The sequence below is a fragment of the Phaethon aethereus genome, assembly GCF_964289735.1.
Source record: "Phaethon aethereus genome assembly, chromosome: 8".
Taxonomy (NCBI): Eukaryota; Metazoa; Chordata; class Aves; order Phaethontiformes; family Phaethontidae; genus Phaethon; species Phaethon aethereus.
Window position 1 is genome coordinate 6,514,142 of NC_138584.1, and position 141,317 is coordinate 6,655,458.

At 48.1% G+C, this 141,317-nt stretch overlaps 6 protein-coding genes across 6 annotated transcripts; 3 read left to right on the top strand and 3 right to left on the bottom strand.

Moving 5' to 3' along the window:
* Positions 1-4,705: 4,705 nt before the first annotated feature.
* On the bottom strand, positions 4,706-24,500 carry UCK2 (uridine-cytidine kinase 2; the record flags this gene model as incomplete). Its single annotated transcript, XM_082002653.1, has 7 exons — positions 24,121-24,500; positions 13,538-13,697; positions 12,508-12,604; positions 11,514-11,656; positions 7,531-7,628; positions 5,405-5,453; positions 4,706-4,845 (listed from the first exon to the last, which is right to left on the bottom strand). Exons 1-7 carry the CDS (start codon positions 24,217-24,219, stop codon positions 4,706-4,708), a joined length of 786 nt encoding a protein of 261 aa, XP_081858779.1. The 5' UTR covers positions 24,220-24,500.
* Positions 24,501-28,747: 4,247 nt separating this feature from the next.
* TMCO1 (transmembrane and coiled-coil domains 1) lies at positions 28,748-49,795 on the top strand (the record flags this gene model as incomplete). Its single annotated transcript, XM_082003229.1, has 7 exons — positions 28,748-28,817; positions 30,408-30,485; positions 34,062-34,121; positions 37,699-37,745; positions 38,344-38,411; positions 42,005-42,149; positions 49,455-49,795. 7 exons carry the CDS (start codon positions 28,748-28,750, stop codon positions 49,551-49,553), a joined length of 567 nt encoding a protein of 188 aa, XP_081859355.1. The 3' UTR covers positions 49,554-49,795.
* Positions 49,796-53,031: 3,236 nt separating this feature from the next.
* On the top strand, positions 53,032-60,017 carry ALDH9A1 (aldehyde dehydrogenase 9 family member A1). The gene is made up of 10 exons (XM_082003134.1): positions 53,032-53,091; positions 54,204-54,333; positions 54,657-54,791; positions 55,286-55,482; positions 56,323-56,463; positions 57,196-57,384; positions 58,409-58,496; positions 58,876-59,017; positions 59,601-59,713; positions 59,808-60,017. Exons 1-10 carry the CDS (start codon positions 53,038-53,040, stop codon positions 59,900-59,902), a joined length of 1,284 nt encoding a protein of 427 aa, XP_081859260.1. The 5' UTR covers positions 53,032-53,037; the 3' UTR covers positions 59,903-60,017.
* A 927-nt stretch (positions 60,018-60,944) lies between these two features.
* MGST3 (microsomal glutathione S-transferase 3) lies at positions 60,945-64,895 on the bottom strand (the record flags this gene model as incomplete). Its single annotated transcript, XM_082003250.1, has 5 exons — positions 60,945-61,184; positions 61,548-61,620; positions 62,774-62,831; positions 63,536-63,609; positions 64,779-64,895. The coding sequence occupies 5 exons, from the start codon at positions 64,893-64,895 to the stop codon at positions 61,075-61,077; spliced, it is 432 nt and encodes a 143-aa protein (XP_081859376.1). The 3' UTR covers positions 60,945-61,074.
* A 3,975-nt stretch (positions 64,896-68,870) lies between these two features.
* On the bottom strand, positions 68,871-72,894 carry LRRC52 (leucine rich repeat containing 52; the record flags this gene model as incomplete). Its single annotated transcript, XM_082002734.1, has 2 exons — positions 68,871-69,115; positions 72,270-72,894. 2 exons carry the CDS (start codon positions 72,892-72,894, stop codon positions 68,871-68,873), a joined length of 870 nt encoding a protein of 289 aa, XP_081858860.1.
* Positions 72,895-73,896: 1,002 nt separating this feature from the next.
* On the top strand, positions 73,897-88,799 carry NUF2 (NUF2 component of NDC80 kinetochore complex; the record flags this gene model as incomplete). Its single annotated transcript, XM_082002923.1, has 13 exons — positions 73,897-74,019; positions 75,147-75,221; positions 76,703-76,779; positions 77,473-77,534; positions 78,427-78,524; positions 79,126-79,199; positions 81,035-81,131; positions 82,090-82,152; positions 82,926-83,063; positions 84,052-84,192; positions 85,001-85,176; positions 86,999-87,134; positions 88,650-88,799. 13 exons carry the CDS (start codon positions 73,897-73,899, stop codon positions 88,797-88,799), a joined length of 1,410 nt encoding a protein of 469 aa, XP_081859049.1.
* Between the last annotated feature and the right edge of the window lie 52,518 nt (positions 88,800-141,317).

Sequence of the window (141,317 nt, forward strand, 5' to 3'; positions counted from 1 at the left end):
ACCGGGTTGTGGGGAGCAGGGAACCACAACAGCCTTGGCCAAGAAGGCTTGCAATGGAAAAACAAAAGCCGGTGTGGGCAAGAAAGCCTCAGCAGGCCCCGAGAGGTCCTCTGCCTCTTCCCCAGGGAACACGCCAAGCCCCAGGGCTGACACCCTCCGGGAGCCGCCGGCACGACACGGGGCCTGACAGAGGTTTCCTCAGCCCAACGTGCTGCCCGGAGCAGTCCTGCGAGGCTGGTGTTCTTCCAGAGGAAGCCAAGTGCAGCAGGAGCTTCTTGGCCCCGCGAACCCCTGCCTGCTTCATTGAGCCCTTGGCCCTGTCGTTCCAGGGAAGGGGCCAGCCGGCCTTGTCTTCCATGAGGACGGGCTGCTGCAGAAAGGGCATCCTCTGCCATAACGACATGCTCTGCCGGCTGGAGGCCAACACCGCCCTGCTCATCAGGTGCCTGAGGCAGATCTACCGCCTCCGCCTGAAAAAGCTCCGGCACCAGTACTACAAGAAGGCGGCGCAAGAAAGACATAAGAAGAGGGAAGCCTCCTCTAGCTCCCGTGCAACTCCAGGCAGAGTGTGTGCCCGGGGGGATTGGCAACGTGAAAGGCAGCGGTGCAGGTGAGCGCTGCTGTCCATGTGGGGTGGGACCTGAGGCAGGAGAGAACAGGGGTCCGTGGCCGTGAGGTGCCACATGGGTGCCCAGGTCCCACTGAGGTGCCTGGTGCGTGCCCATGTCCCGGTGAGGGTGTGCTGAGTGCTCCCCTTGTCCCTGTAAGGTAGCAGTGGCCAGTGCCTGCCCATGACCCACTGGGTTCCTTAGGCCCTCCAAGGCTCGTGCGAGGGCAAGCATCACACCAGGGAGAGGGGCGGGCATTAGCAAGTGGGTGGATAACAGTTCCAACTGTAGCATTTTCGTCCAGCTAACTGTGATTTCTCTTCAGGGTGACAGCCAGCTGGTGCCTCAGGACATGCCTCAGACGCGGTGAGGGCAGCTCCACTGACTACAGCGTCCTCTGCTGGCTGGAGGCCATTATCGCCCCAATGATCATATTCCTGCGGGGCATCCATGGCCAACGCGTGCACCGTTGAGATCAATAAAGTGTGTTGTTCCTATATCACGTGTCATTTCAGTACTGAGGGGGATCCAGGGAAGCGGCAAGATGAAAGGCAGTGGCGCGAGCCAGGCTGCTGTATGCAGGCTTGCTGAGCATAGTCTCTGGGAGAAGTGGGAGAGCTGGCACGGGAGAGAACAGGATTTTGTCCCAGCAGCTTTTGAATACCTCTGAGAATGGAGATTCCACAACATCTCTGGGCAACCTCTGCCTCTGCTGTTACCATCACAGCAAACAAGTGTTTCCTGATGTTAAGAGGGAACCTCCTGTGTTTCAGTCTCTGCCTACTGCCTAATGTTCTGTCACTGGCTCTGTCCTCTTTTCACTCTCCCTTCTAGTGTTTATATACATTAATAAGATTCCCTCTCAGCCTTCTCTTCTCCAATCTAAACAGTCCGAGCTCTCAGCCTTTCCTCATAGAAGACTCGCTCCAGTCCCTTCATGACCCTTCACTGGACTCTCAGCTGTAGCTCCATCTCTTGTACTGGGGAGCTCAGAACTGGACACAGTACTCAGGTATAGCCTCACCTGAGCAGAGGGGAAGAAGGATCACCACCTTCAACATGCTGGCAACGCTCACCCTAATGCAACCCAGGATACTATTAGCCCTCTTTCAGGCAAGGGCATATCGCTGGCTCATGGTTAACCCTCAAGGCCTTTTCTGCAAAGCTGCTTTCCAGGTGGGTGGCCCCGAGCACATCCTGGTACATGGGATTGTTCTTCCTCAAGCACAGGACTGCACATCCCTTTGTTGAACATCAAAATGTTTCTGTCAGCCCATTTCTCGAGCCTGTCAGGGTCCCTCTGGATGGCAGCACAACCCTCTAGTGCACCAGCTACTCCTCCCAGTTGTGTGTCATCGGTGTACTTGCTGAGGGTACACTCTGCCTCATCATCCAGATCTTTAAAGATGTTGAACAGATTGGATCTAGTGTTGACCCCTGGGCTATGCCACTTGTTATTCCTCTTCAACCAGATTTCATACCACTGATCACCACACTCTAGAGCCCGGCCCTTCAGCCAGTTTTCAATCTAGCTCACTCTGCTCATCCGGCCCATACATCAACAGCTTCACTATGAGGATCTAATGAGAGATCCCATATCAAAAGCCTGACAGAAGTCAAGGTAGACTTCTTCCCTCATCTACCAAGCCAGTCATTTCATCACAGAGGGTTATCAGATTGTTTAAGCATGACTTCCCCTTCATCAATCCATAGAGACACAAAGTGATTTGCCCCTTTGCTAAAAGCAGTCTCACTCTTTCCTGGTACCTCACTAGTGCTTATGTCACCCTGCCTGTAAGGTCTTTTGACTGTCATCTGTTCAAAAGACTTATTGGGAAGGGCTAAACTTGTCCATCTCTCTGCTGTCCTGGGAGCACAGAAGGGTTTCACAAAAGCAGCCCAAGGTATGTGTGCACCAGGACTTGCTGAGAGCTGGCTGGCCAGCCAAATGCCAGGGCCACTGCCTTCAGCACCTCCTTCTTCACCAAAGCAGCCTGTGCAAGAAGCTTTGCTCCAGGTCTGGCTTTGACTTGCAGAGCTAAGACAATGTTGGCCAATTCTGCTTCCATGCTGGGATTGCAGCCAACATGCAATAGCAAACAGGAGACAAGAAACACCAGCATCCATTTGTTCGTTCTTTATTTACAGGGGAGAGGAGGCCAGTATTTCATCTTGAGAGCTGTCTTGGCTGCTTAAGCCCTGAGAAGCCTCACCAGTTCTGCAGGGCTTTGGTCCCTCTTACCTATGCCTGTACCTAGAATTAGCCAGTGCCAGCCCTTGATTATGGCAAAGCTGACATGCCTCAGGGAGTGTCTGCAGACAGGGAGGGAGATAAAGGGCTGCCATATACCCCCATCACAGATCAAGAGGGAATGAGTTTGCCCCAGCAGCAGTCACCAGGGGAGGTGTTTCCGTTCTTGTTCTCTTTGTTTTAAAAACAAAACAGGAAAAAAAAAAATCAAAGCTTTTCTCAGCTCACATGGGGCTGGAGAGCAATGGAGCATTGAAAGTCTAAGGTCCTAAGCTTTTAACCATGCAGAAGAAAACCAATGCTCTGGAAAGACTGAAAATCAGATAGAGCAAAGCTGCTCCAGGCTTCATGGGATGTCTGTGAAGCTTTGGTTTTGGTGGGGCAAGTCAGCACCAGCAGCATGGGCCAAAGGATCTTTCCTGGCTACTATCCCACCACATCCTCTTCTCTGGCCCCCACCAAGTCCCTGCTCCAGCCCAGTTGCCCCACCTTGCTCTCCAGGCATGCCCAGACCTGCAGTACAACCCCACCATGCTCTCCTGGGACACAGTTGTTGCAGCACTACCAGGTTAGGGAAGACTAATTCTCACCCTGGGCAAGGGAGGGCACTCCCTGGGCAGGACATACTACAGGGACAGTGTCCTCCACCAGCACACAATGAAAGGGACACAGGCCAGAGTATGCTCTGAAAAAGGGGACTAGAGGACTCCTGGGCTTTCAGTTTTATGCTACCCAGCTGGGACCTGTGGATGTCCCATATGGGGATGCTAGGCAGCCCAGGGACCGCTAGGCACTGCTGCCTCTCCTCAGACGGGCTGCTCAGCAGCTGCCTTTCATAATCTATTGCCCCTTTCCTTCAGAAGAGGCTGGTTCTCCCTTAACCATATCTTACAGACCCAAAATCCCCCATCCAAGAGCAAAACCATTGCAAGTGAGGAATGACAGATACACCTCTGACCTTCTGCAAGCCAACCTCCAAGCTTAGGTTTGAGCCCAGGGCTTGGCTTGCAATCCCACCACACATATGGCCACTGAGCTCCAGAGGGGCTGAAGGTATCCACGTGCCATCCCCACCCAAGACAGTGACACTGCTAAAGACACAATATATGACCACATACCAAGCATCACCTATGAGGTCCTTGCTGGAGCAGACCCACATCTGTGGTGGGAAGGGGTGTCAGACAGAAAGGGATACTGTTGAGGGACTGAGACCTGGAGGTGCAGAGACAATCAGGGGAGGAATTGCACATCATTCTCTCAACTCCCATGGCATTGTGCAGTGCCTGCGAGCCAAAATCAGGCTGCCTAGACCTGAACAGCAATGGCAGGAGGAGGCAACCCCAGCCCAGCCACAAAATCCATGCCACACTCAAACTGTCACCTCCACCACACCTTCCCCAGGATGGAGACCACTGCAATACTAAAGCAGTTGTCAAATGCTTTTCCTTCCTCACCGCCTTTGAGGTGAGGATCCCGACACCAACATCCCCTAGGACCCTCTTCCCAGCCCCCTCCCAGCAATGCTGAGCCTGGCAAATACCTTATGGCAAGTAATTTTACATTATTCTACATTTACACAAAAATAGAGCAATTCTATATTTATAGAGATTTATAGCCGGTTCCGTGCTGGAGGAGGTATTGAGCAAGGCCAGGAGCTGTGGGCGGTCCAGGCTCCCAAGCAGCCGGCTGCTTCTCATTCGGCATTTCCAACATACAAAATTAAAGGCATTCGTCTCTGTCTGGTTTCTTAAATAGATAAGGGGGGAATGAACTGACAGTATGTACAGAGGGGCAGTGGCAGGGCCCGAGTGCCCTCCGCCCCCAGCCTCACGCCTGCCTCCCAGGGTCAGTGAGGCCGGCTGCTGGACTCTGAGGGCTGCCGTTGGCGAGGAGGAGTGTAGCCATTCAGGTAGCCATTGCTCTGGCGTTTGCTGAGTCCTCCGTTAAGAATGTCCTGGATGTGCTGCACTATCAGGTTTATGGCCACTGTGAGCAAAAAGGAGGAAAAGACATGGGGGAGACATTGGATTAGGGTCCCTGCAAATAAAACTGGAACCAAGCCAGAGACAACGACCCTGCTATCCCCCCTGCTCCTATCCCCTCCTACCAAATTCTGAGGAACTGCAACCCTTGCGGGGAGGAGCTGCCCTCCCAGGACTTCATCCCTCTGCCCCAGCTGCGCCCAGCACTCAAGCCACTATGGTCAGGCTGATTCCAGACAGGTGGAGACCCAGCTGTCCCAGCTGCACAACTGACCTTGGAGAAGCACATTTCCCTTTGTGTGGCATGAACCAGGAGTTTGCCTGGAGGCACTGCACATAGATAGGCCCCCAGGCTTGATCAGAGGAGCACAAACTCACAGTCACTAATGCTCCACGCAGGAGTAAATGGGAGAGGCACGTGTGTGGTAACAGCATTCTCTTGGGTGGCAGTGGCCTGAGTCACCTCCACGGCAGGTCCTGCTACCTCCTACTTAACTCTGCTGCAATAGCAACAGCCCCAAGCCAGCTGCCAGGATGTAACAGCACGGTCTGGGTCCACTCACCTTCATTATCTGCTCCTCTGGGAATGATCACGTCAGCATACTTCTTGGTCTGGGAGAAGAAAGCACACTGCGTTACAGGGAAAGTAGACAGCCACCACGCTAGGGCATTGTCCCTGCTTCCTGAGACAGGAAGTTCCTGACAGTCCTTCCCCTCCCCTTGCCAAACCCAAACCTGCTGTGAGGTATATTGTTGCTGATAATACATTTTGGATGCTCTTATTTGCCTTCTGCTCTGTGTTTTGAGGGCCGTGCTTTGTGCCTCGACTCCATTTTCATGAGCTCATACAGATTCCAGTAAGAGACAGTAAGAAGCACCCTAACAAAACCTGAAATTAAAAAGCCTCATGATCGCAAGACTCCAGCAGCTGCTGCTTTTGGGAACAACCTCCCCCCTGAATCCAGGCAGACTTAGTACAAGAGCAAGAGTTGCTTGTACTTGTACAAGCTTGTACAACTAAGTTGGGCTGTGTAGACATGCAGGACACAGCCATATGATCTGCCTGGGATGTGGGCAGAATTTTCTACCAGCACCATTTGCAAAAAAAGGTCTGATCTGGGACACCAGTCCTGGCCTATTTTCACCCGCAGGTGCCAGTCTCGGTTTCCTCCCCTATTTGTGTCAGCTTTTACAGCTGATCAGCTTCCTGACAGCCAAACTTTACCATCAGCAAACAAGCCAGCTGGCTAGGCAAAGGGCATCATCTGACACCTCCAGGTGCTTCCAGCCATACCAAAAATCACCAGGACATGCTGGACCATTTCAGTGCTGGACCACATGGCCCAGAGCTGGTTTAGGAGTCGAGTAACAGCAAGAGTGGGCACTGAGCCTGCGACATCCACATGCAGCTGCACTGCAGCTCAGCCCACCACCGGGTTGGAATGGGGGCAGACCACGACAAAAGCTGGTGGGTAGGGATAAAGCAGTTTTCTACCCTCCTTTTTTCACATTTCATCCTTCTATAGACTCTTCAACAGGAGAGACTGATGCAACATCTGCTGCTTTGCAAAGCTGCAGGTCTGCCTTGCTGGGGACTTGCAAGGAGGGGAGCCACCAAGCTAGACCTGCCTCAGGAAAAACCTTTCTGGGATTACACTCTGGAATTGGACCTTGGCCCCCAAAGCCACAGTCGAATGAGACACAGAAAAGAGTGCTGCTCAGGAGCCAGGAAAAGATCTTGCAGTACAGAAAGAATCAGCCCCTCTTATGGGAAAGGGCAGAGCTGGCCACATAGGCACAGACATTCCTGAGGCTGGAGGCACAGGTTCAATTCCTGCCTGTGGTGTTGGCCAGCAGTTCCCAGGTTGCAGGACTCCACTGGCTCAGTTCCTCCAGAACAAGAAGAAATTCCTCACACGTCTGCTAGAAGAGCCTTGAGAACTAAGGCACGGGCTCCTCTCCACGAGAGCCAGGAGAGGTGTGCAATGGCTAGTCCTGCAAACGAGCTAATTCACCTGCAAGTCCTGCAGGACTGCAGTGGTCTCCCACATGCAAAGTCCCCGTCTACAAGGGAGCCTTGCCTCGCTTAACAGCTCCCAGAGTAGCTTCCTCTCCAGACCAAGGGAGGTCTGTCTGCTCTACACCTTGGCCTCTCACCAGCCAGGAAATGCAACCTGCAAGGTCACATCCCACAACACAGAGCGAAGGAAGAAGCTCCCCTGCTCTTCTAAGCATCCAGCCAGCAAGAAGCCAGCAGTACTGCAGGGTGAAAAGGGCAGACAGGGCAGCCCAAAACAGGAGGCAGACACAGCAGACACCTCCTGGGGTAGGGATCTACCCTTCCCCAGCTAGAAGCAGCCAAAGGGTCTTCCTTCTCAGGCTGGCATCTGCTGAGCTGCGTGGTGTCAGTTTGTCAGACCCTGTGCAGGGAGAGGTTTCTCTTGCCCTGTCGGCCTTCCCATAGGGTAAGGTGATCTCACCAGGAAGGCAGTGTCTGTATAAATAGTCCCCCATCTCAGCCTGCCCCAGCCAGCACTGGCACTCCCATTTTTTCCAGTGCCTGCAAGGATGGACCAAGGTGAGGCAGGCTGACCCGAGTTCTGGGGCACAAAATGCTCCTGTCTGAGGAGCTGGGCAGGGTATGAGGCATTTTTGGCAGACTCCCATGGGTGTCACTCCCCTTACTTACTGGCAAACAGAACTCCTCAAAGGCAGGCTTGACAAAGGTGATATACTGAGATAAGATCTGCTCAAGGTCCCTGCCTCGCTCGCTGATGTCTCGTAGCACTGTGGGAAGATGTAAGGTACAGTCAGAAACCGAGACATGAATTGCTCCATCCCCCTTCCCTTCAGTACAGCCTTTGGCCAGCCACCCAGGTATTTTGCCCAAGGTCTCTGTTCCTGGAAGCTGCTGTCCACATGTCTGAGCACACCCCACCCCAGCTACATGCTTTTAACCTGCTTCCAAGCTTTTCCAGGAGCCAAAGGCTGGCTGACTTGACCAAGGGCTTTTCTTGGCCTCCCTCCCTTCTCAGCTCTGCAAGCACTTTCCAGCTGTAACCAGTGCCACCCCAGTCCTGACTGCACCCAGCCTCAGCCCTTGCATCCCTACTGTCACTCTGCCCTGCCCTTGGCCTAAGGATGGGGCATTCTCCCAGTCACCCCAGTGCAGAGGCGCCCAAAGAATAAAAAAGCAGTGGGCTTCGCCAATACACACATTAAGGCACGGTTTAACTCAGGTCTGCAGAGGTGAGGCGAGTAAAACTCACCCACCTACCCAGCTCTACCAGGCTCCTTGTGCTGTCGCCAGCTGAGTGGGATGAGAAGACAAAGCAGGCTCCCACTACCAGAGGCTGAGGGGGTGCTTGGAGGAGATCAGCTCAGGAGAAAGCCGAGAAGCGGGAGTGCAAGCTGGCCTCCTGCTTGTTCTGCCGTTCGGACCTTACACTCTCTTTGCACAGGGTATTTGGGCCAGTGCCATCTCCAGTCTGAAGCCACTTCAGCATGGACAAGTGCCTCAGTTCAGCAGGAATTCAATCCATGGGTTAAGAGCCAAAACAGCCCTGTGGCCGAGCAGATGGCTGATGGCTCTTGGCTCTCCCCAAGGGGCTGGCTGGCTTCTCCCCAGTGTGCTAGCGCGCCTGGCACTGGGTTCAGAGTGAGCCTTCTCCACGTGCCGAGCAGAGCCAAGCCACGGCACTGCCAGCCTGCGTGACCTGCTCGGCAGCCGCTGCCCGTGTGCTCGCAGGGCCAGAACAGTGCTGGTTTGGCACCATCCCCGTGGCTCCGTTTGCCCTCGGCCAGCAGCTTCGCAGCGGGACCTTTCGCAGCCCCGCACAGGGGAGGTGATGGGGGGAAGAAAGGGCTGGCAGCAGGATGTGTGCCAGACCCCTGCCTGCCCCTAGAAGGGCTCAGCCCCAGCCCAGGCTGCTCTAGCCAGCTCCTCGCCTTCTCCAGAGAGCGGGAGCAAGCCCTAGCTCAAACAATACAGAAAAACAGGCAAGGAAAATAAAAACAGAGAGACTTTTGTTTCCCAGGTCACACACCCTGTTTGTTGGCTGCTCTGGGGTGGGGAAGGAGCACAGCGAGGGTGTATTTACAGCACACCCGGCCTGGGACGGTGTGCGGGAGGCCTGCGAGCCGCGAGTGCCCAGGCTGCAGGGGCTCGTCCTGATGGGACAAACTCCCCTTCCCGCCCCCAGGGCAGACCCCAGCGGGGCAAGACCAGCTGGCTTGTTCTAAGGACGCATCGGCACCCGTCCAGAGCCAGCGGGCAGACATCACTCAAGTCAGGCCTGACACATGCACGTGACACCTGACCTGGTCTTTGTTTTACAGACGCTGGCTGAGGACAAGGCAGCAAGGGACCTCAGCCAGAATCAGCTTTGCACGGATCAGGCTGTTTGAGGCACCTGGCAGACCTTGCCCCTTGTGCTCTGGTGGCAGCATTTTTCTTGGGAAAGGTGCCGAGATGGGGACAGTGCAAGTTGCACACACTGAACCCCAGCACTATTTGATTAACTGAGCTGTCAGCTACATTTCCAGGAACCTCACCTCCTGCTGCTGCCCAGCTGAAAAGCCCATTGCTGCAATTGCTCAGGACTTCTGGGAGAGCAAGATGACTCAGGGCCATGTCGCAATGCAAGATCCCGACTTTTGCTACAAGCTGCCTCCAGTTATGTTCCAGGGACATGATTATACCTTCAGCACCTCACACACAGGCTCTCCTTTCCCAGAAATGCCAGAGAGACACACAGTAAACAGACTTGCTGCTGCAGTGGAACTACCAACTGCTGATGGCAGGCCAGGAGACTGCCAAATGGTCAGTTCCCAACCAGGAGTCCGATGAGTTGCCCTAACTAGGAGACACCAGCACCTCAACCAGCCTAGCTGCCCCTTTGCAAGGCTTTAGCGATTGATGGTGGGTGGGGGAAACACCCCAAGAGCGGCCTGGGCACATGAGGCTCAGGTCCCTGCCCAACAGCTGCAGCACAACAGGGTTTAGCTCTGTTGTGGTCTCTGTTCTTAGTCAATGGGACCCCAAGCAGTTCTCAGGCCCTGAGCTCACAGTTCTGTACCAAGTCCAAAGCGACTGAACCACAGACTCCAAAGTACAACTGGGATGCACACATGGTCATGTGGCACTGCAAATGCATAAGGCAACGCCTTGCCTTCAGACAGCTGATACAGGGCACTGCCAAAAACGTGCTACCCCGTGGCTGGGTGTGAACCCAAGATCCTGCGCAGCACAGAAGGCTTAGGGGATAAGGCTCACATTGCAGGATCTTGCAAATGCGTATCTGTGACCTACTAATACGTCTCCCTGCAATGACTGTGCTGTCACCTCCCTGGATGAGTCATGCAAGAACAGAGGGCAGGGTCAAGAAGTATGTGTAAAAAGGAACTTCTAATCAGCACAGATGACATCCCAACAGCGGAGGAGGCTGTGTGTCTGTCTGACAGCAGGAGGGCAGGCAAGACCAGTTCCATCGCACAGTGGAACAGTCCCATGCACAAAAGCAGTCCCCGGCTGATGCACTGAGACATACTCTTCTCATCACAGCACAGAGGTCTGGACAGGACCTCTCCTCTAAGTCATCTTCTGTGTTCCCAAACACTCTGTGGAGGCTCTCAGAGCCAGGCAGAGGTAGGGACAGTTCAGACAAAACTGAATTCTGCTCCAAGAGTCCCCAAATGCTTTCTTAGTCATCCAGGAGACTCAGGTGGTGACCCCAATCCTAAAGGCTGCTTTGAAATGAATGGCATCTCAAGCCATGCAGACCCTGCAGAGCTGGAGTCCCTCCTTTGTCAGCTGGCAAGCCACAGCCAAGCGAGCCGGACATGGGGAGCCCTAGAGAGGGATATTCTGGTTTCTAGGGCTTTTTGCCCCCAAAGTCATCACTCCAGTGCCAAAGAGGCACCACAAAGAGGCTCCACGCTGCGCTGGCTGTGCTTGCGCAGACCAAGACGTGCAACCAGACTCCCTGTCTGCAACATCCATGACAGACACTCTCACACCCAAATGCCATCCTCAGAGCACACCCATACCCCAAATCCTGGGCAGTTCCATCAAGCACTGCCTTCTGACTGAACCGTGGGGATGCTTTGCCTTGGCCATTCCACCCTTCCTTGCTGGTACCTGTTGACCTGCGGAACAGGCTGCCCAGGGAGGTAGGGGAGTCACCATCACTGGAAGTGTTCAAAAAACATGTAGACGTGGCACTTCAGGATATGGTTTAGTGGGCATGGTGGTGTTGGCTTGATGGTTGGACTTGATGATCTTAAAGGTCTTTTCCAACCTTAATGATTCTGTGACCAGCAATAGCTGCCATACAGCTGATGGCACAAGGGTGGTGCCATGGGGCCATGTGAGGACACAGCACACAGTAGTCACACTGCTGCATGCATCAAAGGAGGAATCCCAGACAAGGCAGCAAAAACTCCACTGAATCCTAACAGACATGGAGCAATGTGCTCACCACAGCCACAAGCTGCCCTGTGTGACATTCTGCACCGGGGACGAAAAGCTCCCCGGCTCTTCGCTAGCAGCAACACAGCTTTGTGCCCATCCCAGCTCTGCTCTGGTCACTCTCACCTGCCTCTGTGCCCAGCTGCCCAGATCTGTTAAGTGACATTTCTGTCCCTGCTGCACAAGCCATGTTTGAGCCTCACCTCTGCGGGACAGCCGGGTGTCTGCGTCCGTGTCCACAAAGAGCTTCATGCGGAAGAGATCCCGCACCTCCTGGCTGTAGAAGGCCAGGATGCCTTCAAAGAGCACCACGTCGGCAGGGTAGACGGTCACCGTCTCCTCTTTCCTAGCAGAGGGAAGGAGAGTCAGAATATGCTGGTGGGGGGAAACAAGCCAAGAGAGGTGGGGGGAAACAGCAGTGCTCCTAGGCACTGCTCCAACCCTGGGACATCACTGCTGCACCAGGGGGACGACCAAGGAGAGGGCAGACCTACCCCACCATGGTGAAGGGAATCCAAGGCATACGTACGCTTCCTAGAAGGACAAACAGCAGAGCAGGAAGCAGACTAGCCCTTCTCCCCTGACCTTGGCCAGCTGCTGCTTGCAAGTGTTATGTGCCAAGCCATAAAGCCCAGAAAGCCTACGCATGGGGCTTGACCCACAGGAACCTGCAAGATCCAGCTCTGCTCCCCTGGGAACCAGGCAGCACTCCCCTGATACCACAGCGCTTTTGCGGGAAACGGAGCAGGGTCACACCATCCAACACAGGCATGCAAAAACAAGCTGAACACATGCAAGGGAAAAGTTACAGGAGCAAGAACTGCAGTCTTCCTTATTTACTGGCAGCACCGGGCTGTTTGAGCCTGGAATACTTGTTAAGGCTGCAAACAGAGTTTATGGGGAGAGGAAGTGCGGATGGGGGAAGAAAAGGGACACCATAACCCCCCTCCACTGATCTCTCTATGTTGCTGGATGCCACTGCCTGGCTGCACAGCTTTCCAGACCCTCAGATTGTGCCTGTATCTGCCCTGGATCCGCTAACCAAGGGGTCTGGAGTGAGATTGAAACTTCCAGGTGACACATTAGGTGCTTAAGAGCGGGTGCAAGAAGAGGGGCAGGTGGTTTGGGCTGGCAGGGCTGCGTGCTGCGCCGCAGGGCGTTAGTGGAGGCACAGCAAGGCAGGAGCGGCTGTTAGACCTGGAGTGGGAGACAAAGTCATAGACAGGAATCTGGACCGTCTTCCCTTCTGTGATCTCTTTGAGCGTTTTCACGATCAGCTCGTTGTCGAAGGCATCTGAGGAAAGATGAAACGTTACCTGAGGCAGCTTTGCAACCTCTCCCACCCACCGGACACTGAGCTTAGCCTAGTTAGAGCCACTGGCACCCTGCACTGGGGACAGACGCACAGGCTCAGGAGGAAAGCCCTGCATGTCCCCGTGGGCATAGTAAGGCCCAGCTCTCCTGGAACCCCTGGGGCTTCCTGGCTTTGCACCAGCCTGGGGTCTGGCCCACAGAGATCAATACCGCCCTTGTACGGTGGCACTGACAGCCCGGGCTCGGGAGGCATCTCCTCCAGGGCTCCAGCCCTCAGAGAGACTGGAGCAGTGTTGCAGCCTCAAGCCACCGGACAGACAGGGCTCTGTTTGCTCGGTGCTCACTGCCTCCGGCCATTGTCCTCTTGGGAGGAAAGGGACAGAGACTCTGGAATTTCCCCACCAAGCCGGGAGATGGTTCAAAGAGCCCCTGTTGTAGCAACAGGGCACGGTGGAGGGGTTTGTAGAGCAGCTGCACAAGATGGTTCCCTCCTTCAGGGAGGGACACGAGCTGCTGGCTCCAGGGGGCTGTGCCAGGCCAGATCTTCCTTGTCCCAACCCAGCTGCACCAGAAAGGTTTTCAAACCGGGGGATGTTTTTGCAGGGAGAAGAAGAGCGTCTTAAGGAGTTTGAGGCTTCACAACTTGCACTTTCTCATCCCAAACACTCCACCCCAGAGAAGTTTCTTTCCCAAGAGAGATAGAGATTGTACTGCAGGGGACACAGGCGGTCCCCAGCCACCCTGCCAGGGATGCAGCTGGCTCCACAGGAGCTTAACTAAGCCACTCACTCCTGCCCCATGCAGAGACAGAATCCCAGTGTCCACACAAGGCTCTGCTGATGGAGCAGGGGGTCCCACTCCAGCCCTCGCCCCCCCACGGAGTGGCAGAGCCCTGGTGCTGTTCTCCATTCACCTGGGTGGTCAAAATTGAACTGGCCTTTGAGTGCTTTGGATTTCTGCTCTGAGGTGAGGACCCGGTAGAAGCTGTCTTGGCTCACGATCACCACCTGCTTCTGGCGGTAGTCCACCTCGTTCTGGCCCAGCAGCTGGACAATCTTGGAGCATACTGAGGACTGGGAAAGGAACAGCAAAGAAGGCAAGTCAGCAGCAAGTGGTGTCTGAGCCACGCAGGTAGGATGTCCCCAGGTAAAAGCCATTCCTGGGTGCATGGGACACTGCTTGCTGGACCTCCAGCAGAGTTCATGGTCCCCTCAAAGACACTGCCCAAAGCCACTGAGGGAAAGGCGCTCCAGAGGCATCATCGTGGGGCCCTTCAGTGTGAAAGCAGCACCAAGTTTGCTCCCTGCCTCCCTCTCCTCCATCCCTATGGCCTGCCCACAGCTCCTATTCTGAGCACAAATGGCAGCAGTAAACCAGCTGGCTGCTGCCTGGGTTCCGCCGCACCCCCAGGGCCCCCGCGGCCAGCTCCAGCCTGCCCAGCAGCTCCCCAGGGAGCAGAGCTGTGTGTGGCACCAGGGCTGAGCCTCCTCCCTGGGAGGCAGCCTCAGTGCCCTGGTTCCCCCAGCCCTGGTCCAGCCCAGGAACCCCACCACAGCATGGGCAAGGAGGGAGAGAGTCCCCAGAGGGGTACAGCCAGGCTGTTTTCATACCCTAAACAAAGCCCAGGATGAAGGGACACCGGGAAGAGAGCCCTGGGACTTTATCAGGGATCTCTGCCACAGCTGCCAGGGCTGGGAGGAGCAGCCGCAAGCATATCCTGGTGCCTCTTGGCACAGCGAGGCTAAGGGCACCGCAGAGCCAGCGGCTGAAAAGCCACGTGGCTCTGACTGCCGGTGCAAGGTCCCCATGAGCGCTGCTGGCACTGGAACCAGCACCTCACACGCTGCGTGGAACGGGCTGGGTGCCGGTAGCCCACATTGACTCTCTGCTGGCACCGCAGCAGGCACCGGCTGCGTGGCCGAGGGTCACGCCGGACCCCGCCATTGCGACACGCATCAGAGCACGGCTTCGGGGACAAATCCCAAAGCTTGCTTCAGTCCCTTCTCCTTAGTCATACGAGTCCTTGGCCGCTGTGCAACGCAGCAGTGCTAACTGCATCACTAGCTGGCAGCCGGCACGCCTGCCCCGGCCAGCGAGAGCCAAGGTCAGGCCGGCGGGGGAGTGCTCTGCTGCCTGCAGGAGCCCTGCGCATCAGCCCCGCTCCTGCCCCACGGCAGCCGCTGTTTGGGGAGAAGCAGGTGCTCCTGGTGCCAGATCGAGCTGCTTCACCTCCCGCGAATCCTGCTTACTGCGGATGCCTTGCTGAGCTACTCCTGGCCTCGGTTACCACAAATACTCTCCGCAGAGCGCTACGCTTTGCAAAGAGGTTTGCTTGCCCCAGCCTGCCCGTGGCTCTTTCCATGCTCCCACCTCCCCGCTGGCTCAACCGTCTGCTCCATACCTGGCTGGCAACCTCCAGATGCAGAGCTGAAGACAGCAGCGGTGAGAGGGAACAGGGAGGGGAATGCATGCCTGGCAGAGGAGGTCGCCCCAGCAGGCAGAGGGCAAGGCTGTTTGCCTGAGAAGCTGGAAGATTTGACGGCATTCCTGTCCCCAGAGACCGTCTCTTCCCCTCCAGGCCAGGCTGACCTGACTTGGCTGTGACCGCTGCGCTGTGAGTCAGCCCCAGCCCGGCTGGAGAGCCTCCGCACACAGCACTGCTGCGGAGCGAACCGGCTCGGGCTGCCCGACAGCAGCCCCGACAGCAGCCCCGGGCACAAGTTTGGGTTTTGGGTCAGGGATGGGGTCTCCCTGAGCATCCCACCTTCTTCTCCTGCCTCTCACAGCTGGCAAGTTGTGCTTCCTGAGCCACGTCTCGGCAGCCCTGCCCTGCAGCAAGCTGCTACCACCCAGGACAAAGCACTGCAAGTCAGCGCCAGTCACTCGCCCTTGGGCACACGCAGACACAAAGCCAGAGCCCATTCTCCCTTTCGTCTGCTTCCCCACTCCTCACATCCTTCTCAAGCCTGCATCAGCCCTGTTGCTTATCCAGCTGTATCCCGCAGGTTTCGCAAAAACCGGGCGTGCACAGTGCCTCTCCACTTCTCCTCCCTGCTTTCTCCCCTGGTCGCTGCTGCCTTCCCATGCTGCCTGTGCAGCGAGGAGACGCGGCGCAGCAGGGTTCAGCCACAGCTGCTGAGGACACCAAACTTCCCAGGCCCTTTGCAATTAAGAATAAACCACTTTCCAGCACAGCCACCTAGACAGATCCCCAGCCTGTAGAGCAGGCGCCATATGGATCTGCACCAGAAGCTGCCTTCCCCAGTCTGGGGAAAGGAGCAAGGCTCCTTTACTTTGGATCAGTGAAAGCAACACACCAGTTGCATTCACACACTCCCAGTGGACATCAGCATGTGGATGGACAATAAAAATAATTTAAGAGCATCAGACTGCCAGTCTTTCTTCTGCCTTATGCACACTAATCTCTGGTCTACCAATCCTGGAAAGTAGAGAACAAAAGTCCCTATCACCTCTGAAAATCACCCTCCTGTTCCATACCCCACAACCAGAGACACCCAACGGTGTCAGAAAAACCCAAGAAGAATCACAGAATCATTAAGGTTGGAAAAGACCTTCAAGAACATCAAGTCCAACCCTTAACCCAACACCACCACACCCCCTAAACCATGTCCCAAAGCACAACATCCACATGTTTTTTGAACACAAAAAAAAGAAAGTAGCCTTCGGCAGCTGGAGACAGGAACATGTCCTCACACTGGGGCCCAGGATGAGGATCAGGGCGTACCCTGGCTGCATTAACCATCCAGTACTCTGGGGTGGCAAGTGCCTCTTGCAAAAGTATCCAGGCATATGCTACAGACCCTTCCCTTTTCTCTGGTGGGCTTTGGAGAGCTATCAGAAGTGGTGGAGAAAGATGATCACAGGGACATCCTGCTCTCAGGACCGAGCTCAGGTTCAGCATACCGTGTTGCTCAGGTGGGCAAGGATGTCACCTCTTGGCTCTGGGAAGAGGCACTCATCTCACCTTGGTCCCACAGAAGGCAGAAGGTATGGGCCAGGGCACTGCTCACACATTACAACTGCAGCAGGACATTGAGACAGTGGGGGACATGGCACGAGGGTTACATTCAGCTTGCCTTAGTGGGACAGCAAATCTCAGCAAGGTCTAAGAGAAGAAGGTTTTTCTTTTCCTCGCGATCACTTGTGATGGAAACAAGAATGGCTCATGAGGGGCATTCCCTGATGCCAGTCTGAATACCTCCTACAGCTGGACAGGCAGTTTTTCCCCCTTGGTCAATAAACACTCTATGTTAAGGAGGAAGAAAAACCAGAAACACAGAGGTTACAAATTCCCCTACACAGTGGGAACAGAAACTCCCAGCCTCAGGAAGCGTCCCTCCAAATGAATCATGCATGTCCCCTGCTTAAACCCCCTTCTCCCAAACCAGCACAGCATACGTATGTATGACTGGTATTAATCAGAAGTGTGAAGAATCCACTAATAACTGGAAATGATAACAGTTAGGCTCTGGGGAGGCCTGCAGATGCCCAGAAAAACCAAGACCAAAGCATGACTGCAAAGTACCGTGCCAGGGTGCAGCCAGCCTGGATGCACGATAACCCAGGGGACACGTGGTGCTGACACATGCACTCAGCACCCACTTGATGGCAAAACCTGGGCTAAGATTCCTTCCTTTGCCGATTCCTAACTGCTTCTCCCAGGAGAGATGAAGACAATTGTTTCTTCTCTGAGAAGCCCAGAACTGCAGAGGCAAAAGGAGGATGACTTGAGGAAGATGACCTGATGCTATAGATGAATCCAAATACAGAAACTCTGGGATTTGAGCCCCATCCCTAGCTCTACTCTGCGTGACACATCTCATCTGCAGGAAGATGAGAGGCATGACAGGGCTCCTTGCCCCCACTCAGCCCCTTCCCCACATCTACATTGCCCGTGCACACCTTGCCATGACCCAAAGCAAACACTGATGGTGATTCAGCCACAGCACACTCCCAGCAACAGGATGCCTCCTCAGGAAAAAGCCTTCCCTTCTCCCAGAACTTGTTTAAAACTAAATAGAGACAGGACACAGCAGCCTCTGAGCCCCCATGGTGGCCAAGCAGACCTTTCCCGTCTTGGCCACATGAAACCAATGCAGGACTTGCCAAGCATGCAGGCAAGGAGCCCCGGCCTCTCTGCCCTCGTTCATGACTTTCCACGCACTGCAGCGAGGGGAACTCAGCTCCAGGTTTCAGCAAACTGGCTGCAACCCACTGAGCCACACTCCCCCAGACTTTGCGCTTGAGCTGCTCCCTGGGAAAGCTGTGTAAACCAACCCACACCACGCACAGACGGTTGAGGGAGGTACCTGCACATCACAGCACAAGAAGCAAGCTCAGAGAGGTTATTCCTGAACAGAAGCAGCTCCAGCTCCCCTTGCAGGACTCCTCCTCTGAACCAAGCACACAAATAATCAGTGTTTAAGGAAGAAGCACAGCTTTATTCTGCTGTGAGGGGAAGACGCAGAGGGCACCTGGGAAGAACTCGAGCATATTTTTCCAAAAGGAGAGAGGTGATGCACAAGGGAAGAAACTCAGACAGGAGTTTGGAGCCCTACCCCTGACATTTATTTGAAAGATATTAATTACATTACATATTTAATTCATATTCACTCATGGCCTATAGCCAGCTAGCTCAGATATTCTTCAGGAATTGACTAATTCCCCAATATTATTATGCAGATTATCCCACAATCCCTCTTGGGTAGCTCTGATCAGCCAGTGAGTTATGACTTCAGATGTGTATTAGAAAGCTGATGGACCGCACTACTACCTTAACCACCATGTGAAGGTACCAGGGAGGACACAGCTGATGCCTTCACCGCCAGGTTTGCTGCCGCAGACGGGGCGGTATGAGTACGCCTGGTACGTCCTAGTACCTGGTAAGTCCTGTCCCAGGTTAGGAGAAATCCATGAGCCTTGTGCATGTGGATATGCTGAAATCCACTTGCTCAGAGCAGTCCATCCATCCCCAGCGAGCCTGGCACTGCAGATGGATGTCTACACTGAGCTGCTCACTGGGCTCCCAATACAGCAGCAGGGAGGACCTCCCATCCTCCTAAGGACTCTAGACTAGACACCTAGCAAAAGTGACTTATGCCAGATAAAGTGATTCCAGCCCTAAAGAAATACTGAAGCTGCCAGTCCCCTCTGGAGCAGTTAAAGGGAGAAGGGCTGTACCAGAAGCAGGACCTACCAGGAGAGGCATGTGCTGGGCTCCAGTGTGGAAGGAAGAGAGGCACAGACCCCTACCACAGCTGCAGGCTGCTTGCCCTGAGCAAAGACACTGCTCACCATGAGGACACTCCTCCCCAAGAGCAATGCCCTTATCCCACAACAAATGCTACTGCCAGGAGCAAGGAGAGACTGCAGCAGCCACATCCCACCAGGGAGAGAAGCCCAGAGGTTATCTCTAGGGACAGCATGGCCATAATCCCCTCCCTGTGGGATCTGGATGCGAGCAGGCTTGGCAGTGGCTGTCAATGGCAGGAGCCTGGCTGGGGTATCCTCATCGCATGCACATGGATAAAAGAGTCCCCAGTTTTGGGGTCTGGCAAGATTTTTCCTAAGATCACATCAGGGACCACTGGGATTACTTATTGCATTTCTCTAATGTCCCCTGCAGCATGGTTCCCTTCCCAGGCATTGCAGGGGACTTTTACTCAATCGGGTCCCTGAAATCAGGAGCCATGGTAATGCTGCCCTTCTCTCAACTAGTTAAGGATTTTGGTCTCTTCTTGTAAGGTCATGTTAATTATAGAGTATTAGGAAGGGCTTGGTGGACTGGGGTGACACGCAGAACAGATACCAAATTGGGAAGGGTCCCAGAGCATCTATTAAATGTCTGCCTACAACTGCAGAGAGCTAGTTCATGACCCACACAATCCTTTCCAGTCCTAATGGAGCACATCCATACGGCAGCACTGGGACTGGAAACGTGCTATTCTCGTACCAAAAGCCTGGGCTTCCACCCAGAGCTTTCCCAGGCAGGTTCACCATTCCTACCTTTCCCTTTGTGAGCCACAGGCCAACCAGTCCAGGACTGGGAGAGCCAGGTTTCTGTTCACTCACCCCGGGATGCTGTGCACATGATCAGCAGTCCTGGGCTGGAACATAAACAGGCGCACACAAACACAGAGGATCTGAAGACAGATTATGCGTGTGGAAGAAAACAAACCTCCTAGCACAATCCCTCCCAATCCGCTGGTTTTGGACGAGGACATTTTTTCTTGAGCCCCTGCTGCAAACTACATAGCCGGACTACGGCAGGCAGGCTCCATAATGAACTCGTGCATATTCAATCAGCAACAGGAAAGGGCTGACCCATCAAAACGTCCTGTGTATCAGTCTGATCAGGGGCTGGCACAGAATAATGTTCTACTAGAAAGTCTGACGAGTCTCTAGCATGCGTTGACACCAGCATTTAACAAGTCAGACCTTGTGATTCAGGGCTCCTGCCAGCCACAAAACGTCACCAGGAAATGGTGCTGAACCGACACAGGATTGCTGCAATCTCTGCTCGCCCCCCTGTGGGCCACTGCCGGGTCTCCCCTGGGCTTCTTTGCCTGGCATCCAGGTGGTGAAGCAGTAGCAGTGACCCCCAGGTTGCTGTGGCCGGTGGCCCTTGCCAGTGCAGGGGTCCGAGGTCTGTCACGCAAGAAGTCCCACGTGGAGAGGGATCTGCCTCATGGGCAGATGCGCTGCAGCTGGGGCCACTGCTTCCCTCGGGACCAGCACGCTGGCTGTCCCACCCTGGCTGGGTGATACCAGCCTTCTTCAGCCTTCTGGCTAGCTCACTCTTCTAGGCAGCCAAGCTCAGCCTCCAACAGTGTTTTTGGTGTTTAAAGCAGAAGTGCCTAATGGATTAACAGTGAAAAATACACCCAGCTGAACACATGCTTCAATTTTGGTGCTCTGCAGTCTGGAAACTCTCGGGCTACACGTTCAAACAGACGTTTCCAACTCTATGTGCTAACTAAAGATCCAAACAGTGCAGCCACCAGACCATGGTGACACCCATATTCAACCCTCACTACTTGGAGGACCAGGCAGCCAAAGCAAGCATTCAGCCCTTTGTTAATCTGTCTTTTCTTACAAGCTCCTGTTGGAAGGTAGCAATCAGCACCTCGCTTTGCGGCACGTGGGGACATGCAATTAATGCTTCAGCCTGAGTTCGAAGAGCTCTCCCCACCCCTGCAACCACCCCAGCATCAGATGCTTCCACTGCTGCTGGGAACGAGCCACTCCAGCACTGCCAGCCGAGCTGCAGGGTTCCAGGAGCTAAGATGGAGTGAGGACGTGTGAAGAGCTTAAGGAGGTATCCCAACACTTTCCAGCTCGTCCTAATAGTCAGTTTGCTGAACTTTTCTCCAGCCCGCAGCCTGGCTGCCTGCCTTGCACGCTGCAGTCCTCGGTAGTCAGGAATCTCTTGCAGGAGGAAGGGAAGAAGCTGTTAGCGCGAAGACCATGAGTATAAGAAGGAAACAAAAGCTTTAGCAGAGCACTTGAAAGCATATAAGATGAAAGAAGATGCTACAATCAGCCTTGGGAATCCCTCTGAGGAAATGAGGCAGTTGCAGTGCTCTCTGGGTTTGGTACAGGAGGGGATCTTAATGCCATGTCATCTGCTCCACAGCAGGAGATGGCAGCAAGCTTTGCCCGGACTGCACAGTTCTTGTATTTTGGGGGACAGTGGGAGAAATGCTGCCTCCCTGCAAGCTTCTGTGAAGAGCCTCTCCCAGCTGAGCCAACACAAAACAGCCACCGAGCAACTGGCACTGCCCTCGCAGAGGTTGCAGCATCACAGCCTGCCCAGGACCTCTGAGGTTCCCCAGTTTTGCTCCCAACACAGTCCAGTTTTCTTTTAAGAGCCAAAAGTAGGAGAGCACTCAGGTTTCTACCTCCTATTTGAGTACCAAAAGTTGCAGAAGTCTCTTTTGCTCACTAGGGAACAGCAGTCAGCCTTTGAATTTGAGTTCTCACCAGTTTGCCTTTAAGAAGTACCAGCCAAACACTCCCCCCAGCTCTTTGGGGAAGGCCGACTGCTTCAGATGCCAGCTTCCCCAGGGCACCATGCGACAACAAGTTGTGGCAAGCTACAAACAGGATCCCTTCCTTCCATAGCCTGACTGCGCTGGTACATTGAGAGGCATGGGGGGACCACAGAGCCTTTTCCTCACCTTAGACTCAACAAAAGCAGCAGTGGGAGGAGCTGGGGGGGGCCTTGGGAGGCAAATGCCCTCCGTTATCTTTGGGCTGGTGTGCTGCCAAAGGGGTGTGTTATGACAACAGCCCTCAATTGGTGTGAAGGCGAGTCAGATGGATTTGCTGCTTTCCCAGTGGGAAAGGTGCCTGCTTCGCTTTCCCTCTAGGAGCATTTTGTTTTCACCCAGAGCCAGCACACCAGCACGGCAGTCCCCAGGCTGGATTTTAGCTGTGGGCAAGCCCTTAGCTGAGCAAACCACACCAGCCTTACCACTGCTTTCCCAGAGCGTGCTGTGGCACTCGGCATTGCCCGGTACAGGGCACCATCGCCAGCCAGATGGGGGACAGCCCCACTGCACCCCTGCCTTGCAGCTGCATCCCAGTAACACATGTGAATTTGGCCATCTGTGTGCACAAGCCCCAGATTCTTTTTTTCCTGTTGTTTCTCCTTGAGCAAGTTTCCCCCCCCAACATATTTCTTGCAGCCTTTTCCCATAAACTTTGCACTGGTTTGCTGGATTCCCTTCAACAGGCAGCACCGCACAGAGGTTTTTAGCAGCCAGAAATCACTGGAGGGGGGCAAAATCAAAGTTGAGACAGGAAAAGCCCGTTAGTACATCCCCCTTGCTAGAAAGAACCATTTCCCTATTTTTTTTTTTCCTAAGGCAGCCTGCTGCTACTAAGCATTTTCACTTTGAAGTTGAGAATTACTGTGGCGTATTGTACTGTAATCACTGCTTTTACCTTGCGGGCCAGAGACACAGTGTTCAGAGACATAACAGTTCAGCAGCGCCAGACACAATGTTATTGGGACAGCTACAGCGAAGCAGACCCACGCATCACAGAGCAGACAAACCCAGCGCCTTTGAGTCACCAGGAGCTGTACTGCAGGAACAATCCAGCTTTGGTTCCCAGTGGAGGAGATTGCATCCTCTCTCACCATCCCTCCCCTGTTATATCTGGATTTTTCCCCCCTGCAGTAGCAATAGCAATCCAAGAATCAATAGGGTACTTAGAGACACATTCTTAACACACTAGAGACACATTCTTAACACACTTATTATGGGCTGAGGTACAGCAGTTGAGTTATGCCATCCTTCAAGAGAGAAAGGGCCCCCCTCCAAACACAAATCAACCCAGAGATATAAGGCCTTGTCTTCCTCCTGTGACAGTCCACATTCAGTGTCCTTAGCGAGAAATATTTCAGAGGTATTGCTAGTTCCAAATCTATTCATGCTCTCTGAAATACCTCTTAAAAAAGCAGGTGGAGTGCCTGTGCTACCCTACATAGGAGGGCTGATTAGCTGTGGATCCGGTTTTACTGCTCTTAAATAAGAGAAAAGTAATTTTCTTTTCATATTAGGATGGAAAGCTGCCTACCTCAGGTTAAATAAATAAATAAATATGGACTGTATGAAATAACTAAAAAAAAAAAAAGCCGGAACGCTGCCGGAGTTGCCCTGCGCTGCAGTTTGGGTGTAGCAGCTCTCCCGAGCAAAGCCGCATGAACGCCGGCCGGGGCGGCTGGACCCCAGCTCTGCGCCCCGCTCCTACCTGCCGCTGCCAAGGGCCATCCCCTCCCGGGGGCAGCACGGAGGTCGTTCTGCCGCTGTGAGTCAGCATTTACTGCAGAATTCCCACTCCTGCTACCCCAAAGTTGGCTAGATAAGAGGCACCCCCAGGCACGACCGACACTCATTCAAAAAAAAAAAAAAAAAAAAAAATTGCATTGGCACCCTGCGGGTCTGCCGCGAGGCGGGCAGCCCCTGGGGACACTGCCAGAGCAAGGGGATGCGCTCACTAAAGCCACGGGAGAGAAGATTTTGCAGGGGGGATGCCGCCTCCGCCCACACCCCGCGCAGCCCCTCAGCCCTCACTGCTGTCCCCGGCGGCCCCCGCCCCCCCGGCTTGGCGGAGGGGAGTAGGATCCCGGCCGGGGCAGGGGTAAAGGCCGCTTTCCCCCACGCACACCCCCCACGCGTGTCCCCGGGGCTCCCGGCCGCCCGGCACCCACGGGAAGGCCTCGGTAGCCCCGCTCTCTCCGCCGGTTCGTCCTTCCCCGGAGCCCGCCGGAGCAGCGAGCGAGCGAGCCCGCCCGGCCCCGCCACCGCCTCCCCCAGCCCGGCGGAGCCCCGGGGCCGCGCACGTGGCGGGGCGGCCGCTCGGCCCCGCCGCGCTGCCATGTGGCCGCCGCGCCCGGCGGGGGACAGGCGGGGGGCTCCCCCGCCACCCCGCTCCCCCCTGAGGCTCCCCCGCGACCAGCCCCAGCACCTTGCCGCTGGCCGTGCCGCCGCTGACCCCGATGAGGAAGGGCTCGCCGCCGCTGGGCTGCCCGTGCTCCTCCAGCCTCTGCTCGCTGTCCCCCGCCATCCTCCCCTGCTAACAGCAGCAGCAGCAGCGCCGCCGCCTCGCCTCCTCCGCCTTCGCCCTCCGTGCGGGGCTGGATTTATCTGATGAGTCAAGGGCCTTCCTCCCCGCCTGGTTCACATCCCCGGCGCTGCGGCTCCCTGCCAGGTGCCTGCCGCAGCTGCACATGCTCCGGCCCAGCCTGCGCGGCGCGGCGCGGCGCGGCGCGGCACGGCACAGCGCGGCGGCCACATGGGCCCGCGCCTCGCCGCCGCCCGCCTAGGGACAAAGGCGGGCATCCGAAGCACCGGCCCTCGTTCCCTCACCCCGCCGGGTTGGGTTGTCCCTCTGCCCGATAAGTGCCGCTGCCCATTCGCCATTGGCCACCAGCCAGTGCTGGGACCACACCGAAGGGGTCCCCAGCAGGAGCGGGTCAGGGCCACCCCCATTTCATGTCCTCCACCCTGTCTTCTCCCACCCCACCCGAGCCCTGGCCCTGCAAGCACTTAGGAACACTTATTAACGACCCAGGACCAAGAATAAAAAATTATCCTTATGTCTTTGGCAAACGGGACCCATCTGGGAGGAGCCGCAAATACTCTGGAGGCCAGGATTTGAAGTGAAAATGCTCTTGACAAAACAGAAAAAGGCTCGTCAAAATGTGGGGTGCAAGTCCATGCAGGCAAGTGCAAAATACTGTACTGAGGTAGGAGTAATCATCCGTGAAAACGCAAGATGGGAACCTGCTGGCTAGCCAGCCCTTTTACAGATAAAGATCCAGGAACACAGTAGATCAAAGAGTCAATGCCGTGCTGCTGTGAAAAAGGCAAATATATCCCACTGTGATGTATGCACGTAGGCAAGATGGGGTAGCTAACCCTCTGCAGCGTACAAATGCCACTGGGTACCATGTTTTGAGAAAGGTGAGGCCTGATGGCGAGACTCCAGCGGGGTGTCGGAAACAGCCAGGGGTCTGGCTTTGCAGGATGACAGCAGGAACAGTGTGCCTTCAGTCTGGGGAAGAGTTGGCTGCTGGGACACATGATAACCATTTCCAAATACATAAAAGGCTGCCACAAACAGGAAGGGAATACATTTGTCTTACTCAGGGGGATTAGAACAAAATGTTGCCAGCTCAATTTGCAACAAGGGCAATTCAGGATAGACATTCAGAGACATTTTCTAAGTGTAAGAATGGATAAATCCTGGAATAGGTGCTTGAGGAAGGACTCTCCAACGCTGAGGATTTAAAAAAAATGCACTAGGCAAGCTCCTGCATAAAGAGTTTTTAGCAGAGTTGATCCTGTGTTGGGGCAGGAGATGGCCTAAGCGATGCCCTAAGGTTCCTCCTGGCCCTATTCATAGGACCGTAAGTTTTGGTGAGGTTTTTAACTTTCCACTTCAATACAGTGAAACAGGTGTGGAGATGTTTGCCAGACGGGGTCCATGTCCTGGCCCTCATCACACAGGATGTGAGAGAGGATCTCCTGGGATGGTGTGGCCCTTTTCTGCCCACCACTCTCAATTCCTCTCCAACTGTGCCCCTATGGACCGTGGCTCATGGCATGGGAGCATGGCACTGGGCGCGGCTGGTGCCAGGGGAGGAAGTGCTATATGTGGATGAGAACTTCCTGAGGGGATGAATTCCAGCGAATTCCCACGGCCCCATGCCAGTTTCCAAGCATTGACCGTGGGCACGGCTCCTGCACACACCCCCAGGCCTCAGGAGCTATTCACAGTTCTTCTTTCTTACCCCCACACCAACACATCCATATCTGAATGGCAAAACCCCCTCAGCATGTTGTGACCTCCAGGTTATTTCATTCTCCTCATGACTATGCTCACTGCTGCCAGCCTCTCTGCTGCCCTGCTTGGGGACAGATCAAAACCTTTGCTGTGCTGAAGCTGTTTCGCTGCTGCCCATTGACCTCAGCGCTGAGGGTCTCTGCAGGATGCCCATCGTGGCATTTCATCTCCAGGTCCCTTTTAAGCCAGATGCTTGACATGTGGCAGAAGCAGACACACTTGTAGAGGGAAGGATAAGTGAATGCCTCTCGGGCCCTCAAGCAATACAAGCTAAGGATATTCAAGGCTTATTTATACAGAACACAAGGAGAACTTGCAAAGGTCAGATTAATAGCTCCTTCAAAACCACGCCAAGGCTGTAAACTGGAAGTGAATGAAATCCAAGCCTCAGTTACTTTTAGATGGCATCTTTCCTCAAAACTTAAATTTGAGAATTTTACACACTCTTCCTAGCTGCTGGTCACTAACATATGGTGCAAAGCAACTTAATCTTGTGTTCAGTTTAAGTTTGGAGACTTCAGGATATGAAATCTGTTTGGACATGCCTATAATCTGCTTTCAAGGTTACCTCCATAAATATTGCCTCTGCTGTATCTATAACGTTTGTGGACTGCACTCATGCATCCAGAACTATATATTATGCAACTGCTTTCCTTTTTCTCATATCCCAGGCTTGTTAAATCAAATCAAACTGCACCCAACTCTTCGTCTGTCCTATACACGTTGATCAAAGCATAGAGCGCTGTTTTAAAAAGGAAATGCCATTGAGGGTAATATGCCTTCTGTTTTCTGAAAAAAAGTCCTGCTGATAATGATCCTGGTGTGACTCAAAATAACAGGATGAAATTACAAAGAGCCTGTGTCACCTCTACCTCCAGTTCAAAGCACGGACACTAGAGAGGAAAGATGTTCATGTCATTGACCGTCTCCTGCTGGCCTGGCTTCTGCCACACAAGTGTCCTGTGAAAGAGCATGTTCAGTATCAAAAACTGATATCATGCGAATCATTTCCCATAGTGGTGTAAGAGAAACTGTTTCCAAATATTACCTTGATTGATACTGATACATCTGACAGCCAGGAAAGCCAGGGAGCTCTAAACAGAGGGAGAAGAGGGCGGAGGACGGCATGCAGCAGAGCCAAGGGCTGGGCACAAAATATTATCATGGGTTCTGCCACATCATCAGCTGTTAATATCTTTCTGCTGCTCACCCTAAACTGAAATATCCATCCTTAATTTCATCCCCGTCTCCCTGATGACTCTCACTCCCACTGGACTCGTGTTGCTCACAGCCAGGTTCTGCTCTCACTTCTCCTCTCATCTTGCAGAAAGCTTCTCGTGCCCGGAGGCAGCACTAGGACTTTCCTCGGGGCACAAAAGGTGCTTAGCTGCAAATTTCAGTGACGCCTGATTCATTGCGTAGCCACCTGCACACATGTGGCTTTCCTGTTTCCTTGTATGCAAATGTCACCAGGCTCCGGAGGATTTGTTTGCTGTCTAATCTCATACCCTCACTTATTACTTGCACTGCCTTCTCTGAACTATGGTTTTGTCACCGTCTTTCTGAATGGAGTGTTTAATTTAAGGGCAAAGGCAGGGCTTTTTACTTTCCAAATTTTTTACTCAGCTCTGCACATGTAATCCCACAGTCCATCGCTCTTCGCTGATGGCAGACTCCTCCATTACATAAGGACAGGCACAAACCTGCCCTTCCCTGCCTGCCCTGTTTCCTTTTCTGTATTTCTGCTTTCTAGGTCTCCTTACCCCATTACAACTTGTGGATTTGGTCTAGTTCTTTTGCTCCAGGTGTAACCGCCGGAGCCTTAATAAAAGTCAATTAGTCTCTCTGCTAAATCCTTGTCATTATTTCACTGTCCTCGTTAGTGTTCTTCTTAGTCTCACCCCCTCCACGAATATTTTACACACGTACTGCAATGCACTATTTACTTCCCTGCTTCCAGCCCTTTGAATCAGTGAACGCAATACTCTGCTGCTGGCCGTACGAGGAACGCACGGGCCACCAACGAATCCTGGTAAAGGGCAGGCAACAGTATTTGTCAATATTTGGCCCCAGAAAATGCCTCCTGCTGCTATGCGCGAACAGGATACTCATGCCCTTGGCAAATTAACCCAGGGCACCATTTTAGAAACCAGGAAGGCTGCTTCAAGAACCCCTCTGTGATTGTGAGGAGTTATGTTCAACAAAGGTAAACGCCTTGTGCATTTTCCCCTGGAAATGGCCTCGGAACAGCTCTGAGGATGCCGTGTGGGGTGGTGCTGGCAACAGGAACCCCACTGTGGGGCCGGCACACAGCCTGGGTAATTCCAGGCCCACGTGTGCCGGACTCGGGGTGTGCTGGGACAGGAGAACGTTGCCTCCGGCCCCATGGAAGGCGTCTGCTCCCGACGCCGCTACCCCGTGCCCGGGGGCTCCCACCCCCGCCGCCATGACAGGCTCCGCGGCAATACGAGGCCGCGCTCCCCGACACCAGCGGGACGGGCGGCCCCGCTTAGCAGCATTGACAGCCGCCTCGCCCAATCAGAGCAAGGCCTGCTGGCGCTTTCCCCGCCGCTCGCTCTTCCCGCGGCTTCTTTCCCAGCGCCGCGTCGATTGGTCGGCGTCGTCTCCCGGAAGCGCGGGAGCTCACTTCCGGGCGTTGCTGGGCGACGTGCCCTCGGTAGCTTCCGGGTGGCGGGGTCTATTTCCGGGGGCCCGGCGACGTTACGGGGACAGGGGAGGTATCATCATGAGCACCATGTTCGCCGATACCCTCCTCATCGTCTTCATCTCCGTGTGCACCGCGCTGCTGGCTGAGGGTGAGTGCTGGGCCGCCGCGGGGCGGGCTGCGGCGGCGTCCTCCACCTCAGTGGGCTGGTGGGGCCTGTCCCGGCTGGGCTTTGGCGGAGCAGGGAGGCCTTGGGACTGGTCCTAGCCTAGTGGTGCCGTCCGCAGGAGGCACGGGGAGGGCCTGGAGGTGGCCGGAAGGGGGCTGGCAAGAGGCTGCTCTTCGCCTGTGCCGCCTCGTCACTCAGAGCTGGGAGGGAGCGGGTTGAAGGAAGGGACTGGGGTCACTGGGGAGGGTGGGTGAAATGGAAGGTAGAGCGCGTGTCGGAGGAAAAGCAGGACAGTGAGGGTGTGAAACGAGGTTCAGTTACTCGGGGCCACCCGAGGCCTGGCGCTTGGAGACCGGTGGAGGCACTCCGGAGAACAGCAGTGAATAACTCTTGAATAAAACTGACCTCTGATGAGAAGTGGTGGGAATTGGGCCTGTTCGGCCTAGAAGAAGGAAGGCTATGGCAGGATGGGCTAACAGTTTTCCGTGTGCCTGAAAGAGGACGTTGGTGGTTTTATGTGGCTCTTTTTTATGTGGGATGGATGCAAAGAAATTGCCTGAACTTGTAATGATGGTGACTTAGACTGGTTGCTTGAAAACGGTTTTTTAAATGGTAGGGTGTTGAAATAGGTGGAGCTTTTTAAAGACAGTCTGGATAGATACTTTTTTGGGTAGTCAAAGTCAGAGGCTGCTCCCTCTTGCTGGCATTGAGGTATATCCCAGACTCTCCTTTGTACCAGAGCTGCAAGACACCATCGTTGGGCATTCAAGGGCAGGGAAAGTTCCAGGTGGAATATGATACTTCCTTTTCAGGAGCCTTACTACATTGCATTTGGGGTTAGATGGTGTAACACCTGTCACCTTTCACAGCACACAGCTGTGTTGACCCCCGAAGCATCTACAGGGTTCCCTTCCCTGCAGCTGGTGATCCTGGGGTTTCAGTAGCACAGTCCTGTTGTCAAACAAAAGCCAAAAAAAGAGCCAAAAGCTTTGTGTAGGAGCTCAGATTAAACTGTTCGCAAACCGCAAGTTCTGCACTTGTGGCATGACTTGTTTTGATCATGTTTGAGTGCAGAGTGTTAGACTGGAGAATCACTTGAGGTCCCTGCTAGCCTAATATCTCTATTTGCCTTTTTAAAGCGTGCTGCTACTAACAGGCAGGTCCTGGTAGGAGTGGCAATTATTCTTTGGGCCTTAATTAGGTGCTATGAAAATGCAGAACACAAAGATGCTTATTGCTTTAATCAGCTCCTGGTTTTAAGGTGAATAACAGCTGGTAAATATGAGCATGAAGGAACTGAATGAGTCCCACAAAATAGCAGTGCTCAATAAGATAGCCAGTAACTTCTAAAGACACTTATTTTATAGGCACCATTGCTACGTGGAACTTGAGAAGGAGATTTGAAAGAAAGTGAGGATATAGCTCTCTTGTCACTTGTGGTACCTTTGCTATATTATAATGTGGTTTTGTAGATGTGACGTGTATTTTTTTGTATATGTGTTTGCTAACTTGTATCCCTAGTATTGCAAGAGGTCTTTACTTATCTAGTTACTTGCTGAGTATTTGTTTCAGGTATAACTTGGGTGCTGGTATACCGAACAGACAAATACAAGAGATTAAAGGCTGAAGTGGAAAAACAAAGCAAGAAATGTAAGTACTTTTCAGACATTAGAGAATGTCTAGAGCAAGCATGTCTTGCTGCTCCTGTTACATGCTGCTTTAGCAGATGTCAAATTATTCATTAATAGAGTCTGTGCTCTGAGAAGTTCCTGCTACCTCCTCTGCTAAGGTAGTGTCCTGGTTTCAGCCAGGATAGAGTTAATTTTCTTCATAGAAGCTATTGTGATGCTATGTTTTGGATTTGGGATGAGAAAATGTTGATAACACGCTGATGTTTTGAGTTGTTGCTAAGTAGTCAATTAAAACTAAAAATTAACTCTATCCTGGCTGAAACCAGGACAGGGAGAGAACTTTCTTCTGCTTGGATTTTGTAGGAGCCTAATTTTACAAGTTACACAGATCTGTACTGAGAGGACTGACTTGTGTCCTTAATTCTTGTCCTTTGCTGGAGGAAAGATTACTACAAAGACCTATTGCATCACCTGATTTACCCCTCCTCTTCATGGAGGGCAGGAGGGAGTAAGAGACCAGTACTGGCATCTTTTTTTTTCTGAACATGAATAGCCAGTGTCTGTATATGTAGATTCCTTTAGATGCCTGAAATAAGTTCAAAGATGCGGTTTCTGCTTTTCAAGGGCGGTGGAGAATTTGAGATCTGCAGTAAGAATAATGAATACCATGAGAGGACAGCATTATATGTAAAGAGTAAAAGTGATGATTAATGGTGGGGAATGAGTAAATACAAAGTCATGATAGTAAGGTCTGAGCTATCAGCTGACATAAAAATAGATTATACTAGTGTAAACTGGAAACAAATAAAATTGATTAGGGAAGAAGTCCCAGCTTACTTCCCTAGAGAGATCTGAGAGGCCTGTGAGATGTTGAACGAAGGGAAAAGGGAGCTGAGAAGATATGCATCAGATATTAAGAGGAATGGTAAACAAGAGGATCTGAGCATGGAGAGTTTCTCTGTATCAGAAGCCAAGGAGCTGAGGAGAAATTCAGCTGACCTTTCAAACTCAATTGTATATACCTTACACAAGTTGCAGCAGTAAGAGACAGCACTCAACTGGGGCCAGACCTGAGCTGGTTTTACCTTCAAAATATTTCACCATGATGTGAGTACTTTTGGTGTGTGAGAGAACAATATTATCAAAGTGTGCTCTTTCCAGTCTAGCTTATTCCAGCCTTCCTCTGGGAAAAACAAACTGAAGAGTTGAAGTATAGTCATGCTTGTGTCACAGCTCCTAATTTAGGGGCTTTTGTCATCACAGCAGTGCAGATGAGGATTGCATCTCTGCCTGCCTCACTTCTAATCCCACTTGGCTGAAAAAAGTTGTAGGGTAGAATTAGCCCCAAAAGAGCAAGTTTAGAGAAGTACTTGAAACCCAGCTGAAAACTTTAATGTTTGTTAATGTCCCAGTGTGTTTGTGCTGTGGAACTCTGAAAGCAGTTAGCAGGGCTCAATCTCTGGGGTTTAATGATTGCTGTAAGAGTTTAATGCTGTTTGTTTTTATAGCACTCCTGGTATCTAGGCTCTAATCTGTGAGGGGAAAGATGTGAGGTTGGTGCATTTCAATTAGTTTCTAATTGTTTGATTTCCCAACCCCCAACAAAAAAGTAAAACCAAATAAGGAGTCGCTAAAAATTTAGCTTGGCTTTTTTTTCCCCCTCCTGTGCTAAGGACAGCTGGCTGACCTAATGGCTTGCAGACAACTTGTAAAGTAGACCACTTGAGCCACACCTTTCAACTGTTATCTAACACATCTGAAACAGGAAAAAACACATTTGAGATCTTTAAACTCTCCCATGAGAGTCCTAGCAATACTTAGGATTTGTAAAAACAGATGGGCCAAAGTAGTGTGCTTGTTACTCATTGTTACAGTCCTTAGTTTCATCGCACAGCATTGTCTGAGACTGCTGCAGAGATTATAGTAAGCATTCTGAGGTAAAAGTAGTGGTAACTTTGCAAGGCTGAAGGCTATCTCTAGAATTGCTGCTGTGTTATGTCATGTATGGTCCCACAGACAAACTTGTGAGACTGCCTGACAGTTTTTTGTTCTGCTCAAGCCACAAGGGAATTAAGTCTGTAGAGTTCCTCTGGGTTGGCATAAGGCTTAATAGTGCTGTTTAGAGTGAAGCTGGGGTATGGAGGAGCCCTCTTGTTAGGTCTGGGAGCAATAGGTAGGCCTGAAAAGAGTCCAAGTGTTCTGTAGTTGGGTTTAGAGTTGGGGGCCATGGGGTTGTGTGGACTAGGGTTGGGATGGACTGATCGGGATCTCCCAGCAGGATTTGGCATAAGGAAGGTTATGGAGAGAGCATTTTGTGAGTGCTGGGTGTGTTGTGTCATCTGGCATCTCTCTCCAGCATTCCCTCTGAGCAGACTTCCCTGTTTTTTCCCCTTGTGCTAGCCTGCCCATCAGATATGCTTGTTCTTTGGAAAAAAGCAGTTGTGTATTACCTAAACATCATATCTTCCATGGGAATGTAGTATCTTGTCTGGGCTAGTGTGGTTTTCATAGCAGTTGCAACTGACTTGCATATCACAGGCATTTCAGAGGGCCGCACTAAAAAATCTTTGTGTGACTGGGAAGGCTGACTGTCTTTCACCTGTACTTTGAAATGAAGGCTAGAAGTTCTGTGCTGAGCTAGTACCTCATATGAGAAGAGTCCTAATGCTGAGGTCTCTAAGCTGATTCTGTGAACTAGCAAGGAGCCAAGTCTATTCATGGGTAGAGTAGATATGGTACAGATACATAGCATTTAGAGTAAAAAAGGGTTGCTATCTGTTGTTCAACCATAGCTGTGATTTTCATCCTCACTTCTTGTACTCTTACTATATGTCTTAAATTAAAGTGTCTCTTACTTTCTGGAAAAGTTGTTCTTGCTGTCAGCAGAAGAGTACTTGCAGATGAGCAGCCTATTTTACTGTGTTGTGAGTTCACTATGCTGGCTTTATGTTAGCCTTTTTTGCTGCAGTGGTAGTTGCTTGCAGATGCTTGAGTGTCTGATTTGGGGCCTTAGTAACTTTGAGCTTAGGCTCCTACTTTAAAATATTGGAAATGCTTCAGTACTAATTAATTGAAGAATGGAGAGGCTGTGGCTGACTGCTTGGACAGCATTTCCCCTGAGAATGCCTGCCTGTGAAGAAGGGATGTACGAGAACACAGGCTGTCCTGTATTGTGCTTCCCACTGCAGATAATCAGGAGCAGAGCTTGCCACAAAGCTCTTTTCATTACACTTGCTGAATCAAAAGTACTGTCTAGTACTAGTGACAAATCAGCAAGGGTCATCTGAGCCAAAATTGTCCCCAGTCTGCTCAGTTAATAATGTAATGGCCTCTTGACAGAGTTTAATATTAACCCTTTAAGTATTCTGGTATCTCATCCAGGGTTTTGAAAATTTTTAAAAATTATTTCTAAGTGTTTGGTGGACTCAGCCTTGGTGGTTTAAAACATTGATTCTGAATGTGTTCTTATTCATACCTAGCTTCCTTTTGTGCCTCTGTTCTCTAAAGAAATAAAATGTTTTGTTTGGTGTGTGGAAGAAGGGGTGGTGGTATCCCTACGCAGAAATGATAGAATATCTTTATTTTCACTTGGCAGTGGAAAAGAAGAAGGAAACAATAACTGAATCAGCAGGGCGACAGCAGAAAAAGAAAATAGGTAAGACTGGGAGAGGAGTGTAGTGCCTGAAGAATGGGGGAAAGTTGAGAAATTTATGGAAGTGATTATCCTTTCCTTCCTTTCAAAACTATTTATTTAAAGGGTTACTAGAGCTGATTCTTGGCCTGATGACTGGAATATGAATGCTTTTGCCTTACTCTTCCAAGACGAGACATCTAGCCTGCTGATGGTTTTAGTCAAATGCAGAGAAGGGCAGCGTCATTGAGAGGAGCAGCGCTTCTTGCTGAACTGGTTGCCATTCTCTGATTGGAGCCTTTATGTCCATGACTGACAGCAGAAGTTATTAACAAAGCTCTTTGCTGCAGCGTACAGTCAGCTTGCAATAGCTATATGACTATGATTGTGACTTTTGGATCTTTAATTTTTCTCATAATTTGAACACTTCAGAGCTGAAGGTGTTTGCATGTTAACTGCAGCTGCGCTTAGATTTGTTTCAAGTTTGATAAGTTAGTTTTGCTCAATTTTAGGTCGTGATTTATTTCCATTCTTTTTTCATCATCAGTAAGCTTACATCTTTCTGGGTAAAGGTAACTCTTAAGTACTGAACTCTGCAAGAACGTGGTAGATGTTTAATGGATGTGAGCTTTAGAAAGTTTTGTTATCTGCAGGACTCTAAAGTAAACCATGCAGCAAAGTTTAGTTGAGTTGAACTATTACAGAAATCGTGTCAGGAACACTTCTGAGAGCTCCTGGGAGTTGGTTTCCTCGTTCCTCTGTAACACCAGGTAGCTGGATTAGTCATTTGATCTGTACAAAGCTTGGGAATAATTATAAACATATCTTCAAACAGTTCTTCCTAGGTATAAAACCTGTTATCATTAGACTCCTGAAGGGACAGGAGCCAAAATTCTTGCTCTTGAGCATTTTCAGTTTTTAATCATGAATAATCCCTGTGTGGGATGAATACTACTTGGTGGATAAGACAACTTTTTTAATTTACATGCTGTTGTTACATATGATCACTTTCAAATTCATGGCAATGACTTTTTTTGCAGGGCACCATCCAAGCTATGTTCCTAGCAAAGAATATTTTACTTGTGCCTGGACTAAACTAATAAACACTAGTATCTGAGGAATTCAGATGCTCCACCAATTTTTTTTATACACTGAAATAATCCTGTTTTGCAAATGAAAGACAAAGCACAAAGGGACTAAGAAGAGAACTTAGGAAATGACCACTGATTTTGTTTGCTGTGATGCTTGCTGGCCAAGCCCAAGATACTGAGACTGAATTTTTTTTTTTATTGGAAGTACTGCATAACTTGAGAGTCTCATTTGTTTTCAGGCAAAGCTGAATTCTTAGTGTTCTAAAAAATCAGGCCCTAAATGTCAAGCTGGACATCCAGAAAATGACTCACGGCTGTTAACTGCTTTTGAAATCTCTGATCCCGGTAACTTACTGGGTGTCAAATCATTCTGCAACATGTAGCATTGTTGTAATAGCAGATTTACTTGCACTGGAGTTCCTTTAAATTCTACCATTCTAGTTTAAAAAAACAAACACCAACCAAAATGAGTTGAGGCTTTACAGATAAGTCACAGCCATGGTACAGACCTGCCTTGGTTGCCTTCTGTTTTGTGCGCAGGCTAAGGCAGGATGTGTCTGTATAGTATTTATTTGGTTACATAAGGGATGAATCATATATATGCACAAGGAAGTAGGGTGAAAGTCGCATGGGAAGGCTTAATTTGGTGTTTCCTATTTACCGAACTTTTTATTTTTAAGTGTAAAGTGAAGTAACTTCAGTCACGTTGTGTCTAAATAGCCTTTCACGCTACTGGAACAGGATACCTTTAAGATCATGGTGCAGCCTTCTGTCATTTCAGCTTAAGGAGTGTGTGTGTTAGCTTAAACTTGGCTGCTTTCTGTGTCCATAAGCCCCTAGAAGAAAAGACAGTGATGTTCCCAGGAGTCTACATTAGGGCCAAGTAGATAGCAAAATCAAACAAAAAAACCTCCAAAAACCCCAACATCGGCAAATATTATTGCTCTATCCTCATGGTTTGTGTTCCAATGAGCAGAATAAGTTTTTAGACTTCAGGGTGCTGCTTGTTGACCCAGTCCTCTTTCTGTGCCTCTACCCAGCTGTACAGCAAAGTCCTTAAATGCTGCTTATGTTACTTATGCTACTGGGGAAGGAACAGACCATTTATGTAAGGTGGTAGGACACCTTACAGAGCCTGTTTGTTTTGAATTTGCAGAAGTAGGTGAGAAACGGGTATATTGGGGGATCAGGGCTGTATTCTTTATCCCCATGTAACCTTTAGCCCATCTAAATAGGTGGTTAGTTATGTAGCAGAGGGGAAAAAACAAGTATTTGTGCCAAATGTGATTCCTGAAGAGCTGGGCTGTCGTTGCTGAAATGTCCCAGAACAAAACTCTCCACCTGAGTCAGGAAGCAGGTATCTGGAAAGTTCCTGCCAGAGGAGATGGTTTGTAGTTAGAAGCAATTGAAAATAGCAGTGAGGATTCTAAGAAATTGGATAGGGGTGTTGCTGTTGCTTTTTACAATGCTTAGTGCAAGTCTCTGTATTTAGCAGGGGCTTGGAAGATAGTTGTTGAGCTTCTTTGCGTGGACCTCTTGTGCTGACACTCATCAGGGATCCACTGGACAACTCGCGTGCTGGATATCCCTTGACAGTCATCCTGCATCCCCTGCCTTCTTCACTCACTGTTCTTTGGATATTTCTTCATTGTCCACATCTTTACTTCAGCTAGGTGTTGCTTCCAAGCCCTGGCTGCCCCTCTGGGTCCTCAGTCTGAGAGGAGCACAGTGGACAAGGAATGATGGGGACATGGGACAAGAAAGGTGACAGGTGATAGGTAATGCCTGAGGCCAGAGCAGTCCTTCAGTGAGGGGCATGGAAAATGCCTTCCCAGAAAACTGGGCTGTTTGTGATGACTTAAGGACAGACTAAATTTCCAAAGTAGTATTTTAAAGTATTCTCTACAAAGCATAGTAATATATACATTACTGAAATTAATGTAGAAAACATCTTTCCTCTTTGGAGAATCTTTTAGGTGTGACAAGGGTCCAAAATTCATTATTAAGATCAGCGGGATGTTAACCTCACTGAGGTCCTGCTCCCAGCTCTGTGTACAGTTTCAGGGTCCCTTCTAACACCTCCAAAATTAAATCTTTATATAACGTATTTATAATGGCGAGCCTGGTGTGCAGCAAATTGAGACTGCTCTCTTTCGGAAGTGTGATATAGAGGCACCGTCTTTGTTTTCTGGCAACATTGCTCCTGCTACTGTGTTAGTTGGTTGAGTTAGCAAATTTGACATTCTGTGCATTTCTTTCAAAAGTGCTGAATGTGTGATTCTAGCCTCCTCCTCTTTTGTGCCTGCTTTGCTGCATGTTGCTGTGATGGAGAAGCAGCTGGCTATGTACAGTTTTTCACTTTATGCTGTCTGGCATAGAGAGCTGGGGTTGGTTTTGGAAGTGTTATTTGTTTGCAGAGCCAAGAAGGTTAAGTCTTCCTGGAAATGAAAACACTCTGGTTTCTAGGTTGGTATAACTGATTACAACTGTTGTTGTTTTTGTCTTTCCAGAGAGACAAGAAGAGAAACTGAAGAATAACAACAGGGACTTGTCAATGGTAAGAAAATTAAAGCCAGTTCCTGACTACTGAAGGTTTCAGTCAGCTTTCTAACAGAAAGATTTGTTCAATTGGCAGACATAGCAGCTTTTCCTCCTGACAGGTCCTTCTGGATTATCTCTAATAGCTAAAGATTTTTGTATGAGCCACAGAGTTCTCCAGCAGTTACTGCATCTTCTTGTGCCCAATCTTACCTATTTTCATCTTTATAAGCCTCTATGATGCTTTCAAAGTAGAATTAATTTGTCTGACTGCCTCTTGTAAGTTCTGTCTTCATAATGATCCCCTGCTGATTGCTTGTATAGGCTTAAGGGGCGGGGAATCAACCTGTGGAAGGTAACAGGGCAATTCTCGAGCACTTTTTTCCCCTAAAGCAGCTCTTCACATTAGTGGTCCACTCTGTGGCTGCCTTTACCCAGCTGTTGACCAAACTTCTCTTTGGGAGTTCTCCAGTCACTTACAGTCCCTCTGGTGGTCTTCCCATCTTTTTTCCTTCTGTATTCCAGTGATGTTGTACAAAGCCTGTTCTTAAGGGTGTGAGCTGATAATCCCTCAGTATAGGCCTGTTTTTGATTATCTCTGACCTTTCTGCATGCAGGTTCGGATGAAATCCATGTTTGCCATTGGCTTCTGCTTCACTGCCTTGATGGGAATGTTTAACTCCATGTAAGTATCAACTTTCTGGATTTTTTGTCTTAAATTTTCATGGTGAATATGTTTTCTACCTCCCCTCTATCACCTGAAGTGTTACAGTGACAGAGTCCCTCCAAGAACCATAACTAATCTGCGTAAAATGGATCAATATATCATATAAAGATGTGGTGGTTTGGTCACCACATGCATGCTCTGCTTAAGAGGGAATGCTGTGTGCTGAATGCAATGAAATTGCACAAATTGCATTTAGTCTAGCCACAACTCTCACATCCTTTCTGCTTGGGAACTTCTTGATTAGGGCAGGTTTGGTAGATGTCAGGCAAGCAGCTACAGTCTTCAGCTGCTTTGGCTTTGCTTTAATAGTGTGACCAAAGAATGCTGTCGCAAGCAAAATTGGGTCAGCTCCCTTGCCCTTAGAAATGAGCTATAATTGCAGAGTTTGTTGTTGCCCTACTTAAGGTGATCAGAGTCAAGATACTAACAGGTCTAGGCATGGGCTCTAATCTTCCATTGCTTTAAAAATGACCTGGGATAGGTCTAGCTTAAAAAAAACAAACCACCCCCCAAAAAATAACAAAAAAGGAACAGAGACAAAAAAATCACAAACCGTTTGCATGGTTATAGACAGCTTTATTTCAGATACGTGAAACTGAAAGACTGTGCTTGACTTTTAAAACTTGATTCAGTCTTGAAATGTGAACTTCCCATTGGCTATGAAATCTGCAGACGGCATGAATATGGTTAGTGTAACCTTTGGGAGGCTGCTTAATATCTGGGCAATATACTTGTCCTGCAAACAGGAATTTACATTCTTGGGCACCAAAGCCTTTGGCTTCTGTGCTGGCAGTCCCCAGGATACAGTCAATTGTTGTTTTACTGCAGATCTGTGGGTGGATAAATTGCAAACAGGAGGTAACAAAATAACAGAAGTGCCACTGTGTGGACTCTATTCAGTTTAGTCAGACTTCAGCATCTTGCATTCTCTGGAATGCTGTGAAACTGAGCAGAGGAACACGGCACTAAAGGACTTCAAAATTGGGGTACAGTCTTGAGTCATCGATGTCTCATTCCACTGCAACCCTGGACAGGGATGGAGGTGCATTGTGAGTCATGTGCCCAGCAACATAGCATCTGTGAGGGATTTACAGCGCTGCACCTGAGGCCTTCAAGTGCTTGCCTGGCTATTTGGGTACAATACAAACACCACCATGACCTCTGCCCCTGAAACAAACTGAAAAACAAAACCAAACCCACCCTACTCTGCCTACTTTCCTAGAGTAGGAAGAGGCAGTGCAGAGTATGCTATGACTGACGGGTATTACAGGATTGTAAGTTCATTAAGAGCTTTAGGAAGGAATTGATTTTTTTGCTAAGTCCTGTGTGGTTCCTCCTTCCATAGATATTAACCTAAAAAATTAGTTTATTGGTTTCTTCTCCTTTAAGACCACAAAGTTTAGTTGTCTTGTTCCTCTTTTGAGGATTCCTTCCCACAGAGACCATGCTACTAGACACAGAGTTGATGTGAAGCTTTTGGGCATATCTTTACTTTAACTGTCTCTTTAGAGGGAACCTGAATATGAACAGCAGGAGTATCCAGGGACCTCACTGACTTTTCGAGTTGAAATAGCTTTCTTGCTAATACCTGAGGCTATTGAATAAAAATCTTAAGGATTTGGCTGCCTGGCCTTTGGAGCTACATACTTAAATTTTTGCTCCTGGTCTCAGTACAAGTTAGCTAGTGCATTTCTGTTTGAATGGCAGTGGTTTGTACCTGCACTGTCTGGAGCTGGTTCCTGCTTAATGTACTGTCAGTCTCTTGACATAGCATAAAGGGCAGCTGCTTGTCTCAGGAGGAGAGTAGTTCAGTTATGAATTCAGGGAGCTCTTAGGCTCCCTCTGGGAAGCTGCTGCTGCCAGGTACATGCTGTGGGTGTGGTGTGAAAAGAAGTGTGACTGACACCTGCAATGGCTGTAGCCTCATTTGCTTGCCTTTCCTGTTCTTGAATGCGTTCATTGCTTTGGGGGACAAAAGGAGCAGGAATTACATGGAAGTAGCACAATGTGCTGCCCTTTGGACAAGTACTATGCAGACGCTGCTACTCTGTGGCTGGGTGCCTCACTGTTGCCAATTGCCAGCTTTGCCAAAATGGAAATTATTGTGATGACTGGCTTGCTTTCTTAAGTGTCATTAGTAATGGGGCAGCAGGGTGGACCATGCTGGAAGGATATGTAAGTGTCAAGAAGGCTGGTTTAAACCCAAAGAGCAGAATGCTGTGCTGAAGATGTGCAGCTAAATGACTGTTGTGGCTTAAAAGGTACACTAGGGCAGTGAGATCTGTAGCGGTGGTGGTCTCCAAGCAGATGGGATTTCTCCTGGGAGAGAAATCTGCTTCTGTGTGTCTCGGTTTTCTCTTGTCAGAAACTTTTTAATGCAATCAGTTTTCAGTGTTTGAGTTGTGCATTTCACTACCCCTTCATAAGAACTGGGAAAAACCTGTTGGAATTAAAAGCAGGTACCTCGGAGTGCTACTGCTGAAGTACTTGTCATTCTCACAGCAGGAATAACGCAGAATTTTAAGCCACTGGGGGATGTTACAGGGAGATAAACATCCGTTCCTAGCTCTTTTGCCAAACTGCCTGTGAGACGTAAACAAAGTTGGCGTGTGTTTGAGCTGTAGCTGTGTGAATGCATCTCCACAGGAAAGAACGCTCATTTAGGATCTCTTGAAACAAGAAACACCTGTTAGAAAATCAGTGCATGCAGAGAAAATAACATCCAAATATGCACATGCTGATGAGGCATCATACACACTTACTTCAAAAGATTGGGTCGACTGTCTGGGTTGGGAGAAATCTTTGCAAACTGGCCAGAATTCACACTCTGCCTGATGCCCTGGAATGTAGACCTGGAGGAGTTCCAGAAGCAGGACAGCCAGCTTGCAATATGTGGTATCATCCTGCCTCTGCACTGCCTCTGTCTTCAAAGCTAATGCAGAGAAGACTGTTGGTGTTTAAAGCATTCTGTTGATGGCTCTTTTATGCATCCTTCTTGTGCTGGGAAGTGTAGCTGCTCTAGGAATGGAAAAGGTGTCTTTGATTTATGCTTTGCTAAAAAAAAAAAGCTCTTTTGCTTAAAGCAAAGAGTCTGTCATCTTGCAGTAACTGCAATACAGCAGGGCGATAGTCATCCATCTTTTATTCAAGTGCTGACTGTGTTCTGGGAAGTGATCTGCTAAATTTGACTTTTAAATAAAATGCACCAGTAAACTGCAAAACACCAAGAGTCTATGAACCAACAGCTTGTCCAGGTGATTGCTTAAATGACTCTGAAACACTTTGTGTCTGACTATGGCAAAACTGTTACTGAGGGAAGCCTACTTACCCGGTGAGTGACTGGGTGTGGAGGGCTTTGTGAGGGGTGTATTTAGCCTCCTTGGTGTAGAGTCTATAGAGGTGGGCTAGAGAAGGCAGCATGTCTTTTTTTTTTTCAGCCTTCCACGTGGTCTTATCTGCTCTGGTGGCCTGCTGAAGATGCGCACTTGTTCTTTCTATAGCCAAAGACTCTTCTACTGTCCCCAGTTGTGATCCAGTGCTCTCTTTTCCAGATTTGATGGCCGAGTGGTGGCAAAGCTTCCATTTATCCCCCTCTCATACATCCAAGGTCTCTCCCACCGCAACCTTCTGGGTGAGGATTACACCGACTGCTCCTTCATCTTCCTCTACATCCTCTGCACGATGTCTATCAGACAGGTGAGTACATTACAGTGTCTCTTCCATGCCTGGAGCCAGGAAGGCACGTCTCCATCTGTAAAGAGGAGTCTATTACTGCTGTCCAGTTTTGCATGTATAATATTTGATCTGTTTGTGGTTTCTGTGTTTGCCTTCATTCCTATGCTTCATATTCAAAGCAATTCTTGTTTGGGATCATAAAAACAGCCACTATCCTGGACCGGTGTGGAAGACTTGACTGGAGACTTGCACCAGGGTGCTAGGACAGAGTTGGCAAAAATGGGTTCCTTCCTTGTGTGTGTGTTTGATAACTTTGTGGACTGCCAAAATGAGAGATTGCCTCTATCAGAAGCCAGTCTAAGTACTGCTTCTTAGTAATCATGACTCTTACAGTAATATGAGAAATGAGAAGTGTAGCATCTTCAGAGGAAATGTCCTTGGTGGTTTGAGGTTCTATAAAGGTTCAATCAGTCCATACATTTGCTAGAAGAGTGAGGAAAGTGTTAAACCTGGTCTTCTGGGTTTTTCCTTCCTGTTTTTTGCTGACTGCCTGATTATTGTTTTTTCCCAGTCTTAAGAACTTTACCTTTGGTGTCAAGTCTCTCCCCGTGGTAAAGACATGATGCAAAGGGGGTCTGGTATGATAAACCAAGAGTAGGCTATATGTAGCTCTTCATCAAAGCTGGTTAGTCCCATCTTTTGAAAAGAGAAGCATCAGTAAGGATAAGGGAGGTAAGTGCTTGTTCAGGAAGGTTCACTAGCAGCTTAAGTGGCAGAATGGCTGGTGAGGACAAGTGGGTCTTCTCAATGCAGCCAGAAGTCTACTTTGTTTTCCAAATTTCCCCAGAGTGTGCTAGGGATAAGTTAATAGACTCTAGGGGCTGGATGAATGCTGGTGCAACTAGCTGCAAATTATCTGCTCTTCTGTGTTTACATTTCCTTTATCTTTGATTTGTTTCCTGAATTCTTGTTGCTTTTCTCCTTGACCGACTTGTTGCTTTTCCTCAGGGGGTGCCAAGGGACTTAGACTTAACACGTCACTTCCCTTTGCTGATCTATTTTATGCCAGCTGCTGTCAAAAGTTTGGATGAGCTTGATGGAGCAGCTTAATAATAGAGAGTTCCTTTGGTCACAGAGCGCATGCTAGTGAATCGAATTCTCTTTACCCCTCTGTATTGGGTGCTTGTGTTGAAATGGATCTGTCTGGCTCTGTGTGAAAGCAGATAATGAATTGTAGAATAATTCATGTTGAAAGAGTCACCTGGAGGTCATCTGGCCCACCCCTCACTCCAAGCAGGGACAGCTTCAGAGTACCGAAGGCCAGGGGCTTCCTCATTCTGTTTGCTGCAAGACAAATCTTGTTTCACTTCCCAGTAACTGGAGCAGCGTTTGCTGCTTTGAAAGGAATGAGACTTTTTTAGTTCTTAGGAACGTCTTCCAGAATTCCTGGGATGATGTGGTCTGATGTGGTTCCTTCAGGCAGTCTTGTCTGGTGCTGCTCTGTGTTACTCACCTGTTACATGCAAAGTCCCTTCTTTCCAATGTTGCAGATTATTATATGAAACTAAATAGCATTATCAGCAAGATTTTTTCTGCACCCATGGGGTTGACTGGGGAACTCCCTTGCTGAAAAATCCCCCATGGATTTTTTTTGTCCAAAAATATAAATCCTGTGGTTAGTTGTAGTCCTGGGCATTTCCTGATGTTGCCTATTGTGAAATCAGTCGACAGCATGAACTGGGTGGTGATCCAGTCTGGTCCTGGGCAGAAATGCTGAGCTGTTTGCAGTGGGTTGGGCTTCCAAGAGATATTCTGGAAGAAAATTGCCGTTGTGCTTGCGAGTTCATGGTGATGGCCCCTGTGGAGGATGGAAGTTACTTTATTGCTTTGGAGAAGGGTGTTTTTGCTCTGAAGTGTTAGACTGCAGTCTTCATAGTGCTGCCTTATCTATGTGATTGTGGTTAACTGTACCTGCAGTTCTCCAGCTGTTAGGCAGCTCGTTTTCTTCCTCCTTGCCACATGGAGGGAAGGGCAGGGACCAGCCACATTAGTTTGTGCAAAAGTTAGGAACTGAAGCTGTGATTGCTGGCACCCTGCTTTTGGCTTTATTACCATTTGAAGGAACTTAGGTGATAACAGCATTGGGAAGAGGACTTTGAAGGTCTGTGAGAGGCCAAGGGAGAGGGGAAGAAAGTAATAAAGGGCTTAAAATGGTGCCTAAGACTTGCTTTCGGTGCTCATGATGACCTTGGAGGTGAAAGCTTTGTGACCCTTTGTGTTTCACTGTGTGCAAAGGGGGAAATCTCACCAGGTCAGCTTCAAAACAGCTGTTAGCCCAAGGGAGGAGAACTGATGCGGGAGCTAGTGTCTGGCTTAATGCTGTTGACACAGGAGGAGAAGTGGAGGTGTACCAAAAGCAGGGAACAGGCTGTGAACAAAGGAGACCATACATCCCTCAGCCTTCCCTTAAATCCTGGAGCTGCCTGTGAAGGGATCAAAGGCAAGGAAGAGAAGCATCCCAGCGGAGCTGAGAAGTAGAGGGACTTGTGTGTGTGAAAAGTGACCTGGAGGGAAATGCAGGGGAGTACGTGAGGGTGGGAAGACTAACTGGATGGTGACTAAACTGACATTAGTGGGATGGGCAGTAGCAGCATCAGGCAGTCTCTTTATGTGGTCCTCAGGCATGTGAAGGTGATAAACTCGTCAAACACAGACTGGGAAGCTTGCTGCCTGTGACCTGGCCAGCATCTCCCAAAATAGTCAACTCGAAGTGAGTAACTTCCTTTGCACTATTCCCAGCTCTCCCTGGCACGTAAATCCTGTCCCCTAGTTCCTCCTGCCTTCCTGTTTGGAGAGAGGAGGATTAGTGGGAGAGGCCTTCCAAGGGTCCTTGAGCTGTTGGGTTTCAGCTGGGAAAGTCTGCTGCTGGGCTGGGTGGGAGGGATAATGTCAGGGTTACATCCTCTGTCCCTGCTCCTGTTTCTGAGCTCCCAGCCTTCACCTGTGCTGTTTGTGAAGAGAAATATGCTGCTGTTCCTTAGGCGTTTGCTGGTCTTCATTTCCTTTTCACATATGCCTGAACTGCTGCTGCTTTCTGAAATGCATTCCCAGTGGGAAGGGGAGCCAGCAACTATCCCTAGAGCCAGGAGCGCACTTTCCCACATGGCCTGATCTTGGTGCAGGGAGCCACTCACTGCCTTGTCTTTGAGACCCCTTCTGGGTTTGAAGACAAAAGCAGAAGCTGCTTCTGTCCTTCCTGCAGTTATTTGAGGAGAGTTCAGAAGAGCTCAGATAAGGAATTTGGATCCTGAAGTCTTACAGTCTTCCCTCCCTGCTCTTGAAGGTGATGATCTTGTTTGTGTTGGAAGTAGACTCTGCAGGCTTCCTTGTGCAATGTGGTGCACAGCAGACTGGACAGGTTTCTGCTTTCTTGCCCCAGCTCTGGTTTCCAGCTGTAAAGACTTCAGGTTTGCTGTCCAGCAAAACTTGCTTTGTGGCTAGTGCAGGAGGCTAGCTGCCTTCCACAGTGAGGAGACTCGTATGGAAGGATAATGCTGGAGAGCGACTGTAGTCTTGAATCCACATACACATAAGGTGTCATCTCTTTTCCTCTTGGAACTGTTCAAGCGGCTGGAGTAAACTTTAGCACCACAGTTCTCTCTCTTGATACTTAAAGGAACAGGGAGGAGGCACTGCATACTTCTTTGCTTCCAAGGATGCTCTGCTAGGCTCTCTGCTCTACTCCACTGGTGAACCAGTGCAAAGCTGGTAGGATCTAGGTCCTGCCTGCAGCTGACTCTGCAGCACCCTCTGGTGTTGCTCAATCTGTCGGCTAGCTTCTTTTGTTTTCTTCATTCTGTCTATCTCTTGACTAAGGAAGCTCTGAGAAGAGGAACCACACAGTCTCCCACAGTGAAATGCTCTCGTATATATATATACGTATATATATATATATCTCGTATATATATATATACGTATATATGTCCTTGTATATATATATATATACAAGGACAGGTAGCTTGGGGGGAATACAGACAAACAGACAAATTGTCTGAGTGGCCAGGGATCAGGTTAGGAAAGCTAAAGCCCTGATAGAATTAAATCTGGCCAGGGATGTCAAGAGCATCAAGAAAAGCTTCTGTAGGTACATCAGTGATAAAAGGAAGAATAGGGAAAATGTGGGTGCTCTCCAGAAGGAAATGAGATGTGGTTACCTGGGATATGGAGAAGGCTGAGGTACTATCAAGTACTTTTTTTGCTTCAGTCTTCACTGGCAAGTGCGCAAGCCACACCGCCCAAGTCACAGAGGTAAAGGCAGGGACTGGGAGAATGAAGAACTGCCCACTGTAGAAGAGCAGATTTGAGACCATCTAAGGAACCTGAAGGTGCACAAGTCCATGGGACCTGATCAGATGCATCTGCAGGTCCTGGGGGACCTAGTAGATGAAGTTGTTAAGCCACTGTCCATCATATTTGAGAAGTCATGGCAGTCTGGAGAAGTTCCAACTGACTGGAAAAGGGAAGCTGGCTGGAAACATAACCCCCACTTTTAAAAAGGGAAAAAAGGAAGTCCTGGGGAACTACAGGCCAGTCAGTCTCACCTCTGTGCCTGGCAAGATCATGGAGTAAATCCTGCTGGAAACTATACTAAGGCACATGGAAAATAAGGAGGTGATTGGTCACAGCCAGCATGGCTTTGCTAAGAGCAAATAATGATTGACAGATTTGGTGGCCTTTTACAATGGGGTTACAGTGTTGGTGGATAAGGGAGAGGGAAGAGTGATTGGTGTAATTTACCTAGACTTGTGCAAAGCATTTGATGCTGTCCCACACAACATCCTTGTTTCTGAATTGGAGGGACATGACCATGATGGATGGACCACTTGGTAGATAAGGAATTGGCTGGATAATTGCACTGAGAGTTGCAGTCAACAGCTCAGTGTCCAAGTAGAGACCAGTGACGACTGACATTCCTCAGGGGTCAGTATTGGGACCGGTGCTGTTTAACATCTTTGTCAGCGACATGGGCAGTGGGATCAAGTGCACCCTCAGCAAGTTTGCCAATGACACCAAGCTGTGTGGTGCAGTTGACATGCTGGAGGGAAGGGGTGCCATCCAGAGGGACCTTGACAGGCTTGAGAGGTGGGCCTGTGCGAACCTCATGAAGTTCAATCATGGACAAGTGCAAGGTCCTGCACATGGGCTGGGGCAATCCCAAGCACAAATACAGGCTGGGCAGAGAATGGGTTGGGAGCAGCCCTGAGGAAAAGGACTTGGGAGTGTTGGTTGATGAGAAAATCAACATGACCTGGCAATGTGTGCTTGCAGCCCAGAAAGCCAACCATATCCTGGGCTGCATCAAAAGAAGCAGGATAGCAAGTTGAGGGAGGTGATTCTGCCCCTCTCGAGACCCTGCCTGGAGTACTGTGTCCAGGTCTGGAGCCCTCAGCACAGGAGAGACATGGACCTGTTGGAGTGAGTCTAGAGGAGGGCCACAAAGATGGTCAGAGGGCTGGAACACCTCTTCAGTGTGTACAGGCTGACAGAGTTGGTGGTGTTCAGCATGGTGAAGAGAAGCTCCAGGGAGGCCTTATTGCAGCCTTCCAGTATGTGAAGGGGAGCCTAGAAGAAAGCTGGAGAGGGACTCTCTTTTCAAGAGCATGTAGTGATAGGACAAAGGGTAATGGCTTTAAACTGAAAGAGGGTAGATTTAGATTAGATAAGAAATTCTTCACTACGAGAGTGGTGAGGCACTAGAACAGGTTGCTCAGAGAAGTTGTGGATGCCCCATCCCTGGGAGTGTTCAAGGCCAGGTTGGATGGGGCTTTGAGCAGCCTGGTCTAGTGGAAGGTGTCCCTGCCCATGGCAGGGGGATTGGAACTAGATGATCTTCAAGGTCCCTTCCAACCCAAACCATTGTATGATTCTATGATATTCAGTTGCTGAATATCAGCCAGTGGATGATTTATGTAGGCCATGGGCTAAAACTGATGTAATTCCTTTTCAAGTGTTTCCTTCTTTTACTTTTCTTGTACTTTCATGCTTGTGTGGGCTGAAACCTTCCTTTCCATAGTGTCCACCTGAAATGATTCCCAATTGTGTTTTAACTTAGCTACTCTGGAGTTATGAAGCTCTGTCTGCCTTTTGTTCTCCTTTCATGATCAAAAAGTTCAAGAACTTTATGACCTTGCTACCTGACCTATCCTGACAGTTATTTTGGAGAGGACACTTGGGTTTGAAGAGAATCCTCCTTCCTCCTTTTGTCTTGATAGCCAGGACTCAGCTGGTGACATGAGGGGGGCACAGTTGTTTTCTTCTTTCCCTCGCATCAGATGTCCCTGTTTTCCCAGCACTGCATGAGCAGCATCTTGAGCTGTAGTTGTTTACAGTGAAGGATGAAACTGAAAGACTTGGTAGCTCTTTGTAGTTGCACTGCTGCAAAATTTAAAAGGAATTTCACAAAAATCAAGAAAAACATCAAACTTTGAAATAGTCTGTTGTGAGATTTTTAGCTAATGCCTGGCTCTGCTACTTAATTCTTTCCTTGTTTGTTGTTTTCCACTGAAACGCCCTGCTCAGATGCAGATGAGGTCATCTCAATAGACAGTTTTTGGGTTTTACTACATATGTCTTGTTATACTGCATGTCTCCACCAAACCATTGTTCTGTCTGCAGCACTAGCATTCATGTTAATTCTGTGCCTAAGCTCCAGACTTTAACTTGGCACACGCTCTGGTTGCCATGTTGCTGACCCAAATTCCGACTGCATTAGGAGAGAGCCTTCCTTGCCAGCTTGCAGACCCTCAGGCTCTGATGGCTGCCATCAACAGGGGTTTCTGGAACTTCTGAAAACCAAGGGCTGCTTTGGTTCTGCCTGTGAGCAAATGTTAGGAATATGGTCCTGTGTGTACATTGCAGTTAAATTGCAAAGATAACTATTGTAGGTTGATTTTTAAACCAATGCGTGTGTGAAGACATTAACAAAGTACCTGCCAGCTGACTGTGTGGTGTGTACCTGGAGATGGAAGAGAACCAGTGATCAAAATGTGGATTTAATGATCAGAAGGCTTTTGTTGAGGTGGGGGAGGTGGCTCAGCTTTAAATTTAAAGTCGTGAATGGTTGTCTGGCTAAGCTTCTTAGAATGTGCAGGGATAAAAGTCCAATATGTAGTAGCCAGATTGGTAAGGCTATGTGGGTGAGAACCTGAATCTGTTGAAACTAGTGAGAAGGTTGTACTTGTAGGCAGAGTTGGGATTTCTTCTTCTTTGGTGCCTCCCTTGTCACAGGTCTGATGCCGTCCTGTTCTTCTGTTCTTGTTTTTGCAGAATATCCAGAAGATGCTTGGTCTTGCTCCTTCCCGGGCTGCCACTAAGCAAGCAGGGGGCTTCCTTGGCCCACCACCTCAGGCAGGGAAGTTCTCCTAAAGCACACAGCCTTCATGGAAGGTCTGACCAGTGCACAAGACTGCCTTTGGGAGGTAACAAGATGGGATTCTGCACCAGGCTTCACAGGTCCAAAACCAGCCTATGCAGTATTGGCCACAGACTTGGAAACATCTTCCATTTGGACTATTCTACCAGCGGTTGTTTGCTCATCAAACCAAGAAAGTTCTCAGAAGATAACTTGACCTTTTGTTTCTGGTGTTTCTGAGAAATAAATGGCAATGGGCATGTTGATTTAGATGTCTCATAATTGTGCTGTAGAACAAGTAGAAATACCTTGATGTAGTGCAGTTGACTTAGTCTACAGCATGGAAGTCAACTCAGAGTGAGATCTGCAAAGGAGATAACTTGGGAAATTCAGAACAATCATGCTGTGAAGTGACCTTCTTGTCTTAGGCGTACTGGCTATAGTCTTATGTAGCAGGGAGCTCGGCAAGTAGGTGTGCTTATTTTCCTTTTGCAAAACTTCCAGTGTGGACGGTGAGGCTTTTTGTTGGCTCGGGTGACTGGAGGCACTAGAACTTCCCCTTGTACCAGGCTGTCTTTTTTTGGAGTTTGCAAGTGTTTCTGGATGTATAGTCAGCCTGTGTTGTCTTGGCAGAGTAGAGCCCCACAGAGACTTCTGTGGCATTACACAGCTTCTGTAAGTCACTTGCTTAAGGAGAATCTGCTCAATTACAGAAACAAACCTGGCCTTCAAACTTTACTTGAGTAAATGGCTAAATTTTGCCAGTGCCAGTCACTGTTACTAACCCTTTATTGCCTGAGTGTTATGACAGCAGCATTTTTGTTTGTGCTCCTTAGTTGACTGCTAAACAGCCTGATGATCAGTATGCATCTTAAAAGGCTTCCTTCTTAGGCCAGGAAGCTCTCTACTCTATCTTCTCCTTTGCCAAATAATTCTCTGCTTCAGTCTTGTTGGCTGGAGCCCACTCACCTTATTTAAAAGGGGTGAATAAATCTTGCTGCCACTCTGAAGTTAGGCTGGCAGTTTTCCTGAAGCAGGCAGTACCCATGGGGGTATTGATTTCTTGCATCTGTGACCAGAGGTTTATAATGTGGTACCTCTTACTGGGAGTTTTTGACTAGATGCAGGGCAAGGGGATAAATCTGAAACACCTTATGGCAGTGTGGAGCATGTAAGATACCACATTAAATAGTAAATGTTGGATTAATTCCCATTAATAAGCATGGGGCACTTTCATAGGATTATTTAAAAATAAATCATGAGTGTGGGACCTCTATTCAATGCTCTGCCTCACAAAACTAAGTATTTGGCAGGTAAAGGAAAGAATCTAGTGTATACTGATGCTGCCTGGTGCTCAAGGCTCTGTTTTTGACTTCCTGCTATGTCTGGTGTAGCTACAAATTTCCACAGGGAACAGCCCTGGCTGTGTAACTCCAGTTTCCCTTGAGTAGCCTCTTTCAGCTCAGGGGCCTGATCCCCCAGCAAAGCCAGAACCACCTCAGCCTGTCACCTGCATGGATCAGCTTTGTTGAAGTAGTTTATTCTGCAGCATATGGTTGTCTAGATCCAACTAAAACAAATAACATCTGAAGCAATTAAGGGTTGTGTGCAGTACAGTAACCTTCCCTGCTACTGTCAGACTCTGCCCTTAGTAATGCACGTGTTGCATTACACCGCACTTTGTCACTTGGAGGGGAGTATCCGAAAATTATTTGTCTGTTACTATATTCTGGTTGCTTTCTGCTCTCATTTGTTTCAGTAGTTCTCTGAGGGTTGTCACTTGGTATTATGAACAGCTTTCTTAACCTCAGCCACTGAACGGTGTGAATTCTTAGAATCTACACAATGGAATGAAAAACAGGAAGACTCTGGCTGGGAGGAAAAAAGGATGTTCTTGGTTCTGTTTCATGAATAACAAAAAAAAAAATCTGCATGTATATCTCAAGTGCAACTGGTCACATCTTCAAGGAGGCTTAACTACTCTCAGGTGGTGATGTAGTGGGTGGTAATTTACATGTGTTGCTCCTTCTCCCCTCCATAAAGCATCATGCACAGCCCTAGACCTGTTCCTTTGTGCTTCTTTTTGTCCTTTACACAACTTCAGTGCTATCTTGGGTCCTGTCTCTGGCTGCAGCTATTAGAGGAGCTTTTTTGGAAACTCAGCAGTAGATGGCTGTGGAATATGGGGAAATTTGCCTTCCTGCAAAGCTTTCGCTTTTGGTTGTACCTATCGACTCCTCCTTCGTGAATGTTCACGATTCACCAAAACCCTTTTACAACTTCAGCCTCGAGCGGGGTGGGACGTGCTACCTCCGAGCCGCTAGGGGGAGCCTGAGAGTTGGGCAGGGCCCCGCGTTCCGCCCCACGCATGCGCGTGCCCGCCAGGGTGGAGCGGGGCCCGCGGCCCTGAGGTAAAAGGGCGCGGTGGAGGCGGCGTCCCGCGGGGTTTCGCGTTGGCCCCACGGGATACAGCCTCTTCTCCCGTGGGGTTTCCCCAGCCCACCGCTTTCTCCCCTCCCGCGACGGCCCAGCCGATGCTGGTGCGGTCCCGGTTGCCGAACCTCCTTCCCCGACTCTGCGCCCTCCCTCCCAGCCTTGCCATGAGCAGCGTTACCGGTACCGTCACCGTCCAGCAGCCCCTCAACTACCGAGCAGGCGTCCGCGTTCAGCCTGCTGACGGCGGCCAGGCTGAGGAGGTGTATGAGCCGGCCACAGGTATCGCCCCGCTGCCTGCCCGGGGTGTCGGGGGGGGTTAAACCGGCGCTGAGACCGGTACCAGGGAGTTGCCTCCATGTTATTGGCAAGAGCCGGGTGCCTTCGGCTTCTCCCAGCTGCCCACATCGGATGCCGCCTGTGCAGGCGTCCTCAACGCCGTGGTGTTTTGGTTGCCTCCTGCAGTGCAGGCCCATCAAACTTTTTAGCAGAAATCAGCTCAGACTCTCAGTCAAACAAAAAATCGAGGGGTGCCTGATCTTGGCAAAGGTCACAATTTAAACGTTTCTAAAAATTTTTTTTTTTTTGAATGGAGGTACCTAGGTTTCAGCAGGATCACTTCAAGAAAGAGGGTGTTTAGCTATGCTGAGGAATGTGTAACAGAGTCCTGAAGCTGGTGGTAGAAGTATAACAAACTCCAGTGGGAAATGGAGGAATTTTGTAACAACTGGAGCTAATTAGTAACTAGAACATGACTGTGGAGAATAGCAGATATTTTAATTCAGACAACTGAATTGCAGCACCTCTTCTATAGCCAATTACTAATCAGTGGGAACTATGGCATGAAGTTCTGTAGCCTTATATAGGTGGCTAGACTGAAGTCTTTGAGGTGTGATGAAAGATAAACCATATTCTTTTGTGCCCCTTTTCTGAGATTTCCATCTTACTTATTTCCTGTTTAAAATGTACCCAGGTCGTGTGATAAGCAAGCTGCTCTGCTCGGGGGAGAAGGAGGTCGATCTGGCTGTGCAGAGTGCAAAGGCTGCCTTTAAAATATGGAGTCAGATGTCTGGCATGGAGCGGAGCAGGGTGCTGCTGGAGGCTGCCAGAATTATTCGGGTATGTTGTGGGAGCTCGCCCCCTCATTTGGAGAGGGGTGGTTCTGTGTCTGATCTTTCTTGTGGGTTAACGTGGCTGTTGGGGGCTTCCAGCAGGCCATCCAGAGCTCCGGGAGGAATGCAGGAGTTAAAACCCACCTTTGATCAGAAGAGACAGTAGGTTGCCTTGGGGCAGGGCTTAGGTCTTACCACTTTATTTAAGGCCATTGTGTACCTTCTCTGCTTCATTCTTTTAGAAGACATAAAACTGAAGGCATCCAGTTGAGATCTTGCAGGGCTTATACTTCTTCTCACAACTCCAGAGATTAAGCTTCACTGTATGTGATTTCAAAGCTGAAATTGCGCAACTGTCACATTGTTGAATTTTCAGCTTGTTCGACACTGTTGGCATGTGACTGGAGTGTGTCTTGCTTTAGCAATAAAAAAAATGTAGCAATGCTGGTTTTTATCTTAGACACCAGATAATACACATGGGAGAGGATACAAATAAGCTAGCTTTATCATAAACTGCTTTGTGAGATAACGAGTTCTTGGACATCAAAGTAAATCCCCATTGAGGCACAGATCTGTAAGAAACCAGAACTTCTTTGTCCAGTATGTATTTGTGATGAGAAAACTGTGTTCTTTCTGCCAGACTTCTGCTTCTGCTAGACTTCTGCAGCAGAATAGTATTTCCGCCTTCGAGACAGTCTGTTGAAGGACTCTTCCCAGCTGCGTGGCTTTGTCTGTCCTTCACCAAGTCCTCTGGTTCCATTTTGATCTTGCTGTTTGCTGTTCCTCCCAGTTTAGTTCTGTGAATTCTAATAATTGTTTACCAGCCAGCTTCTTGGTTCAAGTTTGCTCATCTTTTAGATAAACAGGGATGTTAAGCAAGACTGGACTAGCAGTGAACCCTAGCAGCTGTCTGTTTGACATTCCCCCATGATCCGTTGCCACTGGGAAATTGATAAATAGCGATTGGGACTGTACCTTTGACAGTTTCTCACAGCAGAGCCTGGCTTACTGATGGCAGAGCCTTGTTTGAGACTTGCATGCTTGAGAAGCAGCTCTTTCCTTGTGGAGTTCTGCTACAGGCTTCTCTAACATGTTGTCACTGTCCTGTGCCTCTCGCAGGAGCAGAGAGAAGAAATTGCCACCTTGGAAACCATCAACAATGGGAAATCTATCTTTGAAGCCAGAGTGGACATTGACATATCCTGGCAGTGCCTGGAGTATTATGCAGGACTGGCAGGATCTCTAGCTGGTGAGAATGATACTGGAGTTTGCCATTTACTCTGTGTCCTGCCACTTGTGTTCCCTGGTAACTTCCATGACACAAGACCATCTTTGCTGCTGATTTCTCTGAAATGGACTACTACTTTTTCCGAAGATCTTGGGAGGGTTTTCAGAGATTTCTACCTAATGCTGCCATGCTCTGTGGTCACTTACGCACCTTCTGTGAGCTTGCTGGGGTAAAAGCCGCGTGTCTCTGTTCCCAGTCAAAGTGAGATCTAGCCCCTGATGCTCTGATAAGATAGGAAGGGATTTTGCTCTTCTCTACCTTCTGGCTGTTTCTTTTCTTTGCAGGTGAACACATCCAACTTCCTGGGGGATCCTTTGGGTACACTCGGAGAGAGCCCCTCGGGGTGTGTGTTGGGATTGGAGCCTGGAACTACCCTTTCCAGATTGCCTGCTGGAAGTCTGCCCCAGCCTTGGCTTGCGGTAATGGAGACACTCTACCCACGCATACTTCTCTTTGAAGCCAAATGATCCTGTGGGGGGTAGTGATTTGGGGGATAAAGTCTAGGATTATCTTGAAGGAGGCATTGAAGGGTTATCAGAACCTTAAGGCTGTTACTCTGGCAGGAAGGGAAAGGAAGTGGAAATGGGAACGCAGCAGATGCTAGGAGGGCAGGAGTGCATCAGGAAAAAGGCTGATTGCTTGACTTTGTGCCAGATGAGGAAGGTCTCTAGAAGTGTCTGCAGTGCAGGACCAGCAGCCCCATCTCCCCAGCCCTTCCCAGCAGGAAGGTGCAGTTACTCCTTTTCCCTGGTTGCAGTGTTCAGATGAAACTGTTTCCTCCTTTCTTGGGGGGATCTGCTGGTATGTCTTAAGACAAAATAATTGTGTGGGGTATTTTTTGTTGTTTTTTCCCCCCCCCCCCCCAAGCAGTTTGGGTTTTAACCCCGTTTTGCCTCTGTCTGGGTTCCCCTAGGCAATGCGATGGTCTTCAAGCCCTCTCCCTTCACCCCCATTTCGGTGGTGAGGTTGGCGGAGATCTTCACAGAGGCCGGTGTGCCCAAGGGGCTCTTCAACGTGGTGCAGGGTGGAGTGGCCACAGGCCAGTTCCTCTGTCATCACCCAGATGTGGCCAAAATCTCTTTCACTGGCAGTGTGCCAACTGGCATTAAGGTAAAGGTGCCTTTGTACTCAGTGATACAGGGGGTCTGTACTGACAGCTTTCCTGGTGTGTGGTGGATGTTGATACTTCTTAGGGCTTTTTTGCATGAGGATCATAAAGATGGGGTGTGAGTCGGCATTTCTGAGTCTGAGCAAGGAGCTTGCATGTACAGGGCTACACTGGGGCTCCAGTTAGCCTACTGGGCATGGGCTTGGGCACTCGGTCCTTTTCAGAGGAGCCCCTTGGTCATCTTCACTTGTTTAGCCCCTGGCTGCAGTGAAATCTGAGCTGCTAAAGTGGGTATCTGTGTGAGAAGGGTACATAAAACAGAGCAGTACTGGGAAAACGTGTGAGCATTTCTGGCAGTCATAGTCCAGTTTAACTGTATGCAACCTACTGTTTTTAAGCAGGAGGTTGGTTTCTGTGAATTTCACACTCTCAATTTATTCTTCAAAAAATTGTAAGTCCCTAAAAATACTTCAAAAAATAAATTCTGATTTAAGAGGGGAAATGTTTCTCCTTGAACTCTCCTTACATGTTTGTGCCTGTGGGGTGCAGCGTCACAGATGTAGTTACAGCTGTCCTCTTGGTTTCTGCTGAGCACAAGACATCCTGCAAATGACTCTTCAGGTTTTGTTGCTTTTACCTTTAAAAAAAACAAACCCCAAACCCTCTGAGAGTGGGATAGTCTGAGCTAAACACATCTAGGAAACCCAGCTTGCCCTTCATGCTGCTTCTGTTGTTGGTAAAGGGCCCTGAGGGAACTCTCCTCTTGGATGTCTCTTACTTCCCTCCACCAGCCTTCCATTTACCAGTGGGTCACTTGTCTCCTCTGTCCTTGTTTCCCTCAGATCATGGAGATGGCAGCTAAAGGGATCAAACCAGTCACCCTGGAGCTGGGGGGCAAATCCCCCCTTATCATCTTTTCAGACTGTGCCCTGGAGAATGCTGTGAATGGAGCCCTCATGGCAAACTTCCTCACGCAGGGCGAGGTGTGTGTTTATAGTGCAGGAGTGGTCCTCTCCAGTGTGGTGGGATGGTTTGAGAATTGGGCAGCAGAGCCAGCCTGTGACCTTGCTTCGTGAGGGATGCCTTGAAGCTCCAATATTGCCACACGTTTCCTTGTGCAGTGTCACAAGTGATCAGAAGGGACATTATTGCAGAAGCTGGTGCAGGGTGTGCCTTAGCTGAATGCCCTGTCCTTCCCAGAAGTGGAGCCTCTCTAGTACCTGGTACCCAGCTCAGCAGCTGCTCCTGCATCCTGGGCTCCAGTCTGGCACACAGAGGTCAGAAGAGGCTGTGCTGGTGTCCTCTGGAGGGGCAGCAAGTTCCAGTCTGGTGCACTGAGCCACAGCCCTGTGGAGGACTCTGTCCATCCCAAATTTGGGATCTCCATACCTGCTGCAGGTTTTGTGTAATCTTGCTGGCAAATTGGCTTACAGGGGTCATCTCTGGGAACTGAAAAGGCCGCTCAAGTTCTTTCCTGCTGGTGACTTGATGCGTTTTTGCCGCCTGGTGGCATCAGTACCACTATGTCCAGTATGGACTGTTTTAGTGCAGTCATGAGCAGCAGGGTAGTCTAGTCGTCTTTGTCCCCAGGGACATGTTAGCTGTTTTAGCAGCTGTGAAGGGGCTTTTCTGAGAGCCTCTTTATCGGGACCCAAGCAGGGAAGGACTGTGGAGTGCTGTGTGTCTTATTCTGAGCAACCTGTCCTGTATCCCAGGTATGCTGCAACGGCACGCGGGTGTTTGTGGAGAGGAAGATACTGGATGCCTTCACAAAGGAGGTGGTGAAACGCACACAGAAAATTAAAGTTGGAGACCCGCTTCTGGAAGATACACGGATGGGAGCCCTCATCAACCGGCCCCACCTGGATCGTGTCCAGGGCTTTATCAAGCAGGCGAAGGAGCAGGTGAGACTGTGATGCTGCCTTGGGACTGCCCTGAAATGTCTGTCTTGTCATACGAACAGACCAGCAGCTGCTTTCCTGCCCTGTGCCTTCCCAGTTAAGCTGTGTTTTTGTTGTGGTTGAATTACTCAATAGGTGTCTTGGGCCACTAGATTAAAAGTGACCCAGTGCACACCTCTTAAGTCAGCATTGAAAGTCACGTGGCTTTTCATATCCTGATGTTGCCAAGTTTGGGAGGGTGTGAGATACCCAGCATAGCAGTGTGTAAAATGGAATACACATTTGGGCCGGTTTCTCTTTTGTAAGTTGTGGTGAAACTGTGCATGCTTGGCTGTGATCTCATTTGGTTTCCAGTTTCACTGGTTGCAGAAAGGGCTTACTAAGGATCAAAGACCAAATTTACAGGCTGCTGGAAACAGTCTCTGTAAGAGCAGTAAGATCTACCCAGGCTTTTTTGGTTTTTTCTCCAGGTTTTATTGTAAAGTGTAAAGATGTTTTGAATGTCAGCACTAGGTATATGACTAGCTGTAGCCAATTAGAGGATGGGCTGGAGAAGGGGAACTGTGAGAAAGCCAGGAGGGCTGGACGAGGACTTAGAAACAGGAAGATGGATGTGGAAGGAGAGGAGAAATGTCCATCTCTAAAGCGGGGCATTTGATGGAGGTAGGTGTTTCTTGCCAGGTGGGGTGCTAAGAGACTGATCGACTCACTAATTGACGGAATTCACACCATGTGAAGTTAATGTGATGCCAACTGAGCATCTGCTCCTAGTTGTAGTTGCTTCCCTCCAACTAACACTGGCTGCTGTGGCACTTGGACCCCAAACCAGGATTGTTTGGACTTTTAGGATGGGTCTCACCCCTTCATCCTGATCAGTGATGCTCTGTCAGCAGTCCTGACGTGGAGGGACACCAGGGAGGGCACAGGCACGGTTTGTCCAATATGACTGTAAATCCAGCAGAGCTGTGGCAGCTGGGCAGGATGCCCCTGGACGTGCTTGCCTACCTTCTGCTTGGCTCTTTTTCAGGGGGCAGAGGTGCTGTGTGGTGGGGACCTGTACGTACCAGATGACCCAAAGCTGAAGAATGGCTACTACATGCGACCCTGTGTGTTAGGTATGATCCTTCCTATTCACAACACTGCAGTCTTCTACATGGATGTTGACAAGTTTCGTCTAGAGAAAGCTGTGTTCTGCGTAACCTGTCTCTGTGTACATCCACAGCGTGGACAGGACTGGTATGGGTGTATTAGAGAGAGCTGAGGCACCCAAGAACTGCATCCGGAGAAATCTCTGCTGTTGGAGGGTCTGACAGGATGCACGCTGTTAGTGCCTTTGCTGCCTTGAGATGCGGGATGGGACTTGCTCATCTGCTAGCCAAGCCGGGGGGTTGTGCAGTGCTGAGTGCTGTCTCAAAGGCTGTGTGGGTTGCTGAAAGCACAGGCTGTTCTGCTAACTCCTCCTCCTGAAGCACATGTGCTGTGCCACTCTTCCAGGGAACTGCACGGATGACATGACATGTGTGAAGGAAGAGATCTTTGGACCTGTCATGTCCATTCTGCCATTTGACACAGAGGAGGAGGTTGTAGAGAGAGCCAACAACACCAAATTTGGCCTGGCAGGTGGTGTCTTCACCAGGTATGACTGGGCAGCGTGGCTGGTGTGGAAGTGGTCTAGGGAGAGGAGGTAAGGGGAACTACTGTAGAACCTTGATGCTCCTCTTGCAGTGCCGGGCATGGATACCCTCTTCCAGAAAAGCTGGAGCAAGGAATTGCCAAAAGGGAATTCTGTACATGACTGCACGTCTCCCCCTAGTTTTTCCTGCGAGGTTAGGTGGGCCCAGCGTCACCTGTCTGCAGTTACACAGTAACATCCAGCTCCGTCTGAAGGCCTGTGCTTGGCCTGCTGCCTGCCTTCCTGCATCTCCAGGAGACGTGCACCAGGAGCCTGCCATACTGCTGAAAGCACCTGAAGATGGCTGTTGGCTGCTTGCTGCAGTCTGCTTTGCTGGTGTCCTTGTCCTGCCGTCTCAAATCAAATGTAGTTTTGAGTGTCCCTTGGGAATAAGTGCTACATCCTTTGAGCAGGCAGAGACAGAGTAGGGGAGGTCAGGCTCCAAAAAACACTGTGACCTGCTGGTCTTTTTCTAGTGGGATGTCAGCTGGCAGGGGAGGAGGGAATGAGTAGGAAGGGATCCAGTTGAATTGCCCTTTTCCTGCAGGGATATCCAGAAGGCTCACAGGGTAGTGGCTGCTCTCAAGGCTGGGATGTGCTTCATTAACAACTACAATATCAGTCCTGTGGAACTACCTTTCGGAGGATACAAGGCATCAGGTAGGCTCTTTGGCCTGTGTGCCAGTTACGGGGGGTACAAGTGGTAGCTGGCACTGCCTGGAGCTGTGTTCTCACTTCTGGCTTGTCCCTGCAGGATTTGGCAGAGAAAACGGGCGGGCAGCCATCGAGTACTACTCGCAGCTGAAGACTGTCTGCGTGGAGATGGGTGATGTGGAATCTGTGTTTTAGTGGCTCTGGGGCCTGCTCAAGGGAGCATCAGCCAGTTCTTGCCTGTCAGCCAGAGATGTAGATCATTTACACAGCAATAAAGTGCTCTAAAGTTTTAAGTGCCTGGGTGAGAGCGTAGCTGGAGCAGCGTTTAGCCACCCTGCTCCTGCAAGGGGGAATGTACACACGGGGTAGCCTGTGGTCCTGTTCCGTCCTGTCTGGTGGGAGATAGGAACCTTGGAGTAGGAGGGAGCACTGTGGCTTTCAGCAGCAGCTCATGCAGCTACGTAGGTGTTACCAGAGGTTTGTCAGTGGCAGAGGCCCAGCCCAGGCTGCTTCCCCTGCTCTGTGCCTTGAACCCCATTGCTTTCCACCCTCAGTCAACTTTGGTTTTGGCTTCTTAACAGGTAATGACCCCTCTCAATGCACATATAAGCTCTTGGACACGTTGATACCCTGTAAGCTATAGGCTCTGTCTATTCTCTGACTACATAAAAACCTTAAGGGTAGGATTTTTTATTCCCACTAGCTCCTTTGTAAACACAAGCTTTGTTTTTTCTATCTATTCCTTACTTCTGAGGTGGGACAAAATATTTTGGGGAGGGTGAGCTGATGGTGCCTGGGACAGGCATGGCCCTAAGAATCATCTCCACACGCTGACTATGGAGCACAACCAGAGTTGTAGCAAGCTCCAACGGAGGGTAGATTACTGCCTATCTTGAGCAAAAGCTATTTGACTTCCTTGCTATAGGCCTACTGTTCTTTATAAACATGATGATACAACAACTTTAAATGTTTGCCTACATCTTTTTTTAGCAATCAAATAAATATTAACTCAATTTGGAACATCTTATTGCAGAGTGACATGAATTGAGGGGTCCAGAAATAGGGCTGCTGCTGTATTGGTTAAACAGGTTGCAAGATGGCTTTTTGGTCACCAAAATCGTAAAAACTAGGACATCTCTGCCTGACGGGGCAGATTTCTATAGTCATACAAAACCAGAGTTGTTCTAGCATTCTGCAAAATGTCTCAAGAAAACCCTTTATAATATTAGAATGAAAATACAGAATTAATAACTTCATTTTATTGCATGAGGAGAAAAGAAAAAAGAAAAGGAAATGAAATGAAATGTTCTAAAAGAAAATAAAACAAAAATCCCCTTTGTTTCCCAAGTGGCCATCACAATGGTCAGTTAGTCCTGGCAGATCCAGCCGAGGTGCTGGCAAGCCGAACACACGCCTGTGCCCACCAGCCCAATGAGTGCAGCTGAACCAATGGCCCCTCTCCTTCGGTTTTTTGGTTCTGGAGGGGGGGGGGGAAAAAAGACATGTTTTGTCAGTTCAGAAGCCCATCACTGAAAGACTAGCCCATGCTGAAAATCAGTGGAAGTGGGAACTAGAGAGAAATCTCAAGGTAAAACAGCAGGCACCAGCTTGAGCCATGTACCTGCCCTCAGTCTGTGCTATTATTTGATTAGTGCTCTTCCTATCAGTAGGAAAAGCATGCTGTAGAGTTAGCAGCCTGTGGACCTGCACCCTTTTCTCCACACCTTGACTGGAAGCTTTATGTTCCCTCTTTGACGTGAGCTGGAGGAAAGAGCCCTGAAGCCACTGCAGGAGACTTGAGTTTCCATGCACCTTCTGTGCTGCAAGGGTGAAGACCTACCTCCTGTGTAGTAGCCATAGGCATAGAGGAGTCTCCCAAGGATCCAGGTGATGCCAAGTCCTGTGGCGATCCGCTAGAGAGAAAGCAGAAGCATTAAAGGTTTTGGAGACTTGCCGCTTACATGTGCTTAGATGTTACAGCAGCCCTGCTTCAGAGAAGCAACCACCAACTACAGCGTGGGTCCTGACCTTGCTAGGACAACTGGGAGTCATCCTGGGGGAAGTGGATGACTGATGCAGTGTGCTAGGGTGAGTTTTGTATAGGAGGGGTTGCTGTCATGATGCCTGTGGGGAGGTAGCATGTGATGTGCTGCAGAGCCTCGTTGTTTTGCAGCACAACTCTTCCCAAACAAGAAATGGTTAAGTCAAAGGGGCAGCAGCTGCTGAGTCTCACTTCACCACTCTCCAATTTAGTGAGCTAGCCCAAGTGCCAGGATCTTGGAGGCAGCTGTTGCCCCAAGCCCCACTCCACTGCTTCCAGCAGGTGTACAGGGTTTCCTCTTGCAGGTGTTACAGACTTCCACCTTGCTCCTTAATTTAGAGCTTGCTGCAACGTAGCTCCAGTTTGCCAGATTTGCCTATGCTGCTTGCTTCCCTCTCTGAAAAGGAATATTCAAGAAGGATCTGATTTGTGTATTGGTGGCAAAGAAAGAGCTACTGATTTTGGCCTCTTCCCACATGCCTGCCTCCTCAGGAGTTGTCTACATCTTTCAGTTAAAAACCCAAGCTTTTTTTGATCCTTTGCGCACCTCATTTGGTGGTGGAAGTGAGTGGGAAGATGTTCTCGATCTATTCTTATTAGATAAACTCCCCATGAAAGTGTGTTTAGATGGGGGCAAAAAGGGTTCCTGCCACTGGGCAGCACTACTGTAAGCCCAGCAGGACCCTGCAGGGCTTGGAAGAACCAGGCAGGGCTGGAGGAACCCTTCCTGCTCATGAACGAGGCTGTGAATGCTTAGGTTTTTCTGACAAGGCACCCTTAGGGGAAGGAAAGGTATCTAAAGCTGAAGCAGCAGTAGTGAGTTTATTAAATACTTGTGGTTCCCCTGTAGAAGACTACCTACAAATAGATTTTCAGAAGAGGCACAGCTGTGAAGCATGATGTGGCTAGTGAAGCAGCCTCCTGCCTCCAGAGGGGCTAGCTTGGCCTCCTGCCTCCCACGCTCCCCAAGTCAGGGAGCAAGAGCAGAGTTCACTCATGCAGACGTGCACTATAGTGTCACTTACCGGGTGGTAGATTCCACCGGTGGCTAAAAAGAACAGGAAGGTGGGGTAAACTTCCAATCTGAAAATAAGAGCAAGGAGGTTGCGTTTGTACTCAAGTTGCTTACAAAGAAGAAACTCTAGAAACACAGAAGCTGCAAGCATCCCCTGCCACGGTCTCTGGGCCTGAATGTTGCGAGTCTCTGTGCTCAGGAGAGCTGCACTCGATGCTGTAGCTGCAGACGGAGGTAAGAGGGAGTCTGAGCATGCACAGACTTTTAGGGACACCCCCCCCATCTATGCCTCTCTCCAAGGCCACCTGCACCTTCTGTTTTGTGCCTTAAGCCACTGCTAAATACTGCTTGCTACCAGCTAACCCAGGAGGACTCGTTCTTCCCAGTGCTCCACCGGTGTGCTGTTGCAGCCTGGTCCACAGTAGCTGGGTGGACTTGGGCCTCTCGCCAGGGAGATGTGGGCAGCACAACAGATCAGCACCCGCCCCCAGACAGGCTCTTCTGGGAATAAGATTTACAGTGTCTTAAGATCCACCCGCAGAGGCAAACAGCCAGGCAAATAAGGAAGAGGAAGCTGCTTCACAGCCCCGTCTCATGGTTTAAAGCACGGTAAGGAGCCAGCATGGCCTTACTGCTAAGCACTACATGGTCACATGTTTTCCTCGAGTGCTGAGCCTGAACCCAAGCACTTGGCAGCAGCAAGGCTCTAGCTGTAGGCCCTGCTCCGCAGCCCTGTGCATTTTCAAGGTATGCATTCATACATGGTACTCACGTGTTCTGGTGTGCGCGCTGGATGCAGTTGAATATACGCCCGTGCTCAGGGTCTGTGCTGTACATAGTTGGATACTGCCAAAAAAAAAAAAAAAAAACAAAAAAACAGCGGCAAAACATGAGCAAGCGTGGTCTGGGCTCGGGGGCCTGGTATTCTCCAGCAAGGAGGAGCGTGCCCTTGCAGCACCTCTCCCCAGGGAGCCCAGAGCTGCATGAGCGCTTGCTAGACTGACTTGCATTGGCAAGTTAAGTGCCTGCCTCCTGGCCCTCGGCCCACAGCTGCTTTGTTAAAATTGCTACTTGCCCTAGGCCAGTTCCTGAACTCCCTGAGCAACTTGATGGTACCCTGGAGCTGGCCCTGCTTCAGACAGAAGATACCCAGGCACTGTGTGACCTCCCTGTTTAAATCCCATCTGTCTGGAGGGGAGAGCAAAACAGCGCTACTGAGGACATGTCCCCATGTCTCCTCGGGGGAGCTGGCAGCAGCCCATCGCCTGGGAACAGGCTGGGAGGACACTGCCTTCCTCACCCCTGCAGAGCTGAGCAGGCAGCAGGAGCTGCCGCTTGGCTGCAGCAGCTTCTCCAAGCCTGAGATACAGTGCTCCACGCACCGTGCGTGCCGGCTGCATTTGCTATGATCCCGACTTCATGCAGCAGGACTGGGGGGACCCCAGCGTGCTCGGGGTGCCTGCAGCACACGCCCTGGGGCTGTCCTTGCACTTGGAGCCAAGTGGCACAGCAGCCTCCCCATGCCATCGCCCTGACTCATGGACAGGGCCGTCCCCACCCAGTCCACAGCCCTGCCCAGCTCCCGGGCTCCTCAGTAGATGCCAAGGGAAGGTCACTTTGAAAGACTTCTTGCGGCAGCGCTCATGGGCTCTCTCTGAGAAACCCTCCTGTCATTTTTGTTCCACCGCCCTTTGCCCCCAGTGCTGCGTCGGCCTTCTCCGCAGGGAAAAGGGCGGTGCGGTTTCTTGCTCAGCAGCCTTTCTGAGCTCAAAGCCTTGTACTTTCAGCCATCTCGGCTCTGTGCCAAGTGCCTGATCTGCCAACCCCCAAGCTCTGTCGTGCTGTCTGCTCCAGTCTGGAGAGCCAGAACAGCAGCTCCATCCCTTCTGCATCCATGTGGTAGGGCAGGAAGTGTCAGCAGGTCACCCAAAAATAAGCAAGGTGTCACCTAGCCTGTCCGCAACATACCCCACAGCCTGGCTCCGACCTTGCGTTCCCTCAGCCTGAGCACTCACCTCCACGTTGTACTTCTTGCGGGCCTTGGCCACTTTCACCGCGAGGTGCGTGACCAAGACAAAGCTGGCAGCCCCCGTCAGGATGACATAGCCATACTCCTTTGAGAGAACAGCCATCTTGGTGCTGTCTGAAAAAAAGAGAGCCTGTTACTATTTCAGGGTGTGACTGGAGAAGTGGCAGCTCACTACGTGCAGATATGTGTGTGTGGAAGAGTTGCTGAGCATGGAGCTGAGACCTCTCAGCACGGGGACTGGCTGAAGGAAGGAAGAAATAGTGAGTTGGGGAGTTTTCGCCTCTTGCTGCCTGTCAAGCAAGCCTTAAAATCAGTGACTTGGTGGGGGGGGGCAGTGTCTGGAGGACCCTAGTCCAGCCTCTAGCTCAGAGCAGGACTACGGCCAACAGTAGGTTCCATCAGCTCTGACGGTGGCTGGCTAAGTCCCACGACCTCACGGACACAGTGCTGTGCCTGCAGGGATGCTCTGGAGAGGTGGACGGAAACTGATTGTTCATGGCCACTTCCAACACCAGAGCTAGGGCCAGCAACAAAGCCAGGAAACAGACTCGAAGAAAACCAAAAGAGGTGTTTTTGCCATGCAGTGGGAAACAGACCTGTGGAACTCCCTGAGGAGGGATGTTGCGAATGCAGGCAGTTTTCAAACTCAAAGGGAAACTGGGCAAGCTCTGGGAATAAGATGTAAATTGGGAATTATAATACAGACAAACACAAACTGGCTCAGAAATCCCCTGAGCTGAAAGGAGCTGGGCTACGCGAATCGTTAGTTTGAACCGTGAAGCTCATCCTTACCTAAAATAATAATGGAAACCACCACAGCAGCAATAATAACCAAACCTTTTTGGTAAAGAGGCACTGGCCAGATGAGTGACTCTCACCCCCACAGCTTCAAGGAACCCTCTCAGAGTCACAAGTCAGTGAATGGCCCCCAGCAACACGCAGCTGCTGGCGTTTACCAACATCTGCACAAGCGAGTCTGCCAGCCAGGAGACACCCGGGCCTGTGTGGTTTGCGTTTAATGGTTCCGCGCTTCCTCGCGCAGGCCCGAGACGGAAGCGCGGAGCAGAAGGCGCACCCAGCGCCCTCCACTGCGCTGCCCCGCAGCAAGGCCGCGTCACGCGCTTCTCCCTCTCTCCTGCTCCCCATCTGCCAGGCCTGCCGTCAGCCTGCACTGCTGTGAGGGGCTCGACCCCCAGCGCTGAGGCACCCTCCCCGGCTGCAAGCGAGCGCAAGGGCCCTTCCCCACAACCGTCTGGCGCTGGTTCTCTTGCGCAATCCCAAACTTCAGATGTTTTCTGTCGCGTGACCCAAGACGGCGCTGCATGATGCAGTGCACACTCTCTCCGGCACCCAGACGAGAGCCTCTCCAAACTGAACCCCAGCTGATGCCAATCTCCATCTGGTGCCTCCACGATGTAGCAAGGTTTTGGTGTCTCCTGCACCGTCCCACCAACACAACCTGTCAGTGTGGGGGAAAACAGGCCACATCACAGAACCGGTGCAAACAGCCTTCCTACGCCAGCACCCCTCACAGGGGATCTCCAGGGACCAGAGCCTTTTATTTCTCATTTGCAAAGGGATTATTATTGGTGGACCAAGGTGAAGACACCAGCTCGCTTTGTCCACATGAAGTTTGGTAAACAATTATCAGTAAGAAAGTTCAAAACCTGAAGTAACTGTGAAACGTCAGCTGCACCCACATGTAATAGAGGTTAGCAGTGCCTGACAGAGGAGAGACCAAAAATACAACACGTTCCCACCCGGTAGAGCAGGTTGATGGTCACATTTCCCCCTTCAAATTACCAGGTTGGTGGAGAACCCCACCTGCCAGCAAGGACCAGGCATTTTATCTTCACAGTGGTAAATTATAATCCGGGATTTTATCTTAGCAGTAAAAAGCACGATTCAGTCACAGCAAAGCATTAAGCCAGGTGTATTATAAAGCTGCTACTCTTACGCTACTAGCATTGAGCTCTACTGTGAGCCTTTGCTCTAGTAATCCGGAGCTATACAAAGCACTTCAAAGTCCACAGGACTTTCGGCCTCCCTCCGACTGCATGCCTTGCGGCTGTTTCCGGATTCTGCTGCCTTCTGCATTTCGGCAACCTTTGTCCGCAGCTGCAAGGACTTTGCTGACAAGCCCTGGCGCGGTGTACGAGACAGAAGTCATATCTTCCATGCAGCAATATTTCAGGCCGGAGGCACAGGACCAAGCGATTCTGGAGCGTGACACAGCACAGACTGGGAGCTGTAGCAGACGAGCTCCCCAGGGGTGCTTTTAGTCCAGAATAAGGGTTCTTACCAACTTTGCTGTAACACTACAGTTATTATGAGTCAGCAAAGATGATGAAGTCTCCTCATGGAGAGGAGACTGGATTCCGCCTGGGCTGCCAGATACAAGCTCAGACCTTCTCGCAAGCCAGGAGAGACTTTTGTCCCGTCCCCCCCGCCGTTCCCAGGCAAGCGCGCAGGCTTAGCTCCAGCGGCGGAGCTCCCTGCCAGCCCTGCGGCGTTAGGCTCTGCCTAAGCAAGCTGAACATGCCGAGCTGCACTCGGGGCCGGGGGGAAGGGGAAGTCAGGGAGGAGGGTCACAGCACTCGCTATATTTTTTTACCGTCTAGCAGGATAATCCGCAAGCATTCGCTCCCCCCCGCCGCGTCCCCGCCGGGGGGTCCCCGGCCCGCACTCACCGAGCGGAGCGGAGCGGCCCAGCACGCTGCGGGATACGGGGCCGGCGCTGCCCACTGCACCGCCCACGGGAGGGGCCCCGCGGCGGCCGCCCCCACGCTGCCGGCGGTGAGGAGCCGGGCTGGTGGAGGTCGGCCTCGTGGGGGACCTGGCCGTGTTTTGAGAGATGGCTTTGAGGGGGATCGATGTAGCTCTGGAGAGGGGTTTGCCGTGACAGTGTCTTCCAGCACGCCTCGGGGTTTGGGGGGGGGGGTGTCCGTCCTACCCCGTAGCTCAGCGGACGCGTCCCCAGCACATACATATCCGTCGCAGACCGTGCCGCCATGTCCCCTCCTAACCATCTTTGTCCTACGGATTACACCTAAGACAAAGATTTCAGCTTTGATTCACAGTCTAATGGCTCTACGTATGGTAATTTACACAACACTTGCTCCTGCTTTTCCCTTTTATTGCACCAGATGCTGCTAGAATTGGACGAAGAAGCCAGTGTTTCACACGTGGAGTTGCTGTACTCGGTCATGTAAGCAGATAATTCTCTTGGCAATAACCAGCATTAGTGATACAAAGGATTTTTCTTACATCTCCCTTTACTCTGGTCTGTATATGCAACCCTGGGACCTTGACATCAAAACACAAGCCATTTCCAAGAATACTTGGTGTACATGTAAGCAGTATTTTTTACATCCAAAAGAATTCCAGTTTTAGGGACATGTCATAAAAAATTGGAGCTGGACTCTCCAGTTCTGTAAATGTTCATAAGCCACTGGAGTTCTGGCCACTGGGTGTCTTTTCCTGTCACCAGTGTAATGGGGAAGAAAGCAAGACCCAGTGGGATCTTGGGATCCTAAAAGTCCTGGTTTTAATCTCTTTGTTCATGTACCTGCCCTTCCACAGCAGAAAGTTCTTGGATTCCCTGGGGCTCCAGTAAACTATCTAGGCTGGTCCCAATAAGCTCTCCTGGGCTTTCTGGACAGCAAGGGCTTGGTGAACTCCTCTGGCTTTCTCCCCGGACAGGCAGAGTCCTGGGGCCTTTCCTGAATCCCGGGTTGTACCTCTTCAAGCCTGTCCCTGTGACAAGACAGGCCCCATGCTGACCCTCCTTTTCTGAGGTCTCATGGTAAAGTGGGAGTGTAAATGCATGGCACTGTGCACACACCTCATATCCCCACCCCAAATGAATATTTTGCCCATGTCCTGAGTCCCAGTGGAAGAAGAAATGTGGAGGTAGCACAGTGAGTGAAACGAGCACAGAGACTTTTCTTCTCTTGCAGTTTTATTTCACTACAAAAAAAATAGCATCTAGATAGGGACACCATGTGGGACATCAGGCAGGAAGGGCCTTGCCTTCAGTTCCCACGACGGTCGTTCAGAAGGATTTGTAGAGCTGATCCTAAGTGACTGTGTCTTCCTTCTCCTCCTGCTTTGAAGTGTGGACTTCATAGATGACAGCGCAGATGCCAGCCAGCCAGGCTGCCATGGTGCCGGCAAAGAATATGCAGAAGCCAATGAAACACAGAAAAATGTAGTCTTGCTTGTACAGCTGGGTCAGGCAGTTGAAGTGGAGCTGTGCCTCCACTGCAGGGATTTTCAGGGCACGCAGGCCTTCTGGGGTATAGCAGGTGATGTTGTCAGCATCTGCAGAGGGACAAGCAGAAGCAAGAGACTCTTGCCTGTATCTTAAGCATTAATGCTAGAAAAGTGGTGGAGGAGTTTGCTAAACTCCTGAAAAATGTCTACAGACTTCACACCCCTCTCCCTCTGTGGCTTAGGTAAAATCAGGCAGGCAAACCCTTGCCAAACCACAATTGCCAGGTTGCCAGCATGATTTCTGTGGTGTTGCTTCTGTAGGAAAATATTGCCTGTTGGATTATGCCACTGTGGCAAACTGCTGTACCTGCCCTGTTCATCTCTGCGGACTGAGCACTTTTAATAAAAGTGTTTGGTTTTTGTAATCTTGAACACCTTCTGAAGTGATACAGTCTAGATTATGCTGGAATAATGAGGCTTGTGCGCATTTGACAACTGGGGTGGTGCTCTGTGAGAGAGGAAGAGGAAATTCATCAATGATTCAGTTCCATTGAAATAACGACTGTTATTGCATATTGCAATAATGACTGTCATATTGCAATATGCACGGTGATAAAACAGATGCTGGCTTTTCCCTCTGAAGTTTTCGAAGGCTGAGCGTGGTAAAAGCACCGTCTCCTTTTGGCATCTGTAGAAGCACAGAGTGCTCTCAGCCATGGCCCTCTCCTTCCCCTGCAGCTTTTGAACTCTACTGTGCCAGACACAGGCTGGTCACTGCTTGGTGCACCGGATGGATGGGCCTGAGGGGAAGGGAGCAGTGGAGAGGAACAAGCTACAGGGGATTTATATTATATCCATCTAGATCCAAATCCATCTAGACCTGGGCAACTTCGTGTCAGCACCTAGACTGGAGAGATCCAGCTGAGCACAAAACACTGGTGCAGAGGTGTGCTGTGAAGCAGCAGTAGCTTTTTAAAGGCCAGGATGGGGATCTGCTTGCAGCGGATTTCAGGGCTCTGTCCCAACATCCCTTTGCACTGGAGCTATCAGCTCCTGTCACAACCCTCGGTTTAGGGCCGCCTAGTCCCGATGAAGAGGGAGCTGCCTTTCCTGCCTGAAGGCAGGTGGCTGTTGGTAATACCAGCTGTCCAGCCCACGTAAATTTACCAGCAGCATGAAAGCTTTGTGCAGCCCAGTCCTGGGAGGCACACAGCCACCTGTGGACTCGCCCACAGCAGCTCGCCAGGACACAGCAAAGCCCAAGAGAGCAGGGAAGTAGAGCAGTCTCTGTGGGCTCCCTGGTTTCTTTGGCTTTCCCATTTTCCAGAGCATGGTGCAGGGATCCATACTCATAATCCCCAGTCTTTGCTGCCTCTTCCCTTCCTACCCCTACCCTCTCAAACTGCCTGCAATGAGCTTTATTCTCCTGTTCCAGGATTCAGTATGTTACCTCCAACCTTACTGCTACGAACAGTACTTATTTACACTGTCCCATAACTGCCTGTAACACGCATAAGGAAATAACTTTACTGTCTATAGGAGCTTACTACATCTAATAAGACACAGAGATGTCCTTAATTCGGTTCTGTCCTAGCACCAGCTTCCATTTGTCCTTCCCTTGTCTCCCCTTGGGCTCTTTTGTGCCCCTTTCGTATTTGATGGACAGACTTTCTCAAACAATTCCTCTTTTGCAGCGCTCTCTCACCATTGTGTGGTGCATTACTGAAGACCAAACTTTATTCATGAGTATGTGCTGTGCTGTGTTCCTTTTCAGTTTGTAAAATCAAGTTCATGTGCTGCAGCTGCAGAACAAAGCTTTGCCCTTGGGACCTGTGTTTTTCTGGGAAAGGTAACTGGTGATTATGCTGCCTCATGAACATTCGGTGTCCATGGCCCAGTTGCAGAACCTCTCAATATGATGGGAAACAGCTGATTTTGTCATCCCAGATGATGTAAAGAAAGAAGTCTTGGAGGCCGTGTTTTCAAGAAATGACTTTTTTTCAGAAGCAAGCTGCACTGGGCTGCTGCAGCCCATGGGACTCAGTGCTCACCTGCATGGCACATACATTTCTTACATTGAAAAACTGAAAATAAAAGGGATCCAATTTGCTCTGGGGTGCTGGAGGAAAAGCGGGAACATATGTAGTCTCCCAGCCATAAGGATACAGACACTTTTCTGAGCACAACTTGCATTCTGCTTCACTTTGTCAACCAAATTTTATCTAGGACCCAAACTAGAGCTGCCATGGGAACAGCAAAAGGTCTTTTGCTGACTTCTGAGCATTGGGTCACAGTCTGATACAGAGGATCAGTAAAATGTACCTGCTCTGAGGCCTAGGAGCACTGTAACAGCTGGAGGTTGCAAGATTTGTAATTTTTATCTGTCCTAGCACAACAGCTACCATGCTCTTAAGGCAAAGGGCATTGTGTACAGAAACGGGTCAGTGGGGAGCAGGGTGTGATCACAGCCCCATGGAAATCAGCAGCTAAACTCTTGCTGGCTTCCACACTACCCAAACTTTTCCCAGAGGCCCCATCAGTGAGAGATGAGAGCGGAAGAGGAACTGCCTGGCTTTCAACCCAGCTTTGTTTTCAGCATTGAGCAGAACTGCTTGTAGAGGTGCACGAACGAGGTCTGCCTGCTAGGCGCATTGTGCAGGAACAGGCTAGCAGGAGTTGTTCGAGGTTAAGGGGACATTGACCGACCAGTGGAGAGCTCACGGCTGGAGAGGTTGCCCCAGGCAGGTCAGAATGGAGGCAGGTAAGCATTTCCACAGGGCGGGAGGGGTTAACTGATTGTTACAGACATGCTGGTACTGCAGCAGCACCAAACGATCAGAGCAGACGGAGACAAGGCAGGAAATTCAAAGCAGCAGCTTTCCCAGAGCACATCTCCCCAGAGCCATGTTGGGCTCCTCGTTCTTGGAACTGCAGCCATGGGGTGCTGTGACTTGCAGGCACAGGGACACCTCCTGAGGCTGGAGCCAGGCATTTCAGAGCAGCAGCAATGTCCTAGCTACAGGAGACACTTCCCTGACTGTCCTGAGGATGTGAGCAAGTGTGAGTCTCTGTGGGTGGAGCATGTGTAACCCAGCTCCTCTGATCCATGTTGTGTGTAACACCAGAAGATGGGACCCACAGATGACATGCAGTGGCACAGCCCCATGAGCTGAAGTTTGGGAAAGAGAAGAGAGGGCCCTCTCCATACCACACAGATCTGCAGGCATAGGGAGGAGAGAGGTCCTGTGCACACAGCCCTCACCTGGAACATGAACGTTGCTTTCTGTCATCCAGGTGATGAAGTCCAAAAAGGAACAGTTGCAGTGCCACAGGTTGTCACTGAGCCCCAGAAACCTCAGGTTGGGCAGGTCCCGGACAGTGCTGGTGTCCAGGAATGTTAAGCCCGTCCGGCTCACATCCAGATGCCTCAGCCAGGTGTTGTTGGTGAAAGCATTCTTCTCTATGGCCACAAGGTTGGGATTGTCTGAGATCTTCAGCACCACCAGGCTGAGGAGGTGTGAGAAGGTGCTGAAGGTAACCTGTGTGAGGTTGTTGAAGCTGAGGTCCAGATAGACAAGCTTGGCCACGCCAATGAAAGTGAAATCCAGGTCATCCCCCAAGAGGTTCTTCCTGCAGTCCAGATAGACCAAATCAGCCAAGAAGCTCAATTCCACTGCCGGCAGGTATGAGACATTGTTTGCAGCGAGAATCAGCTGCCTGGTGTCCAGTGGGATGGCCGCAGGGAACTCTTCCAACCGCTGCCCTGTGCAGTTCACTTCCAAGTACTGACAGCTACACCTGCTCGGGCAGTTGATCCTCTCCAATGCCATCCCCATCCCCAAAAGAAACATGAGGCTCAGGGGCTGCGGTCTACCTGAAGGAGACATGGTTTAACACCTTCAAGGCTGCTCAGCCCTTTGGGGACTGCGAGCAGCCCTATGGAAGCTGCGTTACCGTCACAGCCATGCCGAGGAGGTGTCCGGCTGCAAGGCTGTTGGGAAGCACTTTGCGTCTGTGACTCACCTGACTCCTTGGCTGAGTGCCTGGCTGGAAACCGAGCCCGGTTTCTACATCGGCAAGTGCGGAACGGTGGCTGGAGTGTCTCCATGTCGCACTCAGTGCCAGATGACACCTCTGTGATGTCAACAGCTTGCAAAAGCTGCCTGGCTTTGGGGACAGTGCCATGACCTCGCTAGGCTGGGTGGAGGTGTGAGGATGTGTGCATTGGCTGTGGGCAGCAAAACTGTGCAGGGTGGGCGTGAACAGTGGAATTTTTGTCACAAATGGTGTCAAAATCCAGGCAGTGGTCACTTGTGCTGGCTAAGCAAGAGCGCCCTGTGCAATGCTGCGTGGACTGGCTTTGTCTCCTTTCAGAAGGCAGGAGGAGGTGGCTGAGGAGGTTCTTCCAGAGGCACTTTTACCCAGGACAGGCTTTCCAAAGCTGCCTCAGCTCCCTTTGCTGACTTCTCAGGGTGTTCCCCCGCCTGCCCACCTCTCCACAGGTGGACCTGCCCTGTCCCTGATAAGCCGGTCTGCTGGGGTGGCACGGCGCTGACAGCCCAGCGGAGCACCCCCGGCTGCGAGGCAGCACCCCGCAGCCCGACAGGGACGAGGCCGCCGCCGCTCCCTCGGCTGCGGTAGCCGTGATGGCTCCCCCTGCTTCTCCCCGCTGCCGCCTCCCCTGCCGAGCGCCTCAGGCGGCCCCGCCCCTAACGGCCCAACGGCCGCCGCGCGTCGGGGCGGGGCGGAGCCTCATCAAGCCCCACCCCTCTTCTCCCGTCGCTGTCACGGATAGGCCATCGGCGGACTCACGCGTGAGGGGGAAGAGGAGCCCGCCAGATTCAAGCTGCGGGCGGCGGTTGGTGGCGCGGCTGGTGCTCGGCGCCGGGATGGAGGCGTTGACCTTTCCCCGCTACAGCCCCGACGACATCATCAACTACCTCCGCGGCCACGTCTTGGCGGGTGCCGAGGCCCGGAACCTGGTCAAGGGCGACGTGTTCGGTAACCCCAAGGTGCGTAAGGGGGTTTGGCGGAGGCCGCGGCCTGCGCTGGCGGGGCGGGAGTGACGGGGGGGGCCGCGCTCGGAGCCCCGCCGCGCTCAGGCAGCTTCCCGCCCTTCCTGGAGGAAGGCCTTTGCGTGCCGTAGCACCAGAGGTGTTCTGGCACGTCGGTTGGTTTCTTGGGTGACGGCTCCCGCGGCTTGCATAGTCTTTAGCGTACAGCAACGCCTTCTAAGCCATTAGTTTCTCCGATGTGGCAGATCAGTCTCATAGGAGTTACAGGGCTAAACCTCGAGCTTCTCCTCTCCTCAGCTTGCGAGAAGCTTGGCCTCCCCAGGAAGGGGACGGGTTTATAAACGGCCGAATGTGAAATTACACGGTCTGTCTTTCTCAGTTCTGTGGGAACTAGTTAAAATAGCCAGTATTTGGCATAGTGCCACCAGCTTAGTTGATAGACTAATGCTTTTAAACCGATGCTGTAAAAAGCAACAACCCCTCCCTCTTCCACCCCCTTTTTGTCTTGTGTCGGTCTGACCATTAATGTTAGTGCAGGCTTGCAGTGACCTCAACAAAAGAAAAGTGACTTTAAAATTCGAACTGATGTGTCAGTGCGATTCCTTGTCCTGCTATGTAAGTGCTTGTGCCCGCTGAAGGAGGCGGCTGGCCCTGCTTGTTTAGGGAACGATGGGATGGTTGTTTTTAAGAAGAATTGGTTTGAAGTGATCGTGGATTAGTGTTCTAAGTGACTTGGCTTCTAGGTGTCTTTTTCCCCTCTCTTAATAACATGATGAAGGGCACTCTTTGCTATGGGATTGTAGTTCCTGTGACCTTTTTTAGATTTCCTTTTTTTGTGTCACTTGATTTGAAAACTTCTCAGAGAGCAGCACTGTAATGAAAAACAATGCATATCTATGGCAGTTGGGGCTGTAATTGCCTGAGCTGATTGCTGTCTCTTATAATTGTGTTATGAGCTAGTAATGCTTGAACTGCAAACTATTGGAAAGTAAAACTTGTTAGTCTTCATGGCTCAGTGAGATTGGTCTTCATGTGTTAAGGGCAGAACTCCTTTTATGGCCTATTCTGGGAGCTGTGAATAACCAATTGTGTAGAATACTGATTCCTGTCCTTTCTTCTTGCAGCCTGAAGTTTTACACATGATTTACATGAGAATTCTGCAGAAGGTATATGGAATCCGCCTGGAACATTTCTACATGGTATGTCTGTAGTGGCAGGTGAAAGAAAAAAAAAAAGTCACTTAACATTAATTGTTGAAGTATCTCCCTCATCTCCTTGCTAGTAAATGACAAGTAGCTTAGTTTTGTATGTTGTAATTGCATGAATGGGAGCTTAGAAATTCTGCCTTTGCAGAAAACTTGTGTGTGAGATGCTATATACCATGGGCATTTGCGTTTGTGTTCAGGGAGGCACATAGTCTGTTCACTTAGTACTGCACTCTCATTCCTGCCTAAGTGCAGCCATCAGCATGGGTCATCTACTAGAGGTAAATGAACCGGGGAGCATCATCCGTGGGCTGTTGCTGAGGCCTTGCTGATTATATCTGAGAAGTTGCTTTGATCATTGCTTCTAGTCTGGAAGTTGGCTTCAGCTCAAGATACTTGTAGAAATAGTCGTTTTGTGGGTGTACTGCCTTTGGGTTTCTTTTTTTTTTTTTTTTTTCTTTCTTTTCCCTCCATGGAGAGGGGACTCCTTCCTCCACTATAGAAACTAGTGGGCATGAAGAGGAGTTCACCTACCGTTGTAGGCTGTAAGACAAGGCTCTGTGCAGAGCCCTCTCCTACTGTGCTTAAGCTATGAATTCTTTTCTTCGAGATGCTGCTGGTGCCAGAAATATCTGTAAGGTCCAGGAGGGCTAGAACAGGCTTATGAAGGGACACAATCTCTGGCCTTGAAAATACATACTGTCTTCTTGGGCATCTGCCTTTGGCCATGGCTGGAGAAGGGTCTCTGCTTAGATGTTAGACTGGTCTAGAAGGAAAGTAAATGTTGCTTTTTATGTTTCATCATCTGCACTTCTCCATTAACCGAGAGGAAAGTAAGGAGAAGTGCAGCTGGAGGTTAACTGATACCTTGTTCATTAACACTAAATTTATCTTCTGTCTCTGTTAGATAAGAACTGACTCCTGAAAGTGAGAATAAATAGTACTTTCTTGTGCCATTTTTGGATAAACTGAAAGGGAAGATCATATGTGCACAAGATAACCAAGTTCTTCACAGGCAATGACATTACCTGGGATACTACTGTATTATGAGGTTTAAAATACCAGGAAAGGTGACAGTGTACCACTACCTTTTCCTTCTGACTTCTTCATAAACAGTTGAGTGTGTAAATTTCAGGGTGTTTAAATAAAGAGCTTCTTGTTATTAGATGTGTAATGCAGAGGCTGTCCTTCACCACTTTTGAACAAATTAAAGCAGAGGGTATAGGCTGAGTTCCAGGGTTTGTAATGTTGCTGCTTTAGTTGTTATTGTCTTTTCATACTTTGACCAGCCAAAGTTGACACTTAAAATAGTCTGCTGAGTAACTTGATGGCATTCTTCAGCCTCTAACATGTGTTCCCTGTGGATGGGGAGGCCATCCTCAGTGTGTTTAGCCTACTTGTGTTATTTTTGTGGAAACAAACCTGTATATTTTTAAGTAGTCTCTACTTACATATTGACTCTCTTTACTCTTTAGATGCCAGTCAACGTTGACATAATGTATCCACAGATATTTGAAGGCTTTCTACCTGTTTGTAATTTGTATATTCACATGTAAGTAGAAGATGCTGCATCTGTTCAGTTGCTATTCCTTGTAAAGGTCCACTTTACTACAAGTAGTGGGGCTTTATGCCTGTTTGCTGATGGTGGTTTCACTGCTTGTTGGCTCTGAGCGAAGTGAAATTTGCAGATGAACAGGGCACAGCAATGTTTAATAGACTAAAATTCTCAGCAGGCAGCTATCTTGTCAAAATGAATGTCTTAACTAAATAATCCAGCCTCACCAAGGTGGAGCGCAGATCTATACTTTGAATGGCTAGAGGGTCATCATTACATCTGGAAGACGGATCTTAAGTACTTGTTGTGTAAATTTGCTGTCTGAATTCTACGTAGATATTTTTGTTGGAATGAGGTGGGTGTTAGACTTTAAGCTTCATTTCAGTTGTAAGGGGAGAACCGACTAACAGTTAAGTGTAGGAGTTCCCCAATTAAGCTGAAAAATTGTTCTATAGACAAGTATTTTGTCTATAGATATCTTTGTATTCTTACAGCATCTCACAAATTTTTAATGCTGATCTGTGTGGAGTCCTACTGTGGTGTTCTCCTGAGACTTACTGTTGTTATGTGCTTGCCTTACATATGCTCTGGGATGATAGGACAAGATCCTCTCATGGATATATAATGGATATAGCACAAAAACTGAGTAATGGTCACTGCAGGTAAGGTTGTATTTTGTTTTCCTTGCAGGGAGCGCTTACTTCCAGTGTGCCGGATTAATGACTTTCAAATTGCTGATGTTTTAAACCCAAGTAAGCAAGTGCATTGTAATCCTTTTGTTTCCTGGGGTGGTGAGTGCCACTTGATATCCATGTGCTTTTTCTCATTTGGCATAGCCAGATGGGCATCTAGCATGGAGAACTTGTTGGCCCTTAGACAAGCTGGTTCTAATGAGCAGTTCTCCTCCTTACGTAGGCTAATCCAGTTAAATAACTGAAGGGAGTTTTGAATGAGTCTGTTGAACTGTTGGTCTGGAGAGTGGACTGTGACATACTGGAAATAGTGTAAGAATAGATGGTCATGAAAATTATTCTGGCAACTCTGGAATGCTATAGGATTTCTTATGCTGATGCCTATGTAGGAAGCAATTGAATTTTTGCTTCACCCTTTTCAATACCCAGCTGTGGTGATTCTGGTACAACACAATCAACTTGGAAAAGGCAATTTTTAAGAACTCTTTCACTTCTTTCTCCGTCTTGTCTAAGACATTCAAGGCCTTTGGAACAATCTTTCACAAAGTTTGCTTGGAATAGAACCAAAAAGTCCCTGCAGTTCAAACTGCTATCTTCAGTTATCCTGATAGTTATAGTGAAGTTCTATCTTCAGAGATGTAGTTGAAGACTGACACACTTTCTCGCTGACATCTGTTTTAATGGGAGGCTGTATGTTAAGTCATTCTCCCAGGTGCCATTTTAATTTATTTAAATTGCATAGAATTGCTAAGACATTGTAAGTTCAGAGCTTGGTGCTAGTTTTTGTGTAGTCTGTGAAATCTTTGCAAGGTGAGCAGGGGAAGAACTAATTTGGATTCTGTTGTTTTGTAATTTCTGTCTTTTCTCTGAATTATGTTTTGCCCAACTTTTTCTATGCAATTGCAATACATGTGAAAACCAGAATAGTGATGGCTTGCAATTCCTATTTCAGAAACAAAGAGGACAGCTCGCTTCTTGAGCGGCATTCTCAACTTTGTAAATTTCAGAGAATTCCGACGTGAAGTCTACTTGGAGTTACAACTGAACTACGTAAGACTGGGTGCCATGTTACTCCAGATAACATTAATCATACTTAAGTAGGTAACCTAGAACTGGGAGCATAAAGGTTGTGTTTTTTTAACTGCATTTTTAAACATCACATTGTAATCTTACATGTAGCCAAGTAATACAGGAAGGTACCAGTTTAATATTATGTAAAACTTGCACAACTATATTACAAGTTATAAGCATACACAGCTCCTGTGAATGGTTTAAGAGAAAGCTTTGCAAAGCCCTTGAGGAAACATGTCAGTTCAGAAGAGTGAATGAGCTTGTCAATATTGTAAAGGTTTCTGTATGACCGTAACCAAGTTATTACTTAGGCTATTACCTGAAGTTTTTTCCCAGTAACGTATTTGATAGTTTAGCCTGGTTAGCGAAGGTTTGATACCTCACATTGTTTTGAGAAAAGGTGGATATAATAGTCAGTGGGCTGAAGCTGGAATTGCAGGTGGCTTCTCTTCTGGATATCTCAGTAGTTCAGACATGGTACATCTCATGTGAAATAATGATGAGCAGGGCTCTAATAGAAGCACCGAGAGAGACTATATTCCTCTAAAATAAAAAATATCTCTGAATATTTAATTTGCAGAAATCGGCTATGGAGAAACACCAACAACTGGAGACTGCAAATCGGGAGGCAGCAATGAAGCTGGAGAAACTGAAGTGAGTATGAGGAGTAAGCACTGTTAGATGCACTGCTTGATTTGGCTGACTTTCCTGTTCAGTGTACACGATCTGGACAGGCTGGATCAATAGGCTGAAGCCAATTGCATGAGATTCAGCAAAGCTAAGTGCTTGGTCATGCACTTGGGTCATAACAACTCCATGCAATGCTACAGGCTTGGGAAAGCTGCCCAGGGGGTATTGGTTGACTGCTGGCTGAATATGAGCCGGTAGTGTGCCCAGGTGGCCAAGAAGGTCAATAGCATCCTGGCTTGTATCAGAACTAGTGTGGCCAGCAGGAGTAGGGAAGTGATTGTCCACCTGTACTTGCGCTGGTAAGGCTGTACCTCGAATACTGTGTTCAGTTTTGGGCCCATCACTACAAGAAGGACGTTGAGGTGCTGGAGGGTGCCCAAAAAAGGGCAACAAAGCTGGTGATGAGTCTAGAGCACAAGTCTTACGAGGAGCAGCTGGGGGAACTGGGGTGGCTTAGCCTGGAGAAAAGGAGGCACAGGGGAGACCTACAGCTACCTGAAAGGCTCTTCTAGTGAGGTGGGTATTCGTTTCTTCTCTCAAGTAAAAGGTGATAGGACAAGAGGAAACGGCCTCAAGTTGTGCTGGGGAGGTTTAGATTGGATATTAGGAAAAATTTCATCACCGAGAGGGTTGTCAGGCATTGGAACAGGCTGCCCAGGGAAAGTGGTTGAGTCACCATCCCTGGAGGTATTTAAAAGACATGTAGACGTGGCACTTAAGGACATGGTTTAGTGGTGGACTTAACAGTGCTAGATTAAGGGTTGGACTCGATCTTGAAGGTCTTTCCAACCTAAACGATTCTGTGATTCTATATGGGGTGCCTGAACAGGAACTGAGTAGTCAATCTGTGTGATTTGATAGAATTGTTTGATAACTACTGTGAGAACTTTTAATTTGTGCAGATTTGACTTCTCCTTTGGCCCTTATCTGACTTTGTTGCTGGTTATTTCCCAGAGAGGTTAAGCTGAAAAATACAGATATGTTCCTGTTGGGTTGCACTCAGAGTTACAGAAGTAGCTCTACTAGCATTAGGCTAGAAATGTTGCTGGCAGAAAATAAAAATGGGACTTTGGGAGTGTATGGTTGCTTTGAGATGATACTGTATTTTGTATGTTGGGGACTATGGGGAAACTTTTTGCTGTTATAGTTAACTTTTAGTGATAGGTCTTTCTCCCTTGCATAGCTGTAGGAAGCCCATCTTTAACTTAATAGATGGGTAAAGTTGTCTTCCTTGGTTATTTGACATGTTTACCCCATTATCTGTTTCAGGCCATTTAGTTCTACTGCCTGTGTCTTTGCACCATTAAGTTTTGTTTTTGCTTGTGGATAATGGGATGAAGAGATGGCTAGTTTCCAAGATAGCCTTCAAAACAAAGAGTTTTTTCTCTGATAGGTGCTCTTGGTATGTGCTAGACAGGAGGTTCTCTAGCTAGCTATAGGTCTACCCTCATCAAGCTGTTTCTGTGGCAGGTAATATTACACAAATTTCATAAATGAAAATCACCACAAAAATTGATAGAAGTGTTTTTCTTTTGTGCTTTCCTTAATGTGCTCTTTAAACTTAGTCCTCTGCTATGCTTGTACCACTTCTTGCCAAAATAGCTCTTTAGATTATGCTTCTTCAACTATAAAATCTTACAAGCAAAGGAAAATAAAATGTATTTATTTGAGACTATCTTGTCCTGATTATTAAAGTTACTGGTTGTAAAGTCTTTGGAGAGAGTGATTGTTACATCTACAGTACTCTGACCTTACTATAACGATGTTCAAACTGTCCAATATCTTTATTTTTTGCTTAGCACTGTTCCAGTTGAACATCAAGCAGAGGTCAAGCAACTGACAGATAACATTCGGGAACTGGAACAACTACTAAGGCAAGACTATCGTCGGAAACAAGTATGTTCTTGTTATGTATTTCTCTGAAATGCTGCTATGGCTTCTGATCATGGATATTCCTTATTCCTGTTGATTTTTGTTTCCCTCCCCCTACTTCTGCAAAGAATAAGGGGACTTTTCTGACTTAAAACAAAGGTCTTTGCAACACAATGTCTTGTCTAGCCCCTAGCACGACCTCTTCATTTCACTGTAAGGAATGTGAAATTTGAAATCAGGAAGGAAATCTCTAAGGAAACTTGAAATCAGTCTTGGGGAATACAGAAGTGTGTGTCTCTTTTTGAAATGCATTACTGCAACGACTTAGGAGGTACCTGTGTTTGTTGTTCAGAAGTGTGATGTATATGTTTCCTCGTTGAATTTTTTCTTTGTTTTCCACCTGAATTTGAAAAATGAGGCCTAAGAAAGGTCACCCAAGGGAACGCCTGGCAAAAAGGGTAGGGTTGATTGCAGGGGTAATTTTCCAGCAATGTCAACTTGCCCTTCAGGTCTCATAGGTAACCTTTTCAGCTGTTTCAGGAAAAAAAAAACTTAAAAAAACCCCCCACACAGATTTTTTTTTTTTTTAAGTCATGTCTCTACTATTAATATTATTAACCATGTACTTGGCTTCTATATTATTGGGGACCTTGTATTAACTTAGTTTTTTCCCAATAACAGTGCCTTTGGGGAATAAGGTCATGCGTGTAGAACGCTGCCAGAGTTAGTAAGAATAGAGCTAGTCTGTCTCTTGTCACTGTTCCTAGTTACCTACTGCTGGCTGCATCCCTAGTGCTCCTAGGGGCTTTTGTGACGATGTTCTCCTTCCTTGTCTTAAATCTTAGACTTCAATTTTGTCTGCTAGCTATGGCACTCTGAAGATACCATAAATGGGGTTTCTCTTGTAGACAGATCTATGACAGAAGGGTAAAGGAGGTGGCAGTTGCAGAGATGCTTATTTAAAGTTTGTTGCATTTTTTAGACAGCTTTGCAAGAAGTGATTTCACAAAAGAAGTCAGATATTGCAGAGAGTACCCGAAAACTGGTAAGTACCCCTCTGTGTAAGTGTAGGCTGTAGCTTGCATCTCAGATCAACTAACAGATCATCTCTCTTTCTAGAATCAAATTATTCTTGGAGCTACTTAACGCTCAGGTGGTGATTATTAGCTTTTTAAAAAACTGATTTGGCTTTTTTTTTCTCCCTATGGAAGCTTTACCACAATAGCTTGTTTGTTGTTAACTTTAAATACATTTCTGTAATGTAAAGGTCTGTCCATGTTCAGGAGGCTGATCTGTTAAAGGGCAAGACATCTGGACTTCTGAAAAGCTATGGGCTTACCTTAGGTGCATAGAATGGCTAATGAGGCAGCCACTGACCTGGTGGGGACAAAACAGGAGGTTTTTGAGAGGTTGCACAGGAAGCTGATTGCTCTCCTACCAGGTTGATACAGCTGGCTCTGAAACCCTGCAGTGACTGCCTGGGTTGCCCTAGGTGAGGGGTTCTGAAGGAGAGAGCTGCTAGTAATATACATTAGCTGGCAGGCTTTTTGTGGAGTACTAGTTAAATGCTGTTCTTGTGATTTAGCATTGCACCCCTGCAAGCATGTTGAGGGAGCAAAATGGACTGTTAACTGCTTTGATTGGGAATGTTAATACTGTTTAGAGGAATTTATTTTTAAAGCAAACTTCTTAATGAGGAATGACTTACAACAGAGAAAAGAACCTGTCTAGTCATAAGATCCTGGCAAATTGTGCCTCACAATTCCTCTTTGTTCACTTAATTGCTAATATTGAAAGTGTGTTTGTCTTGTTAACTAGAATGAGCTTAAAGTAACAATGGCTACTTTGAAAGAAGAGCAAGAGCAGCTGAAATCAAAAATTGTGGAGAGTCCAGAGGAACTGAAAAATTACAAAGAACTGATGAAAGAGACTGTTAAGAAACTCAAGAAATCCAAGGTGAGTTTTTTCTCTGTCCACACAAGGAGGTATTCTATTAGAAAAAAGCGCATTGGCTTTTTTTTGTACTGTTTTAATGAACTGTGATCTACAACTGCTTCTTGAATGACTTAACACTTTCTAGTCAAAAATTAACAGAACAGTGGTTAGTCTGAAATGAAATCACAATTTTAGAGAAAACTGAAGGTTGGTTGTGGGGTGGCTTTTTGTGTTGGTGGTTTTTGGGGATAGGAGTTGCATGTGTTTTGGGTTTTTTTGTGGGGTTTTTTTTTTTCCCCCAAAAGGAGGATTACAGTCACTGCTGCTTTGTCCTCGATGAGTAACTCTTTATTTGTGAAACTAGGTGTGGAACTCTTGAATCTATACTGTACCTGTCTGGCTGTGTGATCTCAGGAGAGAACAATATTTTGGCCACTTATAAATGTACTTGAATTTAGAACACGTTTTGTAATGTCTCTGCTATCGTTCATTGTTTCTGGAATTGATGTCTGTCTCAGCATGCTGAAAAGTGAGGTCCGTCCATAGCTTTTTGTTTACTTTTTTTAAAATAGTAATGTCCAGTTTTTTAAATGTCTGTAGTTCATGATTACTCATACATCAGTGAAGCTTGCATAACTTTGTCTCCCTAGGTATTTTTGTTCCAAAGGTGTAAACTTTATTGCTGTAACTCCAGGCATTTGTTTTTGTGATGCTTTACATAACTTGTTCCACCAGTACAGAATTTATTCACTGTATAGCTTTTTTCTGTCCTGAAAACTCTTGTAACAAGCCAGTTAGTTCAGTGTAAAGCACTTGCATGTCACTTTTCCTGTGCTTTCTAAATAAATGCTTTTTTACAATCTGAAGACCTCATTTCAGTAGCTACTAAATATTAATTCCACTGTATATCAAACGAGAGAATGAGTACAGAAGTCAATATGCATTAATACTATACAAAATAACTGCTGAACTCCAAAGCTGTTTTATTAATAGTCGTTTTTCTTTAAAGCAAGAAGTTATTGAGAAATACGAAGGTTATAGAGACCTAGTTGAGGTTCTACCATCATGCCAACTGGAGGTGCAGTTATACCAAAAGAAGATGGAAAGACAGGGAGCAAATGTGGAGAGACTGGCCAGTGTATTATCAGAGGTTTGTATTATCCAGATTATATCTGGTTAGGAAGAACTTAATGCCTAAGCAAGATAGGTGATCATCAGTAAATGTATTTTGAAAGTTCCCATCTCTCCTCTTCCCCAAAAAGAGATAATTTTGATACCTTCAAAATCTCATTCTTAAACACATCAGTAAAACGTAGCTGCTGCTTTGCTGCATGCCACTAGCTAATGTACTGTTGACCACTTTTAACAGTCAAAGCCTTTGTTGCCATAGAAACCTGACCTAAAATAGTTTGAACTGTCTTGGGGATGTTGGTAGGAACTGATGGAAGAAGAAAAGTGAGATCCAGTTTCTTCTGCCTAGAGAGCAGAAACTAAGAGCAAAAAAAAATACTACTTCAAGAAGAGTCATGTCTTAAGTGCCTTTAACTTTATTAATATTACTAAGCCAGCCTTTCCTTGACAAAATGTTTGTTACAATACCTTGCTATTTGATACTCACTTTTGGGAGAATGCAATTGTTAGGAGCATTTGAAAAATGGTATGCAGTCTTTTTGGGATATTTGGATAGCATGTGTTCAAATTACTCTTGGCTAACAGCTATAGCAGAACTCGTATTAACTTCTGAAAAAAGTCATTATAAGTGATGGGGTCTTGTCCATTTGGGTGTATTTAAAATCGGATAAAAACTAAGGGACTGGGATTTAACTGGGAGAATTAGTTAGCAATCAGATCTTCGAAAAAGCAAGAAGCTAGTTCTGATCTTAGTAAACTAACCAGGTATGCTGTTTTGATTATTTTTCCCCCAGTTAGTTTATTTCAATATTTCTGATGTACTCTAGGTCAGAAATCTGGAGGACCAGCTTGAGAGTGCTCAGATAGAGCTGAAAAAAGGGAAGACAGATGAAATGTCCTTAAAGAGACTGGTCACTGCAAAACATGAGAAGCTGTCTACAGCTGAAATAAGGATAAAAAAGAAGCGTGAAGATGTTGAGCAATATAAGCACACTGTATTTGAGTATGGATGAGTTGACATTTCTGCCTGATGCTACTTTATGTCTTCGTTATGTGCTACCAAAGTTTGCGTCTTGTACAAACATGTAACTTAGCAGTAAGAAGAAAATGAGCGATGTGGGATAGCTTTGTATGAAGACCAGTAATGCTGCAGGCAGGGACTTGGGGTCTCAAATCAATAATTGCAATGTGACTTGACAGCAATTCTTTTATTGGAGCACTAATTTAATTTATAATGCTTATTCTTGATTCTTTTATCTTCTTAAAGAGAATGTCACATTGGGATAATTTTCCAACTTATCAGACTTCCACAAAGCCCCATTTGCCTTTCATGAATTTTTCATAATTTCCCTTGCCACTTTTGCTCATTATCAAAGATGTTCAAGACCCATGGGGAAATGGGGCTCATATCTCAGAGGACTATTATCCTGACATGATGCTTCTAAAACAAAAGGAAAAGTGTCATTTGATCAAAGCTTCTTAGCCCATCTTCCTTCCTACCATATGCTAAAGGCAAGTTGCAAGGCAGTGTTTACAGCACAGCAGTCACTTCTGCAGCAACAAACTGCAGTGTTGTGAGGTCGTGGCTTCACTGTGAGATTTGAAGTGCTGAACTGCTATAGAGAAAGCTTATTATATAACATTTTTTTGGTACATGGGTAGGAAAGGGAATATGGAAGATTATTGGCTGGGTAAATTAACTGTGATGGAAAAGAGCTTTTTTCCTCATAGCTGAGACAGTCAACTAAGATTTAGTCGTGCTGATAAGGTTTGTGTGGTGTGTAGAATGGCAGCAAGATCCCAGGCTTCCTTTGCTCCTTATTTAGTGTATTGTACCAGCTCAAGGAGATTAATTAAAAGCTACTTTTTCCTTCCAAATGAAGAATGAAAATAATATAATCTGATGCTCCTTTATGTTAAAAATTGCTGCAAATTTATTTTTTTGTGTTGAATTCCCTTGAGTGATAAAATCAGATGCTTTGATAAGCAAGAGGGCAAGGGAGATAACTTTGGTTTGAAAACAAGAGTTTTTGCTGGTGAATAAGAGAATGTGTCCTGAGTGTTCCTTTGAGGTAGGAAGATGTAAGTAGGCTCTTGCTAAATATGAGTGATTTCAGGCATTCTTCAGCTGCTACAGTTCCAACTGTAATTATTATACAAATGCTTAGAATAAACTGCTAGGTGTTTTTTGCACTTGAAGTCAGAGTGGATCTCCTGTTCCCACACTAACCTTTTGCTGATTACATGGTGGCTCACAGCTGGAGCTATCTGAAGCTGGGGAAATATTTGGTCTTTATTTGGGATGCAGAGAAATGATGGACTGGAAGTTATAGATAACATACGGAGATGTATGGGATTAGAGCTCTGACTTAGTGGGAGGGGATCTGGGGCTAAGGAAAATGTGTGACTTTCAATTAAGCTGAAACATCAAGTGCAGCTATATTGCTTTTAACCTGGTCCAGTGGCTGGCCTCTAGGCAGGGCTTTCCACCTGACATCTCTACTGTGTTACTCAAAGACAGGAAGATGCAGGGTCCAGATGTCTGTTGGGTTGGCTCCACTGGAGTCTCTTGAGTTGCCTTGACTGACAGCAACTGAGTATCTTCAACATAATCTTCTAACTCCACTTTGAATTTCACTTCTTGTATCTAAGTTGTTCTAGTTTAAGAACTGGACAAATTTCCAACCAAGTAAATACTATACAGTATTGCTTCTAGAAGCAGCTAGTTTCATGCTCGTAAACGGCAAGCTTTGCTTGTGGTGGGGCTAAGTTTAATCTAGAATTAGTCAAATAGCTCAGTATTAACTTTTTTTCCCTACCTTTAGATATTGTAACAGAGTTCAGGAGAAGAGGGGTGCTGTATATGACAAAGTGACAGCCATTCACAAGGAAATCCAACAGACAAGGTTCAAAATTCAGCAGCTGAATGAGAATGCTGAAAAAGAAGAAATGAAAGCGAAGGTGAGTTGTTTTTCCTAAAGGAATCCTGTTTGTTATTATCAAACCTGATTTTTAACTTGGGCTGTGTAGGTAAAGGAACACTTACTGGCCCTAAAAATGAGTAGGCTGTGAAGGTGGTGGTTTGGGTGGATAGTGGGAAGGAGAGCACTTCCTGCATGTGGTACCACTGGGTTTGTGCTAGGGCTTGTGCTCATCTCTGCAGGCTCTATATGGCCCACGTGGGCTTTGCAGACCTGAGGGAAAAGACTCTGGAATGCTGTTGATTGCCCAGTATTTTGGGAAGTGAAATTAAACTTGTCTTCCCACCTGTTCCTGTAGCAGGTACGATGTTAGTTCCATGATGTCCATTTTTTTATGACGGTACTTGCAGCTCTAAGCAGTTGAATTCTTTTTTTCTTTTTGTTTGGCCTCTGGGACATGACCTGCAAAGCTTTACATCATATCGTAGTGATGGGCACTACTGGAATCCTCTCAACAGCCTCCCTCAAATACAGGGCCACCTGCCATGTCACAAACCCTTTCTTCCTAGGTTTTGGAAAGATGACTGTCTAGCTCATCTTTGGAAAGAGGCTGAAACCCTGATGGGTTGGGAGTAGGGGATTGAAGTCTGCCCATGGGGTCTCATCCTATCTGTTCGTTACTGAAGTACTGTCCATGCTGGGAGGACAATGGTAGCAGTCACAGCAGCAGAGACCTTGGTGAGGCAGGTTAACACAGAATGGGGCAGTGGTAGTGTGAATACTGAGCTAGTGCTGAGGGGTTTTTTGACCATCTTAGTATTATTGTTGAAGGCATGCAAGGAATTAAGCTGGGGGTATTGTTTAGTCTCTGTGAGCAGTTAGCAAGGTGCAACCTTGAGGGAAGGAACAAGATAATCACGAAACACAACTACTCAACCTTCAGTGAACTATCCTAATTAACATATAATATGCATAATAGAAACCTGCCCCTGTGTGGGAAAAGCCCCCTCCTCACAAAAGCCCCTTCCCCACTGAGCATGCCTAGAAAAAAAGGATGATGCTGTGACTTTAAGTGGAGAGACTTTAAGCTGGTGAGAACCAAGGGGAACAAGGGTAACGGAGCCAACTTGTAAAAAATACTGATAAGTGTTGCTTGAAGTGTATAAATATTTTCTGTGTGTTAACTGAGGCATGCTAGCTTTGTGGACCTACCACTTAGCACCCAACTCTGTGCAGATTTGGAATAAAAGCAAATATCTCGGCTCTGTGTGATTTTCGGCTCTCTGCACACCGGGTGGAAGAACCCATATTTGGGACAACATTGTGACCACTAGATTTACAACAGAATCATAATATTGAGATTTTGCTTGTGGCTGCTCTTACTAGGTTTTGTAACTTTCCTGTGTTCTGTGAATGCTGCTGCTTAAGCCTGGGGTGAGGTACATTTGAAATCACTTGAGACCACCAGACCACTGTCACTTAATGTTTATGCTTCCTCAGGATTTAACTTTGCTGATGTTTCTCCCCCCACCCCTCCCTTATCTCCTCTCTCTAGGAAATATACCTAAATCTGAAGGCTGGGTTGGAGAAACATCATGACTCTCTCATTAACACAGCAAAGAGTTATGCAGCCTCAAGAGAAGATAAAATTGCTGAACTGAAGAATGGACTGCTTAGAGTTCAGACTCCTGGAAGCAGTTCTTAGACCTGTCTTCACTTCTATTCCACTTTCATTACGTTTATTTTCATATCTGAACTCAAGAGCTTGTGCTTTGTATGGGATGGATAATTATTCCAGGCAAAGGCCAGCTTTCTCAAAAACCATGTCAGAACACATTTAGCTTTCTGGATGGATCCTGATGTCATGAGCTCACTTATGTGGATAAGAAAACATTTGGTTTAGCCTGTCTGTATTGTTTCAGTCAACATCTGATTTTAGTGGTAATAATGCAAGTCTTGCTAACACCAAATTGCTCGACATTTAGACAGAATCCTGCTTTTTGTAGAAACTATTCTGTGAACTTTGATCTGGGATGACCTGGTGCTTTGATCTGGCCTGAATGGACACACTGTTCAAGATAAGTCAGTAATATCTGATTTTCCACTACCATTATTCAATTAAGATTAAATCCTGATGGAGCAGTAGCATCCATGTAAATGCCAGCTTACTCTCATCACAAATATTGGTGACGGTAAACACTCAAGAGTATCATTTTTGTTAACAACACAGTACCTCTAGATGCTTGAACTCATTGTTTCTACTCTGTGGGGTATTAAACCCTCATTTTTGTTTAGAAAGTCTGGTTTTGGGTGCTTACTCCTATAAAAAAAAATACATGGATAATTTTGTACCTTAACTTGTGATGGCACTCAGTTTGCCGTAGTGTTTTTAATTATTTCAAGAAATAAAATGTTAATTTTTAAAATAGCTGATATAAGGATATTTCCCCCTATTTCTCCTATGTCTTTTCTGTCCCCACTGTCCCAGCTGACCTGGCATAACATTCCAATTCAAAAGCTTTGGTTTGTACATTTGTAGGTATGCGTACTACTGCAAGTTGTTTGTTTGTTTTTTAATATAATGAAGGGAGGAGGATTGACACCTGTATAGGTAATATCTTTCTGGCTTTGTTTAATTCTTCAACTTCTCTTATTAGCTAGAGGTGCTAGCAAGTCAGTTAGGGACAGCAGGTGATCATTGCTTCTAAAGCTCTTACTGAGGCATCAGACCCTTCTAATGTTTTGCTTTGATTTTTTTTTTTTCTTATATTGTAGCATGTGAGACACTTCAATGCAAGTCATGTTAATCTGCAATTCTTAACCCAGTACAAAGCTTCTCATACAGTTTTCACATTTCCACCAAACATAGTCTGTGTGATGGGGGGTGTGTGTGTGTGTAAACAAGTTTGTGTTTTTAAGTGAGTGTACTCTTTATCCAACAGTGGTACAGTGTTGAGCAGCAGCATCTGGTCTAGAGACTATTGAAAGTCGAACTGCTAAGGTAGCCGCTCTTTTCCAAGGGCTAAAGATGTTAAGTACATGCGAGGGACAGAAAAATTCTTTATGGATTTCATGCACTAGGCCACATGTGGAATAATTAGTCATGTTTTGGGTATTGTGCTTTTGAAAGTGAGTTTTCTAATGAAACTTTTTGTGCTGTGTGTTAAAGCATTATGTTCTCCATGTGCCGGAGCACTCAACTCCCTTTGCCATAACAGTCTAGTGTGACACAGGTACTATCTATAAGGGAAGATGTTGCTTCTCATTGGCAGTTCTTTTCTAATGATCTTGATGTCTGTGAAAAGCTGTGTGATAATTTTTAGGTATTTCCAGACTTAAAATACTACAAAATTCTTGAAGACATATGGCAAGTTGTGTAGAGTTTTCTTTGAGCTTTCTTGATATATTCCTTCTTGTCATGTCAGTCTAGCCTATATCCCAGCTTGACAAGATACAGGAAGCAAAGTGTTCCTTCTTTTAACTTCTCTGTGGATTTTGAGGTGTGGCTTATCTCTGTGTTTTTGGTGATGCTATAGATATTCAAAGCAAATTCATGTTGATGATATTCTAGAAATACAACAGTAATACTCGCTTTCTCATAACAACTGGTTGGATGTTGTGTTCCACAGTGTGGATGTTCCAACAGCGTGGATGTTCCAACAGCTCTCAGGGAAACAGATTCTCAAAAGATTCAAATAGATACTGCAAAGGATTACTCCAGCCAGCAAATTATTTTGATGGGATAAGCTTACTGTCCTTCAGGAAACTGCATGGAATGATCAAGATTCTTAGGCTAGAGAGATCATACTTGTGTAGCCCAGTGATTAGGAATTTGCAGGACAAAGAAAATGCTAGATTCTGGTTCCTGCTCTTGGGTTTTGCAACACCAGCTGTTGGGTAAAATAAAAGGCTGCAATTCATGAAGAAATAAAACTTCTGATTTCCAGGGACAGGTTTACACATTTCTAATATGCTCCTGTGCCTTCAGAGTGGCCTGTCTACTTGTTTGTACCTAAAATACCTAGAAATAAAACATAACCAGAACTATATTTTATCTAGAGATAATTGATTCCTGGGTGTGAGTCTACTGCTGCTTTTCAAGAACTTCTGCTAATCTTGAACCATGTGGCAAGGCAATGGGGGAAAATTTAGTGTGCCCTGAATAGCAGTGAAGGGAGGATGGCTTTGCTAGGGCCCTCAAGAGGGCATTATTCAAAATTTTCTTGTTTGGTGGCTTGTGGTTTTTGATTGGGTTTTTTTTTGTTGTTTGTTAGTACTTCTGTCTAAATGCCTAGAGCCCTCTGCCAAGACCTAAATCAAACAGAACTGTAAAACTCCTTTATTTTGAGACACTGGTGTAAAATAAGTGAATTGTAGATGGACAGCTATCATGAAGCTGATAGAAGAGAATAGCCAGGCTAGACTTGTTGGAATGAGATGTTCACAGCCTTTCCTGTGGTCTACCTGTGAGAATAATTGAATGTCAGTAGCTGCTATACACTGTTTAAATGTGTGTTTGAATTTTTTTTTTGCATGTACTTCAGTATTTCATATACTACATAAAGCTTGTAGCAAATTTGCGTTGTACTGCTTGGGCTGCAAGACTTTCTTGGTCTCACTTGTTTCAAAGGTGTTTAGTTACTAACAATATTCTGTAAGCAATGAAGAAGCCGGTCCTTGAAAATAACAGCCTTATTACAGACTTTTGAAAAGGTTATTCTCAGCTCTGTATGCTCTTCCCTTAGACAGGCATAAATGATCCTCTCGGTATTAGCGTCTCGCTCGTCTTGAATGCATGTGAATCTCAGATTCCTTGACAGCTCTTGTTTCCCACCAATATAGGCTTACGGCTTACATGGTAAATGAGAGTGCTTTTTTTTTTTTTTTTTAGGACTAGGGGAAAAGCATTCCAAGAGGTTGAGGAGGGCTCTGATCTAATATGTGTGTTTCAGTATTGCCTTAGGGAATTCCAGTCTTCTCTCCTTTGTGCTGCCCCTTCCACTTGCTAGTGCGACGTTGGTTGGCTGTACTGCAGGGTTTTTCTGCTCTTTAAGGCTGAGCACCATACCTTGACCTGGTTTCTAGCCTAGCTGTGTGTATACTGCCTGTAGTGTCTGGGTCAAATGATATTTTTAAGGAGTTTTTAAAACAAATAAAACCCACAAAAAGCCCACATTGATAACAGTGGTGTTCATGATTACAGCCTATACCAGTAATCCAACACGTGGATTATTTCAGGGTAAAATCTTTATTAGTACAGAAATGCATGCATCAGTATATTTGCAGCTAGATATTAAGTTTAAAGAGTAATATGAATGTGGTGGGTTTGATGCTGGCTGGATGCCAGGTGCCCACCAAAGCAGCTCTCACTCCCCTTCTCAGCTGGGCAAGGGGGAGAAAGTATAAGGAGAAGCTTGTGGGTTGAGATAAGGACAGGGAGAGATCTCTCACCAGTTAACATCGTGGGCAAAACAGACTTGACTTAGGGAAAATTAAATTAATTTCTTACCAATCAAATCAGAGTAGGTTAATGAGAAATAAAACCAAATCTTAAAACTCCTTCCCCTCACCTCTCCCTTCTTCCCAGGCTCAGCTTCGCTCCTGATTTCTCTACTTCCTTCCCCTGAGCGGTGAAGGGGGACAGGGAATGGGGGTTGTGGTCAGTTCATCACACGCTGTCTCTGCCACTCCTTCCTCCTCAGCGTGAGAACTCACAGAATCATTAAGGTTGGAATGGACCTTTAAGATCAAGTCCAACCATCAACCCAACCAGGCCCACTAAACCATGGCCCGAAGTGCCACATCCACAAGTTTTTTTAAATACTTCCAGGGATGGTGACTCCACCACCTCCTCCCTGGGCAATTCCAATGTTTGACCACTTTCTCCGTAAAGAAATTTTTCCTAATATCTAGTCTAAACGTTCCCTGGCACAACTTGAGGCCATTTCCTCTCATTCTATCGCTAAACTCCTCACACTTTTCCTGCTCCAGTGTGGGGTTCCTCCCATGGGAGACAGTCCTCCACAAATGTGCTATCTTGTGTATTGCTGAATTGAAAAATACTTCATTTTTCTTATAGATGTGTCTGCTAGATTTTTAAGCTAAAAGCTTGAAGGGAAGCAGGAATCTTTTCCAGTGGTCTCGTGAGTTGATCTCTATGATTCACTCAGTCTGGGAAACCTCCGTATCAACCTTTATGCTTACCACTGGCTGTACTTCCCCTGTTGACCTTAGACTTCACCATGCTGTGGTGCGCCTGTTCTTGGGTAGATCAAGGATGAGAGTGTTTGGATGATGTGAAGCAGCATCAGTAACGCACAAGGTCCAATAATTCATGTGTGCTATTAATGTGGTTTTATACTGTATCTGTATTCTAAGCATCTAGTGCATACTGACAAGTCCTTGTTCTGAATTTCTGCAGCTAATATCTGCAAGACCTCTTCTTTCTTTTCTGAAGATGCCAGGCCTTTTCTCTTCAGAAAAAATTTAGCTCTCATAGTTATATGTAGATTATATGCTGCCTATTCCTTCTGTATAATAAAAAAATTATTATAGCTATATAATGATCCAGAATATCCTTTTAAGCAGTAACCACTTTCCCTCTGATGCTAACAATTGTCAGATCTTTTACTCTAACATGGGCTTGTTTAGTATCTGACTTGTTCATAATCCTTTTATTGGGCCACATGTGGGTGTCCTCCATGTGTGGAAGGCCACGTGTGTACTGCTCCTGGTGATTCTTGGGAAACCAGGGCGGGATGTAGCCCTGATCTGAGCATGCTAACTTATGTGAGGGATAGGTTAGTGTGATAGAACGTTTACTCCATCTTTGTGTAAATATCTTGTAAACTTGGCTCTGCTTGTTTCCTTGAGTAACCAGGTAACTTTGATGCCAGTTCAGATTGATATATAGCAGAGCCCAGGCACTTGCTTTGTGCTCTGATTTAACGTGGTCTGGGTCTTACTAGAGCTTTTCTTTGGGGAACCTGCATAGATCAGGCAGTAGCTTAGGTCACCCAGAAGGTCAGTGTGAATATAAGTTACCACTTAGAAAGTCACTTTCCAGGAGCAGGAAGTTTAAGATGGATTGTCCATCAGCTTGTCCGTAGCCTGTCCCCAAACCTCCTTCCTTAGAGCTGAACAGTTTTAGCATAGAATTAAAAAAAGAACAAAGTGTGCATGGGGGAAGTAGGTAGAGGAGAGGCCATGGAGCTTGTCAGCAGAGCTGTCGTATGCAGCTGCTGTACTGGTGGGAGAGTGCTGTACATTAACACTGAGATGAAAAGACCTCCTCTTACAAGCTCAGACATATGAACATCCAGAATAGATGTGCGGACAGCACAGCTTGAACTTCCTGTTATTTGTGAGCACTCTTCCTTTGCACAGACTCCACGCCATAAACTATTAAAAAGGAAGGTAAGTGTCTCCTGCCCACAAGGCTATGTTGTCTCAGAGGGAGGGCAGGGCTTTGTTCCCATTTTTTAAAGAATTTAAACCAACTTTGGTACCTTTGCAAGTAGAAAAAGTAGTAATGTGTAAGATGGGAAATGGGTGGGCAACTTAGATTACGGCTTGGCGTAGCATGTGGACATGAACAAAACCTTGAGAGGCTGTGTGATACCTCTTCCCCTGCTCGTATGTCTTGCTGCTGGTTGCCTCGTGAAGGAAGGAAGCCTCTTTTTCACTCCCCTGTTTTGACTTTACTCCACAGTCTTGCTGGAAAGATGATCTTCAGAACTCTTGTCTCTAAGCCCTCTTTCTGCTAGGCTTTGGGCGAAGTGAGTAGGGCTGGGTTAGGTGAAGAAGTTTTGTGTTTTTCAACAGTTTGAGAGACGTGTCTGCTTTGGTTGTAGGATGAGCTGGAAGAGGCGACATAGGTGTGTTTGCCCACTTGGTGGGGCTGTTGGCACAGGTAGTGGTGGTGAATTCACGTTGTGTTTCTGCCATAGCTTTGACGAAGCCAAAGGAAACTTGCTGAATCTCTGGTCCTGGAATAACAACTTTGCAGCTTGACATTCATATATTCTAGGACTAACCAGGACCAGGTAAACTAAAAGTTAAAACTTTATTTTTTAATATATAAAGACTTCAGACAACTGATAGTCAGTCTTGCATGAAGACCATCCAAACAACTGCAAAAAGCCTCTGTGTCCTTCTTGGTGTTGTCTTCTGACTGGAGGATATGAAGGGTGTTTTGAGGTCACCAGTACCCCTGAAATCATGTTGCATTATACAGCAGTGGGACTCAGCTTTGAAGTGCCCTTTTACCTCCAGAAAAACTTGCTCAGGCACTGAAGCAACCTTTAGCTGGTGCAGAGTCTCTAAAGCTTACCGAAAGATGTTTCTGTCTAAGGATAAAACCCTTTATGCTCTATGAGTTAGTCTGTTATGAAGTAACAGTCTGGAGAAAGGAAATAATAGAGCCTGCACTTGGTAGTCACTTCCCTATAGTTGGTACAGGTGATAACTCCAGGAGTGAGTGTGAAAGGCTCATATACAGTGAGCTGTGTTTTGATGTTGAGGTGAAGTGTGTGTAAACTATGAGGTTGTGAGGTATAGAAAAAACAAATGGAATCTGGCAGATAAATGCTCCTGTGTGTTGGAGTCTTGTATCTGGAGCGACATTTTCCTTTTGGAAAGATTCTCTTGATGTTTCCATCAGACTTGTTAAGGGTAATCCTTCTTATTATAATAGAGTAAAATAAATGGCTAGAGATACCTGTGAATAAAAACAAAGAAAACTTTGAGCTGAATGTCCAGATTCTCTTTGCCTGTAAAATTCCTCATTTTCCAAAGCTAAGAAGGGAACACTCCATTTCTTGAGACCTTCTAAATGGGGACAACTATATGTGACATGATGAAACTCCATGGTATTTTACACTTAGTTGGTATCTCTTCTGTGGCATTCAAGGGACTCTCTTAATTTGTGGTATTTTAGAGCTAACATTTCTATGGAAAAGCTTGCAGAATATTGATTATGGTGGACTTTCTTGATGCCAGTGGATGTAAGAAAATAAACGGTAGGTATGTAGTAGCACTGCTGCAATTACATTCCTGTTTCTTCAACCCCAGGAAGGGTTGGGTGCTCTCTGGCTATTCTGCAGTCCATTGCCCGATGACAGTAGGGTGACTCCAGAGTGGCAAAACCCAGTAGCAGTTCTTAAAAACTGCAGTGATGTCTTGCACGGTAGAGACCAAGTTTTTATTTTGTGTGCTTACATGACTTCAGGGGGATTGGGTCAGGCTTGTTTCTCTCATTCTTTATCACTGTGTGTCACTTTTTTGCTTTTGTAGTGCAAACGGGCCAGAATTGGGTTTGGCTCTTGCTGTGCTGTGTATCGTGTAACAGTCCCTGATGGTCTTTGCCCTACAGTGCTGCCAATCTAAAAGAGACCGTGTGACAGCTATGGTGGAATGACCCTTCCAGGGTGTCAGCAGTGTCACTGCCTGTACGTGATTCTTTGCCAGTTGGTAGTAGTTTTGCTAGATTCTCATCTGGCATCCTCAGCTTGTACACGTATAGTCACTGGTGAGGCCTGGGCTATCTAACATGGAAGAATCCGCAGGACCTTGCTTTGTTTCTTGCTATGTTCCGTGCTTTGATGTGGCTGTCTGACCTTACTGCACAGACAAAGTCCATTTCTAGGGTTTTAGGTTGCTTTTTGGGTTTGGTCTCATTTTCCGGCAAGGAAAGTTTGCGGGCAGAGCTGTTGCAATCTGGGAGTAAACACCTGCAATGCCTAGAGCGAGACAGGTCCTTCAAGTACTAAATCACAACCACTAGAGGTCCATATCCCTGACTCCGGGAGAAGGGAGGTTGTAGATGTGGCTTCTCCCTGAATGAAGCCAAAGAAGGCTCAGTTTTATTACTATGACGCTTTTCTCCCTTTTCCCTCAAGCTGAAAGAGAGCAACGTGCCTAGGAGCTGAGATTCCTAATGGGTAGCAAATTATACAGTACTTTTTGCAAAAGAAGATTTTTGGAGGTGATGGCGGTGATATTGTGAAAGGCTATGTACCAAAAAATATACTCGCGAAGAGAAGTGGACCTTAGAAAAAAAATAAATTGTTTTTGCAAGCTGTAAGCCGTACTGGGAGAGGCCAGTGTTTGTAGAAAATGAACAAACAAAAGGAGAGAAAACCTGGGTTATGTTGAGGTTTCCATAGCAACACAATACTTTTCTAGGAAATCTCAAATGATGAGATCTAATCTATCTACTATTTAACTCTTGCATGCGAAGACCTCTCCTTTCTCGACTTACCTGCAACCCTTCACTCTCTCCGGTGATGGGTGTTCTGTCAGTACGCAGTGGTGGTCTGCGTGGGGAATGCTGTTCCTGGGACAAGGCTGTTCCTGCTCTGCTCCAAAGCATGTAGAGAAGGAAAAGCACGTGTGCAAGTGGTTTTTTGTAGGCATGACTTATTGGCTGTGCTGATCTTGAGAAGCTTCTGTTTCCTGCAGATCCCAGAGAGGATAGGCTAAGGGCAGGTACGTTGCTGAGATATTCCATAGCCTGCAGGGTTTACCGCATAAGGATGCATCCTCCTTGGAAATGATGCAGCTTAGCGCCTGAGATCTCTGCAAAACTTTCTGTGGACATTTGCAGAGTTCATCAAAGTAGCCTGACTAAAATTTGTACCCAGCAGTCTGTCCTTTGGCTGAAAAGCCTCAGATTTGGGAATCCTTGATGGCAGGGGGAGTATCTTGTGGAGGGTGGTTGGCAGGGTAGCAGTTTTTACCTTGATAAAAAGGACGATTGAGAGAGTGGGCAGCATGACAGAAGTCCATGAAATTACTAGGGGTCTCGGATGTAGAAAGGGGTGTCTGTTCTTCCTCTCTTGTGGAGAGAAGCCCTGAATGGGTGTGAAAGACCCCATCTGGATACAACAGAGAAGCCGCCAATTCTATTCCCTGCCTTCTGCCTGTAGCAGCAACACCCATTGCTCCATCCGTCACCCTTCTTGCCTCTGATGTAGCCATCGGGGCAGAGCAAGCTTTGCAACACAGGCTGCTCTGGAGGGGAGGGCTGCCTGCAGCAGGAGACAGGGTGGTGGTAGTGGAAGATGAAAGTTTTTTGTATCCCCCTGCCACCCCGTTGCATCTGGGGTCTCCTGCGTGGTAACTAGTTACAAGGAGAGGGTGGTAGGAGAAGACGGGTCTCCCAAATGGTGCTGTGTATGTTATGCATGTGCCTTTATAACTGCGTTTGGAGTGGAAGAGTTCTTAACCATCAAAGGAGTGAAATCTGGAAACTAGCTTACAAGCTGCTGTTTTACCCCTTCGTAACACGGTATACGAGCCGAGGGTGTGTGAAGATTTGGGGAGACTTTCACCTATTTCTAGAAACACTTCCCTCTTCTGCACTTCTGTTGGGGAAAGCTGGCATGCTGGTGATGCTCCGTGACATGTTACGGCCTTTGTTTTTACTGCAGGTGCTAGGAGGCTGGGTGAAGCGCTGTGGTGTGCGGTACGCACGTAGCGTAGGCTGTTCTCGGTCTCTTCTCTTCGTCTTCTGTTAGAGACCTGCTGCCTGGCTGGCCCCAAGTGTAGCAGCGGAGTTCAACGGCCTCTGTGATCTCCCTGGTTCTGTGATTCTTCGGGGCTTTGAGGGAGAGCAAGGTCTATGGAGTATGATGTACAGCATGACATAGGGCTTCTGTATTTAGATGTATTGTGTTACAGCCTCGTTAAGGGCTTGACTGCGGCCAACCCCTGCAATATTCAGCAAAAGCAATATTCTGTTTGAATAGGTGGGATTTCACGTTATTTTTTGCTCTGACTGTTGTTCTGTTATTAACCTGTTAATGCTTATTGAGCCCTGAAGACTTGTGGATAGCAAACAACCATCACCACACTATTAGAAGAAAACCAGTTCAGAGGGGTTCAAAGAACAGTGATCCAGGTATGTGCCAATAAATAGGAAGCAGTACTTTAATATCTCTTAACAAACCATCCCCAACTTTAAACATTTATTGTATTTCTTCCTATTTCTCCTGACAGCCACCTGTTCAACTTGTGACCTGTTTGTAAAAATCTGCACACCCTCTATCAGAGGGATATGTGCACTTACAAACTTCTGTTCTGTGGGCATTAAGTAAATTATTTCTTTAAGATCATATGGCAGATCTATAATTAATTAAACCCTCCATGATATTAGTGCAAAATAATTTAGCCTTTCTAAAAAGGTAAATGTAATTTGCCGATCTGGTATTTGGAAGAATGCTTTCCCCAAAATCAATTCCTTTAGTTTCCAGAGAATAGAAATGAGAAGCAATCTCATTTTAATTATATCTCTTTATTGCTAACAAAGGAATGATTTATGCAATTAAATTAACTGGCTAGAAAATTATTCTCAGCTGGGCTGTCCTAATTCTTTGCTTTCTGAATTGCAGGCTCTTACACTTCTCTATGTAGATTAATTTTTCTGATATGCAAACAATGCTCCTTGTGTTCATTTTTAACATTTTTTATTCACAGCTCCCCTTTTCTTGGTGTCAATGACATGAGTAATATTTGTGCACTGCTGGGCTCTGATTCAGGCCTTTTTTATGTAGAAAGATTAGAAAAAAATCTTTTCTTTTGAATTTCATTATTGCCAGTGCAGAGCAAGGTTTTGAAGTTTTCTTATCTATTGCTGAGAAACAGCAGGAGGAACATGGAGGGACTGCAAAGATATCAAAGGATGCAAACTTCTGAAGGAAAATGCATCAGCATTGAGGAGACAGGTGAATTTGCAGCTAGTGCTGCCGCTTTCTTCTTAAGAAAGCGTGGGGGTTTTTTTTTGTGTGTATTCCTCTTGAATCCCTGTCTCCTTGCAGCCAGCTAAAAAGCTGAAATGCAAGGAAAAAAAAAAAATCTGTCTTATGTTGTACACAGACTTAACAGGGAAGGAATTTGGGATTTTCTTTCTGCCGGGGATTACTTTGCAGCGGCTGGCCAGAAAGTGATATTTGGGCTGAGGGGAAAATTACCATGTAACAACACATTGTGACCACGTGCCAACACAGTCTGGCATCTTCTGAACGGGGCATTGGTGTAATCTCCCGTTTTAAAACAGCGGTGAACATATTGAGGAGCACGTGTTAGCTCTGCCTGAGCTGTCCTGCCCTGTATCAGTAGAGATGTGTCAGCTGGTCAGTGTTTGCTGTGTTGGCACTCTCGTGCTGCTGTCAGATGGCTTTGAAATTAAAAAAAAAAAAAAAGAGGAAAAAAAAAAAGCAGAGTTTGGGCTGGGTTGGTATGCGGTGCTTTGCGTGTGGAAAGGACTATGCCATGGGATTCAGAGTGGCTTCTGAAGGCTTTTGAACTGCCAGATAGGAAGGATCAAGCTATGATGATTTGGATGGGACAAGAAAGCGCTCTGAGCCTGTTTCCTTTAGGTGTGGATCATCCAAGGGGAATCTGCCTTCTGGGCTGGAGAGCCGCTGGGTGGGTGAGTGATGGGGTAGTTGGTGCAAAGCCCGTTAACTGCAGCTGTTGGTGTTATCCTTAAGGACACCACTGTAAAAGCAGCACTGAATTTGCTTAGAAAGTGGGATTGCACTAATTGGAAGAAGCTTTTTCAACAAACAGTTGCCCTTGGCTTACTGTCAGAGTGATTTTTCTTTTCTCACTTTTTTTTTTCTAGTCCTGCAGGCTCTCTGCACTGGGTGGTACAGTTCTCCATGAATACCTTGGCTTGTACAGGCAAAGGGTATCTTACAGTACCCGAGGAGGATGCCACTGGCGGCGAGTTTAGAAGCAGTCTGTAGAGCAGGCTGAGTTCAAAATGATTGATTTCTAACTATTCCTTCAATTTGTCTAGATAAGTCGAAATTCATGACAAACATTACCTTTAGGGAGGAAACATCTGATTAAAAAAAGTGAGAAACAACTGCCTAGGCAAGCAGTAGTGCAGGAAATTTGGGTTCATCATGAATCACAGCTAAGTGAGTGTGAGAAATGCTCCTTTAAAAAGAAATCTTGTTCCTGGAAGTATGAGTAGAAGTGTCATGAGGAAGTTGTGGGGTCATGGAGACACGACTACTGTGTTACTTGGTGAAGTCTAGGCTGGCAGAATGTATCCAGTTGTCCATCCTGCATTTCAGAAGCCGAAAATAGGAAAGAACTGCGAAATCATGACTTCTGGGATAAGTAGTGACAAGTCTTATAGAGGGAGAAAAACTTCATCTACATCAAGGGACATGATACCAGGAAAACCAGGACCATAAGCTACAATGCTCAATGCTCACATATCAGCCTGCCAGAAAAAAACCTTGGACCCACTGGATGTGTCCTTTGGTCCCGCAACTCCACCTGCCTCTATTCTTAACTCGGCAAAACTGAACTTTCTCCTACCCGGCGGCTGCCCTGTGTTCCTGCAGCCTGTGTGGGTAGATGGTTTCATACCTCTCCCTCATCTTCGCTTAGCTCCTTTTCCCTACTACCTGTTTCATTCTACTTTGCCAGCAAATTCTAGTGGGGGCTGGTACTGAAAGCTGCTTCTAGTAATGACTAAGGGAAAGGTTTACCTTCTCAATGCCAGAAATACGCCATTCCTTATGGAACAAGCAGTGCACGTAAACATACAATGAACAGAGCAAGCAAAAAGATGTGCTCACAGTGATAAGATGCGTGGGAATGGTTCAAAGCTGCACTGGGGAGGTTTAGGCTGGACATTAAGAAGCATTTCTTTACCAAGAGGATGGTAAAACACTGGAACAGACTTCCTAGAGAGGTGGTTGATGCCCCAAGCGTGTCGGTGTTTAAGGCATTTGGATGATGCCCTTAATAAGATGCTTTAACTGAACTGATCAGACAGTTGGCCTAGATGATGATGGTTGTAGGTCCCTTCCAAATGAAATATTCTATCCTATAGTGGAAGAGAATGAAAGGTGCAGAAGGGAAACAAAACAAAAAACCCAAAACCAAACACCAAGCCAAACAACCACAAACAAACCAACCAAAAGAGAAAACAGCTCCTTTCCTACATTGGTGGCAAGGTGATGCTTCACTGGCATCTCAGGTCGGTTCCCTTATGAAGGGCGTACTGGGACCACTAGAAAACTTGTAATGAGAGGCAGCATAAGTTGCAAAAAGAGGGCAGCCCTTTGGTTTATCCTATTGAAATAAGGGAGGTGAATGCAGCAGTGCCAGGAAATGTCCCATCATGGGTACATCTCCATGGAGCCATTATGGGAGGGGGGGCAGGGCCAGAGCAAAGCCCTCAAACTGCCAAAACATTGGGAAAGGCAGAGTTTAAAGTGCATTTCTTACAAGCACAGCCATGTAATAGTAACCCTGTCAACAAAAGTGACAGTTTCAAGGATCACCTACAGAAGAAACTCTGCTACAATCTGAATTCTGGACTCGTTTTCTGTTCCCTAACAAAGGAAATAAGAGTGAGTTCTCTCCAGATCCTCTAATAGAATTAATCACCTCTCCGTGGACCATTTCCCAAATGTGCCAGGATTTAATTTCACGCCGAGTGATATCCAGAGGAAAAGCTGTCTTTGGTAACACAGGGAATCTCTCCCATAAACTAGACCTCTGCTAGAGGTGGCTGTTCTCCCAGGGAGAAGATCCCTGCCCCTGTGCCTTCCTTACGGACTGATGCTACGGGGATGGCTCCAGGCAACGTGCCTCTCTCTCGGGCAAGGTTTAGCGCTCCGTGAAGCGGTTGTGGAGGAGCTCTCTGCACATGCGTCTCTTCCAGGCGAGGTGCTGCTGAGGTACCAGTAAAACAAACGGAGGGTTAGCCTGGCGTAAGAAAGGCGCGTGGAACAGGGAGGCGTGCAGTCAGGACTACGTCCTCTCTGGAAAACTGGGTGGAACTTGATGGACCTTTTCCATTTGTCCACAGTTTCCTTAAAACGCCAGAAAAATCACTGGAAAGCCCCATTTTGCTTTTGCTTCATTCTTTGTTCTTTGCTGTTATGTTTTGCCCAGAATTTTTTTTAAAAGCCCAGTATCTTCTACTTTTATTTCTGCTCAGGTTCTCTTCCTCGTTCTCGTAAAGCAAGACCCAGCTAGGTGGAGTTTGGACTTGCTAGCGTCAGAGTGGTATTTGAATAAAAAACATTTTTCATGTGTGGTTTTTTTTGTTTCATTGTATAACATTAAAATTTTAATGACTATGTTAATAAATATTAAATGAATAGTTAATATTTCATTTAAAAGAACAATGGTACTTTTGTTTATAGCACTCGCATATCTAGAATCTTATCAGGTCAGAAGTTAAAAAAATGTGGCTCACTACACTGAAAGAGATGCAAGTCCTGGAAAGCATTGTAGGCCTTGTGTCTTTTCTTCTGACTTTTCATTCCTCGCCTTTCCTATCTCCCAGAAAATTACTGAGAGCGCTCCTACCTGTATCTTATGAGCAGCGGAAGAAATGAAGCAATGTAAAATATATATATTATATGCAGTATATATTATCTAACTAGACTATAGATTTGTGTACCTATGTGCTCCCTGTCACATTGCATTTAGAGAGAAACACTGTGGAACAATAAGCTCGGGGGTTTTGTACTGTATCCTTTTAAAAATCTATTTTGTTATTTTTGTCTCAAACGAGGTCTAGTTTGGAGCTGGGCGATCTCCTTACGGTCCCTTCCAACCTGAACTACTCTCTGCTGCTGTGAGGATCTGCATGGCTGTTGTGTCCCAGCTGGCAAGAGCTGCATTGCTTGTGTGAAGCTTCGTACCGAAAGACGGCTGGAAAGCCAAGCAGTGTGGTGAAGGGATTCGCCTCTGAATTTCGTGAGGTTCCTGCCAGCCCCCTGGACTCCTTCTGAAGGCAGGAGTAGGGCAGTGATCGTGCCCCTGTACTCAGCACTGGTGCGGCCACACCTCGAATCCTGTGTTCAGTTTTGGGCCCCTCACTACAAGAAGGATGTTGAGGTGCTGGAGCGTGTCCAGAGAAGGGCAACGAAGCTGGTGAGGGGTCTGGAGCACAAGTCTGATGAGGAGCGGCTGAGGGAACTGGGGGTGTTCAGTCTGGAGAAGAGGAGGCTCAAGGGAGACCTTATCACTCGCTACAACTACCTGAAAGGGGGTTGTGGTGAGGTGGGTGTTGGTCTCTTCTCCCAAGTAACCAGCGATAGGACGAGAGGAAATGGTCTCAAGTTGTGCCAGGGGAGGTTTAGATTGGGTATTAGGAAAAAAATTTCTTTATGGAGAGACTGGTCAAGCACTTGGAACAGGCTGCCCAGGGAGGTGGTGGAGTCACCATCACTGGAAGTGTTCAAAAAACATGTGGACGTGGCACTTTGGGACATGGTTTAGTGGCCATGGTGGTGTTGGGTTGATGGTTGGACTTGATGATCACAGAATCACTAGGTTGGGAAGGACCTTCAAGATCATCAAGTCCAACCATTAATCCAGCACCACCATGTCCCCATGATCTTGAAGGTCCTTTCCAACCTTAGTGATTCTGTGATATGGACGGCTGCCCGCTGTTCTGGTCTTGTGCACCTACCTGCTGGGACTGCTCTGTCCCATCATTTAGGTGGTTAAGGCCCATTAAACAATACCGATGCCAGCGCCCATCCCTAGGGAGGCCATCAGTTGGACTTTGTACCGCAGATCATCAGGCCCAGCCAGTTTTCTGCCCACTCTGAATTTTCTTTTTTTTTTTTTTTGGTTTGTTTTGGGTTTTTTTTGTTTTTCCTCATTGGTCCGGATGAACTCTTTCTACAAGGATCTTAGTGTCTAAAGCTGTCTTGGCAAAGAATTGGCCACTCCATTGATTCTAAAAGGCTTTTGCAAAAAATTAAATATGCAAACAATAATAATTATTGCTGGTAATAATGGGAGCAGCAGGGGATTTCTTTATTTTTTTTTTTTTAGATTTCTCTGTCCTCTGCAGATGCCACTTTAATGCAAATCAAACTTTGTGGATTGTGTTACCTATTGAAAAATAGTTTCAATTAGAAATTCAATTATACTGTCTTGGGGGGATGGAACTGACAGTTTCTTTGAATTTTGCATATTATAGAGGGCTCCAAAGTGCCATAAATCTGCTAATTGATTTCTGTACCTGTAATGTTTGATTAGGTGTATTTTATTGTCTTCTTGGTTTTAATTAACCCCAGGCTTGTCAAAATGCTTCCACTGACAAAGGATATATGATGAACTGAGATAAACTCTATTAACAGAGGCTGACTTTTGTCAGTAATTGCTATCATGCATAAGAGTTATTAGAAATTATCGCACACAAAAAGAAACTGTACTTTTGGTAACAACTTTTATGGGCTGCTATAAATCTGTTGATTGCCCCGTACATGCAGGAGATAAGCAACTGTGAACGACAAGGGGTCCGAAGGAAAATCAATCATTTGCTAGATGTCTTATAAATATTAAGAGTGACAAAACGGGAAGAGTTATGAAGTCTAAGTGCTGCAAATTGAATGGGTGCTAATGCACCTAAACTTGTGCCCATTAGACTGAGGGCTGTGGAGACAAGGGCACGACTACCCCAGGAAGCTCTTGGTTTTAGTGAAGCAGAACGTGTTACCTCAGCTGTGGAGGTAGAAGGACTAAAGCGATATTGAGCCTTTTGCTTCTACGCCCTTGGTGGGAGCCCAAGTCTGGGCTGGTGGGAGCCCAAGTCTGGGCTGTTGGCAGCTGGAAGCCTCCTCTAAGCCCGTCGCCTTAGAGGGCAGGCACCCAGCAGCGTCATGTCTTTGAGGACAGAGGCAAGCAGAAGGATTGATGGGCTGATGACGCCCAGGTTTTACTCAAGAAGCAGTTGCAGAGGCTGTAGCTGGGGCATTTTTGCTGGACACAGGCGCTTTGTGGTGCTGCATGGTGTTTGTATGGTCTGCTGTTGGGAATGCTTTATCTAGGAATGCAGGAGCAAACCTGGCAAACCAGGAAAGGAGGGTTAATAGCCTCATGTTTACTAATGTATCCACCTGTGAGGACTTGGTTTATGTAAGATCTTTAGATACTTTAGATAGTAACATATATAAACATAAGCAGAAGTCTGAGGAAGTATTTTTGGCTGAACTGCAACTTCATCCCTTGCAGATCTCTGCCCTTGTTTAGCCTCTGGACCCTTTGTTTGTCTGGAGCCTCTTAGGAATGGGGTGTTGATTCAGGTACAATCCTGTGAACACAACTCAAATAATACTACGAATATAAACAGAGCAGTAATTAAGCCATGCAAAGTTGTAAAAGTAGGAGACAAACTTTCTGCAACATAGTTGTTAAAGTTGTTATGACTGCTTCTTAGAAATGCTGTATAAACTTAGGTTTTGTACAGCTAAGGCAATGTTTGTCAACTCTTTTTCTAGTTTGTTTGTTTAACTCTATGTGGGGAGAACACATACAAGCCTCAGGAGCTGCAGAGACCTGTGTGCCTGGAAATTTCTTTGTGTTTTCTGCCAACTTCTGTCTTACTCAAAATGGTTAATTTTATCTTGATTTTTTTTTTTTTTTAAATCTATAGAGCTGAGAGGGTATTTTAAACTGACCTTCGCTTTCTTTGCTGCTTTTTCTAAGAATTGTCATAATGAATTAAAGGTACAGTTTGCGTGAGTGTGCGTGGAGAAAGGAGGAACGGAATGGAGCCTTCCCATGCAGAGGTCACATACAGTCCTAAAAGCTGTTTGGTAGAATAATGTTAGGATATTTAGCTTATTATTAACATTTTGGGGAGCTTTAAAACATCTCTGGAGCTTGCGAGGGGTGAGATTCTCACTCTGATGGCTTAGTTTAGCCCAAAACAGATCTTCAAATGCTTGGGGCGTTTTGGAGCAGTCCTTTTTTTATCCTGGGCACTGCAGTGTCTGAGTGACCGGAGTGGTTGGTGTCGGTGCGTGGTGTGCTGGGATGGAGAGGTATGGCTGGTACCAGGGAAGCGCTACTGCGGGCGCACCCCTCAGTTCCCAGCAAGGGAAAATGCCTTAGCCTGCTAAATCCTCACGGATGAGGCAAGGAACCCCATCATGCCTGAATCCCAGTTTCCTGTGGATCATTCCCATGCAGGTCATGCAGGGAAGGTATTCTGCAGCATGCCGGGTTTGTAAGGACCACGTGTCTCCACGTGAGATGCTGGAGTGAGAACTGTGTCACTGGTTTCTGCAGCCTAGCTGCAGATCTTGGTGCTGGACCCCTGGCATGGCACAGGTGGGATTTCCTGTGGGATTTCCTCTGGGATTCTCCCCCCTCTGCTGCTGTGAGAGTGGGGAGCTCTAGTAGCTGAGAGTTGTGAACTGGATTGATGTTTTGGGAGTTATCAGAAGAGTCTTAGACATCCCAGAATTTAGGAGGATGTGAGGAGGAGAGAGGACTAACTCCCTGTATTGAGGAGCTGAGATGGATCTTTTGGCCTTGGTATATTGAGAATGACCTGTCCAGCCTGCAGAACCAAAGTGACTTGCTGTACGTGGTATTGGAGCGCTGCATCATGGCATTGCAGCTCTCCTACCCCACTTGCTAATTCCCCCAGCCTTCAAGGGGCAGCTGGTATGTTTTGGAGCTGCACCCTTGTTTGTCTTAGTTACATAGGTCTGTTTGAGAGTTTCCATGCAAGCCTCGTGCGTGAGAGTGCGCGTATATCTATATTCCCTCTTGGTATGCTGAAAACAATCCATTTTAAAACCAGGTGTCCTTGTCTCTCCTGGCATCTGGTTAAATATCAGCGAAGTAAGGGAAGGTAAATCCTGGGATGCTTTAACAACTGCTGGGGCTGTGAAGCCCTCGGCTCCATCTGATGGGATTTGAAGGTCACGGTGGTTGCCCACACGTGAAAGATGTGTCCTTATTCCCCAGAGGTAAAACAGACCAAAATGATCTATCTCAAGGTGTCCCCCCGGAGGCGGGGGGGTGGGCAGCGACACGTGCGTTTCGGGCGGCTGAGAGCAGAGGTCGCTGTTGAACTGGAAATGGAGCCCCCCCCCCCCCCCCCCCGCCCCGGCTCCTGCGGTTCCTCAGGCTTCGCTTCCCGCACGAAGAGGCTGTTCCGACCCGAAAGCACAACGCGAGGCTCCCGCGCGTGAGGGACGGAACGGTGCCGCTGGAGGAGACCGCGGGACAACGCGGCTGAGCTCTGTTTCCCTGCGGTTCACTCCTGCCCTGCACAACCTACCAACACGTCCTGCCCGCACCCCTCCGCCTGAACCGGCAGCTCCCCCGTGTCGTCCGTTCCTGGCCCCCCGCACAGCCCGGTTCACAGCAGACATCTCTTCTTTCAGCCCGGGCGCTGCCTGAAAGGAGAGCTGTGCGTAGTGCCGAGCGGCAGCCAAGGCGGTGTGGGCGCGATGCTGTAAGGCTGGAAGGGGCATGGGCTTGTAGGTGGTGGGATCTCCCTTCTGGCTGCAAGTCTGGAGGACTGAGACTGGTCAGAACCAGACGTACCTTTGGGTAACATGGCCATCCTGAAAGTGAGGTGCTATAGGAGGGGAGCACATGCAGAAGCAATGCTCAATATGTGTGTTTAGGTGGGCTGTACAGTATTTTCTAATGGTGGGGTATGGGAAGCTGTGTGTCATGGCCCTCCATCATACAGTTGAACTGAACTGACTGTGCATGAGCAGGAGGTTTGGTACAGCTCAAGCTCAGAAACCTCCTTGCTTATGGGCTCTGCAGGCGAGTCTACCTCAGCCATGCCCTGTTGGAATGGCAGCATGTCAGGCTTGCCTTGTTAGGTGAACAAGTGGTGGCGTGTTGGTCCTGGTTGAAAACTTGGTCTGAGTAGCAGCACTGCAGGGAAATCCATTCTGAAGCTCATTGGGCCCCTTTTGGCTGTACTGGAGGTTAAACTACTGCTGCTGCATGCAAGCACGCTCCTGCAGAGGGGCATAGAGCTGCCACCGTAGCAGCAAGGCAGAACCACTGAACCCAGTTAATGCCAACCTGGCTGTGAGTATGTCTGCTCCAAGTCCATTCCCAGACAAGGAGAGCTGGCTGAAAAAGCTCAGCACCTTGTACGAATCTCATAGGTCGCAGTTTGCTGCAAGTTGCACAGGTGAATCAGCATCTTGCATCACCATGCCTTACTGTTGAAAACACCTTGGCTTTTAATCTCATTGCTTCTCTCTAGAGAAAAGGAATTATCTTTTTTTTTTCCTAGAGAAAATCAAATGAGAGCTTCCAGCAGAGACAATGGACGCTTGTGCCTTCCTTCAGGAGAATGGTCAGGAATGCACAGGCTTGACAAGGTAGCACATCCATGGCAGCAACAGCCTGGGAAGCGAACAAACCGTGCTTCACATCGCTAATTCTGGATTCACATCAGACTGAAATCCAGTGGTGTATTCTCAATTGGTTTATTATAGTCAATACTTAATAGATCTGAAACGGACAAGGTCTGAGCCTTTTGGTGTTGTAAATCAATATAGATCTGTTCACTACCTGAAACTGCAGTCTAGTCTCAGCAGGACCACAAAACCTTAGTTAAAACCTCAGTCTTCTGCCTGTAAACTTATTGTAGATACCTTTGTCTTGGCAGAAACAGGTCTTTCATTAGTCCTGCTATTCTGGTACATGTGGGGAACAAGCTATCCAGCAGAAGGCACTATTTGGCTAGGAAGATTAGCATGGTGTGGCTATTTTGGCAAATGCCACGCAGCTAGCAGGTACAGTCACAGCGGCACAGCTGTCACATTGAGCACAACCTGTATTTGGGTGGACTTGAGTTGTGCCCCTCTTTCTTTGCTAGCTGAACTCTGTATTCAAAGGAGTGGGAGTGTAGGAAGCACTGTGGTGTCTAACTTGCAACATCCTGTAATGTTACTGCACAAAAGGTCTGAGTTAATGATCCAGTTGATTTACAAGTCAACTGCATGACAATAGAAATTAATATTCACTGATGAGCCGAAGTGAGAGGCCTTGAGTTTTTTTTTCACTCTCTAATGGGTCGAATCTGTGGGTGAGTTCATGTACCTGTGTATGGATCAGAGAGTATCTGGGGATAAGTAGTATTTGATTAACTTCTGGCCTATCCAGAAAAATACAGCGCAAGAAATCTTGTATGAAGCTGCCCAAGTACTGTTCTGAAAATATTTCCTAGTAGCAGTGAATGAGTAGATGAAAAAAGGAGATTCCTGAGCAAATGTGGCTTTTAGTGGGCAAAATGTAAGTAGCTGAGGCCAGATTTTGTTCTCCTTTCTGATTTATACCCAGTTGAGCTGCACTATTGTAAAATCATGGTGAGAGAAAACCTGTGGTTATTAGGGGAGGGTGGTGGCACTTTTCTTGAACTGCTTTGTAGTTAAAACCAGGCTTGCTGAGTGAAAGCTGCTGGCTGTGGCAAGTCCCTTCCCTGCAGCAGAAGGCTGTATGGAGGGGACTTCTGTCTAGCGTACTGGTAGTCAGAGGTGGCTACTTAAACTCTGTGTTTAAGAACCTTAGTCTCCATCACCTGCCTGCTACACAGATGGGTGTTGGCTGGCTGAAAGCAGTTCCTTGACACCTGCAAGAATGACTGGATGTCTCTGTCTTTTAAGGACATCTTTTAAGGCTTTTCTCATTCCTCAGGCTGGGCTGAGCTGAGAAATGTCCTGTGCTGTGCCTGAGGTAAGAGGTTGCATGAACCCATCAACCCTGGGCCACGTGGGAGATAAGGACCTCCAGGGATGCACCATCCTTCCTCCCTCCTTGCACTGAACATGTCTTTTTCTCAGAGAAAACAGGGAGATGAGCTTGTCTGATCCCTTTGTTCTGTTGCTCAGCGTTAGCCGGGCCTGGGTGCAGAAGACTTGTCAAAGGGGCATACAGTCCGGAGCTCCTGGCCCTGCTTTCGGCTCTCCAAGGCCCAGTGAGGTCTGTAACACCCCCAGGCTGTCCCTCTCCTGTAGCTTCTCTCTTGCAGAGCCAGTACTTAGCAAAACTCTTCTAATAGCCTTTATGGTCTTAACCCAATTTCCTTCAAAACTGCCATATGCTGTGAGCTTTGGGAGGAATTAAGAACATGAGAAGGCTGCTCTTTTAAATCCCATGGAAAGGAGGAAACGTGGCATTTTGAGTGCCTGCAGGCAAGGAATAGAGGAATCTCATCACTTCTGTTTTGGGGCAGAAAAAAACTTATGCCCTTACCAAACTTAAGACTGCCTCTGTCAGTGAGCATTGTTCCTAATCAGAGAAAATGTCAGGAGTGTCTCACTTGCTGTTTTGTTGTCATATTGGGTGATGCCCTGAGACGCTTCTAAAACTTGGGAAGAAATGAGACCATGCAGAGGATGATGAACTCCAAAGAAGAAGCAGATGCTTCAGAGATGGAGTTGAGCCTCCTGCTGAGTAAGCACTTCCCTCCATATCAGCATGAGATCTATCCCAGCTGTTAGGGAGACTTTTGCAGGGTGCTGAGCCAGCCGGATGCTGTCATGTGAATCAGTGTTGTGGCATGTGATGGGAGGTAATATTTAATTTGGGAGTTAAAACACCTGATATTAGGGAGGGGAGTCTGAAGGGAGTCCCTTCAGTCTGGACAAGATAAGAGATCTCAGATGCTGGATCAGAGAGAGCCTCCTGGCAGCCACGCTGGGAAGCTGGTGATCCTGGAGTTGGGCTTGGAGCGCCTACATGTGATAGGCTTAACCTTTTCCAGGATTTGTAGAGTAGTGCTGAAATCCATGGGCTGTCATGGAGCAGGGCACCCTCCTTTCCAGACGGCTCAGTGCTAATGTGTGCTTGTCCTCAGTCCTGATCAGCTCGTGGGGCTCTGGTGCCTGCCACCTGGAGTTAAGTCCTGCCCGGATCAGGATAGGGAGCAATGCCCTGTGGCCAGATTGCCTCCACCTGAGTGGGAAAGAAGAGTCTGTCCCTGGAGCTATGGGGAGACTTCATGCAACAAAGCTGAAGTACCAGAAGGTGGGCATTTCTTACGTATGCGTAGAGGGTCTGCACACAGTGCATAAACAGATTAAAACTGGAAGTATTTTTTCCACCTGGAACACCTGCTCTTTGATCCTGTGGTTTTTGAAGCCCTGTGCAGGGGGTGTTGCACCACAGCACCAGGGTAATGAGTGAGATGGACCCTTTCTTCTGCTTTGGAGGGCTACAATACGAGTTTATTCTGCATTTAGAAAGTGCCTGAGATGCTTTGTTGCAAGCTGTGTTTGAAGGACAAAGTGCAGTGATGGAAACGGTTCTGAGAAGCAGGATCCAGAAGTCAATTAGTGAATGAGCAGGGATAAGAAAATGGAGGTTGAAAAAGAGTCAAAGATATTTACAGCCTGCATGGCCTTCCCTCTCTTGGTGCTTTATTTTTAATGGCTTGCTGCTTTTACCTCTCTTTGTTTAATGAATATGTTGCTGAGTTATTGGAAGTGCAAACTGCATCCAAAAGCAGGACACTCAGGGTTTATTATATTCATATAACTCAAAAACAGCCAAATTGATTTTTTTTTTTTTCCTTCCCCCCTCCTTCTCCACCTCATCTTTAAATCTTGCAGCAGGTTTAGTGGTAGTGACAGGTGTGAAGCTGACAGCACTGGAGATGGAGATGCTGTGTTTAAGTAATGACCCCAGCCGTGCATGGGGAGAGCACCCTCTCTTCCTCGCCCGATGCTTGTTTCGCCTCCAACCACCTCTCCTTGCAGCTGGGGGCAGATGCAATCCCTGGCTGCCTGCTTGATATTCCGGTCTCCCCTGCTGCTGGAATGGCTTTGAGAAGTTGGGCCCGTCTTTTCCATCCGGTTACTAGCATGGCTTCATGTCACCTGCTCTCATATGACCGGGAGTGGAGGTAGTAGACATCCTCAAGTCATCACAGCATGGAGTGTGAACTTGCAGCTCTGCAAAGGCTGTTGGAGCTGGAGCCCCTCGGGTGGTTCAGCTCCCCTTGCTGAGTAGCTTGTGTGAAACTGTTGTTCTGGGTGATCTTAGAATCATGGAGTAGGGCCCTTTTACAGGTCATCTGGTCCAACCTCTCTGCAGTGAGCTGGGACATCTTCAACTAGACCAGGTTGCTCAGAGCTCCATCCACCTTGACCTGGGATATTTCCAGGGATGGAGCATCTAACACCTCTCTGGGCAACCTGGGACAGGGTTTCACCCCCCTCATTGTGAATAATTTCTTCCTTATATCTAGTCTAAAGAAAGAAATCAGGATGTCACCCAAGCGCCTCTGTGAGTCTCCACCGCTTGTCAGGCTAAGTCCATGTAATCCTTTCTGTGAAGTGGCAGAGGGGGTATATTTGGTGACTTCTGCCCTCTTTAAGGCAGCCTGCATAGACCTGTAGTCTGCCTGCCCTCTCCTGGGGTATTCCCCTTGCTAGCACCAAGGTGGACATGGCGGCAAAGTGCAGGGCAGCTCTTGGAGCCACCTTAGCTGCTGGACCCTGGGACTTTGTCCTGCAGCTACCCCACCCGTCTGGTGGGAGTGTAGCAGCAGTGGGCTTCAGAGGCACCCCTGCCCTGTCCCCCCAGGATGGAAAAGGGACTGAGGAGAAAACCAGGGGGTAGGGAGATCCCTGCTCCCGGAAAGAAATGAAGGACCCCACCCTCGGTGTGAAACAGCGAGAGGTTTTCATCTCGGCCCTGGTTAATGAGGGCATTTTGATCTACAATTGTTGACTGCAGAAAGAGCCTCCCTGATAAAGGGGGAAGGGACGTCCTGGGGGAGAGGGTTGCTGAATATGCATGGCCCCGGGTCTCTTTGTTTAGCTGATATCTGACTATATTTATTCTTCTAGATTACACATTCTGACTGCGGAACAAAGGGCTGGCAGGAGCTGCTCTCTTGTGCTTAATAATTTGAGTGAATTTACATTTCAATGCAGCCCTGCACCACTTCCCACCCCCCATGGAAAGAGCAGAATTTTCCTGTTTTGGGGAGGGGGGAAAGAAACTCCCACCCCAGTGGCCTGGCTGGGAGATTTATTGATATTCCTCTCTGAATTTATTCCTCGCAAATCCTGTACGTGTGTGCCCACCTGCCTGATGCAGAGGTGTTTTCTTCCCTGCCGCCCTATTCCATGACTTGCTCAGATAACGCTGTTTGCCCCAGCGCCCCGCTGAGCAGCGTGATTCATCGTCAAGTAATTAACCATCAGCAGTACAGAAAGTACCTGGCTAGGCAAAAGTGTGAAAACACATCTACACCTAATGGGAACTGGAAGGAAGATTTCCAGTTTGAGTGACACCCAGGGAGCTGCAAAGTGACAAAAAGACGGAGTTAGCCATTGCCAAAACTCCCCAAACATGCTCTGTTTCTATGTAATTTCCTTTTTGCTCTACTTTGGGGCCTGAAAGTGCAAAAAAATAATTTGCTGAGTCAGAGTTGGAGTCACAGGGGGTCTAGAGGTGGCAGTTTCTCACTTGTCTGTCTGACCAGGCTTGGATCCCTGCCTGTAGTGCATGGTTTGACCACAGGGCTTGTATCTTGTTGGAGATGAATTTTGCCTGTACTGCACCCCCAAGCTTATCTGCAAGTATGGTTTTGTGTCCCTGTGTAGGGTCCTGGGCTAGCGTGCACAAGCGTCCTGTGCTAGCTGCCACCCCACGCTTGCTGAGCCACAGCCCTGCAGGTTAATGTTAGGACAGCTGCATGCTTTGTCTCTTGCCCCCCTGCTGATAACTTTGCAGGGACAGACTTTTGGGCCCCTCACTACAAGAAGGACGTTGAGGTGCTGGAGCGTGTCCAGAGAAGGGCAACGAAGCTGGTGAGGGGTCTGGAGCACAAGTCTGATGAGGAGCGACTGAGGGAGCTGGGGGTGTTCAATCTGGAGAAGAGGAGGCTGAGGGGAGACCTTTTCGTTCTCTACAACTACCTGAAAGGGGGTTGTGTCGAGGTGGGTGTTGGTCTCTTTTCCCAAGTAACCAGTGATAGGATGAGAGGAAATGGCCTCAAGTTGTACCAGGGGAGGTTTAGACCGGATATTAGGAAAAATTTCTTTACTGAGGGAGTGGTCAAGCATTGGAACAGGCTGCCCAGAGAGGTGGTGGAGTCACCATCTCTGGAAGTGTTCAAAGAACGTGTGGACGTGGCACTTTGGGACATGGTTTAGTGGCCATGGTGGTGTTGGGTTGATGGTTGGACTTGATGATCTTAAAGGTCTTTTCCAACCTTAATGATTCTGTGACAGGGACTTTGTATGCTGATAACCCCAGCACGCTACACTGCATTCGAGCCTCTTACTGCTACCACTCTGCGTCAGCCCATTATAACAAACATTTGGTTATAGCAACGGATCCGCATTGCTGTTGCAGAGGACACCACTGCTTGTCTCGAGCTGCTTAGGAGATGGGTTGTGAGCCTGTGAACCCAGGACTTTGCTGTGTGGAATCTGTGTATTGGGTGGATCAAGTAATACTGTTCTCCCATTTGCCCCTCTCCTCTCTAGACCCACATTGTCTCACAACTTGCAAAATGAGGTGGACCCTCACTGCTCTTGAGACTGAAGGAGCAGGACGTGAAGGAAGAAGCAGCCTCTTCCACATCCTTGTTGCATCTGCATTGTCTCTATGGGCAGCTGGGAGACAGGTATTTTTGCTCTGAATCCTTTTCTTGCAATCTTTTTCCTTCTTTTGAGTCTGAAGACCTGTGTGCAGTGTGAGGGAGATGCGAGTTCTTGAGCAGAGCTGCAGAGTGTTTCCACGTACAAGGGAAACCCACTTCTAGCCAGCTCCAACTGAGTGACCAGTGGCCTTTAAAGCGTTCAGTTCAGGCTTTCTTCCCAACCTGAACTGCAGGAGGACTTGGAAATGGGTTTTATAGCCAAGTTTCACCATTTCTGTGTACACTGGCATGTGTTGAGCTCCCTGGGGATGTGGCTCCCTATGCTGTTCAGAGCAACAAGGCTGAATTCTAACGTCTGCAGAAAGCAGTGCAATGATCCTAGCCCTTAACAGCTTGTCCTGCTTTTCTTTTCGCTAAACTTTCTAGCTCTAGTTGTTCAGCATTACAGAATGCAGGGTATAATGGCCAAGGAACCCAGGCAGAACCAGGACCTTGCACTATGTCCCACTCGAGCACAACAGAGGGAATTTCCTGCTCCGCGGAGCTTCAGCCTAAAGGATGAAACAGTGGGTGGTTGCCAGAAGTTGTCTGAAACACCTGCTGGAACAGGTAACTATGTTTATTTTAATGCATAAATGTATACATTCATTATTTTTATTCATTTTGCATCGTGTACATGCATAAATGTGGAAACATACATATGTATGTTCCATATCACACACATATACACAATCTGTAATATACATGAACACAATGCAGCATTAAATCGGGGGTTTTGCATCTCTTAATTACCAAATTATATTGATTTTTACATTCTGTACGTCTTGGTTTTATCTGAACTTTACAGAAGGTGTAAGCAATACACATCTTGTCACATCCCATTTTCACACTAGCGCTGTTGCTGTATGAACCATTGCTAGAAATAAAACACGACTAGAATAGTCAGCCATCTGTCTGGAAAGCACATGCGGTCCCAGATGGCAGTTTCTCTCCCGCTCGCTGGTAGCAAAGTCCTCTGTCTGAGGAACACAGCAGAAGCGTGTAACAATTCAGCGGGGATATGTAGAACGTGCAGCCTTCCCCCAGGCTGGGGCTGAGGGCCCTCCAGCGATGGAAGAGGAGGGAAACTTCGAGCACCAAGCCCATCCCTAAGGGGGGCAGGTGTTCACCTCCTGTGGGGCAGAGATGAGCATCCAGAGCTAGCTAACTCCACAGCAACCCCCTCAGCTCAGCGCTGTGTGAATGAGGCTCCTCATCCCGCCTTTCTCTACGCATGAATATTCCTTTGCAAGGGTGCGGTGGGGAGCAGACAGAAAGGAGCCAGCAAGACCCTGGCAGGTAAAGCTGGAGGGAGATGGAAGCCCATGAGCTGTTCTCTCTGGTATTGCAGGACCCTCTGTCTGTCTCTACTGGAGAGCCGGGTGCTTGGTTTGCAGACAGCTTGGCCACCAAGAACTGATGCTTGTCCACCGCAAAGGCCCCCAAACTACCTTCACAACCTGTCTCCCTCAACCAAGGAGTTGCTCAGTATTGTTCAGGGCAATCGCCGCGTGACATTGCTGCCTGCTTTTAGTTGGTGTCCCTTATGAAAAGACAGCATGGGAATGTCTTTCCTGCCAACAGGTGAATGGGTGATGAAGCACCTCTAGTTAGCAAAGCATAATCACTTCTGCTGGACTCAGCCTCCAAGGGTGGCTTCTGATGATCAAAATGAGCAGAAAGGGCCTAAAAATGTGAAAATCGCCGAAGTCTGGGAGTGACTTAGTAAGAATGCAGCTTCATCATCCTTTAAACTCTTTGCCCCTTCATGCAGCTTTGAATCTGGCCTGCGGGAAGGATAAAGGATAACAGAACAGGTTTCTACAGAACTGAGGAATACAGAAGAAATCATCACAAAAAGGATGCCAGGACACTCTGCCTCTGGGAGAGGCACCCAAAACCTCTTGGCTGCGGCTTTCACTCCAGCCTTTAGAGGAGCTAAACAGCGGTCCTGTGAAATGATGCTGAATTTCCTTATCTCCTGAATATTTTGCTTTGCGAAAACATCTCCTTCGTGGGTTCTAGTTTTCAGGAATCTCTTTCAAGCCTCCATTCCTAGAAAAGTCTTTGCACCATCTACTGACTTTTTGACCTCCCGATACCTGTCCCCATCTGCTGTTTTTCTGCTGGGAGACTCATGGATGTGGTGGTGTACTGCGGAGGTTGGCAGGAGTCCTTTTGTACAGGGGAAAGCTGCTGCGTGGGCTCTGTGAAACCTTGAGGAGACAGCAAAGTTTTGCTTCAAAACCTGTCCTCTGCTGGGGTGTTCTCTGCCTGGAGATCAACCAGCTGTTCGCTCTCAGTGCTGAGCAAAGGGCTGGCAAGGAGCCCTCTCGCCACGGTGGTGCAGCAATGGTGGTGTGTGCAGGGGGTGTAATGAGCGGCGTGGTCCTCTATCGCAGGAGGACCAGAGATGCTCGCCCTGCGCAGCTACAGATGACTGGAGCTGCTGGTTCCCAGCTATCCCCTTTGCGCTCACACGGTCGGGAGGAAGGACGGAGCGCGTCGAGAAAAGGTCCTGCTGAGACTGGGCAAAGGGTCGGGTTGTTTTGGAGGCAGGAGGAAAAAAAACCCGCTCCTTCCTTCCTTCCTTCCTTCCTCTCGGAAACGACTTTGCCTTGGCCCAGCCTTTGCAAAATGGAATTAGAAAGCTTTGCTGAGCATTGGGAGCTGGCAGGAGCCATCACCCAGCCAATTAATCATAACGGGAGCCTGGTATCTAATAAGCAGGTAATAAATACGCTAACGGTCCACCCTGAAGTTGCCTCCATGCCTCCCCGCAGCGGCAGACCCTGGGCTGCAGCTGCCGATGAGGAGATGTCACCCCGCCTGATAAGCGGCTGATGTCGGGCCTGCCGGAGCGATAGCTGCCTGGCTCTCCTCTGCTGGCCGTGGGCATGGCAGGGGAGAGCACAAGCTCTGCAGAGCGTGGGGAGGGCCAGCAGGTTAGGGCAGGAAAGCCTCACCCTGTGTAGATCAGCCCTCAAGGCAGCGGGGCCTCTCTGCTTTCCACAAGGCACACAGCAGGCTGCGGTAGGGAACGGGTAGGGTTTCACTGTGTCACCAAAAACTTCACATCTTTGCTTGAGGTGTTAAAACTGTGATCTTCCCAGCGTTGTTTTAACTGCGTGAGGTGATGAACGAAGGACCGCTAGAGAGAGATGCTTAGGAAGTACAAGAGGATGTTGAGTGGGGAAGTGTATAGGGTGATGCTCCCCCCTACTGTGAGAAGACAGCTGTGGGGCATGCCATGGTGGAGGAGGACCTGGGCCTAGGCCTGAGGTCAGAGAAGCTCAAGGGAAGAATCCGTGTCCCTGGGAATTGCCCATCCCACCTCCCCTGCCGTGCCTCAGTGGGTGGCTGTTCTTGCTGAGGGACGTGGGTGGGGAGAGGTGATCCTGGAGAAGGTGACAGAGGAAGAGGTCCTCCTCCGACCTCAGGGAAACGCAGATCCCAGGGAGCAGTCAATGGGGACGCGTGGGCTTGCAAAGGCCTCTTATGGCTTCATGCCCCAGGGACGGGGCCACCAGAGCGATCCCTCCGGTGGGACGGGGAACAATCCTGGCTGGAGGAGGACGCAGGAAGGGCAGGAAACAAGGACCCCTTCGCATCCTCAGAGTGAGCGGGACCTGCCGGGACGCAAGCTCTGGGGCCACCACCTGTGACTGCGAGCTCCCCGCGCCCTCCATGTTCTCTCCTCGCTCTCCCCAGGGTACCCACCAGCACACAGGGGACGCTCCCGCCTGTCCGGGCTCCAAGCAGCCCCCGGCAAGGAGGTCGTTGTCGCAGGGCCCTGCTCGGCGGAGCCGGGAAGTCCGTCCCTATTTGTCACCCGGCGTCGGGGCCTTGGAGGTGCATCAGATGTACGGTATTAATAGATCTAATCATCGCGAGCCTTGGCCGTGCCGCATGCGGCAATCTGTTTCCCGGCTGACAGCGTGCTCGCTGCCAGCGGGAGGGAGAGACGGGGGAAGGAGCGTCGCCCGTCCGCGGCTCGGCGGGGCAGGGCCTTGAAGGTGGCTGAACGGCGCTTCTTTTCGCGCGTTGGGCGGGTGAAATCCTGGTCTCGTGCTTATGGATGGCAAAGCTGCCAAGAGACAGAGAGACTTTGGTTTCCGGAGAGCTTCCCGTGCTTTCAGGACGGGGGTTTCTCTTTGGTACCCTTGAAACAGAGGTCTGCTGCTCCTTTTAGCTTGCTGGCAGCCCCTTATTTTGCATTTATCTTCCTTGCTAGCACTGGTGGTTGATGCCAGTGCTGGCTGGTGTTTCAGACTAGGCTGAAATCAATAGGGGAACGCTTGCTAGCACCATATTAATTGAGTCTTATGCTGAGAGCCCTTGCGCTACTGCTTGTAACAGTAACTTCAGCTGGAATTTGGGAAGCACTTCCCTGAAGCCTAAAAAAGCAGAACGCGGGGTGGTTGGATTGACTTCATTTCCAGTGGATTACACTGTAATAATTGCATATGTCCAGTCTGCTTTCATTACTTGTTCCTCTAATAAAAGTACCAGGAATGCTTTCAAATTTCAATACGCAGGATTACAGGGCTTGCTTGGAGCAAGCACCAGAGTACGCTGGACAGGAGCAATATGAGAGACTTTATCTTAATAACCGGCAGAAGATACCCACTCACCCTGCTGTCTGCCCCATTCACATCCTTTTCTTTGCTTTCCTTCCTTTAAAAAAAGGAAACAAAAATGCCAATTACTGACTGAGAACATGAATTTTTCATTGACCTCCTGTAATTCCCCACAAAGCTGAGGAGCCTGGAAGGTAATGAAATGAGATTTCTTCAAAGAACAAATGAACGAGAGAAGATCACTGCCTGAGCCGAAAGCCCGGTGAGATGAGGGCATCGTCAAGGGCCTGTCTTTGAGGTGAGGCAAGGACAGAGATGCTCTGGGGTCGGGAGGGATGAGAAGGGGTGGCTGAGGTCTCATCACACGCCTTTGCTTTTCTTCCCAGCCCAGGTTTAGCCCTCTCTCTAAGCAACTGCTGAGACTGTGGGATGCCCTGAGGGGTTGGGGCAACCTTAGTGAGAGTGTGCAGGGCTGTTGTGTGGTGTGTGGTGGTTTTTTTCTTTCACCCCCTCCCGACATACAGCTTTCCACTGTCGCTCCTGGTGTGGGGCAAAGTATCCTGAGTGCACCCAGGCTGAGGGGTGCTTTGGGCATCAAATGGCTTGGCTTGTTTTGCAGAGCTCTTTGTGGAGGGGCCAGGCTTGCTCATGGCTCCAAGCTTGCTGGGGTCTTGCCACCATGCTGGGGCTTTCTAGGACTTTTGTTGTTTTTAATATGCTGCTTTGAAATAACCCAGCAAAACCTGCTCTCAAACTCATTTATTATTTTTTATAAAGCCTCCCCCCCACTCCTTTGTTTTTTTTTTTTAAGATGCTGTCAAATTGCACTTCTTAAGATTCATGGTGGATCTCCTCCGCCTGACTCTTACCCAATTTAAATACACAACAGCAAGAGGGGTTGAATGCCACTATGTTAACACAGTGCCAGAGACCTCTGTGAGGTTGTTTGTTAAAAGCAAATTGTACCTGTTAAGGGGCTGGAAAGGGGAGCACAGCTGCTGTTAACTGCTTTACCAAATTGACTCTGACTCATTCGTTTCAAATGAAAATTGAAATGCTTTTGACTTCTTCTTTTTCTTCTTTTTTTTTTTCATCCTTCCAGTGGCAAATTTGCTTTACTTAACGCTAAGTGGGGATCATTTCTTGTGATTACTGAAAAATGCATCATAACTTTTGATTACGCTGCTATTAAGGATGCAGAATGGCAATTGCTGCTGCTTGCAGAGAGGGAGAGAGAGGAAACACTGCTGGAAGAGCTGGTGTAACCCTTTGCTGTGCCGAGCGCTGCGGAGAAGGTGTAACTGCTGTCAGTCTGGGGCCGCAGGCTGGTGGGGCAGGACCTACAGGTCAAATTCCATCTGGGTGCAAGCGAGCATGAAAGTTGCTGACCCCAGAGGGATTGAAGTGAAGGCTGGAGCCTCACTGAACTGCCATGGCTTCCCAGAAGTTGGCCTTCTGCAGTGGCTAATGATCCTCTCTTTAAATGGGAACACCTTGGGAAGATGGACTATTGTTTGGAGGAAGGGAACTGTGGTTTGGGGGATGGAGAGGGAATGTCCCTGGCAGCAGGACAAAGGACATGCGCCCCAGGATTGTAGAGATCCCTCAGTGGGATGGAGTTTTCTGGCAGGGGGATCCTGTTTTTAGAGCGGGGGAACGGGGAGAATGGTGTAGACAGCCTGGGCGATGCAGCAGGAGGGGGACCATGGAGTGCCCAAGGACAATGTGTTCCGTGCTGGGAAACTGAGGCAGGGGAAAGAAGGTGGGGGGATAAATTGCTTTACATTGCATTGTGTTTTTCATGCAGGGGTTTCTTGTGTTTAGGGAGCACCTGCTCCGCCGTAGGGAACATTTGCCCTCCCACCTATATGGGGGATCTCCAGGGTCTGAGTGGAGCACAGGGAGATGGTGAAGTATCCGAAATGCTGTGTGTTGGAACGGTCAGCCCTGCTTCTGGGGAGCTGGGCTGCAGTGCAGCAGCAAAGGCTTGACCTCAAGCTAAGTGCCAGTGAAGCCAATGAGCATACTGGAGGTAACACCCGCTTGGGTATTTTTCACTTGGGAGTTGAGGAAAGGAGGGGAGGAACTGATTTTGCACTGTCAGCCTACAGACTTCTCATCAGAGGGGCCACTAGCAGTGAAGCAGGGAGTTTTGGTGGCCAATTGCTAAGACACTTGCTCCTTTGTGGCCCCTTCCCAAGGGGTCTTGCTTTATTATTTTTACTGTCCCTTTTGTAGCTCTTCCAGGGCACCACCTGCCCTCTGTGGCTGCTTTAGCCTTGTTTTTCCACTGGGAACTACGTTTCCCAGAGTTCCTGCTCTTAAAGGATGGCAGTGCTGTCACAGGCAGTACTGAGCTGTCTCAGGCAAGACATAACAAGAACAAGAAATGTTGGAAGTGAGGCTGCACTTAATTAAATAATAAGCACAGGGGAGCAGCCATAGCAAGCGTTTGCAACAGGTTTGGAAGATGAGGCTCTCAAGAATAAGGGAAGGAACCCTTTCGTTCTGCTGCAGTCCTTGTTGCTCTGGGGAGCGCTGCAGCCAGCTGCAAACAGCTGGTTCTGCCTCATGTCTTGGACCAGCAGAGTTGTTAGTGGGAGTGAAAGCAGAGGCTGAGTTACCCAGGCTGTGTTTGTATGTGAGCACTGAGAGGCTCTCGGCATACTTGGGAAGAGATTTCTGCCCTAGCAGTACTTGCCTGTAAGGCTCCTAAAAAACCAGGAGCAGTGCTTTGCTTAATACTGCAAAGCTAGAAAAGCTAAAGATGAATCAAGGACAGAAGTGTGTGGAGTGATGGGATGCAGAGATCAATCTGCAGAGCTACAAAGGAAGAAATGTAACAGCTACTAGTATTGATGAGGGAGCCAGTGCTCCCCGCGGAGAATTGCGACTTCTGCTTTGTTTTCTTCTTCCCTCTGCACCAAACTGAGCTAGATAGCAGAACAGACTTGGCTGGTCTATCCGGTGAAAATCTGGCTACAGGAAGGGGCTTGCTTAGAAAGCATTGGCAGTGGTGTTAATTGGATTTCTTGGCTACAAAGCTCTCAAGGGATCATACCTTTACGAGCTCACCACTGAGCCCATTCCCAGTTGGAGGGGACCTAAACCAGTCCTTGCGGCCCACCCACCTGCCGCCTCTGACATGGACAAGCAGTGGTTGGCTTTGTCTTGGGAGAACGGAGACCCTCATGCCGGAGGCTGTGGCTTGACAATGCACCGAAGGTCAACCAGTCTCAGCGTTCCCAAAAGTATATGTATGCATCCATACTTATAGATATACATATACGCGCGTGTGTGTGCGTGTATATATATATATATATAAAATACATATATATATTTTTGCTGGCAGCTGAGATAAAAGGGATATAATGAAAATGTAAACGAAAAACTTTACACCAGGCATGGCCTGACAGAGGGAAGATTGATATCCCGTGATGCTTTGTCTTGATGAGACAATGAAAAATAACCACCACGGCAGCTGTGTCAATATCAGACTTGGTAATGCACCACTAGCTGTGGGTTTTTATTTAATCCGCTTTGCTTTAAGATGATAACGGTTGTTACTTTTCAATGCCTGTCTGTCAGCACCCTGGCATTGCAATATTCCTCCGCAGCTTTGCGAGCGGGTTTCATTTATTTTAAAATACCATTTCACACACTGCTGACTTTTAACAGTGTTCCATGTGAGTTTGGGAGATTGAATAGTGACAGAAACAACACTTTTTATGAGAATACAGAATATTAAAAATGGGGCACAATATACAGATGGCAGTTTTCACTACAGCTTGTTTTTTTTCCCCCCAACCTGCTTCTGCTACTCAGCTTCCCACTGAATGCATTTGTAGTAACACCATAAATGTCACTTTCGCTGACTGCCTTTTGGCATTTTATTTAAATGGGAATTCGGCTCTTGCTGCTGCCGCCGCTGCACCGAGCTCGTGTTTTGCAGGAGTGCCGCTGTGCACGGTCCTCTTGCATCCAGTGCATTTGCGATCAGCTCGGAGCCGGGGACTGCCAAAATAGCAACCCCAGCTGTGGCGGTGTGATGGTGTGTGCATCTGTACACACCTGTGTGTCTCTGGGAGGACTGGGAAGGTCACTGAAAGCCATCCAAGAATGGTTTCTACTTGGTGAAATACTTTTCTTTCTGCTTGGCTTCTCTAAGACTCTCATCTTGCCAGCAAAATGCAAAATCATTTGCTGCTGTGATGGCAACCACAAAGCAGATGATATCTGGAGTTAGTAACTCTTGGTTTTAACTCCTGGGGCTCTTTTGGCTGCTTTCTGCCTAAAATCTGGCTGTTTGCTTTAGCTCAGTTGCCGTGGTGTTGAAGGAGCCCTGCCCCTCCAGGTTTCCTGGGGCAAATAACAGTAAAGGCTTCCTAGAAGGCGATATAGTCCCACGACAAATCCGTCTGTGGGCCTGGCTGGTGCTTCTAACACCATGTAGATCTTGAAGGCCTGGTGTATGAAGAACTGTGGTGGGTGACAGTCCTTGGCAGTCCTGACCTGTGTCCTGTCACAGGGCTGGAGGCAGCTGCTGGTCTGCAAGTGCTTTCCTGGGGGACCATATAGGTTGAAAAGCAACAGGGAAGGAGGTAAACTGAGGACTTGTTTTGATTTTGTCCTTCAAAACATTTGTGTCTCAGGGCGGCTGGAGATGACCAGTGACCTCCTGAAGCATCCCTCTTCATTGAGAACAGAGAAGTATTTTGGTGGTTTTTACCCTGTCATGGTTGCTGAGGGAAGAGTGTGAACTGCTGCTTGTATCCTGGATGCTATGGTTCACCTTGCCGACCTGAAAGAGCTCTGCTCCCTCCCTTTGCTGCACACTAGCTTTTTGGGCTGTGATTCCATAAATGCAGGAGGACTCTACGCCCAGCACTGTATATATTCTCTATAGGCACACAATTCCTTCAGCGTGGGAAGGAAAAGCTGGTGCAAGCCTTATCCTTGTATTTCTTGTCCTTGTTCCCACTGCCGACAGCCCTACTGATAGTCTACTCTCTGTGATAGCTCAGTGTCCTCTCTAAACACAGCTGCGGGAGGCATGGGTTGCACTCCTGTCTTCATCTTCTAATTCTACAAGACACCAAAGTGTTTTTGAAGACATGTAATTGCCTGGTTCCCCCTGTTCTTTGCATAGCTTTGGAAATTTCTAAGCCTCTGCACATCTGGGCTGGAACGGTTTGGCTGAGTTGCAGGGGGTGATTGTGGCAGAGCCAGGAATCCTGTAGCCTGATGGACAGAAGAATGTTTTTGTTTGAAAATGGAAATATTTATTTTGCTTAACATGGGGAAAGAAGATTATGTTAAAAAAAAAAAAAAGTGTTTTGGGTCTTTATTTGTCATTTTGAGGAGATGGCTGGCTGCAGGGAAGTATTTCTTTGTTTCCTACCTGTGTACCCTGTAAAGGTCCTTGAAGTCACCAAATGCTTCATTAAGTTGTTTTAGTGTTTTGGAAAATGATAGATGTAGGATTATTACTTTCATCTCTGTAAAATGCTTTTATTCTAATCTTTGAGTTGGAGTTTCATTGTACAAGTATACAAGGACACTATATAAAAGATAACGACCTGAAACAATATTGTTCCCTCCTCCCTGTAATATTTTTCTGTTACTGCAGGGCTAAGTGCACCTGCATACCTTGAGCCCTTCTGGGAGGCTGGAAATTTGTCCTTTTCTATTCCACTGGGACAAAGCTGCTATTTCTGGCTTTGTAGGTTGCAATGGCATCAGACTCACAAGTGGTGATATTTTAATGTACATAGAGCTGTTTTCCAGTGGAGGCTGAATGTTCTCCCCTCTCAGTCCCAAGGGAGCACATAGCAGGGGGTGGGAGGAGCAGGATGAGCCATTACTGAACAGGTTCACTTTTTAAAGAAAATGTGAGCTGTTTGAAAATGCTCCTACATGTGCAATGTTCCAGGCAATCCTCGGAGATGGATGAGCCGTGAGAGTGCAGGTGAGGCAGGCAGAGGCACAGGAGAAAATGTTGCTTTCGTGTCTCTGTCCCAACAGGAATAATTTCCACATAAATAGCACCTATCTGTTATTTAACACTTAAATCATCAAAGTGTCCATCAGCACGGGGCTCTTTTGTGCTGGGTGCTCCACAAATATAAAAATGTGTGAATGGCAAGTATGGAGATGATTTATGGCTCCTGTTTTAGGGCAAGGAGATGGTGCAGGTGACCTCTTCAGAGCCCTTACACCCCATTATCTATTCATCATCTAGCATAACTCTTCCTTCTTGTGCAAAGCTTATCCAACATTTCATCAGGTAGGAGCCCGGTGCACACAAATCAGATCTATGGTCTGGTTTCCTGGAGTTAACTAACTCAGAGGAGCTAAACTTTCCTCCCGGTGTCTAGATAAAAATCACTCAACTACATTTGTGTACGTGTTGGCATTGTGTAAGTCAATAGTAATGCTTTATTTGCATGATCCATCAGAAAAAAAATAACATACCTTTATCTTGATCCTTTCTGGGTTCTTGGACATGAGGGAAGATGGATAACAGGCAGAACAGTCTTCATCATAAAACATGTCAGCTCTGCATGTTTTGTCCCTATTCTAGCATTTCCTAAAAATGCTGCTTTCCTGTTTCCCAGAGCCACAGTATTTGGATAGTGCAAATTGTTCTCAGTGTTAATTTAGTGGTTCCCCAGCCTTACCTGGCAAGGCTGCGCCAGGGGATATCGTTGAACTCCAGCATGCCTTGTGTAGTGTATGACTTGCTGCTTTGCTGAGCTGTGAGGAGCTCCTTGAACAAGCAGAATGGATTAATCAATCTGAGAGAAAGAACGGAGGTTCCTTAACATCCCCCTCCCTCTAAACGTTTGTTTTCCGTGGGGCTGGACGGTGACACTTCATGTGAAGCAAATGGGGAAGTGCGCTGGGTAAGGGGATGTTGTTAAGGCTGGGTGAATTACAGTGACGTGGGAATCACGGGTCACATCTGTGTCTCAACTGTGCACCTAAGGAATGTGTCTTTCTAGTGACAGCCGGCATGTCTTGTGCCCTGGAAATCTGTCTCTTAGCTCCTAGTGTGGCATTTTTTGAGCACCTGGGAAGCAGGAGGAGCACTGGAAAACAGGATTTTCTAGGACCCAGTGGAAAGGATGTTAAGGTGTCTCCCAGTTTGAGCTCTCTCCATTGGTAGGTGCAGCTTACCTGTGTGAGGTGGTTATCAGGACTTCCCTGTATCTTGCAGATGAACATGGTTTTGCTGTGTTTTGCTTGTCATGCAAAGGCCCTACTTCATTTCTGAGGATGCTCATCTTCTGTGGAGGAGCCATGGCAAGTAGCAGAGGTGTTTGTCCCTTTGCATTATTTCTTCAACAGGAAGCAGTTTTTGTAGCACAGAACTATTGGTGTTAGGGTGGGAGGTTGGGACTTCCGAAAGTGGGGCTCAGCATGCCTTTCTGCATGAACTGCTGGGTTTGTGGGTACAGGATGGCGAGGCGGATGTTCGTTTCTTCTCCCAAGTAACTAGCAATAGGACGAGAGGAAATGGCCTCAAGTTGCGCCAGAGGAGGTTTAGATTAGATATTAGGAAAAAATTTCTTTATGGAGAAAGTGGTCAAGCATTGGAACAGGCTGCCCAGGGAGGTGGTTCACTGGAAGTGTTCAAAAAATGTATGGATGTGACACTTCGGGACATGGTTTAGTGGGCATGGTGGTGTTGGGCTGATGGTAGGACTTGATGGTCTTAAAGGTCTTTTCCAACCTTAATGATTCTGTGATTCTGTGACAAGCTTCATTAGGCACTTCTGGCACCCATCTGACACACATCATGCCTCATGCACCATTCTGGCTGCCTGGCTACTTCTGCTTATCCATTCCAGCCCCTTTGGCATATAGATTAACATGGACTCTTATTTTCCACAAATATAGTCCAAGACCATTTAGAGGTCCCAAGCCATGTAGTGACAGTGTCTGCCTGGGCGGCAGCAGCAGGGATAGTCAGCAAGTTCTGCACAGAAAAGCCAGCTGCCTTCCTATCCTGCAGGTACACAGCTGCACTGATGGACTCCAGCTTTTGGGGGGCAATCAGAGGGCATTTCAACTTTCCGTGGTGTTTCTCTTCTTCCTCCAGCAGAATCAGTTCCAGTGCACACAATGAGTCGATTCACCGTTGCTTCCAAGGGTTTAGGTTTGTGTCTCCGCTAGATGGGAGGAAGGACTCTCAAACTTAGTGTTCGTGATGTTAGCATAATGCTCTTGTGCTTCCAGTGGCTGAGCTGGTGGCTGTCTGTGTGCCTGCGTTCATTGTGTCCAGGGCCAGTAGACATTGTGTCTTCTCTATTGCACCACCTAACCAATCTGAATTCTTTTGGTTTTCTTCACACTTGGAAATAACTCATGCCTGCTGCTGATTTGTTGTGTGCTACGGGGCATGGCACAGTTGGCTGGTCTGCAAGTCTGTCCATGTGCTCTGTTGAGACACATTCTTGTTGTCTCTTGGAGAAGAAGATTTCATCCAAGGAGCAGCAGAATTGGGATATGGAGAACCTCAGAAGGAAGTGAGCAGGTTCCAATTATGTTTGTGTTGATAGCGTGGTCTGCCATGTTGGTCTTGGTCTCTGCTGTGTGGCACTGACACTGAGTCCTATCAGAGTAATCTGCTTTTTTTGAAGATGATGTAACCCTCGCTGGCTGAAGTGGTTGCAGAGTTAGGCTCTCAGGGCAGTAGACTTGGATGTAACTGGCCTCCGCTAGCTTGGGTGATGAGGTAATGTCTGGGGAAGTGGAGTGGTACATGGAAGAATGTCCTGTGTGATTACTCAGAGCTTCAGGGCCCAGGAGGTAAATTCAGTATGCACATAGGAGTGGATCTAGGTCGGGATGTGATTCTTCCCAGACTCCAAGCTGGGACCTGTTCTAGGATTTCTGGGGCAGGAGGTGGCAATTTCATTCCAGGCCTGGTGCTGCAATTGGCGATTTTCCATCTCTTCCTCGCTTATGCCCCCTAATTTTGTTTGAGCTGTGTGGACTATAGGTGCCAAGCCTTGTGCAAGGGTGAGAGAGTTGTGAGGAGAGACTGAGTGAATGGTAAGTGGTCAGTGGGTTGGATGGGTGGGATTAACTCTACTCCTGCAGGTTTTATGGATTGTGTTTTCCAGGTGAAAGAACGGTAGGTACCTGTGCAATAGATCCCCAGCCCTGAAGGGTTGGCAGATCACCTGTGCTGTGGTCCCTCCACTGCATCTCACCCCTCCAGCATCTCGTAGCAAACTTCAGACTGATGGTCCCAACCATAATGTGTGAACAGAGACAACCTGCAAGGGTCCTGAGCTGTATGCAGGGGTTACGAGCTGTCTGTGCAGAGCGTTCAACACCGTTGGTAGTTTCCAGCGCTTTCATCTTCTATTGCAATACCGTCGCTGTTATAGGTAGCAGTATCGGTACCTGGTAACTCTATCGTGGCAGTTGCTGTTTCAGAGGCTATTAAGCTTGCAGTTGAACAGTTCTTTGTCTAAGTTAGCACCTAATTTTTCACACAACAATATCTTTATACCCATTTGGAGTCTGAGTGAAAATCAGATTCGCTTTTTGTTAAAACTGCAGGTTTGGAGAATTATGCTGTGTCAGCAGGGGAGGGGGGAGAGATTTTTGGTAAGATGATGAAGGAGATGTGGATACAAAATGGCAGCATTAAACCTTTGTCAGGGGATATTAGGAGGGATAATGTCTTGCAACATACCCCCCTCCCCCAAGATAATGGGCATTTATGTGAAAGCAAACGATACATGATTTTTGAGCATGCTGGAATTTTCCCAGGATAATGGACTAGTTGTTCTGATGTCATCTATTAAGTTCATTAGCTTTGTTCCACCCTCCACTTGGTATTTTAATATACATTCTAAAACACTACTTGCATTATATTTCTGTCCCTGTGTTTCAAAATATTGGCTAGGACAGCTTTAGTTACCCTTGTATTCTCTCTTGCTTGAGACCTGATTATTAATATGATTTGGAGGATGAAGTACAGGTTCACATATTTTCCATGCTTCTCACTGTAGAGCTGGGAAATTACTAACTTGACACCTTCCGTTTGTCTCTACGTTTTCAGTTGTGTGATGCTCCCTGCCAAACAGGGGTGAGTTATAGATGGGAGCTGTTGGGGTTTTAATCTTTGCTGCATGCTGTAGGCAGAGTTTTCCAAGGGCTCTGGTTCTTTATTTCTGATGAGAGTTTTGCTGTTCGAGTAGGGTTGTGCTGGAGAAATACACTCCCCCTCCTCTAACTCTCTTTCCAAATATTAATTTTTGGTTCTTTCTCCCTCTCATGCCCCATGATCCCCCAGTCACACCCCTTCCCACTCCCTGAAACAGCCTGTTAGAAATCACAGCAATGCTCCTGGAAGGAAATGTCTGTGTTTTGCTGCATGCACGAAACTCTGGGGATGCATAGATGGGATGGCACTGGAAGGGCATTAAGCAGTGGAAGATTCCAAACAGTTCCTGAGCATGAATAATTCCTCCCCCACTTTGTGGTTAGTATATCTCCCAAAATACTAGGTTTTATACTCCCGCCTGATCTCTTCATCACTCATGAATCCTGTTTTTGTTGTCTCTTTTAATTTCCATTAATGTGAAGAATTTCTAAATGGTATAGCAAGGTCCTTTTTTTTTTTTTTCTTACATGCCTCTATTTGTATTGGAAGACAGCTTGTAAAATGTGGTGCAAAAATATCCTCATATTTTCTAGTTATGCTATATCTGTCTTTCGCTGTGGTGACCCTCTGACTGAATAATATCCTCAGCCATTTAGATATCCTCATTATAACCATTAGGTTAAGTGCTGAGGACAAAATGTATATACTGTACTTTAACTTTGTAATCACAATGGAGAGTTTAGATTCGTACTCTTTTATTTTTAATGACAAGCAATTCAGTTCCTTGGATGAGGTAGTTAATTGGTTCTTTGTTGTCTATTGCCTCAGCAAAGCTTTTTTTTGCTTTTTGTTTGTGAAAACCTCTTATCCTCTACTTTGTGTTATCTTTTTTTTTAGTGAAAATGTGAAAAAAGTGTACAAACTACACGCTTTTCTTTTTTGTGGGGATTTTGATCTAAAAATCATTTTTCCAGTGCAATGAAATATCCCAACAAAGCAAGCATGTGTAAACGAATCTGAAACTCCAGCTGAGCTCCGAGTCATGACTCGAAGCCCTAAGGTGAGGAGAGGGGCCGTTGGAGGTTATGTGTGGGAGTTAAGTTTAAGGAAAAATCCATTTGAGGCTTCCTATTTGTTTGCCTGCTGGTTTCAAGGACTTCATGGCCACAGAGGTTAGAAACTTCGAATTATCCTTTAGCACAATTTTTATGATTCTCAGGTGATCACTTGCCACCAGCACCTGAAACTTGGAAAAATATTCCTAAAATATTCTAAGACAAAGAAATCACAAGGATTTGAGAATATTGCATTAGACTCCTGAACGTTATCTCTGTGGAAACACTGGGGAATTTCTTTTCCATGGATTTGACCTGGGGTGCCAGGTGAGTAAGAGGGCTGAGATGTTTGTATACACGAAGTGACTGCAAAGCAAGCTGTTTCATGCGAAAATATGAACTACAGAACCACACTGCATACTTAGATGTGGGGTATGGTGTGTTGGTTGTCTAAGAAAAATCTTTTAAACGGGGGAACCTGCAGTCAGACCAGCTGAATGTGGATCTAATCTTCCTGCAGAGCTGTGGGACCGAAGGCAGGCATGGACATGCCAGTTAGTGAGCCTGAGCCCAGTTTAATGCCTGAATGCCAACCTTGTAACTGGAGGTTGCCCAAAATCCCTCTGATTTTCTTTGGGTGGAGGATGAGGGTTTCAAGTGTTGAAGTGCTCGTTTGATTGGGAAGGTGACCCTGGGGACACTGGTTCGTTACGGAGAGCCGAGGGCAGGAAATGCCGGGGCTGCACTTTCACCTTTTGCAGTTGAGGTTGTTTTCCTTTCCAATCAATTTGAGGCCATCCAGGTCTGCTCCGAGCTGTGGCCTCCAGCCTTGAGAAGCTTATTCCTTGTGGGTCACTAATTTTGGGGCGGAGGGAGGCCTGACATCTCTCTCCTTGGAGATATGGTGGAAAGGTCATGTGCAAAACAGGGAGAAATATATTTGTTTCTTCTGCCAGGTAGTCATTTGGGGCGTAAGCACTCCTGTGCTCATTTAACACAGGTGTTTACTGATGGTAAATCTAGCCCTTGGAAGTCTGTTTCTGCATTAAAACTTTTGGAAAGGGTTGCATATGAGTTCCTGCAAACACAGAAGCTATGGTGAAAATATGGTGAGTTTTCAAAAAAATTAATCCAAGCCCTGAAAGGACTTAGTTTGCTGAAAGTCTAAGTATCGATGGTGGGGATGTAGTGAATCCTTGTAACTCAATGAGTTTGTCTTAGGACTTATTGATATGGTTGTATTAGAATAAAGTGTCTATGGAATTGGTGTAAGGCAGGGAAAATCACTGCATGGTGTTGTTTTACAGAGAAATGGTGTAAGATGGAGTGTGTTGTAAAGCATCGGCATCCTGGGGCAGGTTTCGAGGAGAACAGTGCGTGAGGGGAGTAGGCAGGAGAAGGTCTTGGAGGGGGCCAAAAGCGTTAGCAGAAGGAGCCTGCCTGGCTGGGCTGCCTGCGGGAGCGGAGCTGCCTGATCATCTTTGTGCCCTGAGCTGGCCCTAACATGCAGGGGGGCCTGATGTCCTCCCACACTGCTGGAGAAGTGTCCCCGAAGCTGTGGGCAGGTCTGAGCCTCACAAGGGAGCAGCTATGACATGCAGAGGACCTGTCTTCCAGCCCGACTGCTTCCTACGTGGTCTCTGTAGGAACTTCTCTTTGCATATGTAAGCCTGGGGTGGAGAAGCTGGCTTGCAGTCATTCTCAGCCCCACAGGGAGCTATGAACACTTATGTTAGCTGTGCTTACAGCACGTTATTCCTTAGCTCTGCACTTACACAGCACCACTAAGCACCTGCTAATGCTCCGGAGGATTTTTTAACCATGCATAGCTTGATTAAATACAAACCGAGCCAGATATGCAAGGAAAAATGTGGCTGTAGTCACATAAAAATCTGCATGCCTGTAGCTAGATGTGGGTGACTGTAAGTGGGTGTTCTGTATCCAAGCAAGCTCCTGGTGATAATGTCACGCTTGCTACCTGTGATTGTCATTGTTGGAACTGGCTACAGCAAATAGTCCTTCCAGGCATTAAAAATTTTCTTGCTGCTTTACAGAGATTAAACAAAAGCAAGGGATGTGTTTCTTGATCACAGGCAAGTCCCTCTGATTTACAGCCCTGCGGGTAAGAGCAGAGCCACTTACACTTGGAGAGCAATTTATAGAAGCAGCACAACAGCGGTGAAACAGCTTTGGACTCTGCAAGGTACTGATGAAATGCCTCCCTTGCACCCTGTTCCCACTGGGGTCTGCTCCCATAGCTACTGTGTAAGTCGTTCGAAAAGCCTACCGGCTTCGAGGCTCTAGGATGAGGTCCGTGCAAAAGGCTGGTGGCCCAAGGCTCATAGGGAAAGGGGTCGTTTCACTGGCAATGCCCAGATGCTGGGTTCAGCGTGCCTCTGGGCTCTGCTGAGATGGCAGGTACTGGTGAGGCTGGGCCGGGGATCTTCCTCCCTGGGAAGAGGCCACCTGAACTGTATGCGAGGGCCAAGGCGAGAGAAGAGCATCGTTCTAAGTAAATTGTCAGCCGCCTTTCTGTGTGTCCTCCCCTCGCTCCCGCTTTCTCCTCACCGACATATCAGCGATGTTTATTAAGAGATGACAAGTCTATCAGGCCTCATAAGCAGCCTTTCACAAGGAGGAGATCTTATATCCAGAGAGCATCATCAATCTTGTCTCTGCTCTGCTCTTCTGAGCAGCTGATAGCGAACAAGGCTCCATCCTCTTCCCCCTCCTTCCCACCCCTTCCCCTCTCCTCCCCTCCACCAGCTCTCTGCAGCACAGCAGGAGCCAGTGAAAGAGAGATTTCATTTGCATAAAGTGTTTCTGGTAAGGAGGGAAGAAGCGGAGAGAAACCCAGCTTCTCTTGAAATGCAGCGCCGCTCTGGGAAGGCATCCCCCACCGCCTGGGTCAGGGGTGCTCCAAGGATGCTCGGTGAAATCGCACCCCGAGCGCTGCCCAGGCAGCATCCGGCTGAAGGCTGGTTAATTCTGGGGGGATCAGCACCGAGCAGGGCCAGCAGATAGGTAGAGACCAGAAAATCCCCGTCCCTAGCTGAGGCTGCTGTGGTACCAGTGGGGACAAGGTGTAGGAGCGAGGCTGTGGTCCAGCTGTGCCCTCGCGAGCGTGTATCGCTGCTGCCCAGGGAAGGGCCATGCTGACCTGCTGTGGTACATCTCTCCAGCTCAGCGATCTCTGCTGACAGCTACGGCTGTGAGCCGGCCGCGCGGGCTGGTGGAAAAGGGTGTCCTGAGCAGGGCAAACGGGCAGAGCAGCTGTGCTGTCCTTTCGCATGCAGGAGGAAGGGCCAAATCCAGGAAATAATGTGCAACGGGTCAGAAAAGCATCACTTTTGTTTCTATTTTACAAATTCATCCTGTCTTATAAATAACTTCTTTTTGTGTGTTGTCCCATTTGACACTTGTGAGCTGAGGTGTCGGAAAACCAGGGTTACTGTTTCTCCCTGACCAAATTAAGTTTCTAGTTCTTTTTTCCCCCCTGCCTGTTTTCCAATTCTTTTTTTTTTTTTTTTCTTTTTTAAATTCCCCTCCTCACCTCCGCCTTTATCTAAAGGCCCTGACTGTTTAGGACTAGATTTTGTGTACAGATCCAGTCCTGAAAAGTAATGATATGTTAAGAAAAGCCACCCAGTGCCTCTTTGCAATCTTCCTTCCATGGCTCTGCTCATGATGGCAATGCTTAAGTCTCTGGGGAGAAGACATGGATTTACTTTGGGGAGCTTGTTAGGTAGCATAGCAGTGAGCTTATCTAACAAGGATTTTTATTCCCTGGTGTTTTGAAGAGTTTTGCAGTGGTGTTTATGGCAGAGAGAGGGCTCTGAGTGATCTGTGGGGGAGTGGGTTTTGGCCCGTGGCAGCTCTCAGCTGAGCCCCGTACATCCTCAACTCCCTGCCTCCCAGTGCAGGAGACAGCTACAAAATCACCTTTACCAAATATATGTAATCCCACAGCCAAGGATTTAGGCTATCAGGCTTGCAGGTGTGGGACAAATGTTGACACATTCTGGTTAAAAATGTTGCTAAACTTGCATATCTGATGCGCTTTCTTTTTTAAACTAAAAAATGTAGACAGTGCCCCAGATATAATCAGGATGTACCTCACCAAGTTTTGCATAGACAGACAGTTTCTGCCTGAAGATGTATCAGAAAAACTGGCAATTTCAGAGAGTTCCCATTAAAACTTTATGATGAGAAATTGAACACAAACCTCACAGAATATTTAAAGCATTAAAACTAACCCTGTGTGAAATTTCCCACCGATCTCTCTAGGAGGACGTGTACTTCCAGAGGAGAAGGCAGGAGTTTATGCTCCATTTTAAGACTCCTCGAGCACAGCCCTGACCGGGATGGCAGCAGAAGCTGCCTGTGTTAACAGATCCTCACAGGACATGGGGTGGAGAGAAATATGAGGCTTTCTCGGGGGCATTTCAAGTCTGATCTTGCTCCCGTGAGCTTGGTGGGAAATCTGTTAGTGCTAGTTTGGCTTATATTGAAAAAATGGCTGAGAGAAAGAATTGTGAAGAGGAGAGGAGGAGGCAGAAAATGGGTCTCAACTGAAAAAAAAAAGGCCTGTTAGAAAGGAGATTATTTGCCATGTTAATTATTTAGGCATGAAGGGACGGCAGGAGTTGCACCAAGATCCATTTGACTCGGCCTGGTGTTCATGATGGCTCCAGCACTGGGTCTTTTAGTGGAAGGTGGAGGAAATTGTAGAGCAGGTGGCCGTGGGGGTGACTTAGTCCCATTCTTCTCTGTCTTTCAAAAGTCATTCGAAGTCCAAGGGTTTGTGTCCCTTCCAAAATTCTGTAGCATTATGATTAGGTGCCATTAAATTTGCTGCCTATAATATGCCGACATCACCCTTTTAACGCATACCCATGCCCCTCTGGCAGGCAGTGCCAGTGCTGCGGCTCGAGGTTTGCTCGCTGTGCTAGGGAGACGACAACCAAGGCCGCAGGTTTTGTTTTGGTGAAGTCTGTATTTTCCCCAAAAGGAAGCTGCTGGTTAATAATGGACCTTCTGGAGGCAAAGACGCTCATTCCTTGTTTTGTGGGAAGAGCTAGACTTGCTGCAGCCTTGCGTATTGCAAGTTCTCCATCACTGTTGCACCTCTATCTCGGTATTCAAGTGGCTTCACGTGCTTCATGTCCCTTCCCCTGGAGTAAATGGGTACAGGGCTTTTCTTACACCCAGGCAGGGCTTGGCCATTTATGTGTCTCTCCCTGTTCCTCTGCTGTTCAGGACGTTTATTTCCCTGGGCCAGGCCCTTGCTAGGAAGGGGCTGAGGTGGCTGGAACAGATCCCCTTTTGCTGTCTGGGTCTGTAGTTCATGTCCAGCTGGCAGTTTCCCTGTCGAACGGGCTCGGTGGCTCAGCCCCCCTTGGACAGCAATCCATCCCAGGGGGTTCACAACCTCCCTGTGCAGCCGCGGCCGGGGGAACGGACAGCAGCGGCTTGGGAGAATGCAGCTGGAATTACCTTCCCATCCCCTGGGATCGGCAGGTTGGCAGAGCTCGCTGCCAGGAGACGCCGTTAGAGAAGCGTGTGGAGGAGACTCCAGCCAGGGCTGGTGGGTGGATGGAGACAGAGCTCAAAGCACTGATGCTGCAAGTCCTTCGGCTGCAGACGGGACGGGTGCTGCTGTGTGCTTGTGTTTCCCTTGCTAAAATTGGAGGCCTGAGGTGCATAAGGGTCATCACTGGAAATATGCTGATGACACCTGGTACAACACTGCGAGAGGGCAAGGCTGGGCTGTGAGCATGGAGGTGGGAAGGAAAGGGGTGCAATACACTTTTTTTGACCTGTGGGCTGTGCGCCGGACACAAACAGGAATGGTGGTTTGATACAGTGCCCATGTACTTGGCAGTGGTGAGGCTGCACCTCGAATCCTGTGTTCAGTTTTGGGCCCCTCACTACAAGAAGGACATTGAGGTGCTGGAGTGTGTCCAGAGAAGGGCAACGAAGCTGGTGAGGGGTCTGGAGAGCAAGTCTGATGGGGAGCGGCTGAGGGAACTGGGGGTGTTCAGTCTGGAGAAGAGGAAGTTGAGAGACCTTCTTGCTCTCTACAACTACCTGAAAGGGGGTTGTGGTGAGGTGGGTGTTGGTCTCTTCTCCCAAGTAACCAGCAAGAGGATGAGAGGAAATGGCCTCAAGTTGTACCAGGGGAGGTTTAGACTGGATATTAGGAAAAAAATTTCTTTATAGAGAGACTGGTCAAGCACTTGGAACAGGCTGCCCAGGGAGGTGGTGGAGTCACCATCACTAGAAGTGTTCAAAAAATGTGTGGACGTGGCACTTCAGGACATGGTTTAATGGCCATGGTGGTGTTGGGTTGATGGTTGGACTCGATGATCTTGAAGGTTTTTTCCATCCTTAATGATTTTGTGATTCTGTGATTCTGAGGCCAGCACTGCAGGGCTTGGTAGTGCAAGATGATCTAGCATCTCTCCTTAGGGCGACAGCCACCCTCTGGCCAGGGGCTGAGCTGGTGACCTGCTCCTCCTCTGGAGTGATAACGGGTTGGTGTGGGCCAGGTCCTGCCCTGAGGCTGGCATATAATAGAGATGTCCTTGCGCAGAGGTTTGTCTGCCATTTTAAAAACTGTGCTTTATTGGTCTCAAGGTACAGGAGCGGCCGTGTCATGCCAGCCAAATTGTCTTACCCTGCAGACCTTTCCGTCTCCATGCTGCTGCGAGTTGCTTCCCTTGGCAGCTGCATGGCAAGAGGCTGTCCTGCACCATGGGAGGAGGCTCTGTGGGCTGCAGGGAGACCCTGCTCCATGGAGGCAAGGTCTGAGACCCTGATTTTTGTGGGGTGGCAGCTCTCTTGGGGCAAAGTGTTTTTTTCCCTGGGAAGCACCACTGCTGCAGAAGTTGGTACAGCTTCTAAAGCTGTTCTCCAGCTACTGTGTAGAGTCTTACCGTTTTTGTCTTGTTGCCATTCATGAGGAAGGGGTGAGAGTTTGCTCCATCACTTTCTGTTAGCTCTGAAACACACACTGACTCAGGAGAAAGGCCCTTCCTATGTTAGAAATGCCAACTTCATGGCTCTGAAGTTTGAGCACAGCGTTGGGGCTCGGCTTCAAACACCAGTATGGGCTGCGGTTGTGCTATGGCTGATGGACCCCGCAGCCGTTAATGAGCTCGTGGGAGCACTCCCCTCTCCTCCAAAATGCTGTGACTCACGTCTGACCGTGGAGAGTAGCAGCTGCAGCCTCCAGGAGAGCCCGTAATGAGGCCAGGATCTCCAGCACGGGGCCCGCTTTCTGTCAGCTCTTGGAGGAGACCGCGGGTAATTACCTCTCCTGTCTGCTCTTCTTTGCTGCCGGCTTCACTTCAGGTTCAAACGCCCGCTGACAGGGAGAAGGGTTTTCAGAGACATAATTTAAAATTCTGATGGCATGTTGTCAGGTCAACATGCTGCAACATGGGAAGAGATTTTACATCATAAGGACTCCAGTGTCACTCTCGGCTCTGCCGCTCGTCTGGCGCACTTCTACCTGTTTGAAGGGTACATGGTGGGTGGATTTCTGTCTGCCTTTGGGTTTCCCTGCAGTGGGGTGTTAGCTGTGCATTGTCTCTTCTCACCAGACCTTTTGAGGTCTGTGGTTGTCTCCTCAGTCTAATCTCATGTTGGGGATCACACAGGATGCTTGAGTTTATCGTTCTGTATTGGGCTGGATGAGCTGGAAACGGCAGGAGAGGAAGAAGGTTGGGAGGAAAGAAATCCAGGCTAGAGATCACTATGAATTGCTGTAACCATTCCTTTACCTGATATTAGCAGCTTTACAGTGGGGAAAAACCTTTTATAAGGGTTCAATATGATGTTTTATCAGGTTTTTTTTTTTTTAATGTGCACGACCCTGGCTTAGAATTAAATCTGTGCTTTCACTGGCCTCTGTCTACAGCCTGTGCTTCCAGAGTTGGGTAAAGTACCCTTTGTTGTGCAAAGCAGTATCAAGTGTGAAGGGCATTACCCGGTCATCAGAGAGCAGGATCTTGGTGATAATTTCTTCACCTGCCTTTGGTAGGACCAGGGAAGGACTCTTTGCCCTGTAAACTGCGTCTTGCTCTCCTCAAGGCAGCTCTATTGCCTGGATGTGTTGTACACCTTGCTGGAAAACAAGTCTAATCAAATAGCAGGGTCTGGCCTTGTGGACTGAGAGGAATCTTTCCTGTTCTGTGTTGGGGGACCAAGGACCTTTCTTTGGGATGACTGTGTCTCCTGTCTTTTCTTCTGGCCTGGAAGGGAGGAGTTCCCAGTGTGACTTTTGCTGAGCAGACCTTGGTAAAGGAATGGCACATGTCTTCTGCAGGGAATGAAGAGCCCTGGTGTAAACAGATGCAGAATTGGCTGAAACAGATGACAGTTTTAAGCTGGGGGAGTAGGGTAGGTCTCTGCTGCCCACAAGCCAAGTGCAAGTGGGAGACGAAGGGAGGAAATGGTGGGGGAAGGAGAGTGCCAGTCTTTGCATGCCTGAGAGCAAAGGCTCCACTTCTGCCTCAGTGTTTTACCTCGCCTGGTGCCAGCCCCCTTCCCTGCCTCTGCACGGTGCGCGGGGCACGTGCTGCAGCCTCTGTGACTAGGGATGTCCAGATGGAAGTCGGGGTGAGCACACGTACACCAGACGTGCCTGCGCTGGAGCCAGGGTGGCAAGGCAGGCAGTGCTGCTGGCAAAACTGTCTCCAAGAGTAAGATCCCCACACCACTCTGGATTTGGGGCCGTCGTTAGGAATGGGAGCAGAATAGTGTCTCTGGAGTGATGCTGGAACCTGATATGGAGGGGCATCGCAGCTATAAATCAAACGACTGGGATTTGCAGGTTTGTGTCTGGGTTTGTTAGTTGTTTTTTTTTGTTTTATTTTGTTTTTAATTTTTTTTTCCTTCTTCTTTTCTCCAGGACTGTTATTCTTTTAGCCAGGAGGTGGCTCTGGAGCACGCTGTGCAGCTGGGCACAGCTCAGTGTGCAGTAGCCAAAGCGACGGAGAGAATCTGCGACCGTCACCAGTTCGCGATGAAAGGCAGATGGCCTTTCTTCCAGCTTCCAGACGGGATGCGTGCGTGTCCTCTGACACACATATGCAGAGGCAGCTTCAATGCATTTCCAAATGCTCCTGACACTGTGTGCTCTGATGCAATGTTTAGGAAGTGGGGAACATGCTTCTGGTGCTGGTAACATAAGCTTGGCTCAGACTGTCCTTTGGGAGTGGGGATGACTCCAAACGCAGCATCGTACCAGATGTAGGCTGTTCTCAAGAGCTCCAGACCTGCAGAGAAAGTTGTTGTGCGAGGCAGCCGTTCTGAGCTATGGAAAAGAGGAGCTGTCTTTGTGCTTGCCACAGTCCACAGGGAGGATGTAGGACATGAGGGGCAAACCAGGGAAAACCTTGACAGAAGAAGCACAGAGGAGCATAACTGCTATCTAGGAAGGTATTAGCATCCCAGGCTTTGGGGTCTGTGCCAAAACTTATGTCTGGGACATACAGGGCTGCCAAGTCTAAATGACTTGCTCTCCGTCATCCTTGGGCAGCACTATGCAGAGGAACACCTGACAAATGGAAAACTCTGGGCCTTAGTCCTCCTGTGTGAGGAGAATAAGATCACAGTAGCCCAGGGCTCTCCTCAGGGTTGAAGCTTTGTGATCCCCTGGAAGCAGGGAGTCCCTGCTCTTCTGTTGGTATGGCTCCTAGTGGTCTCCTCTATGCTGAAGACTGTTGCCTGGGGACAACTTGGCAAAACAAATCCACCAAACACATACCTTGATACATGCCCCAGATGTATCACCCTTGGGTGTGCTTATGCAAGAACTTTAGAGGAGTTAACCTTGGAAATATAATTTACTCCGCACTTTGATCCTCCCTAGGAGCTCAGAGAAGAGCTGGAGGGACCTTTGCGAAAATTGGAATTCACATTTTGAGGAGCAAGAGGGATGGTGAAAGTCAAGCAGGCCAGGGCTCCTCAAAGGACATTTGAGGTGGCTTTAGAGAAGAAACAGGCCTAGAGCTCACCTGGGCCAGAG

Excerpts from the sequence above, each read along its gene's own strand:
- ALDH9A1 (XM_082003134.1), top strand. The coding sequence starts at position 53,038 with ATGTCTGGCATGGAGCGGAGCAGGGTGCTGCTGGAGGCTGCCAGAATT. Across the intron at positions 56,464-57,195 it reads ACTTCCTCACGCAGGGCGAG|GTATGCTGCAACGGCACGCG; the intron begins GTGTGTGTTTAT and ends CCTGTATCCCAG. Across the intron at positions 59,018-59,600 it reads GCAGGTGGTGTCTTCACCAG|GGATATCCAGAAGGCTCACA; the intron begins GTATGACTGGGC and ends CTTTTCCTGCAG.